The sequence below is a fragment of the Cucurbita pepo genome, chromosome LG19 (assembly GCF_002806865.2).
Source record: "Cucurbita pepo subsp. pepo cultivar mu-cu-16 chromosome LG19, ASM280686v2, whole genome shotgun sequence".
Taxonomy (NCBI): domain Eukaryota; kingdom Viridiplantae; phylum Streptophyta; class Magnoliopsida; order Cucurbitales; family Cucurbitaceae; genus Cucurbita; species Cucurbita pepo.
Genome location: NC_036656.1, coordinates 2,010,591 through 2,130,146, shown reverse-complemented (window position 1 = coordinate 2,130,146; position 119,556 = coordinate 2,010,591). Strand labels below are relative to the sequence as shown.

The 119,556-nt window shown below is 37.0% G+C and overlaps 12 protein-coding genes and 1 pseudogene across 14 annotated transcripts in view; 7 read left to right on the top strand and 6 right to left on the bottom strand.

The window, feature by feature from the left end:
* The first annotated feature begins 5,256 nt into the window (after positions 1-5,256).
* LOC111781737 (microtubule-associated protein 70-2-like) lies at positions 5,257-15,187 on the top strand. The gene is made up of 11 exons (XM_023662427.1): positions 5,257-5,772; positions 7,353-7,438; positions 10,798-10,863; positions 10,965-11,135; positions 11,275-11,445; positions 11,569-11,724; positions 11,815-11,961; positions 12,930-13,001; positions 13,089-13,610; positions 13,707-13,894; positions 14,836-15,187. Exons 1-11 carry the CDS (start codon positions 5,550-5,552, stop codon positions 14,852-14,854), a joined length of 1,821 nt encoding a protein of 606 aa, XP_023518195.1. The 5' UTR covers positions 5,257-5,549; the 3' UTR covers positions 14,855-15,187.
* A 1,987-nt stretch (positions 15,188-17,174) lies between these two features.
* LOC111781754 lies at positions 17,175-21,177 on the top strand. The gene is made up of 6 exons (XM_023662446.1): positions 17,175-17,680; positions 18,364-18,456; positions 18,590-18,823; positions 19,012-19,114; positions 20,343-20,572; positions 20,793-21,177. The coding sequence occupies exons 1-6, from the start codon at positions 17,367-17,369 to the stop codon at positions 21,013-21,015; spliced, it is 1,197 nt and encodes a 398-aa protein (XP_023518214.1). The 5' UTR covers positions 17,175-17,366; the 3' UTR covers positions 21,016-21,177.
* Positions 21,178-21,975: 798 nt separating this feature from the next.
* Positions 21,976-25,537, bottom strand: LOC111781086 (arginine/serine-rich coiled-coil protein 2-like). Of its 2 annotated transcripts, none has more exons than XM_023661508.1 (8): positions 25,355-25,537; positions 24,723-24,883; positions 24,516-24,614; positions 23,836-24,378; positions 23,607-23,744; positions 22,675-22,766; positions 22,509-22,577; positions 21,976-22,339 (listed from the first exon to the last, which is right to left on the bottom strand). In XM_023661508.1, exons 2-8 carry the CDS (start codon positions 24,826-24,828, stop codon positions 22,178-22,180), a joined length of 1,209 nt encoding a protein of 402 aa, XP_023517276.1. In that variant the 5' UTR covers positions 24,829-24,883; positions 25,355-25,537; the 3' UTR covers positions 21,976-22,177. The 2 variants fall into 2 exon arrangements, with proteins under 2 accessions (XP_023517276.1, XP_023517277.1); XM_023661509.1 differs by having other exon boundaries at positions 22,197-22,376.
* A 1,627-nt stretch (positions 25,538-27,164) lies between these two features.
* LOC111780991 (40S ribosomal protein S28-1) lies at positions 27,165-28,550 on the bottom strand. The gene is made up of 2 exons (XM_023661380.1): positions 28,487-28,550; positions 27,165-27,630 (listed from the first exon to the last, which is right to left on the bottom strand). Exon 2 carries the CDS (start codon positions 27,612-27,614, stop codon positions 27,417-27,419), a length of 198 nt encoding a protein of 65 aa, XP_023517148.1. The 5' UTR covers positions 27,615-27,630; positions 28,487-28,550; the 3' UTR covers positions 27,165-27,416.
* An 8,053-nt stretch (positions 28,551-36,603) lies between these two features.
* On the bottom strand, positions 36,604-39,117 carry LOC111781864 (probable auxin efflux carrier component 1b). Its single transcript, XM_023662588.1, has 5 exons — positions 37,836-39,117; positions 37,291-37,659; positions 37,043-37,200; positions 36,893-36,969; positions 36,604-36,795 (listed from the first exon to the last, which is right to left on the bottom strand). Exons 1-5 carry the CDS (start codon positions 38,950-38,952, stop codon positions 36,729-36,731), a joined length of 1,788 nt encoding a protein of 595 aa, XP_023518356.1. The 5' UTR covers positions 38,953-39,117; the 3' UTR covers positions 36,604-36,728.
* A 3,399-nt stretch (positions 39,118-42,516) lies between these two features.
* Positions 42,517-44,373, top strand: LOC111781029 (3-oxoacyl-[acyl-carrier-protein] reductase FabG-like). The gene is made up of 3 exons (XM_023661424.1): positions 42,517-42,969; positions 43,274-43,503; positions 43,923-44,373. The coding sequence occupies exons 1-3, from the start codon at positions 42,609-42,611 to the stop codon at positions 44,199-44,201; spliced, it is 870 nt and encodes a 289-aa protein (XP_023517192.1). The 5' UTR covers positions 42,517-42,608; the 3' UTR covers positions 44,202-44,373.
* Positions 44,374-47,553: 3,180 nt separating this feature from the next.
* On the top strand, positions 47,554-50,815 carry LOC111781619 (annotated as a pseudogene).
* A 9,300-nt stretch (positions 50,816-60,115) lies between these two features.
* LOC111781094 (10 kDa chaperonin, mitochondrial-like) lies at positions 60,116-62,996 on the top strand. Its single transcript, XM_023661523.1, has 3 exons — positions 60,116-60,314; positions 61,084-61,223; positions 62,746-62,996. Exons 1-3 carry the CDS (start codon positions 60,210-60,212, stop codon positions 62,792-62,794), a joined length of 294 nt encoding a protein of 97 aa, XP_023517291.1. The 5' UTR covers positions 60,116-60,209; the 3' UTR covers positions 62,795-62,996.
* A 16,954-nt stretch (positions 62,997-79,950) lies between these two features.
* LOC111782204 (stomatal closure-related actin-binding protein 3-like) lies at positions 79,951-85,627 on the top strand. 2 transcript variants are annotated; one of them, XM_023663026.1, is made up of 13 exons: positions 79,951-80,253; positions 81,069-81,369; positions 81,463-81,591; positions 81,961-82,053; positions 82,745-82,885; positions 83,250-83,318; positions 83,470-83,553; positions 83,634-83,814; positions 84,032-84,148; positions 84,234-84,292; positions 84,538-84,672; positions 85,029-85,178; positions 85,314-85,627. In XM_023663026.1, the coding sequence occupies exons 2-13, from the start codon at positions 81,085-81,087 to the stop codon at positions 85,344-85,346; spliced, it is 1,476 nt and encodes a 491-aa protein (XP_023518794.1). In that variant the 5' UTR covers positions 79,951-80,253; positions 81,069-81,084; the 3' UTR covers positions 85,347-85,627. The 2 variants fall into 2 exon arrangements, with proteins under 2 accessions (XP_023518794.1, XP_023518795.1); XM_023663027.1 differs by lacking the exon at positions 79,951-80,253 and adding an exon at positions 80,591-80,652.
* Positions 85,628-86,902: 1,275 nt separating this feature from the next.
* On the top strand, positions 86,903-89,450 carry LOC111782104 (R3H domain-containing protein 1-like). Its single transcript, XM_023662898.1, has 4 exons — positions 86,903-87,188; positions 87,442-88,048; positions 88,242-88,473; positions 89,294-89,450. Exons 1-4 carry the CDS (start codon positions 87,086-87,088, stop codon positions 89,342-89,344), a joined length of 993 nt encoding a protein of 330 aa, XP_023518666.1. The 5' UTR covers positions 86,903-87,085; the 3' UTR covers positions 89,345-89,450.
* A 7,370-nt stretch (positions 89,451-96,820) lies between these two features.
* Positions 96,821-98,675, bottom strand: LOC111781105 (transcription factor MYBC1-like). Its single transcript, XM_023661541.1, has one exon. It carries the CDS (start codon positions 98,211-98,213, stop codon positions 97,314-97,316), a length of 900 nt encoding a protein of 299 aa, XP_023517309.1. The 5' UTR covers positions 98,214-98,675; the 3' UTR covers positions 96,821-97,313.
* Positions 98,676-102,473: 3,798 nt separating this feature from the next.
* Positions 102,474-104,894, bottom strand: LOC111781813 (G2/mitotic-specific cyclin S13-7-like). The gene is made up of 8 exons (XM_023662522.1): positions 104,782-104,894; positions 104,289-104,488; positions 103,947-104,204; positions 103,749-103,874; positions 103,412-103,660; positions 103,168-103,329; positions 102,896-103,077; positions 102,474-102,795 (listed from the first exon to the last, which is right to left on the bottom strand). Exons 1-8 carry the CDS (start codon positions 104,816-104,818, stop codon positions 102,645-102,647), a joined length of 1,365 nt encoding a protein of 454 aa, XP_023518290.1. The 5' UTR covers positions 104,819-104,894; the 3' UTR covers positions 102,474-102,644.
* Positions 104,895-117,130: 12,236 nt separating this feature from the next.
* Positions 117,131-119,556, bottom strand: part of LOC111781191 (G2/mitotic-specific cyclin S13-7-like) — a gene marked incomplete in the record, with an annotated part of 3,263 nt that continues 837 nt past the window's right edge. The window contains 6 exon segments of the mRNA XM_023661658.1: positions 117,131-117,481; positions 117,580-117,761; positions 117,852-118,013; positions 118,096-118,344; positions 118,433-118,558; positions 118,631-118,681. Coding sequence (XP_023517426.1) covers positions 117,328-117,481; positions 117,580-117,761; positions 117,852-118,013; positions 118,096-118,344; positions 118,433-118,558; positions 118,631-118,681 — 924 coding nt within the window.

Genomic DNA, 119,556 nt, shown 5'->3' with positions numbered 1-119,556 from the left:
AAATTTCCTTCTCTTTCTTTGATGAATAGGCTTGAGTCTGCATGCGCAACTGAATAACCACTTTGGGTAAGAAATTCAGCAATCTTATCATACCAAGCTCTCAGTGCTTGTTTCAGTCCATAAAGAGCTTTTCTAAGCTTGCATACATAATTAGGATTAGCTGCACTCTCAAATCCCTTTGGTTGGTTCATATAAATCTCCCTGTCTAACTCTCCGTGCAAGAAGGCATTCTTCACATCCATTTGCCACAGTTTCCAATCTTTACTTGCTGCGAGTGCTAGCAGGACTCGTACGGTAGTAATCTTTGCCACTGGACTGAATGTTTCATCATAGTCTAGTCCATATTGTTGAGAAAATCCTCGAGCCACGAGTTGAGCCTTGTATCTCTCGATTGAGCCATCCGGTCGACGCTTTATTTTGTAGACCCACTTGCAAGAGATGGGTTTGACATCTCCTAGTCTTGGCACTAGTTCCCAAGTTTGATTTTGCTCCAAGGCTATAATTTCTTCCTCCATCGCTTTCTGCCAAACCGAGTTTTATGATGCTTCTTCATGTCTCTGGTTCGTAAACTCTATCTTCTACAATAGCTGCATTTGCATACTTAGGATTTGGCCTTCGGATTCTATTTGATCGCCTAAGTTGTTGATGTGTCGTTTCATTTTTATCAGATTCGCTTGATTGAGTCACCTCTTGCTTGTCAATATCAATGTCACTTGGATTTTCAGTTGCATTGACATTTGATTGAATTTGTATAGTTTGCTCCCCCAGCTTCTGTTTTAGAATTTCTTCGATGTTTGAATCTGGTAAGACTTTCTTCTCCGAGGACCACCATGTAGATGCTTCATCAAAAACTACATCTCTTGATGTATAGTATTTTCCACTTGTTGGATCACAGCACCTCCATCCTTTTCTTTGATTGTCGTATCCAACAAATACACACTTGACTGCTTTCTTGTCAAACTTGCTACATAGATGGTGAGGCACAAATACATAGCAAACACAACCAAATACTCGGAAGTAGCTAATTGTAGGTTTCATATCCCATAGTATCTCAAATGGTGAGACGAACCCTAGCTTTGGTTGAGGAAGCTTGTTGATCACATGGGCAGCAGTTCGCATAGCTTCAGCCCAAAATCTTCCTGGAACGTTCTTTGCGTGTAACATGCTTCGACAGATTTCTGCAAGGTGTCGATTCTTTCTTTCTGCTACACCATTTTGTTGTGGCGTGTTGGCACATGTAAATTGACGTCGTATCCCACACTCGTGTAAATATTGATCGAACTCATCTGACGTGTATTCTCCGCCATTGTCTGAACGTAGACAACGAATCTTCGCTCCTACTTCTCCTTCGACCATCATCTTGAATTCTTGAAACTTTGAGAACGTGTCAGACTTTTCTTTCATAAAGAAAATCCACACATATCTTGAGTAGTCGTCAATAAATGTCACCATATACCGCATTCCGCTGATCGATGCTTGTTTGACTGGGCCGAACAAATCAGAGTGAACTAACTCTAATGGTTTCTTTGCTTTGAAACTTGACTCTTTGTATGGTAATTGATGAGCTTTACCATATTGACATCCAGCGCAGACAACGTCTGTTTTGACTTCCAGTTGTGGTAGACCTTTGAGCATAGATTTCTCCATAATCAGCTTCAACTTATGGTAGCTAATATGTCCCAATCTTGCATGCCATAGATCTGTCGTCTCATTCTTTCGGGTCTTGTCAACATAGGCAGACTCTGCAGATAGAACGTAGACAGACTCCACTCTTCGTCCTTCTATCGTCGGCTTTCCTATTATCTTAACATCTTGATAAACTTTTACATCTTCTGGCCCAAACAAGACATAGCTTCCTGATGTTGTTAGTTGTGACACTGACAACAAGTTCTTCTTTATACCCGGTACATGATAAACATTATGTAGCGACACTGTATCAGACTTATTGCCAGGCATGATTGTCGTATTGCCGATTTGAGCAATTGATAACTGTGTGTTATTTGCTGTACGTACCATACGACTTCCTTTGTACTCTTTCTTGTCTTGCAATTTTCTCTGATCGCCAGTCATGTGATTTGAACATCCTGAATCAACAATCCAGTCATTCTCATAGTTGATATGGTCTTCCATTGTCGCCATGAGTGCTAGCTCGTCTTCTTCTATGGGACATAGTACCTCTGCATCCCATTCATCTTCTATCTTCTTTTTGGATATTGCCACATTGTTTTCAATGGACTTTTTCCTGGACCAACAATCTCTAGACATATGGCCCTTTTTCCCGCAATTATAGCAAATACCACCAAATCTCGTTCTTTGGAAACTCTTGTTGTCGTTCTTCTGAGCTCTCTCAGGTTGTGCAATCCCTTGGTGGCTTCTTTTGTCACCATTGTATCCACGTTTGGTAGACGGCCTATTATTGCTCCGACTTTCACTCGTGTAGAGTGCTTCTTCTTCACCCTTCAATGTGAAGCCTCCCATTTGTTTAGCCATGGCTTCTTGGCTGGCTAACAAATTTTCGAACTCTACAAGTGTTGGTTGAGTGGGCCATCCTTGTACAGCAGTAATGAAGCTTCGATATTCCGGTCGCAATCCGTGGATTATAATCCTCTTCATTCGAGATTCTACAATGGCGGACTTTGGGTCTAGTTCAGTAATCTCCCGACAGATCGATTTGACCTTGTGGAAGTACTGAGCAATCGTCATATCACGTTGTGAAATTGACAACAACTCATTCTCCAGAAGTTGTAGCCTCGTATCGTTCTTCTTTGAGAACAACATCACGAACGTGTCCCATGCTTCTTTCGGTGTCTTGTCATCCCAAATATGTTCTAACATCTCTTCTCCGATGGTGGTCTTCAAGGCAAACATTGCTTTGCCTGCTTTGATTCTCCATTTGCGCAATGCGCCGTTAGAATCCTCCTCTGGCGGCGTAGTTTCACACCCGCCAACGATCTCCCAAAGATCCTGTCCTTGTAAATAGGACATCATGCATGTTGCCCACGTGTTGTAGTTGTTGTTGTTGAGTTTCTTAATTCCTCCAACGATTTGGAAATCACTCATCGTGTTGGCCATACCTCAGTAATACCAAACAAGTTCTTTTGACACAAGACTTGCAGAGTCACAGACTTCTCACGACACAAAAGAAACTCACTCACCACTAATCTCAAGAAATCGTTTCTGATGTGGAAGATCAGACAGAGCTGCAACCACAGAGCATACTAAGGATTCCAAGAGATCAGATAACCTACACTAACCTCGCTCTGATACCAAATGTTGAACACAACTCACTGTGGGAAACACTCGCACTCTTTATTAACACCAATCGAGAAGAGAATACAAGACACTCTGTAGAATACTTCTGCTTTTTATTGTTTTTGGATTTCTTGGATGAATAACCTAGGTAGGGTGGAGAGGTATTTATAGTAAGAGTAAACAATCTATATTTAACCAATCTAAATCTAGACCTAACCGATTTGAATCTAGACCTAACAAATTTGAATCCTTCTCCTAAAATATCTAGATCTCTTTCTCCTAAAATCTCTACTAAAATAAATATACTGGGCTTGTACAATTAGGTTTGACTCTATTGGACTAGTACAATTATTGGGCTTGACTCTATTGGGCTAGTGATGATATTTTAACAGATAGTGTGCCTGGTGACGTTAATGATCGTAAGAGCACCAGTGTGATGATTTACTTCCTCCCAGGAAGCGCGATTTGCTGGCAATCAACTAAACAAAAGGTAGTTGCTCTGTCTTCTTCCGAAGCAGAGTACATCGCCGCTACGACGGTGGCCACATAGGGAATCTGACTTGCACAATTGATGGAGGAGTTGATCGGAAGAGAAGGCGATCCACCAATGTTGTACATGGACAACAAATCTATGATCTCCCTGATCAAAAATCCAGTTTTGCACGACCAGAGCAAGTATATAGAGATTAGATTCCATTACATCCGAGAGTGTGCAGATTGGGGGTTTATCAAGATTAACTTCATCCGAGCGGAGGAACATCTTGGAGATATCTTCACTAAGTCTCTAACGTAGGTGAAATTTGAGGAACTACGCTCGAAGATCGGAGTTCAAACAATAAGGTAGTATACTGCTGGTTTTAGGAGGAGATTGTTAGATAAACCTGTTTTTCTTATTTTGTTTAATCATAATTTTCACCTTGAGTAGCATAATTTCAATTTGCCATTTCAGCATGTTTAGAGGGGAGTGATGCAAGTTTAGTTGGTCACTTCGGCCATTTTTAAAGTCTAGGTTTGTTTTAGATACTCCAATCAAATGAGAAACATATACACTATTTTTAAAGTCTAGGTTTGTTTTAGATACTCCAATCAAATGAGAAACATATACACTGTTTTTTGCACCAAGATTCACAGTCTTCATCCTTACGCCTTCTATTATTTCTTCTTGTTCTCACCGGCGACGTGCTGCTCTGGCTAAAGACAACGACGAGGGGTGTTAACTCGCCCACCCAACTCAACAGTCATGTACTATAACGATAAAGAGTTCATTCTCTTAGTGTGTGCCTTGCTTGTCCTCATTCAAGTTAAATAGGCTTATTATTAAAATCAGAGCTAAAAAAGAGGTCGAAAAGAGCAAAAACTCACCCTTAATTCACGTGTAGAGAGGTCATACGCATGAGTCTCACATACGACTCCTCAATGTAATAGCTCTCCAGACCACCGTTTGAGCCTCAGCGAGCATAACGTTTTTCCTCGATTTTCTATAATGTGACATGTGGCATCTCCTAAATGCGCCTCCTTGTGCATAGGTTGGCTTTGAGTCTTAAGACTAACATTTTTTTTTCTTGAATTTCTAAGTGTTCGATGCCTGGCACCCCTTTACTCCAAGTGCGAGGGTTTGAAACCGGTGGAGTGTATTTCATTATATTTATGACCTCAATCTGAGGTTAGAGATGTTTATTTAAGCCACCTCGAATAGGGCAGGGATTTCTAGTTTAGACCGGAAATGAGGAATGAAGTGATGAGAGATTTCTCTTTATTAGATAAATGGGTCGAGGATGAGGAATATATTCCTCGTCTCCATCCCCACTTTGATATTATATTGTTTAAAGAATATTATTTTGACCCCTTTGATATTATTTATTAAAAATAAAAAATAAAAAACTAAATTATCATTAAGTGGGGTATTGGACTGATGAGTCAAATTAAAGGTCCCACAATCATACGACGGTCTTCAATCTTGGCAGATCAGACGGTACACAACAGTCCCAGAAAAAGATCAGCCCGTACACAATCATCTCTCCCCTGAACTTGATTGCTTCATCTCCTCAGTCCGTCCAAAATCAAAATTCAGCTTCTATCAAGCTCTTCTAAGTTCTAAGCTCTCCTTTAATCTCAAAACTAATCTCCATTCTCTTCTTTAAATCCCTCCTTAAACCCCTTTCTTAATCTCCTTTTTCTCTTCCTACCCATTTCCCCTGTTCCCATTTCCCCTTCTGGGTCTCGCCATTTCTCTTAGGGCTGCTGCGGAGCAATTCGCTTTATGACTGAGCCCGGGAGGATTCTGAGCTAGATCTTTAATGGCGAGTAACCACATTAACTCCTCTGCTTATGGTGGGGATGTTCTCGATTCTGCTAAGCTCTCGCTTTCCTCCTCTGCTTCTTTCAAGACTCGTAAGAAGCCCAATGTTGCTGCCCCGCCAATTTCACGTGCTGGGTCTGATGTGGATGATATTATTACTCTCTTGCACGGTTCTGATCCAGTCCGCGTCGAGCTCAATCGCCTCGAGAATGAAGTTCGAGGTCCTTTTTTTTCTCTTCCTTGTCTCTTCTTTTTTTGTTTTCGAATGCCGGTGGAGAATGGTTGTTGTTGATATGAGTTTGAGGGGTTTGTTTTGTTTTGTTCCGTTTGAATTTGAATTTTTCATCTGGGGTTTGTGTTTTGTCCTTTGCTTTCCAGATTTGAAGTGTTTGTTGCTTTCTGATGTTGGATCGATTTTGAATTGTTTGCATCTACTTTTTCGATCTTTCTACTGTTCTTATGGAAAATAGAATCGGAACTGGGAACTTACCTACCTTGGAGAAAATTAATGATGGAACTCTGAAATGCACGTTATTAAAATTGGAGCCGTGTAATTGCTAGTGATAATTGCTGCATCATGATTCCATGGTGTTTCTGATTTCTTTTTTCTTGTTATTGTTATTTATATGTATACATGTCTTCTGTAAATTCGGTCTTTGGTTGATTTATATTCTGCGTTTCCGTTAGTAGTTGAAAGAAACCACTTGATATGGTCTGAAGAGAATTTCAATATGTTTTGCATAGAAGAAAGGAATTCTATATTTTCTAGCTAAATAATGTTTTTTCTCCTGAAAGTGTTCGTAGGATTTCTTTTCCTTCTTTTAATTTTCAGATAAGGAAAAAAATAAAAAAAGGGAACGCCAGCAATGTATTAACGAACTATAAATGGGAAGATAAGACTTCTGAAGAAAAAAAAAAAGGATTTATGGAAGCATCCATTGGGCCAATGAAGAAAACTTCTACCCGAGCTCTCGAAATGAAAGCTGTTAATCGTGTAACATTTTTTAATAACAAATTTCTATATGCCTTGTATATTCTTTCAGTCTTGTGGTGAAAGCTCGAAGTTATAGTTGATTCCTTCTATATTTGCGCTAAAATATGTCGAACATTAATCTTGAAGGAAGCATTTTGTAAGATGTTTGTGCTCGAACTTTCTTCTGTGAGGTGCTCCTATTTGTTTCGAGTTTTAATTGGTCTTCTCTTTGTCACTTGTGTTTGGCCAACTTGCTGCTCATTATTTGCGGTTTATGCTCCACTTTTGAACCTAGACTATCAGATTGTATTGATGGTTGTTATCTTTAGAACTCAAGGACACAATTGTACAATTTATAGAACAAATCCTGTTCAAGTAAGGTCATATTATTGACAGCTGTTATTTATGGGTCTTCAAATTTTATGTTCTGAAATGGATAACGTACTGGCGGTATACTGTACCGAACACCTAGGGAGGATGAAATAGGACAGCCACCAATTATGTCTTTATATCTGAGATCACTATCAAGAGAACTAAATTGTATGAAAGGGATATAAGGTAATATTGGCTGTACTCGAAATACTCCTATAGCGACTGGAGCCAACAATGCCATTGCTTCCTTTTTAATGACCATTATATATTGCATGTTTGGCATTTCATGTATCTTATGAAATTCTTATTTTTTAACTTTTTTAAGTCTTGGAAATGTTAAATAGTCATTTTCATGTTCAAAGAAGGAATATAACAAGAATGAGAAGAGACTCAGGTTTCTTTGGAATCAAGTATTATTCGACCCAATTGAATATATATATATTTTGACATATGCAGACAAGGACAGAGAACTGGGGGAGGCTCTTGCTGAAGTTAAGTCATTAAAAATTTCTGAACGGCTCAAAGAGAGGGCTGTTGAAGAGGTACTATTTTATTCTTTTATCAACTTTAGCAGTTCATAGTTGAACATGAACCAAAATAGAATGAAAAGGATCAAATTGCTGCTTTAGATGAATCATATATTTGTTATAAGTATGCATGTGATTATAGGAGCTTATTAGTCTTCTTTATTGTAATTTTACTGTTCTTTGTTTAGAGCTTACATGTATGCCTATATAATGAACTTAATATATCGACTTGGAAGGATTCATCTGTATTTTGGCTTGACATGAACATGGTATCAGAACACTCTGTGTTTTTCTAGGGCAATTAGGGTTAGGGAACATTTGGGTTAGAAGTTTTGGACCCTCTTGTTTTCCACCTTAGGTTTGGAAACATAATTGTCAAAACTCTAAATGAGGAATGACCCATGCGAAAGTGATGCAACCAAATCGTATCTTTATTAGAACTAAGAAATGACACGGGTGCAGGACTGATTGTTCTCTCAGATAATTGCAAGTAGGATAGGCCATTCAATTCCTTAGCAAGTCCAATCGTCGAGTTCTAGTCTTGAAAAACATGACATGACGAGGAGAAAATAACATGACAGTGGCTGTCATGAGCAAGCTTTGTATGGAAAGTATACTATTAGATAGTTTTGGGACGTGTAGAACGTTTTTTAGTTTAAAGGTTTGAGAAACAAATACATTGCCTATTCCTGCCATAGTGGCACTGGTTCCATTTGCCACTGTAATTTTTTTATTACTCGAGCATGATTTATATGCTTTAAAAAGGTTGTGAGTGTGGGATCATGTGATCAGTTGCACCGGAGTCTATAATCCAAGAGTTAACTTGACTTATCTCTAAAGTGTTTATACAAAAAGTGAAGGAAGACTTACCTGAGATTGTAAATGTACTAGAGCTGGATGGTTTGTTGAGCGAGTTCAAGAACACCTTCAATCTATCAATCTCTTCATTATTGCATACACTAGTCCTTCACAATTGGGGCCTTTTGTTCTGATTTGAACTCCTTTGCAATGTACGCTCATGCCTTTGACATTTCTCCCTTGTTTCTCATACGATGATTTTGTGGGCCTCCCCGATTTCCTTATTCACGACTGGGAGGCTTTCTGTTCAATTTCCAACAACTCTCCTTCATTTGTCGTGGTTTCTTGTAGCGAGTATACCATAAATTGTCTTTGTTACTCTTCCATTAGTAGGCTCGTCCATTGGTATGCGTTGGGTGGAAGCACTTGTGGTGGGCTTGTGGTGGATATGGGCTTACAAAAAGGTTGATATGGAAAGGGCTTTGGTGGATATGGATGATATGGGCTTAGGAGGATATGATATGTGGTACTTGTGTTTGATATGGGCTTACGGTAATGTGTTCGATATGGAGAAAGATAAAATGTGGTGGATATAGGCTTACGGTAATTTGGATATGGGCTTTTGGCTTGGGATATGGCTAAACGGAAATGGAACAGTGACTATGGACTTTCACAATCTTGCGTAAGGTAGAAGAAAGTGTATCAATTTGCTTACGGAATGTAATATTTGGAAGGTGAATCAATCTGAGTTCGCAATCTTGCGGAATTTTCTTCGTTCGTTTTTTTATAAAATGGAATCAATCTTGCAAAAATTACGAAGTGTGGAAAGTGCAGAAAATTGAGATTGCAACTAGTAATGGATGTTAATGGCTTGCGGATTGTGTGAATGAGTTTCCTTCTAATGTTGATTAGTGGCTTGAAAGCGGGGAGGAATGGATGCATTGGTAATGGGTATAGTAGGAATTGATTGCTAGGCTTCAAAATTCTCTTAACTTGCGGAAACCTATGCCAGACTTGCGGAAAGCTATGGATGTTTTGACTATACTGGACTTGCAGACTTGTGTTGTTGGTTCTATATCTAGAATGGATTCGTCGTTGGACTTGCGAAACGATTGCGGAATGGGCTTGCTTGCGATTACTAGGCTCTCAAGACTTGAGCAAAGAATGGACTTGCATTGCTGAACTTTTGGGGAGACTAGCGCAAAGCTTCCAAGAGTCACAATGATATGAACTAAGACATCTCAATCATGCAATATGAACTTCAAGAAAGATGTGAAAAGAATATTGTTCAAATTACCACAAGATAAACTCAAGTTGCGATCCGTGCCACATTAAAAAATAATCAAGTTTCATTTAGTCTTAGATGATTATAAATTTTGTGTGGATGATAATCTAAATTGAGGTGTTTTATTAATGTATTTTAAGACATTTTATTTATTTTAAGGTTACATTTACATAGTGGCTAATTATGGTCATAAAGTATGAAGGTTACATACAACTTTTGAAATGCCTCATGTAAGGTGAAGGATTTAATTTTGAGGCTATATAGAGCCATGTATGTTGTCTTTGTAAGTAGACTTGGAAAATGTATTAAAAAGAGCATTTGTGTTTTCTTTTAGCAAGGACTACGTTTCTTTGCAATTCTATGTAGTCTATGTAGTTTAGGTTGCATGTTTAGAATCATTAAAACTTGACATGATCAATCTTGCTTGTAGAGTGATTCGAATATCAATGAAGTTTTCTTACCTTGAGGTATTCGATCAACGAGATATTCTGGATCTTATTTTCCCTTGGGGTGATTCTTAATCATTTTGAGGTTCTTGGATATATTTAGATCTAAAGGTCTTATTCTTCAATAAGGTTGTTAGATCATACTCCCGAGAGTTGCAATCATTTGGAATGAAATCAAATTGATTCGAGGGTTTTAGCATTTGTGATTTTGGAGTTTGCATATGCATAGTGTTTAGGAGAGTTCTTAGATCCAATTGGCTAGGGTTACCATATCACACAGATTATTGGGCTTGCTTGCAATTACTGTTGGGCTTACGATACCAGAAAACGTTGTTCTAGAAACGAAGGTCTGTCTTGAAATCTTGAGCAATTTCTCTCACCAATCTCTGGAAGGGTCAGTCTTGAAATCTTGACAAGTATCTCATACGTGTTGATCTCTCTCAAGGGTAATATGATGAAGGCGTTGTTGAATAAACTTGGGCGTTGTGATGGTAGCTATGAAGCCTCCAAATGAAACTTCAGTGGAGGATTGATAGCTATAAAAGCTCCACCAATTAGGTTAGGGTTTAGTTATAATCAGATTTTTTCGTACCATGTTGCAAATCTAAATTAAATTGCTGTTTTACTTTATTTTTTTGGATATGAAGCATTCGCATTGAAATTAATAATTCTATATTGTTTGATTTTTCCACATCCACAACCACAACCATTCTTCAAAGTACTTTTATGAACTTTCTTCATATGTTTATTTTACAACTTTTGGTCAAGTGATATCTAACCTGTGCTTAATGACGGTCACACACTAGGCAGTAGATGATACTCATACTCTTGCCTCATATTCTTAGTTAACAGATGAGTTGAAGAAAGTAGATGAAAAGCTCAAGGCAACTGAAGCTCTTTTGGAAAGCAAGGTACTATATGAAGTTAATATTTATCTTCTGATAGGAGTTGATATGCCCATAACCATCCCCCATTACTACATCCAGTAATATTATTTTTACTATGATTGTAGAATCTTGAAATCAAGAAGATTAATGATGAGAAAAAGGCTGCATTAGCTGCCCAATTTGCTGCTGAAGCCACCCTTCGAAGGGTACACACCGCTCAAAAAGATGATGAAATGCCTCCAATTGAGGCCATTATAGCACCATTGGAGGCAGAGCTTAAGCTAGCCCGGCTGGAGGTAGAATTAAAACTCGTCTTACATTTTTCATCTGAGTGTACATTTGTATGTCATTTCAACAGTTTCTTTTCAGCTCCATGTACAAGTCATGGAAGAGTAACTTTTTTCCATGTCTCAATAACAATTATCTGGTTTTTAGGTAGCAAAGTTGCAAGATGACAATAGAGCTCTGGATAGACTTACAAAATCCAAGGAGGCTGCACTGCTTGAGGCCGAGAGAACCGTCCAGATTGCTTTGGCAAAAGCATCCATGGTTGATGACTTGCAAAATAAAAACCAAGAGTTAATGAAGCAAATTGAAATATGCCAGGTTGCTCGATCACTCAAAAGTTCTTTAGTAGTTTTCAGGCCACCTATTTAATTCTTGGTTTTCATTTAGTTGTTAAATATATGACAGAATGCTTAATTTAACTTGTATTCGCCACAATGTTAGGAGGAGAATAAGATATTAGACAAGCTGCACAGACAAAAGGTTGCAGAAGTTGAAAGGCTAATGCAAACTGTCCGAGAGCTCGAGGAGGCTGTCTTGGCTGGTGGTGCTGCTGCCAATGCTGTGCGTGATTACCAGCGAAAAGTGAAAGAGATGAGTGTAATAATTCTGATTTAAATTTTCAATTATTTTTATCTCGGGTGCACGTTACAAAATTGCCAATCAACATCAATTTTTCTTCTTGTATAGGATGAAATAAGAACTTTAGAACGTGAGGTAGCTCGTGCAAAAGTTACCGCCAACAGGGTTGCTACTGTTGTTGCTAATGAATGGAAAGACGCAAATGATAAAGTGATGCCAGTAAAACAATGGCTTGAAGAAAGAAGATTTTTTCAGGTGTGTCGTAGTTAGCATGTGCATTTTTAAATACCTGGAATGAGTTTCTTAATTTATTTTAGTTTCTTGCATTGAGGCAAGTGTGGCTTAACTCCCAAATGAAGATTTTGACCTTTTTGAGATAGGTACCTTTCCGATAGAAAAATAAAGAACTTTAAAGCTCCTATCACCCTGTGAGACTAATGAGCTGGTAAGAGATTTAGATGAAAAAGGTTCCATTCTTCTCCACCATCCGTCAGGTGATTCATTGAGGACTATGCTGTCAAGTGTATGAGATAGCATATAGCCCGTTCCTCAGTCTCACGATTAGTTAAGTTTCTCATGGGGTTAAAATTTCGTGCCCGTGGAGGAATTTCAGAAACCAGCCGCCTTTGCCTCCTAATCTATCGTGATAGAAAATAATAAAGGGAACCGATGCATGAGAAGCACACCTTCCAGCCAGTTATCACACCAAAACCTTATACCAACCACCCATTTCCAACTTTGCAAGTGGTAGTGGTGTAAATCAGGTCTTCGAACACTGTATCAATTTCGAAGGCCCTTCGATGAGTCTAGGGAGAAACTTCGAGGCTTCTAATCAAAATGCAGAGAGACATATTTTGATACAATAACCTCCTCTAAAGAGCACAGATCTTTCTTTGTGAAATCGTCAGATCCATTTAGCCAAGATGTATTGTTAAAGTTTTATGTCAATAATCCTTAGGCTACCTTCCTCTAATGGGCGTTTAACTTTATCCTATCTTAAATTGTGAGAACCACCCTGTTCTCTGTTCCCTTCCATAACAAATTCCTAAAAAGACTCCCAATGACGCTGAAAATTTTGTGGGAGTAGAAACAGGGATAGATAGTGTGGATGGGGAGGATAGCCAAAGTAGTTTGAATAAGAGTCAAATGTTGAAAATGTAGTTTCCATGAATAATATTGTGTATTACACAGGTTAATCAATGTAGTCTTGAATACACTTGCAGGGAGAAATGCAGCAACTTCGTGAAAAACTAGCAGTTGCTGAGCGCACTGCAAAGGCTGAAGCACAAATGAAAGTGAGGAGAATTAACTTTTGCATTCAGCGGTTTATGTCCTCTTGAATTATTCACAAATGTTGTTGCATGTGTTGATTGGAAACTTAGGAAAAATATCAATTGCGCTTCAAGGTTTTGGAGGAAAAGCTTAGATCATCTAATGGTAACCCGAAATTTGCTTCTGAAGGAAGAAGCATAAGCACGGGACCTTCGAGACGTCAATCTCTTGGAGGAGCAGAGCTATCTAAACTGTCTTCAAATGGCTATTTATCCAGGCGAAATACAAACTCGCACACAGGATCGCTCCAGTCGAATAGTGTCAGTGCATTGTTGAAGACTACTACAAAACCCTCTTCTAGATCATTTGATGGTGGTAGTAGATCACTGGAAAGAGAGAAGCTTGTGCAGGATGCGGCAGTAAAAGATAAGTCAGACACAGCGACCAGTGGTGAGACGATCGTTCCATACGAAGAAAATGAAGACAGTATCGCAGTCGAAAAAACCAAAACAGAGCAAGAAGATTCCGTTTCTGGAGCATTGTATGATATGTTACAGAAAGAAGTCATATCTCTTAGGAAAGCTTGTCATGAGAAGGATGTAACCCTCAGAGACAAGGATGATGCAATTGAGGTTAGTTTGTAGACTGAATTTGACGATTATCCATTCATCTCCATTCTCTTGTATTTCATCCATGGCTTATTGTGCATTTATTTTGGCCGTGTATAGATGTTAGCAAAGAAGGTCGATACTTTGAATAAAGCAATGGAGGTTGAAGCAAAGAAAATGCGAAGAGAAGTAGTGGCAATGGAGAAGGAACTCGCTGCTATGCGTGTAAGCAGGGAGAGTGATCAAAGGCCTCGACGCCAGAGTGCACCTAGAGGGGCTGTAGTTGGTTCTCAGTCACTTCCTGTCAGGTGAGTTCTTCCTCTATTTGTGACTTATTTTATGCGCAGAAGATGCTGCCTTGCTATATCAGCGCTCGACTACCGGGTCGAGTTGACTGGTGCCTTTTATGTTTATAAAATGGATGGTATCTTAAGATATCATGTAAGATCCCACGTCGGTTGGAGAGGGGAACATAGCATTATTTATATAGGGTGTGGAAACCTTTTCCTGGCAGGCGCGTTTTAAAAACCTTGAGGGAAAGCCCAAAAGGGAAAGCTGAAAGAGGACAATATCTGCTAGCGGTGGGCTTGGGCTATTAGAAATGGTATCAGAGCCAGACACTGGGTGATGTGCCAGCGAGGAGGTTGAGTCTCGAAAGGGGGTGGACAAGAGGCGGAGTGTCAGCAAGGACGCTGGTTCCCAAAGGGGGTGGATTGGGGGGTCCCACATCGATTGGAGAAGGGAACGATTGCCAGCATCCTNATGGTATCAGAGCCAGACACTGGGTGATGTGCCAGCGAGGAGGTTGAGTCTCGAAAGGGGGTGGACAAGAGGCGGAGTGTCAGCAAGGACGCTGGTTCCCAAAGGGGGTGGATTGGGGGGTCCCACATCGATTGGAGAAGGGAACGATTGCCAGCATCCTCGCTGGGCCCCGAGGGGGGTGGATTGTGAGATCCCACATCGGTTGGGGAGGAGAACGAAACACTCTTTATAAGGGTGGGGAAACCTCTCCCCACCATACGCGTTTTAAAAACCTTGAGAGGAAGCCTGAAAAGGAAAGTTGAAGACAATATCTGCTAGTAGTGGGCTTGGGCTATTACATATCATATCGTGTTTTAGATGTTTTGATTACAATTTAGTGTCATTGTGATGTATTTACTTACTGCCTCGATAAGAATCTCGAGGGAATCTACTGTTCTTGCATTTGCAGTAGATCCATTATTTACCTTTTTCTTCGATTATTCCACAGGAGTATCCGAAACAGATAGGGGTTCGACATGGGAATACACAGCGATGAAATGACTTTTTTTCTCGACAATATTGTCAATATAATTGTATTTTATGATGTCATAAAACACTGCTCCTCCTTTGCCTTCGTCTCGGTGGAGCAATGTTGGGAAATTTTATGTATTTGTAAAGAAACTAACACGAGGAATTCATCCTGTGTCTGTATATTTTTGTACCAATGGTATGAACAGCAAATGGAAGTTTATATATTAGGCGATGGATAACTTTGTATTCTGTCACCTACAAGTAGATTGAATTTTTGGCATAAAACTGAATATGCATGTTAGATGATTAATACATCATATTTGTTTCCATCATATATCTTCTTCTCTATTCTCCTATTCTTCAATAGTATTTAGTTGGATGGTTATATATCCTTCTCTAGTTCCATTTTTTTGGTTAACAAAATATTTTTAACATAATAAGTAGAAGAAAATGTGTTAATATATCTTCTGGTTTCCATCATTGGTTCACAATGTGAAATCCATTTGTGGTCTCATAGTGGCTTTCGGATCGTCTCCTTATTGAAACGCCATCGTCTCCTAGCCCATATTGATACTCGTTCTAGACACAATTTTCAGTCTATCCTAGAAATTTGAAAAGACTACAACTTCGAGAAGGCTGAGAACTGCGAGCTTGAACATGCACAAACAAGTAACCAAATGAATCAAGTATTCAAGTAGTCCTTGTAGGAGTTCATTAGGACGTGTGATAGATTATTAGAAATCATATTTAAGAGCCTAATTGAGAAACTATCATGATAGCTAAACTTAGAAACGAGTACGGTTTACAGTTTAGCATAGTTTACAGCATAGTTAGCTTCCGCTTGCATGTTTGAAAACTTTGGTAGTCTTAACATGTTTATGAACTTTCCAACATGCCTTGATTGATTTTTATCTCATATATTGAGCATGTTGAGCATGATGTATGCATGGTTATCCTTACATGCATGTTAGAGGGTTTGGAAATCCATTTATGCCCAGTTATGCTTTGGATGATTGCTATTTAGAGCTTCTGTTATGATAGTTTTATCTTATGAACCAAGGCTTTACGTTACTATAATATTAGAACCTAGTTGCAGGTCCCATTATCTTCATTTGGTTGACCAAGTACCTTGTAGGGACAATATGGGTGTAGCCCTTATTCGTGAACTAACCAAAAAAGGTTAGGGTCTTTTTGGTACATAAGTCTTGGTAGTCACCCATAGTGGGTTACGGGAATCATAGAGGGTACGTTACTAAGTTAGTATCGCTTGTGCCTAGGGAGGGAGCCAGATAATTTACTGTCTCCGCTTGAGAGGGCGACGTGATAGGTAGTTTACTGTCTTCGCTCAAGAGGGCGAAGTGACAAGTAGTTTATTGTCTCCGCTCGAAAGGGTAATGCAATATGTGGTTTACTATCTCTACTCGAAAGGGTGACGCAACATGCAAGTTACTGTTTCGCTTGAAAAGACGATGCAACAAATAGATATTACCTTGTATCACTAGTGAGAATTCTCTAATTTGAACTTAGTAAATAGTCAGATGTGGAGTATGTTTATTACATTAGAGCAAAATGGCTCCTCTATATTCACTAGATTTACCCTAGGCCCAACCTTGTGAGTGTACAAGTCGACGGGCAAATTGACTCGAGGTGCACTTCGCACAAGTATTACGAGGGACCTAGAGATACGTAAAAATTAGAGTACAAAGCACTCGAACCCCTTCAATTATGAACTCCGAAGGGGTAGTGCACTCTACATAGGAGTTATGTTTAAGGTTTTGGTACTTAGAGACCTAAATAGGTCGGAACAGATATAGAGCTAGGGATAGATAGGAGCACAAAGCATCAGATTTTGTGTATAGAAATAAGTTTCGACAAAAGCCTACAAATATGTTGTTTATACTCACTCTTACTCTATTCTCATTTCTTATATGTTTTTTTTTTTATTGATTTAAATATTTTATTTTTAACGTGGGAAGTCCATGACATCGTTTATGAACTATTTAAAATGAATGCTCTGAATGCTAGACATAGGTTTTACCAAGTTCACGTAGTTGCAAAGCATAGATACATAGAATTTCAGCCGAAAGGGATGGTAGTGAAGCTAATTGATCAGCCACTGATTCAAGATTTCGAAGGGCCCGATAAAACGTGGGCTTAACTTGACTTTACACCCAAATCTCATAACACCTACATAAACACTACTTTCACGGATACTTTATTACCGACCTCGAACTTCAAGTTTCTATGCCTTACATCGGCATAACTCCTTCGTCTACCTTGGGTCGTACGCATTCTCATCTTGATCTTTTACACGACCTCATTTCATTTCAATGTATTAGGGGCCTACAACGTACCACCTGTTTGTAGGGAGGAAAGCGATTTTGAAATCCAAGTTCTTGTCGTTCAGCGGATGTGATCCCATTACTACATCATTTCTGTGTTCGAGTGAATCTAATTCCAATCACTGTGCGCTGAAGATTTCAATCTCTCTTCCGCACGGCAGTTTCAATGCCGCTTCACAGAACCCAGAAGCCAAAACCCAAACGCAGATCCCCACTCCTCTTCTTCTTCTTCCTTGCCCTCGCTGCCATTACGCTTCTTTTCATTTTTTCCTCTCTCATTTCCACCAATAAAATCTTTACATTCAAGAATCTGACCCCCAAACAGAGCCGTAACCGCTACGTTTTTAGTGTGAACGATAAGTTCTTGTACTGGGGCAGCAGAATCGACTGCCCAGGGAAGCACTGCGAGTCTTGTGAGGGTTTGGGTCACCAGGAGTCTAGCTTGAGGTGTGCTCTTGAGGAAGCCATGTTCCTCCAGAGGTAATTTTTATGAAGTTCTTCTGAATTCTTTGGTTTAATTCTTGATTGGAGGCATTATCTTCTTGTTTAATTTGTTGGATTGGCATGATCATGTTTCTGTCTGGAAGGGATTTTGGATTAGAATTAGATGTTTAAACAATTCTGTATAGATTTAAAGCAGCTACTTACTTTTGCATGCAACATTCAACTTAGAAACTTCTGTTTGCCCTTGATTGATGTATATACTACGTTAATTGCTCGGCGGTGAGGTGCCATTTAGTTCTTTCTCTTTTGTAATGTGTGCCGGCACTGAAACTAGAACTAATGGAGACAAAGCGGGTCTAGTGAAACTATAACTAATGGAGACAAAGCGGGTCTAGTAGTCGGGGTAGGAAGATTTTTTAGCTTTGATGGATTAGGTGTGTGGTAAGTCAGACGAGATCCTACGGTTCACTTTTTTTTGTACCTTTCACATCCCACTCCACTTCACAAGGGGAAGTGGATATTACATCCGGCCTTACTAGAAAGATAGACTTTGGAACTTCCAAGGCCAAGAAGGAAGACCTGGATGATCCGCTCAAACTCGTTTCAGTATTTGTCCTTCCTTTAAAAGCCCCCGTGCCATTTCGTCCAACATAATTTATTGAACGAATGCTTTTGCATATCCTACTTAGACAATTTACTAATCTTCCTTTTTGTTGCAGAACATTTGTAATGCCCTCTAGAATGTGTATCAACCCTATTCATAATAAGAAAGGGATTCTTCATCAGCCCAACAATGCAAGCTCCGAGGAAAGGTGTTTCTTATGACAAACATGTTCTATTGACTTGATTCTCTTCCTGCTTCAAACTAAGACGCAAACTGCATCACATAAAAGTTCATCTGTTCTCTGTTCTTTCATATAATTGTGATGTTTTTATGTATTGTAGTTGGGATGCTAACTCCTGTGCTATGGACTCTTTGTACGATATGGATCTTATATCCGACACCATACCAGTGATTTTAGACGACTCGAAAATATGGTATCAGGTGTTGTCAACTGGTATGAAATTGGGAGCTAGAGCAGTTGCCGATGTTGAGCAAGTTGGTCGTGTTGAACTTAGAGACAACAGTCATTACTCCAATCTTTTGCTAATAAATCGAACTGCTAGCCCTCTTTCATGGTAAATCAAATCTTGGAAAATAAGATTCTTTTTACCTCTGTTGTGCATGTGTAAGTAAAGCTGAAGTAGGCTTGTCCTTTTAATGTCTTGTTTTTATGCATTTCTTTTCAACTTAGTGTGACAAATATTTCGTTTTAAGATCCTAAGTTATGAATTATTTGGGTGTTAATATGATCATAACTCTTTAGGTTTATGGAATGCAAGGACAGAAACAACCGCAGTGCCATATTGTTGCCATACAACTTTCTTCCTTCAATGGCAGCAGAGAACTTGAGAGATGCAGCTGAGAAGGTATTTTTTTGAAATTATATTTGGTTCTTTCTTTTGTTATCCATTGCATTGCATTGCATACACATAAATTATTTGAATTCATTTCCGTTTTTCTATGTTGGTGTTTTATGGTCTTAGACTCTCAACTTCAGTGTTATTAGATTAGGATTTGGTTTGTTTGGACTTTCCGGATATGTCTAAGCATAACCTCACCACAATGGAAACATAATGAGTTCAACTTTAATTTAGATGCTCTTGAATGTGTCTAGCAAACAACATTCAAGCAAACATCTTGTTGAAGTCTCGCGAAATAGTTTTTCTCTTTTCTTTTCAATGATAACTAGGGTGTACATTCAACCCGACAATTCGGACCAACCTAACCCGAACTAGAAGGGTTGAGTTCGGTTCGGTTAACATTTTGGGTTGGGTTGGATTAGGTTCATTTTTCTGAACCCGAACTGAATCGGTTCGGTTTCGGGTTCGTGGGACAAAACCTTTGAGTTGACCCGAGCCAAATAAAAATGTATAAAATATATTAAGAATCCTTCTGTATTAATGGGTTTGTTAGAGTGGTACTTTGACCAGTCTAAAGAGTCTCATGCTCAAGTTTGATGCCAGGCAAATACATTTTATATATATATATATATGTGTATATATATATATATATGTTGGGTTGGGACCCAACCCGTACCATGTACACCCATAATGATAACTAGAATATTAGGAGTTATCACTCGTTGCGTTTATCTCAGGTCCCATCATTAGTTTTCCACCCACTAGGATGACTCAAAATTATGTGGTGCCCTCTGATATGTATTTTATGTCGGTGGTTCCCTCAAAATTGATCGAAGATTCGTATTTTATGTCAGTGGTTCCCTCTTGGAAACTGCCTACAAGGCACATTGATGATTGGTGATCTTTATATGCTTCATAAAGGAAGATTTAGAACACAGGTGTTAAATGTCAATAAGAGTATAGCACAACTGGCATAAATATGTATGCTTGATCAAGAGGTTAGAGGTTCGATTCTCCTATCCCATATCAAGAACATAAGGGTTAGTTCCGTTAGAGAAATTTAGAAAGAGTAATTAGCTATGATGGGTGGTTGGTAGTTATTTGGCTTGCTTAGGGTTAGAGGATAAATTTGTTTCCAGTTCTCTGTTTCTCTTTCGGATACTTGTGTTTTGTACCAATAACTTCATGAATCTCTCATCTTATCGATTATCCTGAAACGAATGCTGATTAATAGATTAAAGAGGTACTTGGCAACTATGGCGCCGTCCATGTTCGTCGGGGAGATAAAATAAAGACGAGAAAGGATAGGTTTGGCGTTGATAGAAGCTTACATCCACATCTTGACAGAGATACACGACCCGAGTTTATGGTGAAGAGAATTGCAAAGTGGGTTCCGGCAGGGCACACACTTTTTATTGCTTCAAATGAGAGAACTCCTGGGTTCTTTTCACCCCTCTCTGCTCGGTGAGCCCTTCTTACTCACCTTCTGGAGTTAGAGCTGACGCATTGGTTCCTTGCCATTTAGTAGTAAAAAGACATTTATTCAATGGATGTTGTGTTCCAATATAGACATCAAAAACTCTCTTATTCCTGTTTTAACCGAGAATAAAGAATGAAGTGTTTCGTCCCTTGGGGCTTCGATGCATTAGTCCTTGCCTTGATTCTTGATACCTCGGTTTTGCAGGTACAAGTTGGCATATTCGTCGAACTATAGCCATATTCTGGATCCAGTGGTTAAGAACAATTATCAGTTGTTCATGATCGAAAGGCTGATTATGGGAGGTGCGAAGACATTCATCAGAACGTTCAAAGAAGACGATACAGATCTTAGCCTCACGGATGACCCAAAGAAGAACACAAAAAATTGGCAAAAACCTGTGTACACAGATGAGGAAGAAAGAAGGTGAGAAGGATTTGGGCTGTGTGGGAAAATGTGTTGGAGAGGTAATTTTGATCCTTGTTAATGCCAACCTACAAAAGCTTTTCTTATTGTTCATTGAAAAGCTTCATAGTGAAGAAGACATCAAATGTTGAAGGAGAGATAGGTGCTTGGCTTGGCTTGGCTTGGCTTGGCTTGGCTTGGCTTGGCTTGGCTTGGCTTGGCTTGGCTTGGCTTGTAAATGTGTAGTATAAAAATATGATCCAGGTTTCTGAATTTCATTACTACCATTTTCTTTTATTTTGGAAATATGATAACATGAATTTCATGCTGAATCTGTAACTCTAAGCACCCAACCATCCAACAAAAACCCATCAAATCAAACTAGTTATTCCAGGGATGTTTCATAGGAGCAGTCAAAGAATAAACCAAACAAAATGATTGTTCTCAAATGGCTATTCCTCACAATTGCTCCTTGTGCCGAACCTTATACTTGATGAGAAACTTCAGGCATGAACACCTGCTTTGGCATAGCATCAGCTGAATCTATCCTGAATCTATATCGCTGTCCGCCTCAACTTTAAACTCGTCTATTAGAGAGAAGTTTTTAACATTTCTATTGAATGCTTCGTTCTCCTCTCTCTCCAACCACTCTAAGATCTCACAATCCACCCCCTTGAGGACCAACGTCCTTGCTAACACATCGATCCATGTGGGATCTCACAATCTACCCTTCGGGAGCTCAACGACATTGGTAGCACACCGCCCGATGTTTGGCTCTAATACCATTTGTAACAGTCCAAGCCCAGAGTTAGTAGATATTGTCTATTTTATCCCGTTACATATTGTCATTAGTCTCATAGTTTTAAAACACATCTTCTAGGGAGAAGTTTTCACACTCTTATAAGGATTGCTTCGTTCCCCTCTTCAACTGATGTGGGATCACACAGAATTTGAGGCAACCTAATAATTTTCTAAGCTTCATAAATGCCCTAATAATTTTCTAAGCTTCATAAATGCATGACGCCACAATCCTAAGGTTTTTAGGGGAGGTGGGGAAGGGAAGAACATACCTTCGAAAGTTGTCGATTGCACATTCAACACAACTCTTGCGCAGCAACATAAAGAAAACATTCTCATAACAATTTCATCCAAGCACACAAATAATCCAGAGCCAACGGCCAAGATGCTTAAAGACCTAATCCCACAGTTCGACCATCTCTTCTTCGTAGTCCAGCAGTGTATTGCTTTTCTAAATCCATCTGCAGCTCCTTTTGCTTCTCGGCACGGAGAAGTTCGCTGCGATCTTGGTTGGTTGGTCGAAGCTCCATCTTCAGCTCGCCCTTAACACCCTACAATTGGCCATACGCACCAAGGCAACCTCAGACTCTAAAAATGTGTCAGTAGGTGATGAAGAAACTCTCTAATAAACTGAGTCACGACTAAGCAATTAAAGGTTTCTAACATTCACGGATGTATTGAATATAAGGGAAAGAGAGGGAGGGTAGGGGGAAAGTTTACCATGAGTTTGTTGAATTTTTCTTGCCGTTCACGATCGGTAAACAACGCCGTATCCCACTGGTGTCCGGACTGTATACAATGGAAAAGGATCCATATGTGATCTCATTCATAATAACAAATTTCATGCTGAACAAAATTATAAGATGATAGTAATAGATTATCGTACCTCCTCTACGGCAGTGCTCTTTTTGCTCCCCCAAAGCAGCTTCTTCTTTTGATCGGTGCTCATATAACCCACTCCAACAAGGTTCTTATTAACTGTTAATGGGAGAGAATTACCATTTTTATAAACTTCAAGGTAAGAAGTTAAAAATAACTCAAATCTGAGCTAAAGCTATTCTATTTCATCAAGTCATAAACCAAAATTAAAACGAAATGTAACCTTCAAACAGAATCTTGTTCCAGTTTCAGTTACTAAGTTTCACAGGTGGAGTAGCTAATTAATTTCCTCTCCCGTAACTCGGTCTCACATATTCTCTCATCTCCCTTCTTGAACTCGGTAAATAGGTTCCAGAGCGGTTAAGTTTGATTTTAAACAATTTCCTCTCCGCTAAAGGTTCAGAATCAGTCTCAACTAAAAAGAAGAGGGAGGAGGAGGTTCGGGAATGATTAAGGCACTACTAAACTAAAAGAGGGAGGGAAAGCCACAGACAAGTGAATGGATTGACTAAGCCAATCATGAATTGAATGACCACTTAAGGAACCGGCTAGGCTATAGTTAAATTTGGTTATCTTCATAATCGTTGTTTGGTTTTCTTAAAGTAATAAAAACCAAAATTAACCAAGTAATAAAATCCAAAAACGAAAACACGTCGAGAGAAGAGGGTGAACGTGCATACACTAAATAAGACCTAATCTTAAGGATATTAAAAGAAGCCATGCAGATTTCGTAACCATATTCTTTCAGAATTGTAAATAGAACACCATTAGAATGCAGTCAACTTTCTTCCAACGCCCAAAAAAAAGTTAAAAGTTATGAGAAAATGTCCATCAACAAACTTTGTCTAGAACTACCGGTGTCTAATTTAGAAAAAATTTAACGAAACTACTCATGTAAGAACATTAACTTAATTTTTTGCATAAGGAATCAGATTTTACCTAATTCAGCAGCTTTCATTGCAGCAACTTTTGCAGCACTAAAGTCAGCAGCAAAATCAGAGTCGCTACTCTGGCCTTGTCCTAAACTCAGTTTTCCATCCTGTTCTTGCTTCGAGATTGAAGATTGGTTTTCTTCAGCTGCACGTTAAAATTTCAAAACTATTAAGGCAAATAATGTCGACCTTAAGCTACATGAAAACAACTTGAAATAGGATACAAAATCACGAACCATCCAGTTCATGATTAACTTCTTCTCCCGAGCTAAGCAATTTAGGTTTTTTCGCAGGCGATGCTTGATTTCCAACAAAAACACCTTTACCATCATACTTTCCCTTTGATTCTTTCCCTTGCCCCTTGTCCCAGTTAGTTTCTCGGTCCTCATATTTCCTTTCCTCTTTAGCAAACTTTTCACCATCAAGTTCCTTCCGGTCACTCTTAAAAATTTCTTTCATATGGTGCCTACTTTCACCCCTTCCCGAAAATGGGTCATATCGATTACCCCTAGCATCATCATGGGAGAGCCCCTGTTCATGTTTGTAATCTCCAGAATGTTTCACATTGTCTCTCTTCTCATCTCGACCATCTCGGTCTCTTATATTCCTATTTTTCCCCATTTCTTCAGAATTTGAGTGCCTTCTACTACCTGAACCATGTCTCTCGGATAATGAATCTCCATCTCTACTTCTATCTCGTCTTGTATGATCATAATGAACACCACCCTTTGAATCCCTACGAGAACGAGAGGAATACCGCTCATTATCTCTTTCTTCACCTGCATATCATATTTGTCATGTTTGGCATAATCATCATGCCCAGAGTAACCATGCAAACTTCTAGAGGATTTATGATCAGAATATTTATAAGAATCAGAACTTCGACTATAATGACTTCTATAATCCTTATTCAAACCTCTTTCATCATCTTTTCTTCTTGGTTGCCGTTCAGAGTCTTTTGAGGCATCATCTCTCAAGAGCTTCGGACTCAAACTACAGTCTCGCTTAGGACTTTCTGCAAAATAACGATTAACATGAGAATGAACTGAGATTCACGTGACAGTTCTCTCCAAGAAAAACACTTCACAAAAAAATGAATATCCAAAATCCAAATCAAACTAACCATCCAATGATGATGACCCACTGACGGGAGATCGATGCCTATACTTTCTGCCAGCTGATTCAGAAGATGGCTTGCGAAATTCTGACTTCACACCGGTGTTTTCCATCGTAGGAGGCTATAAGTTAAATCCAAAATGAAAATAAACTAGCAAACAGAGTGACCTGCAACAAACAGGGGGAGTCAATGAACAAGTCCACTTCAAAAGAAATTATCAAAACCTGCAAACTTGACTCAAAAGCGCAAAAACAACAAAAATTGTCCATCATCCAATCAAACCAAACACTCGTTGTCAAGGGAAAGAGAACAGACGATTGCAAGAAAGTAAAGCAAGTTCCACATAATGCCATTTCATAAGACTACAAACCATAGCAGCCAGTGCTTCCGTATCAATACAACATTCCTACCAAATTTAACAAGCTATCAAAACAAGAAGACAACAACATCACATTTCAGCTCCTAAAAGTTGCAGAACGCGAAAGCTAAGTCGAATGCTTCTATCAAAACCCTAGGGCTTCAAACATAGACGCATTCCAACACAAACCCTAACCCAGAAAAGAGGAAAAAAAAAAAAAAAAAAAAAAAAACAAACAATGCAAAATGGAAAGATCGAAAGGAGGAATCGACATTCATACCTTAACGAGGAGATTCAATAGCAAATGAATTCGATTCATTCACTGCATTTGAATAATTTTGTAAGCGATTGTTCGTTGATTTCTCTTTCCATTTTCGCATGAATTTCTGTTCTGCTTCAGATATTTTTATACGTATACTGATAGGTAATTACTGCAATTTATATGGCAATTACTTCGATTGTCATGATTTCTTTTTTAAACTATAGGTTGCCAAAGAATCTTAATTAGGGTGATGTTTCTATTATGCAGCGCCTTCACTTCCGTTACTAGAATTTGCACCCATTTCTCCACATTGTTTAATCTTTCATCCAACCATGGGGTTCATATAGTCAACTATGTGCGTAGGATTTGCTATGAACTTGTGCAACATTGACATATGCAACACGTCATACACACCCCGAGAGAGTTGGGGGTAACTGCCATGACCCGCTCTTTAAGATTTCGAATCACGGATCACAATGTGGGTTGATGTGGAGAGGGTGCTCTCAAATTCTTCCTCAAACCCTTTAAAATTACTAATTTTCTTGCAAAAATTTTAAAAACCTCATTTTTCTAAGATCGGGCATTACGAATACCACTCCTCTTCAAAACTTTTATCCTAGAAAGTTGATTGATTATGAAATAGCTCGAAGCAGGAGGCTCGTATCTCATCTTCTCTCGCAAATCAATTCATTAGCCCGATGATTCTTCCAGAAGACCTTGGTCAGAGGAGTGTCCTTATTGCATAGCTTCTTATCCTCCCATATGAGAATTCTTAGTAGTTTATCCTCTTAGGTTAAGTTCTCTTCTAAGGAGAGTATCTCATGCTCTATGACATGCGAGGCATTGAAACATGAAATATGTTATACATGACAATAAATTCGAGTGGCAATGCCAATCTATAGGTCATAGGCCTAATTCACTTTAAAATCTCAAATGAGTTGATAAATCTCGAGCTCAACTTGCCATTCATATTGAACTTGAGTGTCGCAGTAGGAATTTTATTTTTAATCATCACTGAAATACGCATGTTCCAATGATCCCTGCTCCATTTGAGTTGACACTTTCATCCTCTTCTTAAGATCTCCTTTCCACTACTTCTCCTTAGTCAATTTTGGATTCTAAATTGATGAGACACATATGTACGTTATACCCTGAAAATAAATTGATGGTTTCATTAGTTTTCTATATGAATTTAATAAATTGATGGTTTCATTAGTTTTCTATATGAATTTTACTTCAACTTCAAATTCTCACCAACTTTTTCAGTGAGACCAACCATCAATTCCTTACCAAATAAACCTTAAAAGTTGCATTTTAATAATTTTTTAATAGTCATTCTTAATAATATTGTCCAACTAAAAGGTTGTTTCCTCTAACTAGTTTGTAATACTAAGAATTGAAGTCATAAGATTCATCTTCAATAACACATAACTTATGACTCATCTTCAAAAACACATAACTTATGATATTGGACCACGAGCTAGTCATATGTGTACATGAAAATTATACCCGACGTTATGCACTCTTATCTCATGACACTTACTCATTTGTGTGAATTAGGTATGTCAACTTGTTTTACATTTATATCATAAATATATTTTCAACTTTTAAAACGGGGAAGCCCATAGTTTGAGTAACAGCTCCAATTGGTTCAAGTTTGGAAAGTAAAGGAGTCAATATTGAAGAAAAAAAGAAAAAAAAAAGAATTTACCTTTTCAATTATGCAAGTTGCAATTTAATTCTATGTTTTACAAATTGGTCCTACACTTTGGCAAGCAAGAGGTTGATGATAACTAGGCTCGTTGGAAACCCAATTTACCAAAAGGGAGACATAAAGATTATAATATTTATAAATGCAAGTGCAAAGTGTGCTGCCAAATAGAGTATTAGGTGATGGATAAGCAATATATGAAAAGAAGACAAAGAATCATCAATGACAAGCCCTACTAGTGTGGATCACACAGCTGATATCATCAAAACTCAATTAAATTACCAAACCCAGTTCACACATTCATCCCCAGAACAAAAGGATCCACACTTACAAAGAGGCAAAATCAATGGAAGCAACTGCAATTCTCCATCAACGCAACCGTCTAGCTTCCCTCTCAGACTCGAGTAGGGTAAGAATATCGCCTTCCCTGACAGGTCCCTTTACATTCCTCATAATGTAACGATTCTGATCATCAATAAATTTGACTCTCACTTGAGTAACCTGCCCTCTGGATCCAGTTCTACCCATTACTTTCACTACCACAGCATGCTTGATCTGTGACTCCATTCCTACCCAAACACACCTATTAAAAGACCAAACAAACAAATCTTATAGCTACAATCAGAGTGAACCTTTTTCCGTATAATGCCACTTCTCTAAGGATTTGGGTTTTGAAGTACATTTAAATCAACTGATATTAGCAAAAGTACTTTTGATCAGATTATCAATTGCTAACCCTACTTCATTCGATTGCTAATTATTGCTAAGGAAAGTCATACTGCATATACATCTAAGCAAATCTATTTTTTCAATGGCCCTCATGGCTACTAGGTGAACGCATTGTGATTGTGAGTGTTTTTTGACAAATCTAGCAGCCAAAACTTATTTGCAGCAACTTATTCCTCACAAAGAAATCAGACTTTTTCCGTAAAGCATTACAAATCACTTCCAAACACAATAAAGGCTGACCTGTTCGTCAGTGATTTTGAAATGTAATTATCATACTGTAAAATTTAATTCTGAATAACTAAGAACAATCAAAGGTGATTTTAAACACGAAGAAGTGCTTTTAGACGTCATGCTAAAACAATACATCATCATCTACCAGAAAACACATGGCGATAATTATAATTCTAATAACTTAACAAATTTTTTAATTAAACCATACAGTAAAACATCCGAGAAAGGCTAGTTCTTCAACTCAAAGAAGGCGAAATCTCTGTTAACATAGTAACCATCTCCTTAATACGAAGACCTATAGCAAAAATTCTTAAGTTTCCTGTTTAATTACTAATCGAAAATTATCAGCCTCATATAAATTCAACTACAGAAACAAAAGAAATCAACGATTTTACGGCAACAAAACTGGTAAACAGCTGAGCACTTAATCAACTATCTGGAAGATAAATGTAAAGATACAACTGTTTAGAGAGAAACACCTGAGAGCAAGAGATGGAAGACGATCAAGGAAGAAGCTTGTGCGGCAACGAGAGAAAGATTGAAAGCTAGGGTTTACGTTTCTTATAAAGTGGATTGGGCCGGGCCATGTGGGTTGGGTCGGTGGGTTGGAATGGAGATCCATATTCNGACAGTTTCAATAAAATAAGCCTAGGAATCTGCGGGAAAGCATCTCATGATTTTTTTTTTTTTTTTTTTTTTTTTATAAAAAAAAAAACATAAATAGGCCTTTTTATACCCATAATTTCATCCACTGTTCATAAATGTCTTGTGAGTTTCATATATGCTCAAAAGTCATAATAATTTCATTAATTTGCCCATAAGTGAACTTTATATTAAAAATAAGCAATTAAAGAAAATATTTTACAAATTCTTCATTGTTATTCTCGTCCCGTATTCGTTTCCTTCCAAATGAAAACGTTTCTCGTGCAAACCCATTCAAAAGTATTTTAGCAACCTTATTCTTGAAAAAAAATTTGCGACAATATTGCTTCGCGTTTGGAGAAGCATAAGAGATTTGACTATGGAAGACTATTTTAGTTTATTTTATACGTAAGCACACATGTTGAAGGTATAACATTTTTTTAGTTCAATTTGAGGAGTTGAGAATCGAATCATGACTCTTTGAATGGTAACGCGGGGACTTAGCTTTTCCATTCGTTCTAGGATTTTGAAGGGTCCGATAAAGCGGGGACTTAGCTTGCCCTTATCCTCCAAACTTTAGGACACCTTTCATAGGAACCACTTTTAGGAACACCATGTCCCTAAACTCAAATTCCAGGTTTCTACGTCTTACATATGCATAGTTATTTTGTCTACTCTCCTTGGTGCGCACTCTAGCTCTAATTTTTTGTATAGTCTCTTTTGTAATGCGAACCAGCTCAGGTCCCACTAGTTCTCCTTCACCTACTTCATCTCATCACAATGGGGACCTACATCGTTTTTCATTCAATGCTTCGAACGGTGTCATCCCAATAGTTACTTGGAAGTTGTTGTTGTACGAGAATTCCATCAGATGTAATTTGTGTCCCAACTCCTAATGAAATCCGTAACGCATGCTCATAACATGTCTTCTAGAATTTGGTTCAATCGCTTTGTCTAACCATTCGTTTGAGAATGGAGGGCAGTACTGAAGTCGAGGCAGGTACCCAACGCTTTCTAGAGTCTGCCCCAAAACGCTGACGTAAAGCGTGGATCTCAGTCCAACATTATCGACATTGAAATTTCATGCAACCTCACAATTTCTTTCCCATACAGTTGAGCCCAGTTGTCTAATGTATATGTTTCCTTGCCCAGTAGGAAGTATGCTGACTTTGTCAACTAGCCGACAATTACTTATATTAATATATATCCCTTCAGTGTTCTGGGTATACCCACTATGAAATCCATAGCGATATTCTCCCACTTCCGCTCAAGTATGCTTAGAGGTTGTAATAGTTCCGTCTTTTTCTGCCTAGGAGCTTTTACTTGGTGGCACACTAGACGAGTGTGTCGTTTATGACTCAAGGCATTTGCGACCACATTTGCCTTTCTAGGGTGGTACTGGATATCTATATCGTAGTCATTCACCAATTCCAACTACTTTCGTTGTCTCATGTTCAGTTCTTTTTGGGTGAATAAGTATTTTAGGCTTTTGTGCTTAGTCTAGATTTGAGTTTTTTCGCCATACAGGTAGTATTGCCAAATCTTTAATGCGAACACCACTACGGCCAATTCTAGGTCGTGTGTAGGATAGTTTTTCTCGTATTCTTTAATTAGCGTGATGTGTACGCAACAACCTTACCGTTGCATCAATACACAACTTAGTTCCTTTTTTAATGCACTGAATATTATATATTCCGCTGAGCTTTCTGGGACCATGAGTACAGAGCTGACATTAGTCTTTGTTTTAGGTCTTCGGAAGTTGGCCTCACATGCATCATTCCATAAAAAAGTTATGTCCTTTCTTGTCAACTATGTAACAGGCGAGACTATTCTAGCAAAGTCTTGGACAAATCTTCGATACTAGTCTACTAACCCCGAGAATCTTCGTACCTCTATAACCGTAGTTGGGCATTCCTATTTAGTTACAGCTTCCATCTGAGTGGGGTCCATTGAAACCTTGTCCTTAGACAGTACATGTTGTAAGAACGAGACTTATCGTAGCCAAAATTCACATTTGAAGAATTTCGCGTACAACTTGTTCTCCCTTAAGATAGTTAAGGCTTTTCAGAAGTGTTCCAGGTGTTCTTGATCCATTTTCGAGTATATTAGGATGTCGTCTATGAACACGATGACAAACATGTCTAGGCACTCATTGAATACTCGATTCATTAATTCCATGAACACAGCTGGGGCGTTAGTGAGACCAAATGACATCACTACAAACTCGTAGTTACCATATCTTATTTGAAATACTACTTTCGGTACGTCTCCATCATTAATCTTAATTTGGTGATAGCATGATCGAAGGTCTATCTTGAACAATACTATCATCTCTTGGAGTTGGTCGAATAAGTTCTCGATGCATGAGAGTGGGTATTTGTTTTTTATTGTTCTCTTGTTTAGCTCCTTATAGTCAATACATAGGGGCATCGAGTCGTCTTTCTTTTTCACCAACAACATTGGCGCACCCCAAGGGGTACGCTAGGTCGGATGAAACCCTTGTCTAGTAGGTCATGTAGTTGTAATTTCAATTCTTTTAATTCTGTTGGAGTCATACGGTACGGTGCTGTAGAGATGGGTCCAATTCCTGGTTCGAGTTCTATTCCAAAGTCTACACTCGTGAATAAGGAACTCCTGGTAGATCCTTGAAAAAACAACTGGGAATTCGTTTACTATGGGTACCATATCCATTGTTTTCTCTTTTCCTTTTACGTCTTCTGCACAAGCTACTATAGTCCACCCTCCCTATTGTACCAAGCATTTGACTTTCATCATTGACACTATCTTTGGGGTGACTCCCGTGCAGGTTCCTTTAAATTTAAAGTTTGGTCCGTTTGGTGGCATAAATGTCACTTCTTTCTTATGAAAATCTATACTAGCATAGTTCTCGGCCAGTTCATTCCTAATATGACATCAAAATCTGTCATATTTACTACTTTCAGGTCTACGCTTATGGTTTGTTTCACTACCGTTACTTGTTTGTCTATTACCCTATTTTCAGTAACTAGGTCTACCCCCTCTGGGTACTAACAAATAACACATGCAATAAGGATTCTACTGTGAACCATGCTTGACGAAAAAAGACATGGATATAAAGGAATGCATAGAACCATAATCAAATTACGTTAATGCATAATGTCCCAATATAGATAGCGTCTCTGTCACCACGGTATTAGATGTTCCATCGTCCCTACTTGTGGCTGCATACGCCTTTGGCTGCGAGCGGGTTTGCACAGGTGATCTGTGCTTGTTGTGATTTGTGTTTCGAGTGATTGATGGATGAATGTTTAGATTAAGTTTTTGTGTGCTCTATGTGATATAAGAAATAGCTCCCTAACAAAGGATGCATGAATGAACCAAGCTAATATTAAAATGCTAGAGCTAGAGCGGTGTTCACATTAACTCATGTCAATATGTTTCTAGTAGACTGAGCACTCTAGGATCGTGAGCGGTGATCAAAGATCTACATCTAGGTGCACCCAAAGAATTGAATTAGTTTTAAAGAGCTAACCTCAAACGACTTGAAAATGTGAGATGAGATTTAAACCGCCTAGACACCCCTGAGTATCTAGCAAAGCTCCATTGCACTACAGAGATTTTACAAAAACTTACGAGACTACTAGCAACATGAACGGAATGAGTTTGAGGTGTCACTACTATATGTAGAAGCGTTCATAAGCTCGTAAGCCAGTCTTGAAAGGGGACGAGAGACTACATAAGTAGATGATAAGAGGAGCTACTACTATGTGTAGAAGCAAGTCAAAAGCTCTTAAACCAGCATCGAGAAAGGACGAAGGACTACAAAAGTAATTAGTTGAGGAGTCACTACTGTGTAAAGAAGCGAGTCAAAAATTGTAATCCAACCTTGTGAGGGGATGAGAGACTACATAAGTAATTAACGTGAGGAGCAACTATTGTGTGTAGAACTGGGTCGAAAGCATGTAAACCCAGCCTTGAGAAGAGATGAGGGACTATATAAATATTTATCACGCTCAAACTTCCTAGAGCCCAAAGAAAAGCCTAAGTAATTTACTAGATTAAAGATGCAATCAGAGCGTACAAGTAGGTTGTTTACTGAGTATTCACCCTTTACCTCTTCTGTATTTTCAAGTGTCCACAGAATATCGATCGAGGTGGAAAAGTATTTGGAAGATGTTTAGTCATAGAGGGAAGATGTTTAGTCGATTTATAAAGCTACAACTACCTAAATATTTCTAAAACCCGTGAAAAGCTCTAAAGTACAACCCCTATTTTCCTCGTCTCAAGCAACACTCCACATAAACGTTCAAACCAATATGAGAGCTGAAAACGGGATCACAATGAACATACGAAGTGTGGATAGTTTATATTACATGAATTTCTCGACCCTTTCTTTAAAATATTATGTTGTCGTGAGAGTTTAATTCATTAATATTAATATTGATAAATTAGAAGGAGAGATTAAATTATTATAAAATGAAAAGAATATATATTAAATAATTAAAAAACTTAAAAAGCAGATGATTAAAGTTTAGATTAGTAGATAATAGGGAGCTAGAAACTAAATAAATAAAGAAAAGAAAAGGGTAAAAAGGGAAAATGTGGGGGAAAAGAGGGAAAGGAGTGAATGGACAGAGGAAAATGGAGGTCTGGAACACGCAGAATCCCCGACAAATCCTCCCATTTTCGATGCAATTGTCTCCTCACCTTCTCCTTCAATATATATATATATTTTTAAAATTATTAGAANAAAAAAAAAAAAAAAAAAAAAGTAGAGAGTAGAGTAGAGGTAGGATTGAGAAAGGTAAGGAAAAGAAGGAAGGTAGAAGAAACAAAAGATGCAGAGGGCGCAGGCGGCGGCAGAGCAGGCAGGCAGGCAGGCAGGCAGGCAGGCAGGCAGCTGCAGCGCCCCCCTCTGCCTTTCATTACATATTTGACTCCTATTACTCTCTTTTACTCTGCCACTCTGCTGCTACTGCTCCTCTTCTATGTCGGCCTTCTTTACGCACGCTTCCCCCCCGCCCCCTCGCCCACCCAACACCATCTCCCCTCCCCTCCCATCTCTTTCTTTTCTTTCAACGTTCACGGTTTCTTCCCGATATGAACTAAGAGATTTCAATCATACATAACAAAATATTGTTAAAATTATAAAAAAATATTTCAATTCATGTCACTTATTATAAATTTTGGATGGATTACAATTTAGAGTAATTTAAAATTACTGTATTTCATTAATGTATTTTAAGACTTTTTATTACTTTAATTGTAATTACACGATGGTTAATTATGAATGTTATTGGAATGTGTTTAATAGTGTCATGTATGTTGTATTTGTAAGTAGACCTGAAAAATATAGTGAAGAAAGCCTTTGTACTTTTTTTTAGTTAATGACTAAGTTTCTTTCCAATTTTATATATAGACATGATCAACTAAAATCATTCAAGCTAAACATGATCGATGTTATTGCATTTGAGATATTCGATCAATATGTAATCATCAAATTCGAGTATAAGAATATCAACCACAAATTCAAAAAGTAAATATTTAAATAATTCAACGGCGGTTTTACAACGTTTCTCTAAATAGACCATCCTATCCAACTCCTTCCGTCAAAGTCTCATCAGACAACCCAATTCACCTGCGCCTCCGTCTCCTCCCCCTCAACTCAACCACCCCCGCGGCGGTGGAACAAAGATTATGGAGCGTTTCGCGAGAACTGAACCGATTTTCCGGCCGGTCTCCGCCGCAACGTTTCGAATCCGGCCCGGCGAAAATGCGGACACTGGAGGTTGGTTGTTCCAGTTCTAGTAAAAAATGTATAATTATGTAAATAAATTTAATAACTCATTTTTCTTTCCATGTATATTAATTTCAAAATTGATATATATAGAGGACGTTTTTTTAAAAAAATAAAATAAAATAATTTTATTTATATTTACAAAATTATTTTCAAATACCACAATTTATAAATAATTTCAACGGTGCAATTCTTTTACTTTTAGTTTTCCATATATATATATATATATATATATATTGGAGAATTTGAATTTTGGAACTTTTTTTGGATTAGTATTAATGTATTTCTTATCAAAATAATGTTTTAAATTTATTTTATTATTTAAAATCAATATTGTGCTTGATTTTATATTATAAAATTGAATTTTAAATAATTAAAAATATGTTTTAGGGTGAAACAAAAGTCACCTTATTTTTCTCAAATAATCCTAAATTCACATATACATTTCATTTAAAAAAAAAATTATTACATGATTTATAATTAGTTATTTTAAAAAAAAAAAAAACCAAAATAATAAAAATAACAAAAACCCAAATCAATATTTTACCATATAGTATAAAATACATTAATTAATGTTAATTTTTTTACTATATGAGTTAATAATCATATTCATATTTTTACAATAATTACTTTTATTTTATTCTAAATGGATGGATTAATTATGACACCTATAACACTAATTAACCCTTATAATAGGATTTGTGATTAATGTCTTCAACATTTTCACTTGACATGGATGTATCACATGTTTGACATGAGATATATAAGACGTTAATTTTTCTAAGCAATTCAAGATGAGTAAGTGGTACGTTCAAGGTCGAAAAGACAATTGAAGTAATACTATTATTATTCTATGATTTCACCCGAGCCTCCGCTAATATTTTTTTCAGTGGCTTTCTGGATTGGTAATGGAAGATGAACTACCCTCATTAGAATGATATCTACTCGAGGAGGTTTATAGTAATTTTGTAAACATTGGTAAAGGGTTCGATTTGATATTATAGATATGAAATGGGTTGTTTAGTGAAGGGGCATGGCATGATGCCAAATGAGTTCCTAAATGTACTTTCATTATAAAGAAATGGCATATAATATATGAAATTTGAAAAAAGGTTTGTTAAAAAAAGTAGCCAATGTTGTAAAGCCACATGTGGTGCATATTCTTTGTTAAATTAACACTAAATTTTCAAGAATGCCACAATCATCATCAAACCATTTTCCTTTCATGCTTATAATAATAATCATAATAATTAGGAATTCAACTTTTTATTATAATTTCCTTTTATTCTTATACTATTTTAATCATCAATTATTTAAAACGCTCGACCACGTTGGTACGTTAGAAAAAGGTGGGCTTGGGCACAAGCTGAACTTCTTCGATTAGGCTATCACTCGGGACTTGGTTTAGCTGAGGATGATATTTACTATCCGATGAGTCTTCCTAATTAGGCACGTTTTGTCTAGACTTTGACTCATAGACTAATTAGGCACGTTTTGTCTAGACTTTGACTCATAGACTAAACGCAGATAAAACATGCTGAAATGACTCGTATGGATACAAAGATATGTGTTTTCCTTAAAAAAAGGGAGTGGAAAAGAATAGAAAATGAAGGGGATAGTGGGAATAGGAATGATGACGGATGGGGGCATATTATTATTTAGTTTTTTAAGGGTAAACAGGTCATTATCACATGTAATATACAAACCTAAATAAATAAATAAATAACAGACACAATTAAATGCAACGCACAAAAGACGGAACAACAATAGTACACTGAGATAGCAGCGCAGCGCCATTATTATTATTATTCTTTTTTTTTTATTAATAATAATAATTATTATTATTATTCTTTTTTTTATTAATAATAATAATTATTATTATTATTATTCTTTTTTTTTTATTAATAATTATTATTTTCATTCCCATATCTTATAAATTTCACTTTTTTTATATTTTATTTTTTAAATATTATAATATGTATATANTTTTTTTTTTTTTTTTTTTTTTTTTTTTTTTTTTTTTTTTTTTTTTTTTTTTTTTTTTTTTTTTTTTTTTTTTTTTGTAATATGAAAGGATATAATTTGATTTTAAATTTGAATTATTAGCACAATTTTCAACATATTATTAATTTAATTAGTGGGGTGAAGAGTGGTTGAGAATCCATTTGAAAAAAGCTTTGATTTACTTCCCATAAAAGAACAAAAGAAATAGAGCACAAAAAAGAGGCCAAAAAATTACAACAAAAAAGGCTTAGTAGTCCTCATCTTCTTTAATTTCTCGTCCATCGTCGCACTTTCCCGCTTCAAAGTCCCAATAAGATGTAATAAACCAACGTTATCGGTAGCGCTATCAGCATCCCAAATATAACACTGCAACACACGATTCAAACAAAAAAATTCCAAAATTCATGTAAAATATAACGAATAATTGGTATTATCGAGCCTAAGATTGAGATTGAGATCGAACCCGGTGCTTAATATGTCGGGATGAACGTTGTATTCCTTGGCAAATACGAAAGGGACTATCCCTTGTGGGAGAGCAGCCTACGAATGAAACATACGTTAGTGACATCAAATTAAATTCTTAAACGGATTGTGTTTGTTTCATTTTCTTCACCTGAACTATGGCGATGTGAAGCAGCACTCCTTTAAGCCCAACGGCAATGGAGGCAGCTGCCATCACCGCCGGACCGGTGATGAACCGAACCGCCATTGCAAATGTAGCGATTGTGTTTCCACAGGCAATGATCTTAGGCTGCAATGCCATGAACAACCCTACATACGATCCCAAAACATAACATAGTTGAAGATACAATAGTTTACGTGTATGATTGAAAGTGTTTGAGATTGAAAGAAAGTCGATACCGAGACTAAACATTGCCATCCCGAGCCCGGCATCGGATAAAATAGCGATGGATCGAGCAACGATTGCTGGCATTACAATGTTCCACCTAAAGGAGATCAAAGACCAAGCAAGGCCAATCAAGCTAGAATAGGTATTGGGATTTCTGATCAGTTTCCTCCAAACCATGATCAGAATCAACCTTGTCATCACACTTGCCGGCGGCATGGCAGTTGGCTTGGACTCCGCCGTGTCGTCTCCGGATTTCGGATGGAGCTCGGCGGTGGAGCTGGATCCAAGCTTGGATAACACTGGCCCACCGTCGTGTCCTCCGCCGTTCACGGCGGATTTGTTCCCAAAGCTGAACTCATCCCGACCAAACTCATCAAAATCTAAAATTTCAGCATAAACAGATCAATACCCTGAAAAAATGCAGCTCGTTTTGACAAAAAATGGGACAAACTCGGAAAAAAAAAAACAGGAGAAAACATTCTTTAGTGACCCACTTGAAAAAAGTACAAAAATCCAACACAAAAAAGAACAAGAAACCAAAATCTTAACTCCGTACCTTTCTGGTTCATCCCGCCGGCGCCGGCGCCGTCGTAGTCCCCACCCCGGAAAACGTTCAACCCACCCTCAGAAACCGGCGACGCACTTGAACTCCAAACAAACATATGCAAATCCTTTCCCCCATCTCCACCATGGACTCTTTTCTTCGCCGCCGCCGCCACCGCTGGTCCGGTCATCGGAGAAAAAAGCCCACCGCTCGCCGGCGCCGGATACCCATTAACATTACCATTCATCGCCCTCCCTTTGAATCCACCACTTTCCTCATCAAAATTCCCAAGGTTCCCATAATTAGAATGCCTCGGACTCGCATTCCCCAAAAAGAAATCCGAATGATTAAAACTCGAGCCCCTCGGAGTCGGATTCCTCGAAGATTGCAGAGAATAAATCTCCGCATTCGTCAAATTCGACGGCCGAGGCGTCAACGAAGCTCCGCCGCCACCACCTCCTCCATGCGACCGCCGCGAAAAAACTTCCGATCGAGAACTCGCGGATTTCCTCACCACCACTCTCAACTTCCCATCTTCCCCAATTTCCGCCTCCGTCTGCAGCGGCTCTTTCCCATCCAAAGACAAAATATCCGAATCAACTCTAAACGAAACAATCTCCCCTGCAGTATCAGGAAACTGCTCTGCAATCAACAATCTAGCTCCCCTGTACTCAAACAAAAACAGCATCAATGTGTACCAAATGATGCACTGAAGAACAACGATTTGGACCATGAGAGTACCGGTGGAGTCGCCGTACATACCCTTCAAAAGGGGGATTCCCATAACCAGAGTATTGGGCAGAGTCGAGAGTGAAAACAGAGTAATCGCCCATTCTAGAGAGCCCTTCGAGGAGAGATGCGACCAAACGGCGAGGGCGGCGAGGACGATCAGCTTTTGAAGGGTATCGGCGGCGATGAATCGGAAGTTCATGGAGAAGGGGTTGTTGGAGGAAATGAAGTGGAAGGAGAGGAGGGGGACAGCGAATAGTGCGACGAAGCGGTTGATGCCGGAGCATTGGTCCGGGGAGAAGATTTTCCACCATTTGACAGAACCGTAGGCTAGGATCATGGCGACGTAGAGAGGGACGACAGCCGTGAGGACATGGTAGAGGTCGGAAACAGAGATCATTGTGGTTTGTTGTTTAAGATGCTCTGTTTCTTCGGGTTAACCCATTCGGCGGAGGAGGAAGAAGAAGATAAAGTCCGGGGGAAACGGGGAGGTGGGGAGGTGTATTTATGGAGGTATTGTAATGGCGGACAGAGTGAGGGGAGAAAAAAGCTGATTTTTTTAGGAACTTTTAAGTGTTTCAGAATGAAAAAGAGAAAATAAAGTGATTCTGAGGAAAGTGAGAGTCCAGGAGCTTCATGAGATTCTTCAGGACATTATGCCGTCTCTTTTAAAAATTGTATTTCAGGTATTATATAAAAATAAATGTTATACATATACATATACATATACATATACATATACATATACATATACATATACATATACATATACATATTAGGAGGAAAGTGTTGACGTCAGTTGTCGTATAGGCCTTCATTCTTCATTCTTCAAAGGTTTTCGGACATTTTCTCATGTTTAGGGGGAGGACTTTCTTGATCGTCTCATTCTTCCCTTCCATTAGGGGTTAGTGGCTAAAGTTTTTCGATGGTACGCTGAGGTTAGCGTAAATTACGATGTGTCGCTTGAGGTCTCTCGAGCCCCCTGTTGTACCAATATCTATATTCCGTTCTAGGAATAAGGTAATGAACGATCTTCCGGTACGTAGTTTTGTTTTGTTGTTACTCAGGTGTGATTTATTTTTTATATTTAATATATAAATTTGTACTCCTGTTGATTTGAAGATTTTCAAATTAATATATTAGTAATGCAAAATTACAGATAATTAAATTTGAGAATAATTTGGAGATAAAGCTGACAAATTGTAAATTTAAAAGTTATATCTTAATTATGACTATTTTAATTTAGTCAAATTGGGTCAAAGTAAAGTCAAATGGTTAGACCCAAGCTAAGAAAGCCCAAGTTGACTAAGATCCAAGCCCACATTAATTTCTCTATAGAAGTGGGAGATAATTCCAAGTAAACAAAGTGACTCCTTTGTAAGTGTTGTAATAACTATATGCATATGCACATAGAGATGACCAAAGTCAGTAAGAAGTAATGGAAATCTCGCGGGCGCGCGCGGGGGAAAGAAGGGGATCAAAAGAAGGAGTTGATGTGCTCGAATTGCGGAAAAAAAGGCCACTTGAGCAAGAATTGGTGGAGCAAGCTCTGGAACAAAGAGAAGGCACAAGTGGCTCAATCTAAGGAGGAAGAGCCGGTTCTTTTCATGGTGAGCACATCAGTCTTATCCGACGTCCCCTATTCTGATTTCAAATCCACGAAGGTAACCGATGGTGTAACTGCTCCAGTGAGCGTCGTCGGTGAGGGGTCGATAGATCTCGAGGAAGAGCTCCAGTTCGGCGTGATAAAGCACCGACTAAGGAGGTGATTCAGCTGAAGGAGGAGCGAGTGTTCGCTCAAATCGGCGAAAGAGGCGAGCAACAAGAGCACTGGCGATGGGTCCTCGACACAAGGGCAACAAACCATATGATTGGGGCCAGGTCTACGTTCTTCAAGCTTGACTCAGGGATTTGCGAGACGGTGAAGTTCGTTGACGACTTCGTCGTCGAGATTGAAGGGTGCAACACCATCCGGTTGGCAAGGGAGGCAAGCACCGCACGCTGACCGGCGTCTACTTCATCCCGAGGCTCAAGGCTAACCTTGTGAGCCTAGGTCAACTCGATGAGGTCGGATGCTACATTTCCATCGAGCGTAGGCTACTCAAGATCTGCCGTGATCGACGACAGATGCTCACGCAAGTTTGGTGCACGACAAACTGCCTCTACATCCTGGAGTTGGAGATTGAGCAGCCGGTCAGCTTCTCAGCCAGGACCGAAGAAGTAGCTTAAAGGTGGCACGCTAGGTACAGGCACCTGAGCTTCTCGGCTCTACAAAAACTACATAGGAGGAGATGGTGTACCGTTTGCTAACAATCGAAGACGTGAACAGGCTGTGCGACAGGTGTCTCATTCGCAAGTAGAGGCGCACCTCTTTTCTGTCTCAGGCATCCTACCGTGTCAGTGAGCCGTTGGAGCTTGTGTATGGCGATATCTACAGACCCATCAAGCCGGCAACCCCAGGGGGCAAGACCCTCTTCCTTCTGTTGGTCGATGAAAAAAACCGCTTCATGTGGTTGATCCTACTGCAAGCGAAAAGCGAGGCGATAGAGGCGATTAAGCGCATTCAAGCGCGAGCGGAGACCGAATACGGGAAGAAGATGCGAGTACTGCACACAGACCGAGGTAGAGAATTCACCTCAGTGAGCTTCGACAAGTACTGCGACGAGCTCGGCATGCAGTGGCACCTAACGACGATGTACTTCCCTCAGCAGAACGGGGTGGTGGATGACCAAAATCAGACCATCGTCAGGACGGCAAAGTCATTGCTGATGACGGCCAGGATGCCCGAGAGATTCTGGGGAGAGGCGGTCATGACGGTCGTCTATCTCCTCAAATGGTCGCCAACGCTAAACCTCGACGGGAAGACGCCACACAAGACCTGGTACAGCAAGAAGCCAGCGGTACATCATCTCCGAGTGTTCGGCTGTGTTGCATACATGAAGATCACGTGTCCCTTCCTTGCAAAGCTCGATCCCAGGGGGCTGAAGGTCGTCTTCATCGGTTACGAACCCAAGAGCAAGGCGTATAGGCTCTATGACCCTACGGGCGGACGAGCTCACATGTCACGCGACGTCGTCTTCGACAAGAATATCTTCTAGTGGTGGAACGACGTGACCGAGGTGGATCAAAACCCAAATCAATTCATGGTGGAATACCCTGTCACCGAGTCGGGAGAAGGAGGAGCATAGCATCTGACACTATCACCACCGCCAGGGTCACAACCTATTGAGCAGCTGGTCGCCCCTTGTCTTGTCGTAACGTAAGGGTCACAATCTACTTTCTTCATAATAAAGTTGTAGGTTGTGACACTAAGCAACTGGTGGAAGATGAGATCAATTTGAAGTTTTGCAGCCATCGAAGAGTGTGGATTTAAGTCTTCAATAACTTCAAATATTTTCTATATAGGTTTTGTGTTGTATAAGATTCTTAGATAGTCCATGTCACATGTGATGACCATGATAATTTCTAAACCATTTTGGCCTAAATTATACTAATGAAAAAGCTCCAACTATAGTAATTTTATTTTTTTAATTTAACCTATAGTTTTTTAGTTTTACTTCAAAACCTATATTACAATTATAACTCCATTTTTATTATTCTCGAAAGAAAAAAAAACTTTATTTTTAATATTACCAATATTGGAAGTACCAAAATATAAATCGAACTCTTTAAAAGGCAAAGTCAAATAAGCCTTCCATTCCAGTTGGTAGGTCAAAATCTAAGAAGGTATTTATTAAATAAAGTAGATTTATGTAAATTTGTTGACTTAAACCATATACTTAATTGTTCCATTAATGCCTAATTCATAGGCTTACATTTTAAAGCTTATGCTAATTAATGTGTTTAATTTGGAAAAAACACACCTCATTATTCCACACAGATTAAACCGGTGGTAGGTGTACATCACACGTGCGAGCAATATAAACTCACGTTGTTTTTATTTATTTATTTATTTTTTCCTATTTATTTCCATTGCTGCTTTTTGTTGAACCAATCCTCTCATCCTCCGCCTCTGTTTACTTTGTCTGTAACTTTGCAGCTTCTTCACCGGGACTTATGGCGGCCCAGCATCCTTCTTCTACTCACCTCGAGCCTTGGAACACGCTGCACGGGAAAGTGGTGATGGTCACCGGAGCTTCTTCGGGGCTCGGTCGCGAGTTTTGTCTCGATCTTGCTAAAGCTGGTTGCAAAATTGTCGCCGCCGCTCGGCGAGTCGATAGACTTCAATCTCTCTGTGAAGAAATTAATCGACTCGATTTTGTTTCTTCTTCTTCCGTCTCGGCGGTTGACGGCCCACGCGCGGTGGCTGTGGAGCTCGATGTTAGTGCAGATGAGAAGAGCATCGAGAAATCCGTCAGAAATGCATGGGATGCGTTCGGATTTATTGACGCGTTGGTGAACAATGCAGGTTTTCGAGGTAATTTTCTTCCGAATTCGAATCCTGTTTCTGTTTGAATATCTAGGAAACTTATCGAATTTTTAGTAGGTTTTGGTCGAGCTCGATTATAGACATTATTCGCTGTAGAAACTGTTGAATATTCAATTGATTGCTGCAAAATATGGATTATGACTTGATCTTCAAGAAGAGGGAAATGTCTGAGTATATATGATAGATATGAAAAAGAGGAGGCTAGATTTACTTAACTTCTTCTTTGATTTTAGTTGAAGAAGCCGATATTGTTAACTCTGTATTTCAATGGCCATTTCATTATACCATATAGGCACTGTGAAGACTTCTCTAGAATTGTCTGAAGAGGAATGGGATCAAGTGATGGGAACAAATATTAAAGGATCTTGGTTAGTATCAAAACATGTGTGCACACGCATGCGTGACTCAAAACGAGGCGGATCGGTGATCAGTATTTCTTCGATTTCTGGTATTGAAAGAGGGCAACTACCTGGTGGCCTTGCCTATGCTGCTTCAAAGGCAGCCATAAACACTTTGACAAAGGTAATGTTTCTTTGTATGAACTAGTTTTTCCTCTAGATGTTGTGGGAGTGTTTGTCTTATAGTTTTCATCAACTTTAGTTTGTGTAAATCCAAGCTGGTAGGTGGGAAATGGGAAGGTATATATATATAGTTTGTGCTTGAATTGTGTACTGAATAGGTAATTGCTTAGAAGTTTAGAAGCATAAGTTTGCATAGTTTGTGTTTAGTTTATGAATTCATCATATGAAGAACTGTGTAGCTCATGAGATCAATTTTAAAAGTTGGATTGGCAAATTGTTTGAGATTATCAAAATCTTCATACCACCATCATCCCAAGAACAACCCAACTGGTTAACTCTTGATGATATTTTCTTTTCAATTTTCACTATGAGTTCTTGAATGCGTGTGGTTCATGTTATATACTTGATTTGGTTATGCAGGTTATGGCTCTTGAATTAGGGCCACACAACATCAGAGTAAATTCTATAGCACCGGGACTTTTTAAATCTGAGATTACAGAAGGACTTCTAAAGAAAGATTGGCTAAAGACAGTAGCATTCAAAACTACCCCTCTAAGAACATTTGGAACTTCTGATCCAGCGCTAACATCGCTCATCCGATATCTCGTGCACGACTCTTCTAGGTACGTCTCGGGCAACGTTTACATTGTGGATGCTGGCGCTACATTACCTGGTTTCCCCATTTTCTCATCTCTTTGAAGAAAAATTACTATTTTATCATCTTTTATGCTCCAAGTTTATCATCTTTTTGGAAGATTGTTCTTTTAGAGATTGATTGCAGGCCCAAGTATGTTACATTGCTTTTTGCCATGTTAAACAATTCCCACTTCATAAACATAATAATAAATTAAATGCTAGTGCAATTATTTAATTGGTCTTATTTCGTCTCTCAATTAATTTACACTTTTACCCTCCTCGCCCAGTGAATACGAAATGGGCTTATGTGGCTCTGCCAATAATGTCAGGGGCTAAACCAAAATTTAAATAATAATAATAAAATATGGGCTTCTTGGGGTTGCTGTCCGACCAGTATCGCCGCCGTCATCCGCCAGTTCGGCGCCGCTCGATCTGACAGGATGTTCAACGGCAGTGGGAGGGTCACTGAAAAGTTGCTATTTTTTGTGGGAAATTGATTTGGTTGATTTTGAAAAGATTCGATGCCTCAACTTGGGACTTGGGATTTGGATTTAATTGTTTTTCTAATATTAGTTTTTCTTATTTAAAATTTTAAAATAAAGTTTTTTTTTTATTTTTTTAAAAATTATATAATATTTCCTTTTGGGTTTGGTAGTGGAGAGTTGGATGAGACAAATTGGCATTGGATTCTCACGCAACGTGACCAAATTGAATTCATTACTATGAAAGCTTTTTAATATTAAATCAAATTAGAAATAGTGAAAATATGGAAGACATCAAATTTTAATTTAAACCTCAAAAACATAAAATTAATACTCATTTCGAATAACAATCAAATCTATATATACATTACTTTTATGTACACTAAATCCGCTTGACAAGCATTACGTTCATACTCTAGGTGTCACTAGATATGCATCATTTTCATGCATATAAAGCCCTAGGTGTCACTAGATATGCATCATTTTCATGCATATAAAGCCCTTGGACATGCATCACTTTCAAGCCGTCTAATTTTATAGAAAATAAAAGGGGAATGTTTTACGCCCGAGGTCTCACATACAAAATTATTTGCACAATATAGCACAATGTGTGTATTTTCTTCTACCTTGAACCTAGGACTTGTGCGTTATTAGCACAACATTCCAACCAATTGAGCTAATAGACTTCGCTACTCCACAATGATATACAACAGGTAACAGTATTTAGATTCCAAGTGATTTGTTTCTCATTAGATTGACATATTTAAATAATAATTCTACGCTAAAAATGGAAAGGAGTGGCAACACAATTAACGTCATTCCACTCGACGTGGACATTCCACTCACCTTAATTTTGTGGGGATTTATCTAACAAGTTTTACACCCAAATCTTACCTGATAATGAATTTCTTCGATTACACACGTTCTTAAGGTCGTCTCTTTTCGTGAACTTCTTCGAAAATGATCCTTAAGTATGTAGAAATCAATTGGAATAGGACTCATCTGGTGAATATGTCTGTGGCCTCGGATTGGATTCGAACACTCCTTTGGGTTTCCTTCAATGGCGGATAGAGTTGGGAGAATAGGATAAGGACGTTTTTGAAGCTTCCTTCCTTCATCAAACTTATGAATAATCTTCCGTAGAACATGTAGAGAAAAGTTGGAGAAGGAACATTGGACTGTAGCTTCCAAATTTGAGGTTAACTCGAGAATACGATACCCAAAATCTAAACGTTCATAACTCTCGAGACTCGATTAAACTCGCTTCTTGCTCCTAGTAATTTTTCCTGCTCCATAATTTATAGATGGATGATCCACCGTCATTCAAAATTTCAAAATCGGTACAATTTCATTCTTGAGTTTCTAGATTTTTCGTCACGATTATTTTCTCCCATTTGANTTTTTTTTTTTTTTTTTTTTTTTAATTCTAGCCGTTGGATGTGATGACGTGTGAGTGTTCTACATTATATCCAATTTGGAGGAGATCCAATGGCTGAGATTTGAGATTGAAAGGTTTTTATGCAGATGGCCAATGGATAATCTAATTTTGGCCCGAATAACATTTTTGTAATTATGTATACTTTCAGGGGTATTTTGGTAATTTGACCATTTCTATTATTCCATTTTCTCATTTTCTTTTCCAAATTTTTTTTGTTTCTTGTTTTCCAAACCTAGTACAATCTAGTAGGGACAATAAGCTACCTATGACTCCTTTGATACATCATGTCCGTAGTAGATGTTAGGATACCACACTCATTTCTTTTTTTATTTTTATTTTTATCCTTATCCTTGGAGCTTAGATCCGTACGTTCTGAACTATTTCTTATCCTTAGTCCTTTTTTGCGATCGATACCTAGTTTTCATGTCTTAGTGGACTTAGGGTTTAGATAGTGCTTCTTTAGGTATGAGTATGGTAAACTTACTTGACTTGATTTATGTTCTTACATCCTGATCACTTGAAAATCAAGGGTTAACCATGAAACTTGTTTTCTTATCTTGGTTCTTAACCTTACTTAACCTTAAGGTAGTATTTTTTAGCCAACGCTTGAATTGGTTGATGTTGTTAATAGCCAAAAGTTGAATTAGTTGATGTTGGTAAGTGAGTTAAGTCATTTGTTATGTCTTAACCCAATGTCATGGGACTTCTGAAGTGAAGTTGGATTTTAAAGGGGAACTACGGTGAATCTAGTTTAAGCTAACCAGATAAGTTGTTTTACTCTTGGATACCCACGGACTTGGTTGGATGATTTTTGGGCTGTATGAATGGTACGTACTCTATGATCTTTGTACGTATCATATTTTCATGATGCTATGTTATGAAATTACGTTATGGTATAAATATTATATGATGCAGACACTTTCATATATCATGTTACGTATATTATGATAACATATTCACACTATACCTATAAGACATTGATAAGCCATGTATGTTAACCGTGAAAGATATGTGAAGTATACATACGTATCTCTCGTAGAAAAACTATGTTATAAAAAGAATGGAAGTATGAATTGCATCATAAGTATGCACCATGATTTAAAATTATGGGACCTCATGCATTTTTTATGTCACAAGCATCGGGATACTTCTCCATTATAATTAGTATGGACACATACACCATGATATTATATGCACTTCTTGATCTCTGAGGCTTCCGATAATGTGAGCATGCACTAGCCCGTAGTCAAACCTAGGGAGTATGTATACAAGCTTGCATAGTGGGTCCATTTACACGTGCGTAGGTGCGGATAGAAAAATACTATACATCCAACCTTGCCAAGCTTGAAAAGTAGAGCTCAAAGGAAAGTTCATGAAACGATAGGTCTCTCCATGATTGCATTTCCCGATCCCAACAATGAGGCTATGTACCGAGTATTTTTTAATTACTCAAGCCACTTTTGTTATTTCTTTTCAAGGTAAAGGTAAGACACTCATGACAGACGAAGACGTCGTTACGAAGATCATTGAGATAAATCATGGTAGTTGTATATTACATTTAAGTTGTAGCCCTTAGTTCCGCATAAACATTTCTTTTAAATTATTGTTATTTCAATTTCGTTGTCTCATTGATGCTACTTTTTTATTTAAAATAAATTTTGTTAACGTTTAAGTCCATGACATCGTTTACATATGAATATTTCTAAATGAACTTCGACACATATTAAGCTTTGGTAAAGAGTTTTTATTAAGCCTCTAAATTAAGCTAAATGTATAAGTTTAAATAGTTTGAAGTCGTAATTCATGATTTGTATTTGATTATGTAATAATGTGATAATTGTATATTTGTGTGTTATCGACGTGTAGATAATGAAAGTGTAATATTAACCAAATAATTTTATGAGACACCGTGACTTAGCTCAATTGATAGGGTGTGAATTGACATCAGTTGGGGTAAAGTCTCTAAAAACTCTCACTTATGCACCATCTGAATATAGGTACATCAGCTCGCAAGTTACCGTTAAAATTTAGGTCTTATAATGCGTGTTGTATATATTTGATCATTAAAGAGATTAATTATTGAGTATTTTTTGATATTGGATTGGATCGTTTATTAATCCATCCCAATTCAATTTTATTTTTTTGAATTAATAATATTATTAACATAAAAAAATTGATTTTTTGATAATTAAATATTCTTAAAAATAAATTATAAAAATAGTTAAATAAGTTTATCAATATTTTTGAAAAAAATATATAAAATCATTTTTCTATTTGGTTTATTTATTTTTCTATTCCAATCATAAATAAAAATCAACTAATAAATAATATATTCCCTCCCAAGCCCACTTTATAAATTTTCAATTAATAAATTAATGAGCATGTGGCTTTCATGCCTCTCTTAAATAAAATTTTAATTAAAAAATTAATTGAGAATAATTTCTGAAACTATCTATGAACCACGAACCACGAACCACGAACCGTGATGCTAACCATTAGAAGAGTGGAAAAAGTTAATAAAAAATTAATAAACTACGAACCACGAACCGTGGAAAAAGTTCTCTGTAATTCCATGGGTCGATACAAAATCGTGATGCTAACCATTAGAAGAGTAATATCATGTGTCATCCTGTCAATTGAGCCAAGATATCCCACCAATCGAGGCGATGAATTCTAAGCTCATGGCATAACAAAATGGAAAGAAAGTCTAGGGTGACTTAAGGCATCAATATGCTAGGCTCGATCCATATGCCTAGTTCCTTGACATGACCTATGAATCCCTGCCAGATAGATATCCAATAATGGAGATGAGGAATTGAAGTTGGTGAAGGGATGAATGAAGAATATTTTTCAAATTTAAGCAGTTTGTAGAGCACTCAAAGTCGACGAATGATTAGGTTGTAAAAAGGGAACGGGGGGCTTTCATTTAATAGCAAGAACTTGAGTTGATGATCACCTAAACTCAAGTTATAAGCCGTTCATGTTTTGGATTCAAGCTCTCGATTTTCATAAAAATAATAAAAATTGGGAGTTCTTATAACGATCCTAGATTTCTACTTAAACCTAAGGTCGCTATTGTATACATACCATGAATATTACAATATTTAATGCGGAAATACTTCATTTGAAACTTTATAATAAAATTAACCTATACTGACCTATAGTGGCCATCCAACAACAAACTGCTCCTGAGCTCGAGCCATGGAACAACTTAAACGGCAAAGTCGTGATGGTGATCGGAGCCTCCGCAGGCCTCGGTCGTGAGTTCTGTCTTGATCTAGCTAGAGCTGGATGCAAAATCATTGCTGCTGCACGCCGTCTCGATAGTCTCCGATCTTTATGCGATGAAATTAATCGACTCGATTTCTCAGCTTCGTCGGCCTCTTCAATGGCGATGGAGAGCCCCCGAGCTGTGGCTCTGGAACTTGGCGTTACTTCTGATGGACAAACTATTGAGAAATGCATAAAAAAAGCTTGGGATTCTTTTGGCTTCATTGATGCCTTGGTTAACAACGCTGGGTTAAGAGGTATTTAACCTAAACTCTCGTAGCTTTTACTTTTGATTTCTCCAAAAGGCCTCGTACTAATGGAGATAGTATTATTTACTTATAAACCTATGATTAGCCGAGGTGGGATTCCTCTCCCAACAATCCTCCCCTTGAACCAAGTACACCGTAGAGCCTCCCTTGACACCTATGGAACCCTCGAACAGCCTCTCCTTTAATCGAGCCTCGACTCCTTCTCTGGAACCCTCGAACAAAGTACACCTTTTGTTCACTTTTGACTACACCCTCTAGAAATCCTCCCCTTGAACAAAGTACACCATAAGCCTCTCTTGAGGTCTATGGAGCCCTCGAATAGTCTCCTCTTAATCGAGGCTCGACTCCTTTGGAGTCCTCGAACAAAGTACACCCTTTGTTCAACACTCAAGTCACTCTTGACTACACTTTCGAGACTAGCAATTTCTTTGTTCGACAGTTGAAGATTCAATTAGCATGACTAAGTTAATGGCACGACTCTGATACCATGTTAGGAATCATGACTCTCCACAATAGTATAATATTATCTATTTTGAACATAAGCTCTCATGGCTTTCCTTTTGGTTTCTCACAAAGGTCTCGTACCAATGAGATGTATTACTTATTTATAAATGCATGATCAACCCCTAAATTAGCCAAGAATTACCATACAGATTCGTGTCTACTTTTGGTCGTTAAAATAACCATTTCATAATAGGTGCGGTGAAGTCTCCATTGAGACTAACCGAAGAGGAATGGAGCAAAATAATGAACACGAATCTTAGGGGATCTTGGTTGGTATCAAAGTATGTTGGCATACGCATGCGTGATACCAATCGTGGTGGATCCATCATCAATATCTCTTCAATGGTTGGTGTTAACAGAGTGCTACAACCTGGAGCTCTAGCCTATGCTGCTTCAAAGACTGCCTTAAACACACTAACAAAGGTACAATTTCTTGTATCATCAAAGCCCTTTAATTTATAATTTAATTCTAGTTTATCTATGGTGACAGGTATTCGCCATGGAACTAGGAACACACAATATTCGAGTTAAGATTGGCTTAAAAATGTAATACGTAGAACCGTTCCTTTACAAACATTAGGAACTTCTGATCCTGCGCTAACAACACTCGTTCGATATCTAGTGCACGACTCGTCTGAATACATTTCGGGCAATATTTTCATTGTTGATGCTGGAACTTCCTTACCTACTATACCAATTTTCTCATCACTTTGAAGATGTATATATCCTTGGGGGACCATCCACTTGTGTTCTTCGTAAATACTAAGCTAATTTCTTTAAACTTGCACCTGTTTCTACATACTTAGAGTTGTTACCGTTATCATTATTATAATGTGATCATTTCTATGTAAAAATAAACGTTTAAACTTCTTCATAAGACATAAACTTCATCTTAAAACATTAACATAGACTTGCGTGTTTGAAGACATCTTCAAAACTACACAACGAAATAATAAATGAAGTAAATAAACATTTAAATTAAAAACATTCTATTCTAATCTATGTTTAAGAAAATAAATATAACTACCCTATGCATGTGGCACGGTCTCGAGTTGCGATGTCGTTGTTAGCGTAGAGAGATGCCTTGATTTTACTTGAAATAGAAGTAACACATGATTGTAGTATTTTAATAAATACTTAATGAGTAACCACACTATTGGGGTTAGATGTAAATACACAGAATCATGAGTGGGACCTATCATATCAGTGTATATTCCTTACGACTATCATAAACGGGTAATTGGATGTGTACTTAATTTTCCTACACACGCTCCACACGTGCGAGTATGGACTCACCAGTCGGTTCGCACACCTCCTGGACCCTTTTTTGGTCGGGGGAGCATTCTCTAGTAGTAGTTGATGATGTTGGCTTTTTGGCCCTTAATCTCGCTTTAATAAATTGATGTTTTGATGATAACAAACCTACTTATAATTATTAATAAATTTTCAGTATTTTGAACTGTTTAGTTGATAATAATGATTTCAACAATTTTTCAATCACTCAAATGAGAGCTAAAACGAAGAAATTACAGTCGAGACAACATACCCGACGTGATGATGTAGCAGCTAAATCAAAATGATGAACAAATCAAAGTATGAGACTTGTAATTTTGGAAGAGTAACAAATGTGGAGTTTTTTTTTCTTTTATTATGTTTCTAAATAAAATTATTTATACATAATAAAAGTTGAATCTAACGGTTACTCACGGGAGGATCAAATATTCATACCATTCAAAACATAAATGTACTCGAGCATTAGTTAACCCACAAGGCATAACAAGTCATTTATACAATTCAAACTTAGTTTTGAAAGTTATTTTCGATTCATCTCTTACCTGCATTCTAATTTGATGATATCCAAATTTCAACCCTAATTCTCAACCCAACCATCCAAGATTTTGTTGAGGTCTCGAATCAAGGAAATTAACACCTTTACATACAAAATTCCGATAAACCAAAAGATAACTAGAATGAGATTACCTCTTAAGATCAAATATCTATAAGCAAGATTTGAAAGTTTTTTTTAAATTGAGTCACTCCAAAATCGAACTTGATTAAGACTTGATTGAATGGCTCGGATAGCATCTACCACAAAAATTACATGAAACTTAGAAATGACAAGAATGATGCTCAAATTTATAAAGGTAAAAGTCTCACTAAATTTCATTCATAAAAAATATGTCTAGTAATTTGTGGATATTTATAGTCTCTCCACAAAACAAATATAACTCTTTAGATGCCCACTCAAGAAGTTAGTGTCTAGTCGGACTACCTTCCAATCTCCACAAAGATACAAGTTATAATCACTTTGGCAAATAATTTCTCCGATTTTGGTCCCTACAAGAAATTATGAAATTAAAATAATAAATAAAGTTTTCTAACAAATTATCAATCGAGTGCTAGTTATAGCAACTTTATCCACTGCTTCAAACATGCAAATATTCACTTCCGAAGTTTCAAACGGTCATTCCTCAATCGAATCAGCTTGTAACACATGAAATAAAGGTTAAACCGAATAGTGAACATCATCACGTACGTTTTCCTCTATTCATACAAAGAAATTAATACAAATGAAAGTTTTATTTCACAAATTAATTTTTTTGAAAAAGAAATCTCGTGTCTAAAATATTTTTAATTTGCAAATTTAAGTACCACATACAAAAATAAAAATGAATGTGATTTATTATTATTATTATTGGCTGTTCTCAATTTATTTAAATATTAGGTAGGTGTTCTAACTTCTAGGGCACCTAACAAGAACAAGAGAGTACTATGGTGTGGCCAACATCACCTGCAACCCTATTTGCCAAGCAATTATGTGAAAAGGAAATTTGAGAGGAGAAAAAAATAAATAATATGCATGAAAATGTTTTTTTTTTTAAATAAAAAATAAAATGTTAATATTGATATTTATCTCGAGTTGCAGGTGATGTCATCATTAGTTATTAATCAACTCACGATGATTAGTTCATTAGACGTAACATAAATAAAACGTTAATTAAAAAAATTATTAATTTGAATAGTTATGTCAGTCTTATTTAGTCTTCACAAAATATACTCAACTACAATACAACGAGTGAAACGGTAAAAATATTAAAGTTATCCTTTGGATTTATATCTATTGAAAATGAAGACACACACTCAAAACGATAACATTTATTACTACATGCTCGTAAAGCTAATGATGAAACTTTTTGACGTCATTTGGATCAGTAAATTAATTGATTTTTTTGTCTAAGTTCCTAGAAAAGACAAAAAAAAAATGGTCCCGGTAAACGTCCTTGTTTCTCTCTCTTTAATGTTATATTTCAATGGAGTGTTAGCCTAATTTATAATCTCATAATCTTTTAATATCTAATTTTAATTTACGAGAGTCACATTCTCTTCTTACTTAGCACTTGAATGAGGTTCGGATGTTATTTCTTTGTCGATGTTGTCCTTATTTGGTATCTTTTTACACCATTTTCAAAACTTTGGCATTATCTTATGTCTTCTTGTCGTTTTGGTTATGGAATTTGGATCTAACTTGCCTTTGTTAGATACCACTTTTAATGGAGAATGGAAAACACTTTTATAACCATTTTAGCTTACTTTTCAGTTTCTAAAAATTAACCTTCTCCACTACTTTTCGTTGAAATAATCTTAAAACCGGTAGAAATACTCGGTAAGTGATCCTACTATTGGGTCGAGGAATACAAACACATACAGAATGACGGAACCTATCATTTAAATCTGTCTTCTCTTAGACGACTTTCTAGTCTTGACAAATTGGGTGTGTAGTACTTCTCTACCCACGACCAAAACATGCGAGCATGAACCAACCAGTCAGGCTCGCATTCCCTCTAGTTCTGCTAGTCCGTTAGCTTCGTTGGGCTATTTTCGAATACCCTGAGGGAAAAACAACCGTCGTAGCATCATGGTAAATGAGAAGTATCACGATGCACGTGAACATACAATTATGCATGAGGTTCCCATATTTTTTATCATGACGTAATAAATCATGCAAGACAACCTTCATTCTTTCATCACATATCACACTCGGTAATATGTGTACATGAACTCTCATAATTCATTTCGTTCATAATAGCTTTCAAATCATGTCATAGGAGTTATGCATCCTAACTTTTCTTATTTCAAAACATCTCATAGCATGTCATTGCATATCATGACCTAAAATAACATAGTACATCATGACATCTCATACATTACATGGTTTATCGTAACATAACATGACATTTCATTTATATCATAATATCATTTGACATATCATATAGCGACACACACATAACATCACATCACATATTAAGGCATATCACACATATGACACGTGAAAGCCCACTGTACACATGTCATATACATAAAACAATTCTTCCAGCCAAACCGATAGTAAAGTCACTTACTTGATTGACCTAGGTCGAAGCTACTACGACAATTTGGATCAGTCGAAATGTTATTTTGTAATGTTATTTTGTATCAACACCTCATAGATTACCTATCAACGTTGTAATGTTATTTTGTAAAGTTCATTAATATTTTTGAAACGTGATACCAACCGTAACTATACTTTTAAATTTTTTAAAAGAGTTCTAAAATATTTTTGATAAGACGGGATGACACGTTCTTATCTCGGAGAGGCGAACGTATGAGAGATAGAACACATATAGTAGACATAAATCAAGACATAGAATTAAGTGATGGATAGAATTGGATACTCACACATGAAGAAGAAAGCATAGAGAGGTAGGGAAGAAAAGGGACAAAAAAGTCAAGAAATGGTCAAATAGCAAAAGAATGCTTTAACACACTCTTTTTCTCACTCTTTTTCTCCAACTTTCCAAATTCCCATCATTATTTTTGTTTCATCATTACAAAAATACCCTTCAAATTATTCTACTTTCTATTTTATTTTTATTTTTTTTAAATATTGCTTTAACACAATAAAATATAAATAAATAAATATTCCTTTAAAAAAGAATGCTTTGTTTTTAAGTCAAAATTGTCTCACTTTTAGAATAAAAAAGTATCATGTATGGCNAAAAAAAAAAAAAAAAAAAAAAAAAAAAAAAAAACTTGTTTAGCGGATAAAATATATTATCAAACAGTTCTCGCTATTAATGTTGAACATCAGTGTCACAATCCAAAGTGTGGTTGTGCCCCGAAATAAGTTATTGAAGACGATAACTAGTTTAAGTGAGGGAGAATATCACAACCTAATAATGGTTGTGCCCCCAAGCAAGTCATTGAGGACGATGGATAGTTTAAGTGGGGGAGAATGTCACAACCTAACTATGAAAAGAGTAGGTTGTGACCCTCAAGTGGTGCCCATATGGCCACACGAGGGCCTAGTTGGGTTGGATTATTGACTTTTTTTTTAAGTCTTTTAAAATGGTTACTTATCCACCCTATATGTTTTATTACTAACTAAAAAATCGGTTAAGCCGAAGGTATTCTTAATTTTTTAAAAGTTGGGTAGGATAGGGTTGAGTTAGATTATAACTTTATTTTCAAGTCTCGACCAAAAAAACGTCAACCCACAAACTGAACTAAAATTTTGATTTTCCAAATATTCGACCCATTCATAATCTGGAAAAAATCTAATCGAACCCAATTTTTATAATTGGTCGAATTATCAAATTACATGAACACTACTATCGAAGAAAATCAAAGTTATAGCCGAAAATAATTATGATTGGCTCATATGATTCGATTATAATTGAAAGTTTAACACAAAGTGTAAATTAGTGTGAAAAATGTAATATAATTAACCTTTATTTTTTTGTTTTTTTGTTGTCATAGAGGTGGACATGACATGGTGGATGAGGGGAAAATTATAAGATACAAGAAAGTAGGTCCCTTTGGAATCATTATACAAAGAAATTAAACAACATAGGGTATAACTACTCTTACATTTATTTCAAAATAATAATAATAATNATATATATATATATATATATATATATATATATATATATATATATATATATATATAAAGTTACATATTTAGACACGAAAACGAAGATTTTCGTAAATAAATATTAGACCGAGAAGAAAAAGAGGGATAAAATCAAGTCTAAGCATTCTCTAATCAAATTTATAGTAAAATGAGATATATGTAGAATCAGACGAGCTGCCTCGAACATTTTCATTTCACGATTCAGATTTAGAACACGAATTTGTACCTAACTAAGATTTCAACGAGGGANAAAAAAAAAAAAAAAACAAAGAATTAAAATTTTGAGGAAAGTTTATGGGACAAGAAAAAACCCTAATTAGAGAAGAATTAACATATGTTATTAATCAAAACCAAAATATTCATTGATTTCAATGATGTTAATTACATCTCATTTACATATATCTGGAAAATTATAGCTTCAACATACTAATAATAATAATAATAATAGTAATAATAATAATAATAATAGTAATAATAATAATATATGAAGAAAAAAGAAGATAAATTACTTATCTGTTGTGAAGTGGATTTGGGCCAGTGTAGACTCGTCTCTTCTGAGCTTCAAACACGGCGGCGCCACCGTCATGGGATTTCGGAGAGTGGTGGCGTTTGGGGCGGACGATGGCGGTGGCGGCGGTGGCGGCGGCGGCGACGGTGGAGGTAGGTATCTCTGTTTGAAAATTGAAGGGAAGTAGAAAAAGAAAAAGAAGAAGAAGAAAAAACAAGGTAAGAAGCTCTGTAATGTTCTTCAATCTCATGTTTTTCTCTCTCTTTTTTTTTGCAAGTCGCTGCCTTTGGGTTAATGGGTTAATGGGTTTTCTATTTTCACTTCAAAGTTTGCATCTTTCTCTCTCTCTCTCTCAAGAACTCAAGAATCGATGAAGAGTGTGTCCAAATTGCATAGGATTTGGTGCCTTTTCTCTTTGTTTTCAAAAACAAAATGGCTTATTTGGTGGCCTTGGAAACTTCCTTCCTTTCCGATTTCAGCGCCCTTTTTCCTTTTCGAACGCTATGATACCATGTTAAGAATGAGAAGCTCTGATATCATGTTAAGAATGATGCTCTGATACCATGTTAAGAATGAGAAGCTCTGATATCATGTTAAGAATGATGCTCTGATACCATGTTAAGAATGAGAAGCTCTGATATCATGTTAAGAATGATGGTCTGATACCATGTTAAGAATGAGAAGCTCTGATATCATGTTAAGAATGATGGTCTGATACCATGTTAAGAATGAGAAGCTCTGATATCATGTTAAGAATGATGGTCTGATACCATGTTAAGAATGAGAAGCTCTGATATCATGTTAAGAATGATGGTCTGATACCATGTTAAGAATGAGAAGCTCTGATATCATGTTAAGAATGATGGTCTGATACCATGTTAAGAATGAGAAGCTCTGATATCATGTTAAGAATGATGGTCTGATACCATGTTAAGAATGAGAAGCTCTGATATCATGTTAAGAATGATGGTCGGATACTATGTTAAGAATGAGAAGCTCTAATACCATATTAAGAACGAGAAACATAAGTGAAATTAAGATGACTTGTAGATGGTGAACCCAATTCATTCATCGTCCTCTGTTTTGATCTCTATCACTTTTCTGATGTTCTTCCTCTTCTCCTACTCTGATACCATGTTAAGAATGAGAAGCTCTTATATCATTCTTAACATGGTATTAGAGTTTCTCATTCTTAACGGCTTTTAACCCTTAAAGAGAGAAAATTTTATTTTTTTCAATAGGCGAATGATTCAAAAGGACTCTAAATACTTTCGTGGACGGTGATGAAAAGAGGGGCAAAAGGGGAAAAGCAAAATAAATAAATAAATAAACCAAGGCAAAAAGTTACCAACCTTTATTTTATTTTNTTTTTTTTTTTTTTTTTTTTTTTTTTAAAGAAAAGTTAATGATAAGCTAATTAATAATAGGAACTAATTTATTGTAACACTTGATTGAAAGATATGTTTTTTTTACTTTTTCTTTTAATTTTGAAGTTTGACTTATTTTGGTCAAATCACGAGGGATATTTTGGTCCTTTTTCATATATAATCCAATTAGGTAATTGATGAGTTATCATTTTGTTTTGGAATATTAGAGGGAACAAAGAATGGAAAGAAGAAATAAAAGTAAAGAAGAGAGAGATGCATAGTTTCTTGGATAAAATTGTAAAAGTCAATTTTACCCTTGAGATTTGATGAGTTTGAGATGTTTTTGGCCAAGCATCCTTGATGGAAGTTGCTCTTAACTCTATTATCTATTGATCTCGGCTTTTGAATCACCTAAATCGATAAAGAATCGAGGGAGAACTGAAGGTATGATTTTGCTTAGCTAAGAGAGAAAACGCTTGGAAGATCATTTTTCATTTGATGTCCGACACTGATACGAATTCAAAAAACGTCTACATTATCTTGAATGAAATTAATTTTATTGGATTTTAGATTGACACTCGTTCATCTCTGTCAACTTTAATGAAGGGATTGAGGTATGTCGGAAAAGATATGAAAATCGAAAGAAATTAGGAAATGTTGCAAAAAGAGTTGTGCGCCTTCTTTGGGCATTGAACCCAGGTGCTCGATCGAAAAAGAAAAAAGAAAAAAAAGGACATGCACATCAGCCATTCTTTCATTTTGTAACGGTTCTGTTCTTGACGTGTGAGTCTTATCATGATCTAAACTAAGGACATTTTTTGTTCTCCAAGATACTAGTCATGAACCGGATAACCCTTTTAAGTATTGTCCACTTTGAACCTAAGTTTTCATAGCTTTGCTCTTGGCTTCCACCAAAAGGTCTCGTACTAATGAAGATAGTATTTCTTGATTATAAACTTATGATCATTTCATAATCAATTCCTAAATTAGCCGATGTGGTACTTTCATCCAACAAGATCAACTTAAAATTTTGAATATACCTCTATGTTCGTAGGAACAGGCCTTATAAAAAGTACTAAGTCATTTAGAGGATGTATAGACCTTGAAATATAGTCCTACGGGCGTTTTGGTCATTTTATCCCATAATTCTTGGTTTAGCTGTTCCAATAACTTTGAAACTTTACCAAGTTATCAATCATCATAAAATAAGGCTTACAAAGTTTTATAGCATTTAGAGGTCATTTAGATCATGAACCGAAGATAAGTTACCTTAGGGGGCATTATGGTCATTTTACACCGTTACTTGGTTTACTACTTAACCTTGCCTAATGACAACCAAATTTTATATATAATCTTAAAATGTCATAATATGCTTATCATTAAAATGTCAAGGGCATTAGAGTTCATTTAGTGGGTCATTTTAATATTACTTAAATCTTGAGCAAATTGATTGTTCAGGGTCTTAACTCATGGTTCTTGATGTTTTCTTTGATATTCCCTTACTACATACTTATGTTAAGGTTCATACAGAAACCCAAGTGATTCCTACGAGTATTTCTTAAGAAAAGTCCAAGATGGCTACTAACCTCGTCATCGACATTCGGGACCTTTGTTCTCAAGCTTTCGATATCCAATTTATTTCAAATTTACTTTGATAAAGTTCTTAGAGTGTATAGTTTCTATAACCGTAAAGTTTTTCATGAAAATCGGTCCGAAAGAAGGTTAAATTGAGAAAAATAAACGGACGATCAAGATAGTGTTACAAAGAAGAGCTAGGGATTGATTTGATACCTTCTCGTGGATTGTAACTTAAATTATTATTCAAGTTGCTCGTGAATCTGTCTAAATTTTTTTTCAATTTTTAATAGTGGTATTAAAAAAGTGTCATGATATGATGTAAACTAAAACATTTGTTTGAATTAAGTTTTATATTTTAATAATTTTATATTTTTAGAAATTAACCTAAATTCAATGATTATTTTATTTTAATTTATTTTACAATTTGTAAATTAGAAGAATTTGTGACTTAAAAAAATAACTTGAAGAAGAAGATTGAGTACCTTCTAGAACATACGGGAGATCGGCTAATTGACGAAAATACCCTCGACGAATATAAAAATAAGGATAGGCTAATGTCTATTTACGTAATTTAGCACTGAAGGCTTCCAAACCCCTCCTTAAACCCTAGCCCATAGCAGAAACTTTGCGCAATTTGCAGAATCCTCTTCCACGTTGGTCCTTAGGGTTTAGGCTGAGTTTCAGTTTCTCCGATTGCCTCAGATGGCGAAGCGATTAGTTCCATTGCTGAATCGCGTTCTGATCGAGAAGATTGTTCCCCCTGCCAAAACCAATTCCGGCATTTTGCTTCCTGAGAAGTCCAGCAAGGTGAATCTTCCTTACATCTTTCCCCAATTTCAATTCCTCTGAAATTTTTGTTTCCTGGGTCGTTTTCTGTGGGAGAATCGTATTGCGCTTGAAATTTTGCTTTTGATTTCGTTGTTTTTTTACCGAGCCTCTGGTAATTTCCGACAACGGATTCTGTCTAGAGTCATTTTCGTTGATGGGTGTTTTTATAATAATTTTTCGTTTAGTTCTATTTGCTGTTACTTTTTTGTTTGTTCTCGTTCTAAGTTCCCTTATAGTTCGATTTGTGATCTCATTTGGTGTTTATCTAACTAATTTCGATATTAGACATTGTTATTGCCTATTTAAAGAAGTCGTGCAAGTGTTGAATATACAATTTTCATTTCCTCCGGATTTCAATGTTAGTCTGTCCAATGATATGATTTATAATATCCTTTCTCTTCTTTTCAAATCGTGAATATCCGTGAAGACCGAAATGCTTAACACTGAAATCTATTTCAGTTTTGTTGTTGTTGGATGAGCTTTGCTGAAGAGTTTAGGATACGTCCTTCCATCAAGCTTTTTGAGATACAAAATCATATGGTCATTTTGTTAATGGCAATCATTGCGTGGATTTTAGCTTATGTTGATTTAATCAAATCTTACAGTCCTTGTATTGAAGGACAAAGTTGGAAAAACTTCTGTATATAAACCAGCATGTGCAAAGTTGTTATGTTGTTCAGCTATGCAACATAAAATTTGTGGCTCACTTATTGATTTCTGTCTGAACTGATTTTTGTTCTTCATCTAGCTCAACTCTGGAAAAGTTATCTCTGTTGGTCCTGGGACTCGTGACAGAGATGGAAACATTATCCCTGTTGTTGTAAAGGAAGGTGAAACCGTCCTTCTACCAGAATATGGAGGAACTGAAGTCAAGCTTGGAGAAAAGCAGTATGTATACTCGTTCTATTATATTGCTTTTTTCATTTATGAGAATTTCCGGTTTGTTGTTTGCTCTAGAATTTGGTCCTAAATTTAACCCAGAAACTTTAAATGCCCTCAAGTGGTAGTTGAGCCATTCTTTCTTATGATTTAATAGTTACTATTATCGCTATCTTAAGTTTTTATTTTAACTTATGTTGTGCTTGAACTTGCATGCTGCTGAACTTAAAGTTGAATATTTCAATATTATGTTTTTGAATTTTTTGAACAGGGGTTAGGGAGTTGTAATGTTATGAGTTTATATTCATCACTTTACCATGCTTTGGTCAATTCATGTTTGTCGTTGATTTGTTAAAAAGAAATGTCTTTGGTAATGGTGGTGACGCCTCCTGTCTATTTATTGGTACTGCATAATTGGCAGTTTCTAACATTACTAAGGTCGGTGGTGCTCGGTCATGAAAATTAGTTTTTGATGGTTCTCATCAGCATTTGGGTTGGACAATTGTTTTCAGACAGGCTAGTCAGGTATAGGAATTGCCTTATTGTAGGAACTCTAAACATTGTGTCAATGAACTGTGGTATGGACAGAGTAAAACACATAATAATGCATTCTTCTTTGTTCTAAATTCTAATTTTAAGTCGAACAAAAACACGATGCTGCTGATATTGAGAAGGAAGAGGCAAGCTCAGCAACTAATATTACTTGGGGATGTAGAATAAAATTATTTTGGGCCCTTTAAAAGGTTGACATGATTGCTGTGTGATCTTATTTAGGTCAGAATTTTAGACTTTTAGTCCTAATTTTTGGTTTAAAGAGAGTTTCTCTTGAATCCTTCAACATTTTAACATTTTTCAATTTGATAGTGGATGTGATATGTTGTTAAATAAGCTTACATGACATAATACTTACGGGGCTGACAGAAATTTATGAGAGAAACTAAGCCTTCTTATAGGAGTCTTAATTCCTTCTCCAAAAGTCTAAAAAGTTGGAAAGGCCTTTTCTCTTCTGACTGACTTAATTCCTACTCGAGTCTTTGCCAACTCACTGAGTATCATGTCAATACCGTCAGTCACATTTTATATTCATTTACAAGAAGTTTATAATTGATAATTATTAGTACCTGAAAGACTAGTTTTTGAAACTTTTTTACAATTGGGATTAAATTGAATAAACACTCGACATATATTTAGAATTTATTTCGTTAGAGTTTTCTATTGGGTCGTACCTAAAACTCCATTTCTCTCTCTATTGTGTTTATGGTTTGGGTTGTTCTGAATCTGGCTTGTGGTTGTTATACTTGCCTGCTTCGTTGTTTTCTTGTAACAAAATGAAGTTGCTAGTTCATGCGAATATCATTCTTATTCTTGCATTAGACATATGTCATATGGTTGGTTACGGTCAGAGTTTTCTTCATCTTAGCCTCTTCTCTTTCTACTTGTTCACTATTTCAATTTCGCTCACTAAACTTTTTCCCTTGTTTCTTTTCTATATTTAGTTCTTGATGAATAATTGGGTTATCTAATATTACAGGTTCTATCTATACCGTGATGAAGATCTGCTAGGAACACTTCACGAATGATTGATCATGTGAAAGTTGGATTGTTTTTCCAAGTCTTTAGTAGCTACATGTTCTGGGTATAGAGAGCTAGTTTATGTTGTCTGTATTCAAGTGAGACTTCAAAACAACATCCATTTCGTGTTATTGGACAAAATCATAACTTTTTACTGGAGCCAGATGGGTATTTTTTGGCATGTCCTAATAAATTGTGATTATTAGGCTATCTCTACCCTTACATCAATGTCAAATAATCGTGCTAGGAAGGTTATTTTAAAACACGGCATATGGCAGATTGAAATTTGGTCTAATGGATCGAATACATTAACAATGAATCAGATGAAATGTCATTCAATTGATTCAATCAATGCCACCAAATTGACTGAGCAGTTGGTTTGATCGGTTAGTTTTTTGTTTTGTTTTGTTTTGTTTTGAGATTGAGTGGTAGTTGATTACAGAAAGAATAGTTGAGTAGGTAGCTCTTATTGAACCAATACTGCTCTCAATGCCAGGTTTGCACTCGAGGGAGAGTATAAACCCCGAGAGTAATCGATAGAGTGACGTGGATCAAATTTAATTAGTGAAATCTTAAGTAATCTCACTCTTGAGGTTGGGAAATGCAATCACATGCAATTATGGTTTAGAGTGGAACTTATCTTTCTGTACCTGTTTCTTAGACTCTACTTTCTTTTAGGGATAGGGATGAATGTGTAGTATTTCTCTACTCATAGTTCATGCACATGTTGAACCTACTATGCGAGCTTGCATACTTTCCAACTAGCGCATGCTCATACTACCAGAAACCAATAGATGGAAAGGAGAGCACATCGTATTTTGGTGTATGTGTCTATACAAAATATATTGGGGAAGTATCTTAGGCTTGCGACAGGTAACATGCATGAGATTCCATAGTTCAAAAACATTGTACATGGTTATGATACACAAAGTAGTCCCATTCTTTTTGTAGCATAATTCTCCTATGAGACATGTATACGTATACATGACATCACTTTCAACATTATCATACATAGCTCCAAGATGCCTCATAGACATTATATGAACATGGTATATTTACATACATGACATAACATACCAGAAGTACATGCACACATAGTACTCATATCATCATATAACCATGGCAACATCACATATAGAATAATATATCATAACATTACAAAATGACACATAATTGGGCCATACTTCTCATTCATTTCATGCATCACTCAAGTCTTCCAACCAAGTTGAAGGCGTGCCAATAGTAAGACCACTTACTTGGTTGGCCTAAATCGAAGTCATTACATGTCTTTGGTTGGTCTAAGTGTCCACTTACTTGGTTGGCCTAAATCAGAGTCATTAAGTGTCCGAAGGCATGCTAATGGCAAAACTCTTTAGAGTTGAGCACTTCTATAAAATTCTAGTTGCAACCAAAGGGTTTAGAAATTTACCAAAATTATCACCCATACCATTTTAAAACAGGGGAAGAAGACGCGACTATCAGACTCAATACCTCTGAAACTCGCCCTTCTCAGCTTCATATAGAGTGTTTCTCCCCTCCCTCGATCCCTTTATGAAACTTAAGGATCATGTTGCAAGAAAGAACTAAGAATTAAAAATTTACCTTTTTCTGGACTATAGCCAAAGTTATAAGCCTCCAAAGTTCATAAAAAAAATACATTATTTGTCACAGAAAAATATAAAAATTTCTTATTGGTTGGGACATTGGACATTTTTAGATCTTGATTCCTCCCTGAAATCTTTTTATCCTTTTCCCCTTAAGCTTAAGAAATAGTTTTGAAATGATGAATTCATGTATGGGCTGCTAATTTTGAGTTTAAATTTCTTGGATCTCTTACCCATTTTCACACATAATCATCTCTTATTAAGCAGAACGATACACGTCTCTTCAACTCATAATTTCTTCACGAAACCTTCCCCTCTTCTTGCCATGTAGCTAATGGTGTCCTTTGATTGAAGTTTTATGGATCGTGGATGAAGAATCTGGAGTTTCCCCCAAATTTATAAAAAACAAACTCGATAAAAACTTCCTTGGACTACCCTTGTTCCTAATCTCTTTAGCTTTTGTGGTTCTCAAGAAAACTACTCATTTGAATCCTAGACTGGGACTGGTTTGAAGGGACGATGTTGCCCATAGACTCCAGTTAGATTTTCAAAAAATCTCTTATAGTCAGCCATGTCTACTCGGATTGGGGTTAAATGCCTACATACAATTTTTTGTCTCGTAACGTACGCGTCCGTACTATCGTGAAGGATAAAGAGGTATCCCTCAATGCATGAGGTCCCAACATTATTCCATTTTCATTATCATTTAATACAACTCCGCTAGCGTTTCGTACATATCATCATATCATTTCTCATATCTTTCCTTCATAAATCGGGGTTGTATTTCATGCTAGTTCGTCATTTTGCATATCAATCATATCATATCATTTATGTCACACATATACCACACCATAACGTTTAAGTTCCCTAACGTATCTTGAAACCTGAGCATAGAGAGTTGTACCAGAAATATGTTCATCCGCTTGGTCGGCAAAGCTACGACACCATTTTGGTGGTAATCGCTCGTGTGCATCAAGGTGTTCTATGGCTCGTTAGTCCTCTCTTCCATGGTGTTGCACTACCTTTATACATCTGAAGGAAGGGAGTTTTCGTCTCACCAGCGTTTATGTCCGACGGGGTAAACCATTCGTATTCCGTCGTTTTCTTTCTATATTTCACCTTTCCTTTTCTTGCATGTGAGCTTATGACAAGTAATTGTGCGTGGGGAATGTTTGAAAATTATTCGTGGTTCTTTGGGTGTCTTAAAAAGAGAGGTGAGGTTCGATTTCTCTTCACCGGTTTGCGTTCGTCAAAAAAACTACGACGATCGTTCGATCTCTCTTTGTTACTCATGATTCCTCTGTTGCAGGTGTGTGCTGTGAGGGCCGACTAAGTGTGATTTCATTTAGTGTACCCTTAGCGTCGGGGAGAGAACGTGGGTTGCGGGTGCGAGAATTCCGACGCTCCCGCGTTTTCTAGAATAAAAAAAAAATTATTATATTGATATTAAACTATTTATACGAGGAGGTCTGATAAATAAAATAATAAATCAAAGGGCATTCAAAACAAGACAATAATAGTGATATTTTCTCGAAAAAGAGCCTCGAAAACAAGGCATCTAGCCTAACGTTATAGACTTTAAACGAACATGATGTTTAGTTTGGGAGAGTTCATAATTTGTGGCTACTTTTTAAACCACACATTGCCCACTTTCTCAATTTGGAAAGCTTTTGGAATCTTTTTCACTTTATTTTCTTCTTCAATCCGTGATTGTATTACTTGTTTTAGTGTTTAAATAATGCATACTTCTAACAATCTTATGTTCTTGTTTATTTTATAGCCTTGGTACAAAACTAAAAAGTATACTAAAAACGTAACCAGCTTTTCTTCGTAGGAGTTCGATGGTTTTCCATCAAATCAATGCTACATGACTAGGTAAAACATTGTCGTTATTATTAAATATAAGGTTTTAAAAAATCTCTAAACGTCTCTAAAACTTAATTCAAAAATACTTTTTCCATTAGTACAATCAAATTTTAAAAGTATAACACTCTCCACCATTATAATAAAAGTAGACCCAAATGGATTATCTCCAAACTTTTTATTGTTATTTTAAAAATTTTATGAGTATTTTATGTAAACAAAGGTATTTTTTTGAATTTTTTAAAAAAGTTTAAAGTTTTTTTTTTTTTTTTTTTTTTTTTAAGTTCTTTCCGGAGAATGTCGAGATAATTGTAAGAAGAAAGTTAAGAGAGTTGAGTCATGCGAGCAGTATCAGAGACTACGTTAAGCAGTTTTCTAGACTTATGTTAGATATTCGTGATATGTCCAAGACACGCAAGGTCTGTATTTTTATTGAGGGGTTGGAGTCGTGGGTGAAAATAAAGCTCTACGAATAAAGAGTTCAAAACCTTTCTACAGCTTGGTCTACGGTTGAATGATTGTTTGATCTTAGTATCGATAAATCCCAAGAGATAGAGCAGAACCACGCCTCTGCAAGTGGTGAAGAAGAGAATTACTGACCAAACTTCAGAGGTGTGGGAAGTGACAGAGAGGAGGAATACAAATCCTCTCTCAATAGAGAGGGACAAATCAATGGCGGAGACCTCATAGCTAGAACAGTCAAAGTCAAAGTGAAGACACCCTGTCTTGCTTCATATGCAAGGGGCTCATCAAGTATTCAAATGCTCACAGAAGGCGCCACTATACGCCTTCCAAGCAAAACTCTAAAAGATTTAGAAGTTGAATATGAGACGGTAGAAACAAAAGACCATTAGTTGAAAATGTTGGACACATTCGCGGGGATGACTAAATTACTTGTCTGCTCTCCAGAAGAGATAGAAGAGCCAATCAACCCGATCCTATGTATGTCGAGGCCTAGGTTAATCATAGAGTGGCCACAAACACTATTATCAACTTTGGAGCCACCCACACATTCATGACGGAGACCAAAGCAAAACGCTTAAATATCCTTTAGCATCAAGACGCAAGAAAGATGAATGTCGTAAATTCAGTAGCTTTCACATCTTAGGAGTTGCGAAGAGATCTCTCATCAAGCTGGGTACTTGGACTAGACGAACCAACTTTGTGATAGTCAAGATGGACGACTTTGTCATCGTGTTAGGGATGGATTTCCTACTAGAACACAAAGTAATTTTCATGCCCTTAGCAAAGAGCTTAGTAATAACGGGTTCCAACCCGACGATTATCAAAACAAATATTCGTCGACTCGGGAGGGGTAAAAATGATGTCAGCACTATAATTGAGAAAGAATCTAAGCCATGATGAAACTTAAGCTTGCTACCATTATTGTATTTGAAGAGGAATCTCAAGCGAGCCAACCCCAACACAAGCCTGACGGTCAGTTCAGAAAACATCGTGATGTGAGATGAGGAAGTCAGGCAAAGTATTTATCTCCACTTGGGTAGATAAATAATGAGATTGATGTTAAATCAAGGGCGAGATCGCCTGCCACAAATGAATGTCATACGACTCAACTCGTGCTAGCTGAATTCTACAAGCAACTAAATGACTTGCTAACAGTCGGGTCCATTAAACCCATGAAGCCTGCTGTTAGTGGTCACCCAAGGGCTGGGGAGAAACACCAAGCCAAAACCTCCCCCGAAGAAGGAACACAGAGACAAACCTCTGAAACAACACATGCTCACGCAGAAGTACCATCCAGACGAATAAAGAGAACTACCCGTCAAAAGCGTCGACCACAACAGTTTCAAGACGGAGAGAGAGTTCTAATCAAGTTGAGGTTAGATCAACTCCGAGATCAAAGTAACAAGAGTTAAAGACTGGTGTGAAAATGCTATGGACCAGTCAGAGTTATCCACAAAATTGGGAAGACATCATATAGGATTCAATTCCTCTCATGGATCTGAACTAGCCCTGTTATCCACGTCAGTAACATGAAACGTTACTCTGTCAACCAAGAAGACATCAAGCAAAGAGAGGCAACACTGACAAAGAAGACGCCAAAAGTCAACAAACCAAGATGTGGTTTTCAACCGTTTCTTGAAGATTGGAGGAAATCCTCAATGCTGGCTAGAAGCGCGTCAAGAGACCTAAAGCCAGTCTCAACCTACATCACTAAGTTTGTGAAGAGTCGGTTGACAGAGACGTCAACCAATTGAGTGGGGGAGGATGTCATGGTCATGCTTGTTCAAAGCATGTTGTCTATGGCCGCATGTTAGATGTCTCAGTCATACTTGTCCAGAACGTGTTGTCCATGACCGGATTTCGTTCCAAACTTGTTTTACATGCTTTCATCTAAAATAGGTCGTTAATATTTCATGTTGTGTCAATATGGGATATATGACTGTTCACAAAATTCATGTCTACACCTGTTAAAGCTAAAATGCCCCAAAATGTATTACAGGGGATATGACTAGTTGTCAATTCTTCTACCCTGGGTTATATGCTATTTAATCTGTGGCGATCCTTTAATTGTTTATAGTCATATAACGTTGTTTTCCTCAATTCTTTCAAATCGTTTTCAAGTGTACTTCATCGCTCACATTTTCTAAAACATTTCTTACAAACGTGACTCGAGACATGAACATACATCGACATTGCCTGCAACGTCCGAATTTCTCACGGTTGACTTGTTTGTTGGGTTAGAACAAGTGTCGCACAATCATTATTCCATTGCCACAACAGTACGATTGTGACACTCAACTGACTTCAATCAACTAATCAATCACTTCTACCCCATGTCAGGCTCCTATTGGCGAGGGGTAACGATCTGGCCTCCTCGGGCCTCGAAGTGGCCAAATTGGAGAGGTGTCCTTTTGGTGTGTTGGATTTGTAAATTTTCTAAACCATGGAGGCTAAGTTTTCACATTTTCCACCTTACCTTATACATCTTCCTCAAAGTTTGATCCAAAATAAAAATATTTTTTTATCACTAAATATATGTTTTAGAATGTTATAATGACATACGAGGCATGTGACAAATCATATCTTATTGAGCTATGTAGTTAATGTTAGCATGTTTCCAATTTTAATTAACTATACTCATTCATTCTTTAGAAAAGGAATACGATTCTTTTAACCATGAATATATTGACACGAATCTTTTATCTATACGGTGTAGATAAACGATTTTTTTTCTACATATTAATGGTAATGAAACCCTTTGAAACAATTTTATATATTTCAGGGATATTTTTTAAACGTGATATTAATTGTAAGGATGTAACGGCCCAAGTCCACCGCTGGCACATATTGTCCTCTTTGAGCTTTCTCTTCCGGGTTTTCCCTCAAGGTTTTTAAAATGCGTCTGCTAAGGAGAGATTTCCACACCCTTACAAACGGTGTTCCGTTCTCCTCCCCCACCTATGTGGAATCTTACAAGTTACTAAAAATAGAGTAAGGGACGGACAAGTAGTAATAGCTGGACGAACCATCCAAGTAGACCTAAAAGTAGCAGATATGACGGATTTCAATGTCATATTAGGAATGGACTAGCTAGCCGAAAATTTTGCCAGCATAGACTGCAATAAGAAATAAGTAGTATTCACACCACCAATCGGACTTACCTTTAAATTTAAAGGAACTTGCACGGACCCCACCCCAAAAATAATATCAATAATGAAAGCTAAATGCCTAGTACAACAAGGGGGGTAGACACGAGGCGATGTGCCAGCAAGGACACTTGCCCTAAAGGAGGTGAATTTGGTGTGGTCCTACATCGAGTGGAGAAAAGAACAATGTGATAGCAAGGATGTTAAGCCTTGAAGGGGGGTGGATGGTGAGATCCCACATCGGTTGGGGAGGAGAACAAAACACCGTTCATAAGGGTGTGGAAACCTCTCCCTAGCAGACGCGTTTCTAAAACCTTGAGGAGAAGTCCGTAAAAGAAAGCTCAAAGAGGACAATATCTGCTGGTGGTGGACTTGAACGGTAGAATAACACTTTCAAATATTATTAGTAGGAACGTTTTGATATCGGTTTCATAAATTATTTGAAAGACAAGTTTGAAAGCAAAATAAATGGTTGTTGTCAAATATAGTTTAGGTTACTGATTCCAACCACTATATTAATTAATTAATTAATTAAAAAAAACAGCTTTTTCAAATATTTGCCCTTTATTATTAGCATTAATTTTGAACCCAAAAGTCAGCAAGAACCTAACAAAAACAGGCACCCAGAGGGTAATGGAGAAGGCTATTAATTGGTCACTATAGTCTTGTAAATCTTGGGTCCCTTCCCATATTATTGTAATACAACTTGGGATGGGCTAACTTTTAAGACCCTCTTTTCCATGGGTCCAACCCTACCCTAAAGTCTACCTATTACGCCCTATTTCACCCTCCACGGTAGACCTTCTGTACTCTAATCTACTAAAGTTAGTCCTACGTCCACTAGCACCCAAGAAAAAATAAGATTCAAGTTACTCTGTTTTTTTGAGCGCCTCTATTTTTTTCATCTAGTTAGCCTGGTTGAGTAGGATGTCATGACAATGTAACATCCAACATTCTTTATAAGTGACGATCCTCGTCTAAATCATTCTCATCTTAATTCAGATATGACATGTTGATCTTTCTAGCAACCATTTTCTTCTCCGCAAATGGCGTCAAACTATTGTTGACAAAACTCGAAAAGGGTAACACATTTGACCTTCACGTGACAACAACCTTAAGATTTGTTTGAAAGTGAATGACTTACAAAAACAAGAGAAACATGCACACTAGTGTAGTGCTTTTTACAGGCTCGGATGCTTATTAGCTAGGAAGAATTTTAGTAATCACGAAAAAAATTACTTTCTTCAAGTTTAAAGAAAAGTATTTATATGATCCTCTTACACGTTTTTGTTAACTCTTTTTCTAATTAGATCAAAAGAGAACTCGATTGATCTAGACCAGGATTGGATGGACAAGAGGTATGTCGAGTGTGTCGCATATATTGACGGAGAACTTGGACTTCATCCCAAGTTTCCCTTCTCTCTTTTTTTTACTGATGGTTCTCGAGCAGAGACATTTATCAATTACTATTGAATTATTATTCATTTCTTTAGTATGCATATATTGATGGTTGCCAATCTAATAGTAAGTATTTAAATTTATCTTTCCATGATTTCGTGCATAATTATCGCATAAACATTTTAAAAAATAGAGAAATTTCACTGAGTCAATTAAATTTATGTGTTCTAAACCATTTTTTTTTTTTTTTTTTTAAGGATTCCTAACCTCTAAGCGGGTGAATTGTGAAATCTCACCTACATTGTCGAAAGGAACAAAACATTTCTTTAACTGACTAGTTTTAAAACTATGAGGCCGACGACGATATATAACGGATTAAAGCAGATAATATTGCTAACGGAGGACTTGAGCTGTTACAAACACAATATAATAAACAAAATTTCAGATCCGTCAAAACATCTAAAATTATTCTGGTTGATTTATATTTAAAATATTTATAACAGTTTCACATATATTGAAAGAGTTCAAGCTCACTCCTAGCACATATTGTTATCTTTGAACTTTCCTTTCCGAACTTCCTTTGAAGTTTTTAAATGCGTCTATTAGGGGGCCGACGTACAGATATTGTTCGCTTTGGCCCGTTATATATTATCGTCGGTCTCACAGTTTTAGAACGCGTCTATTAGAGAGAAGATTACACGCCTCTCTCTAATTGGGATATAGTAATTAGAGAATAATAAGTTGGTATGGAAGACAATAAAACACTGTCCATGTGAACCGGTCAAATCGATCCGACAGAACCGGTCACTTTCTTTACCAGTACCGTGCCCTTGTGGTAGACCTTTCCGACGGCGTTGTGGCCCAAATCGAAGACAGAGGCGGTGGTTGAGCGCAATTGGAGTAGAGATCTGGCGGCTACTCTTTTAACTCCGACGAGCTTTGGCGAGTGGCGGAGGGCACAAGATTTCTTGAATCATAGGCGGCCGGTGATGAAATCAGTTCCGACTAAGGGCGGAGATGAGCGGCGGCCACAAGATTTCTTATAACACGAGTTAACTTTCTTTAACTGAAATAAAAAGATTTAGCCATAAAAAAAATCCTATGAAAATGACAATTTAGTCCTTCAACTTTTTTTTAACCGGTTAGCTTCTAACTTTTAGTATAAAACAATTTAAGCATTATATGTAATGCTCCAATTATTTCTACGATTTGAAATTCGGATTCGACAGTTAATGGCCTCGACATTCTCGTGCATCTCCTGTAATATGGTCAAGTTACGTTCTTCTCGCTTCCAATAGTGATGACTATCTTCACAAATCAACATAGATCATTGCAACATACTTTGTTCTCACTCACATGCTTCCTAAAAAAATTATTAAGAAAAGTACACTGGGTTGGTATAAGTAATAATTTTCAATTCTCTTAAGTCTTCCATCTACCCCTCATTTACTCGGGTGTCACATTATGCTTTAATAACAGTTCATTTCTTACTATGTAAAACTCCATCAAAATTAAGTGTCGATCTTCGATTTTATAATTTACAAACACATTTGGTCTCTAATTAGTTTATAGATCTGAATGTACCAAAAATTATTGAAAGAAAAGATTAAATTGTTATAAACTAAAGTTTAGATACTAAATTATTATTTTCGGACCACGAGTAATAATTCATTAACATAATGCAAATTTAATAACTCCAACATTGACACCCAACAAATTAAAGAAATGAAAGGGATTTTCCCTTGAAAAACAAGCTACATGTTTGGTGTGTCTCTTTCAAAGTTTGGCACCAAAAATGTCACATTCTAAGCAACAATATGCATGCAATATGTTTGGTGTACTTTTTGGCAAACTTTGGAATATACATCACATTGTGTGCTTTCTCTTTCTTTTTTATTTTGATATCATTAATATTAGGGGAAAAAAAAACATTCGTCTTCTATATTTCACTAATTTTGATTCGATCAGGTGATACGTCGCTTCAATGTTCATTAGTTTTGATTCGATTGGGTCATACGTCTCTTTTTATTAGATTTTGATATAATATATTGTCGTCGACGTATAGATAGAAAAGTTGAGGTCTTAATCATTCATGTTTGTAGTTATAATTGGAAGATTACTTTATATCATTAATGTTTGTATAAGAAGATATAATCTATGTTGTTTTGGTCATCTTTATGTAGTAAAACGCTTAGTTTACACGTGTACAAACTTAAGTTGTATTACTGAAGTTTCAATAGTAAACAAGCTTAAGACCGTTCATTTCAAATAATAGAATACATTAATTAGAAGTTTGAATATTCACTCTAGTCACTAAAACATCTCAACCCCATTGTTATTAGATATTGTCCTTGTTAGGCTTTCCTTTCAGGCTTCCCTTCAAAGTTTTTAAAATGCATTTGTTAGGGAGAGATTCCAACACCTATATAAAAAATGTTTCGTTCTCCTCCCTAACCGATGTGGGATCTCACAATTGGTGGCCCATGTAGGTGATGCAAATGGTATCAGAGTTGAACACTAGGCAATGTGCCAGCAAGGAGACTGAGCCTTGAAGGGGGGTGGGCATGAGGCGGTGTGCCAACAAGAACTCTGGACCCCAAAAGGCGGTGGATTTGGGGGTCCCACATCGATTGGAGAAGGAAACGAGTGCTAGTGAAGACGTTGGGCCTCGAAGGGGGGTGGATTGTGAGATCCTACATCGATTGGGGAGGAGAACGAAATATTCTTTATAAGGTTGTAGAAACCTCTCCCAAGCATATTAATTTTAAGAACCCTGATAGGAAGCGTGAAATTGAAAATCCAAAAAAGACAATATCTACTAGCGGTGGGTTTGGACTGTTACAAAACGTAAATAAGAAAACGTCAAAAGGTACATTCTCGATAGCAACTTTAGTACACATAGCATATGGAGGGTAAGGGGAAAAATTAGGATTTTCTTTTTATTATGTCCTTTTGAGGACCCTACCATGTGCCATTGCTACCTACTTTGAACATTGTTGAAAACCCCTATTTCCCCATGTCTTTTCCACAAGCTTAAAAAGAACCCATTTCACTTCCCTAAAGATAGAGATGATATTGGGAACAAAATAAAATAAAACCATGTTTTCAAGGCCATCAAATAGAGAGAGAAAATTGTTGAAAGATTCCTAAAATTTCGAATTCGGAACTCGAATAACTCGAATAGAGTTCACAATCCAACCTAACTCTCTACTTTCGAGTTGGGTTGAGCTAGTTTGTCGGGTTCGTTCAACCCTACTTCTTTACTGTAGATGTTATGTTAATAACTAAAATCTCATAAAGTTCAAATATCAAACATTTACCAGTCACAAACGTTAAATATTCTTAATCTTTTCAAAAGTAACGTAGGGTTGGATTGGGTTAAATAAGACCAAGAAAACATCAACCCAAAAATCAAAACGAATTTTTCAGTTTTCCTAAAATTCAACCCATCCTAAATCGATTCTTTTTTTTTTTTTACACAAACGTTTTGGGTTGGATAGTCTGGATTGGTCAGGTTATCAAGTCATATGAACATCTCTATCCATCATCAATTTACGGTTAAGTATTTATATAAGTGAATTTCAATATTAGAAATCTACAACACCCTGATGAAAAAGATTACTAAACCACTCTTACGGGATCACTCTGGTTGTCATCTATGAATGTGAGGGTCAACCCAATTGTTCGGTTCAACTATATTAATAATCTAGGTAATGTGGAGTAGTGTGTATATGACACCAATAAGATCGGTAATGCATTGAAGAGCTATTTCTTAGAAGATTTTAATAAGATCGTGATTGAACGAATGAACGGTAGGGACACTTAAAAAAGGGAGAGAGAATTGGAATCTCCACCAACAATGCAATCTCTTTCCCCTTCCATTATTGCTTTGAAGAGTATAGGAGGTGTGATTTGGATTATGTATATTTGTACAACATAGAATTGGAATTTAGGGTTCATAATTTTTGGATTTTAATTTTTACTCAAAAACCCATCATTCTTAATCATTCTTAAATCAATATTTATGTGAATTAATCCAATATTTTATGAGAACTTTGGTGGGACATGGTGTTGTTGGGCATAATGATGGATAAAAATTAAATGAACCCCAAATGTTAGAAATCTAATGATTAGGGACAATAAGTAGTTCCAATTCTCACCTACTAAGACTTCCCCACTAACATTTAATTTAAACCAAAACCATACTTTATTCATTAATCAAACAAATCAATCACTTTTAAACCAAATCTTCCATCATTTCCTCTCTTACATATCTTAAATTGTATAGCTGCGTTCATAATTTATTTTTAGTTTCTTATCTTAAACGCTAAATGAGGTTATAAATTTGTAAAACGAGCTAAACATCGAAATCCAAGTTTCTTGGTTGATTTTATATGAGGCTTGCTACTAGTGTCCCCTATTCGAAATCATTTTGGTCTAGCCTAATCTCGATTTTCTTGTCTTAACTCTGAACGTTTATACATTGAAACTTGTTGACACATCACATTCATATGAAGGTTTGTTGTTGTCATATGATGGTCAAGTATTTTATCCTGTCCAAATTTTGATAGGAAAAAGTTAGCATCATATGCGGGAAAGAAAAAAATGCTTGAAAGTCTACGAATTGAAGTGAAAATGGAGATGATTTATATGAGAATTGTCACCTAAGAAGGATGTAGGAAGTTACACCTCTTCGACCTTCTGTTGAGGATTATTGGGAGTGAGTCCCATATTAGTTAATTTAGTGGAAGATCATGGGTTTATAAGTGAGGAATACTATCTCCATTGGTATGAGGTCTTTTGGGGAAGCCTGAAGTAAAGCCATGAGAGCTTATGCTCAAAGTGGACAATATCATACCATTGTGGAGAGTCGTGATTCCTAACACCTTCTACTCAACAAAATCAGCTAGGGAGAGATTGTGAAGCTCAAGACAATGAACTAATACCTAGTTCGGATCCTGGCATGATTGGGCAATCAAGCCCCTCCCGTGAAGATTTAAGCCAGAAGAGTTGTCGACAAGGTACTAACAATATGACTACGAAGTCTTGAAAAGATGAAGTAATAAGATCAAAGTTACAAAGTCCGATCGAGAAAAAGTGAAAGCGACAAGCTAAGGCCAAGGCTAAGAGGTCGAGGTCGAGGTTAATGTAAGAAACCCTCCATGAAAAGTTGGAAACTCACAGACGAAGATCATAGTAAGTTTTTCAAATCCTCAAAATGTTTTAACGATTAGGTCAAAACATTAATAACTTTCACTCAACTAATTTTTCAAAATGTTTTCCAAGAATAAGTATGGACGTTTCGAAATTGAACCATTGTGCAACCAACAATTCGAGTTTGAGTTGGTTGACTTATACAAGGGCGAGACGAAGTGTCACACAATTAAACCGTACGCGAAACATTTTAAATAGAGAAAACATAAAGATTTTGGAGTTACCCCATGACTAGCTTCTCCACTCTCTTTGTCACTCTCGTGCTCCAATCTTGCCCTTACCTAAAATTTATTTTAAAAACAGTGCGAGTATTAACATATTCTGTAAGGCACCCCATTGGGGTTAGATATGCAAACTATTATACAATAATCAATCAAAATCAAAAGACTTTGGTGGTTTCGAAACACACCGCATGTAATCTACTCACCAAATACTATGTTCAGCAATCACTCTTTAGTGACTATTGATGGTTAGTTATCCGATACATACACATAGCGTGTAAGCCTTACTACACTCTTTGCATTCGTAAATCATAACATATATATATATATATATATACACAAAGTCCATAATGTAGGTTTGCTACTTCAAGAAACATAGTTATTTGATGGGTATATAATGTTTTGTTCTTGTCTCTCCTACTTCTCTAACATTATTGTAACACACAAATAATTGCTTAATTAAAAGATAAATACATTATTATACATAAAATTTAAAGTTTTAATGAAAATATTAAATTAAAAACTTAAAAAAAGAGTAATTTTTTTTAATTAAGGTATATTTTAACATAAAATTTAATTGGTTTTTAGTCAAATGGGTTTACTTTGAAATAATATATCAAATCCAAGTATATAACTGAATTTAATTTTATTATTTTAATATATATTTTTATGTTCTTTTCAAATTGACAACACATAAAATGAAGAATTTTAGGGGAATGAGACGTCAATATCAAATTATTTTTAAGTCAATTGTTGACTTTCCCTTTTTCCTTCCAAATTCATATTTTAGTTTTATTTATAATTTCAAAATAAATCAATTTTGTAATTTAAATGATTAATTATTATAAAAAGATTAAGATGTTTTAAGTAACATTAATTAGTGGGATTTTTGGATTTAATATCTTGGAAATAATTATTTTGTATTACTTTTATAAAAAAGAACCAATAATAAAATGTATAGATTTAATGGATAATTAATTAAATTAAGAATATTAAACGTTCAAAGATAATTTATAAAATGTAGTTTTTTTTTTTTTTTTTTTTTTTTTTTTTTTTAAATTTTTTTTAATATTAAAATGGTAAGACTTTTGAAAACCATTTGAAAATACTTCAACAAAATGCACTCACGTATTTTCAAAAAGAAAATAAATATAATATTATTGGACTTATTTGGAACACTATTTGAAACAAAATTTATAATTTTATTTTTAAAAATATTTTACATTTTTATTCTTCAAATCCCATTTAAACTTTTCGTTTCTTCTTTTTAAGTGTCTGTAGGTCGAATCGGTAAAGGTGAGGGAGCGTCTAAGAAATGCACGATCATAAAGAAGATCGTTCCAGAGCGTTAGTCCATCTTGTATTTTAAATATTTTTTTATTCATTTTATATTCTTATTTTGAACTCAGTATTGTTTCACATTTTGTATTAAATAGTAATGTTATTTGTTTTAATTTGATTAAAAAATTACCCTATTTTATAGTATACTTTTATTTTATTTTCTTTTTGGTCACCGTCCCAAATTTGAAACTTTTGGGTCGTGACAAATTAGTATGATAAATGTATTTCTCCTCGAATACCATAAAAAATAAAATAAATAAATAAATAAATAACCCTAGTGGAAATTAAAATATAAATGAAATTTTGGTCAACACAAAAAAAAAAAGAAAAGGTTGACCAAACAATCCTTTAATAGTGATAGCTTCTTCCTTTCTCTATCACAATCGTATGATCCCTTTGCCCCATCATAATCATGCCACGCATTCCCATCTTTTTTTTTAATTATCCATTTACATGCAAATTATTTATAATAATAATTACAAAAATAAATATATTACCCAAATTTAATCTAAAATAAATACAAAATTTTTAAATTTAATCCTAATTTTAATTTGTTATATACTTCTAAAACTTTCATTATCAATTCTAATTAAAAAGCTTATCATCAATATTAAAATTTTTCATTTATAATTTTTAACTATATAGTCCCTATCATAATAAAATAAATAAAAAAAAGAAAACTTGTCAAACAAAAGTATCGTTTATTTAAATTAATTCGATGTAATTTATTAATACCGTCATTATTCAAAATAGATATTAAAAAAATACTTCAATAATTTTTTACATATTAAATTAGTTAAATTAAAATTTTAGTAATTTAAATATTGTTTATTTAATTTTAAACAAAAATTACAATTTTATTAATTAAATTTCAAGTACAATTATGTGGTATTACCGTAAATCCCGGATGTAAGGTATTTATTTGGACACAAGCGGTTACCAGACGGCCCAGCCTAATGGTTCCAAACGATAGACCCACTCGCGTAATCCCACGCGCCACCAGGTATTATTTTAAGGTGTGGACCCACCGGAGATGGTGGGGCAGGCGCGTGGGGTGGCAGCTTTCATATATTCACTGGCAGCCTTTTCTTTTTTGAATGTCTTTTTTATTTATTTTTATTTTCTTTAAAGAAATAAAAAATAATAATAATTTTCACCAAGTAATCACTTTTTTTTACAAGAGGGAAGAAACAATGATGGTGTCATGGTGAAGCATGGAAATTTCAAAAGTATTTTCTAAGAAAAATAAAATAAAATAATAATAATAATATAGTACTAAAATTATTTTTATAATTTGATAATCCCGAATTTTTCTTTTTATTTATAATATTTTAAAAATCGTATTTTAAATAACTTGACTTTTGTTAGAGCTGATGTCAGTTAATAAATTTATTTGTTGTTTACTTACATATAAAAAAGTTGTTTTTATTGTTGAAGGGAAATTCTTCTCCAAAATATTAATTAATTGACTTTTGAAATCTATTTTTTTCCAAAATTACTTAAGGTTAGATTCTTATATAGCATTTAGATTCTTAAAATTATGGACGGAGAATCCAACTTTATTGTTTCTATTAGAGTAAAGATGTTTTTAACTATTTATCGAGTTTAGTTACCGTAAAAAATACAGTGATAAATTGATTCTAACATCGAACGAACTTCTAAAAGAAAAAACTCACGGGTTGATGAGAAATTAAAATAATTGAATCGATCGAAAAAACCAATAAACAGCAAAAAGCAAGTTGTATGAAATAAAAGATTGGATCTTTAATGTGAAGAAGAATACAAATCCTGATGAATTGAAGAAAAACAAATAGTTGTGAGGGGTATGATCAGAAATTTGGGGGTTTGTAGGGTACTGTTCGAATACTACAAGAGATGTGAAGGAAGGGCAAATTTGCAAATTTCAGTCTTTTATTCATTCTTGCTGACAAAAGGGGACATGCGAAGACCCAGGACAGAGAGGCCAGTGACACACAGACCAGGTCTTTGGGTCCTTTAGCCTCTTTTCCATTTAGCCCTTCTCCTCCTTTTTTTCCCCCTTTACAAAAAGCATGCCATAACCAACCTCTCTCTTTAGATTCTTCCTCTTCTCCTTCTCCTTCTCCTTCTCTTTGTTTCCCCCCCTTTCTTTTTGCTCTCCTCTAGCTGGAAGACCTTGTTTCTGATCTGGGTTTGCCTTGGTTCCATGTTTTTCATCTTACTTTTCCTGTAATCTGTAAGTTTTCTTGGGAGTTTTTGAGCTGCATTTTGTTGTTCATGATCTGGGGTTTTGTTGTTTCTCTTTTTTTAAACCCTTGTAGCGTTTTTTTCAACTTTGAAGTTGATTGGAGATGAATTCTTTGCCTGGTAGCACTTTTTTGATTCTGGGTTTCTTCTTTTATTGAATTTATTGGTTGCTTTCTGTGTTAATTTGTCTTAATTAGTATGAATGAGTCATTGAGTAACGTAGATTGGAGGGTTCGGACTGTAGCTTCCTAGACCTCTTTTTGTTTACTCTGAATGTTGTGTTTCTATTTTCATTTTCTTTTTGTCCTCTTAAGTTTCATCTCTTTTACTGGAAAGAAACACTACATTTCAAGAACAGCGGGATTTCTGTGTGGATTTTCCTTTCTGGGTGCGAAATTCTTCCATGATTCTGTTTGTTTTTTGGCCATGTGGGTTTGACAAAAACATTCTTCCTTGGGGAGAGAGAGATTTTTGGTTGCATCCGTTGGAGTTTTGTTGAAATTTGGTGGATTTTTTCAGGGATTTGGTGAAAGAACAAACAAATATGCTTCTAATCTTCCATAGTTTGGTTTACTTACTAAATCTTTTTATGTTGTATAAAGTTCTTGTCTACTTGATTTGTTCTTTGTTAACCTCTCCCTCGATCCGTTGATTCGCCCTAAAATTCAATTGATCTGCTATTAGGTATTGATTAATGTATGAGATGAAGTATAAGAATGCATTTTCCCCATCTGGGGCATTGGATTGTTCTTATTTTTCATCATTGGATTTACATGAAAAGTGAATCTCCTTGGTTTAATACAGAATCGAGTTCAGATCAATGACGAAGATTAGTCCCGAGTTTGAAGAAACTGTGAACATGGAGGCAATGTTGCCAGTTTCAGTTGATGTTAGCTTTGCTTCGAATCAATTTCCGAAATATAAATTAGGACCTGACAATCAGATTTTAGAAGAGCCTCAGGATGTAAACCAGGGCCCTTCTCTTAAAGAGGTTATCGAAGAGGAAACTACACACTTGTCTGAGCAGCATAAGCGACTCTCGGTTCGTGACCTTGCCTGTAAATTTGACAAGAACTTGGCCTCTGCTGCTAAGCTGTCTGATGAGGTTCTAACTACTTCGACAAGTACTTCTATAGTTTCAATTCTGTATCGCGTCTCTCATTTAACTGAATTGTAATTTGATGTTGTTGGGATTCAGGCAAAGCTCAGAGAAGTGCCTTCACTGGAGGGACATGTTATTTTGAAGAAGCTTCGTGATGCTTTAGAGTTTCTGAAAGGTCGATTGGCTGGACGAAATAAGGAGGATGTGGAGAAAGCTATCTCCATGGTTCGTATCTCATGACTTTTCATTTCCAATTGATCGTTATAGCTCATGTTGAACTTTGATATCGAAAGCTTCACTCACAACACTTCTCTGGCCATAGGGGTAAAGATATTCTCTTGGTGAATATTTGTTATTTGTTCAAATTGTTACGTAAAATCGTCAATTTTCTTGTTTTTGGTGCACGTTCTTTGCTGGTGAGTTTGTTGATCTCTTTGATATCGATCGAGCTTGTGAAAGTTGTAGAAAGCGCCTAATATTAACAATCTTCCTTTCGGAAACTAAGTGTCGTTCGTATTGTTTGTTGTTTTCCTCGTAATCTTTGTCATAAGTGTTCTCAATATTTTGCATTCTTTGCCATCATAAATCGTTCAGGTGGAAGCTTTAGCTGTGAAGTTAACTCAAAAAGAAGGAGAGCTGATTCAAGAGAAGTTTGAAGTGAAAAAGTTGGCTTCCTTTCTCAAACAGGTTATCAGATTCACATTCTTAGATAATATTTAGATGACTTCAACATGTTATTCTTATGATCTATCTGTACAATTATCCCAATTATCCCGGGTGAACATCGGACCCACATTTGACGTATTTCACATGTCAAGTTATTTATTATTTGTGTGAGATCCCACATCGGTTGGAGAGGAGAACGAAGCATTCTTTATAATGGTGTGGAAACCTCTCCCTAGCAGATGCATTTTAAAAACCTTGAGGGGAAGCTCGAGAGAGAAAGTCCAAAGAGGACAATATCTACTAGTGGTGAGCTTGGGCTCTTACAAATGGTATTAGAGCCAGGCATCGGGCAATGTACCAACGAGAAGGTTGAGCCCCAAAAGGGGTGGATACGAGGCGATGTGTCAGCGAGGAGGTTGAGCCCTGAAGGGGGGTAGACCCGAGGCGGTGTGCCAGCAAGGACGCTGGGCCCTGAAGGGGGGTGGATTGTGAGATCCCACATCGGTTGGAGAGGGAAACAAAACATTTTTTATAAGAGCATGAAATCTCTCCCTAGCAGATACGTTTTAAAAACCTTGAGGGGAAGCCCGAAAAGAAAAGTTCAAAGAGGACAATATCTGCTAGCGGTGGGCTTGGACTATTACAATTCGTGCCATTTGTTTTTTCTTAGTAGCAACGCCAAACTCATATAACTTTTTTTTGTTTACTTTAGGCTTCTGAAGATGCTAAGAGGTTGGTTAACCAAGAGAAATCTTTTGCTTGTGCTGAAATTGAGAGCGCAAGAGCGGTCGTGCAGCGAATTGGGGAAGCTCTTGATGAACAGGAAAAAAATTCGGACGAATCGAAAAAACAGGTCCATATTTCTTCTACATCTTCTCATTATCTGTTAATTACTGTTTTCATTTTCTCCTTTATTTATGAAGATATACGCACGATCAGCTCATTGTAAAGAATCAGCAATAAAAATGAGCGATATGACCGAAAATATGATTGATATATGCAGCACGATTAGCTCGTTTTCTCCCTTATTTTCTCGTACGATCTGCATTAACTGGAAGCTTATATATAAGAGATGCGTTTTATATGTGCCATTAAGTTTATCTGTATAATCTTCATTCACTTTTAGCATTTTTAGCATCAGTTGATAATTTGATTTTGTTTAAGATTCTTAATACTTAAGCAATTCTTACAATGTTTATGTTACATCATATCGACAGAACGTCGAAGGACTAGTAGATGAAGTTCAAGAGGCTAGAAGAATTAAACTATTGCATCAACCAAGCAAGGTAGATCCGAATATCAGGTCTTTTGTTTCGGTTTCAAATCAAAGATTCCGATTCTCCTTAAAATTTCAAATAAGGATATGCAATTACAGGGAAGTTAATCATCTTACACTCGATTCACTTATTATTTAAACTCGTGTTTATATTTGCATAGGTGATGGGCATGGAACATGAGCTACGTGCGCTAAGAGCTACAATTCGAGAAAAAACTATAATCTCCGCAAAGCTTCAAAGAGAGGCATGTTAAGAAATTAGGATTTACGTTTAGATTATTTTGATGCATACGAGTTGCTAACCTCGCCTTTATTATTTATCCAGCTCACAATGTGCAAAAGGGCTGCAGAGAACAAGTCGAGTTTATACGACTTGGATGGTTCAGAAACTCTAGGTTCATCTTTGAGAATCAAATGTGCCTCAGATGCAGCACCCCCACTCTCAAAATGTTCTATTCAATGGTATCGAATGTCGTCCGATTGCAGCTGGAAGCAAGTAATTACAGGTAAACATTTTGTTTTAGACCTCGACTCAAGCCAGATAATAGGAGCTTTGTCGATCTCATTTAGGTTCATGAACACACGGTACTCGATCATAAAACATCGATACCGTGGACTTTTTCGTTGTATAGTCTTGCCTTTTGTTCATTACCTGGTTTAACATATTCTTCTTAGTATTAGTTTAGTTTGTTTTCTGCCTTAACAGTTTCATGTTCTTATCAGGTGCGACCAAGTCGATCTATGCGTTGGAACCTCTCGATGTCGGGCGAACCTTACAAGTGGAAATAGTGTCCAATGGCCAAAAAGTGGACTTGATGACAACCGGTCCCATCGAACCTGGTTGGTTTTTCTCATTGACATTTATGAGTCATATTTTGCCCGGCCTAGCCGAGTTAAGGAAAACTGACAAAATCACCTTCGACAGTTTCAGGACTCGGAACTTATGTTGAGACGCTCATGCAAAAATCCAACTCTGAATTCAATGTATGATTATCCTCTCTGATTCACATCCGATATATGCATGTCTACTTTCAAATTTGTGTAAACTTCGTCCCGGCCTTGGCTGTACGTAGTAATCCGAAAGTTCGATCATGCTATACCTGTACTTAGCTTACTGAGTTCTTCCCTCGAAGCGAAGCGATGCGATAATTGAAATTACATTAGATTATGAGGGTAATCATGCTGGTGACTCTCTGAACATCGATTCTCGTTCGATTCTAAATCTGCAGGTAACTATATCCCAGATGAACGGACAAGATTATTCATCACATTCTGTTCATGTATTTCATGTTGGGAAAATGAGAATGAAGCTATCCAGAGGTTGGATAACGAAGGCACGCGAGAATTATTCGTCTTTGATGCAGGTATCGTAACAAGTTATTTATTTTGCAACTCGGGTATCAATTGTTATAAACATTGAAAACGACGCCGAGCCAAAAGAATGGACGATTTCTTTCTGTTCTTTTTGGGATAAGAGTTTAGTGAAAACGTGCTTTCGATAGCTGTTTCCAAAGCTATGTCCTATTGGAGAGGGGAACGAAACATTCTTTATAAGGGTGTGGAAATCTCTCTTTAGTAGACGCGTTTTAAAAACCCTTGAGAGGAAACCCGAAAGGGAAAGTCCAAAGAGGACAATATCTGCTAGCGGTAGGCTTAGGTAGTTACACGACCTATTTCTCCCAATGTCTGTGATTCTCATCATCTCCCTCTTCAACTCTAGCTATGCGGAGTTCGAGATGACCGAAGTACCGCAACCAAGGCACTATTCTGGCAAGGAAGGAAGGGACTATCGTTCGTGTTGAAATTCGAATCGGAGCGGGAAAGAAACGCCGCAATCATGCTTGCCAGAAAGTACGCCAACGACTGCAATGTAAGTAATTTCTTTGAATCATATTCATTATGACCCCATTCCTTTTCGTGCTTGGTAAACTCTCCCAACTCGTTTTTGTGCATAAACTCTCGTGTCTATATGAGTTCTGAAGCTTAAAAACATACGATTCGACAGGTGATGCTGGCTGGACCAGATGATCAAGTATAGAAGTGAAACCTAACCAACTGATCTTCGTGTTAGAAACCCGAGTTTTTTTTTTTTATTATTTTTTTTTAAAGCAGGGTTTTTTTTTAGGAGTGTGATAGTACAATGGGTTGTGAGTGAAGAAAATTTGGCTTCTTTGTAATGTAATTTTGTTCAATTTTTTTTTGTTCACTAATCATGTTGAGCTGTTTTAGGCATCCTTTTTTATCTGCCTAATCATCTGTTGTAACAAAGCTTATTAAGTTTCTTATTATCAATTGGTTGATTTGTGATTGATTGTTCCATTTTCGGGTAACGATTTCGTTTTTAGTTTTATTGATATCCTGTCGTTTATACTCCAATTTCAGCCTCGGTTTCTTGTATGAACGATTCTCGACAGCTAAACATCATAAACCGAGGTCGATTTGTAGGATTATGCACCTTGTTCTTGTTAGTACTTAATGCAACTTAATCGATTTAAGTTGAGAATATTTTGTTCCTTATACTCCTCCGCTGTTGAATCGAACTCTACATTTCAAATTAGTTTTAATTGATAGAATTGTCGGTTTTACACGTGTAAACTAATATTTTAAATCCAAAGCAAATGAAGAATGTAGTTTGATATAATTATTAGTTTAGAGCTTTAATTGAAACGATTTCGAAGATTTAGGGATATAATTATTAGTTCGATATAAATGATACTTTTATATTATTATTAAATTAAATTAATTTTCACTTTTTTTTTTTAATAAACAAGTCAAATTTACGTCAAAAACGTTGACTGTATTTGATTCAACCAACCTAAAATAAGACATTTATATATTTTTTTAAATTTTTTTAATCTTTATTGTCTGAACAAAAAAAAAAAAAACATTTTTTATATTTAAAATTAATTGGTATTGACCATAAATTAAAAAATAAAAATAAAAACACGAACCAATTTCATCGGGTTAAACCTTAAACTTTGAGTTCGGTAACGTTCTCTTTAACTTAATAATGTTTAATTTTTTTTTAAAGAAATAGTTAATTAAAATATTATCACGATGAATAAACAAAGATTACTCTTAAATTTTAGAGACAAAACAACACGAGTGATCTAATGCTCATGGGCTTGGGTCCTTAACGCCCAAGATAATTCTAAGGGCACATGTACACGTCTTGGTTGAGCCCTAAAACCGAGTTGGGGAGGAATGCCAACTACTCTTTGAGGGTATAACGTCGTTATTACTACGATCTAAGTATTGACTTAAACATTAAGTTTGACATAATACCACATTGATGCAAGCTCTTTCTTGAATGTTCGATTAGCCTTTAAACTCTGCATCCGCTCGTTAGATTCTTGCATCAACACAATGAAACTATTAATTTTGTATGGTTAAATGTATGAAAGAAGATGTCGGTTACGAGCGAATATATTTCAAGATCTAAGTCGGAGTATTTGAAGTCAACCTAATTGATAAATTTGTCTCTGAAGTCAACCAAACCAAATGGGTCTGTGTTGTTTTGGGTAATTTTGTGTAATTCAGATATGGAAAGTAAAAATTTCGATTTCTTTTGGTATAAATTCAACAACCCTTCTTCAATTTCAATTTCCCTTCCGCCGTTGAGCCCTTTTGTTCGTCTGTAGGGATAAGATTCATCCAGACCCCTCTCTCTCTCTCTCTAGAGATTTCTCTCACTGTTTGTCTCGAAGAAGAAGAAGAAGAAGAAGCTTCAAGTCTCTGATTACAGTAGTGAGAGAAAGTCTTCAGAGAGAGAAAACAATGGATTCCATTGATGGCCTTCCAGATTCCTTCAAAGAGAAACTCTCCATGGTTGACCCCTTTTTGGTCGAGGCACTTCACAACCCTCGACACCGTCTAACCAGTCAGTATTTTCTCTTCTCTTTATTTTGATTCAACTTCGAGTTTAGATTCTTCTCTGTTTCTGTTCATATCACATGATTTAGGTTTAATCTGTTATTGGTCTTCTTCTGAACAAAGGGTTTAAGTTTTTGCCCCAATTTTGATGCCCTATGCTTAGTACTCTTAGCTTATGGCCATTTACTTTAAGTTTTTGTTTGTTGAGTTATGTTTTTGTTAGATTTTCTCTGCTCATTGTAGTTTAATTGTCACCATAGTTCTGCGAATGGAACTCGATATCCAGAGGTTTTTGGAAAATCAAGAACAGCAAGTGTTTGAGTTCCAACACTTCCCTACGTCGTATCTTCGACTCGCAGCTCATCGTGTTGCTCAACATTACGGCCTGCAAACTATGGTTCAGGATAATGGCATTGATGGACAAGGGAGAATTCTGGTGAGGAATACTGGTGAAGCTAGATTCCCGCCTATCTGCTTATCTCAAATACCTGCAAAACAGTCCGTTGATGATGAACTTGGGTGCGTTAAGATTGCGATTAGACCGAGGTTGAATAAGTCGTCTGATGATGCTGGCAATGGTATGGCTAGGCAGTGTCTTGGTAGGACTGTGGAGCAGAGGATGGAAGAGTATGATAAGGCTCGTGCTCGAATATTCAGTAGACATGGGAGTACTGTATTGTCCAATGCCTTCCCTGAGGAGAAAGATATATTGGCAAATGGAGATGGAGGAGAAGGGTGTAGAGTGAATGAAGTTGAGAAGTATACGAGTATCAAAGATGCCGGGAGTGGGGCTACTTCTCGGGTTGCCATTTTAAGAGATAGGGAAAAGGATCTTAGTGACCCGGATTATGATCGGAGCTATGGAAGGTAATGCAAACTTGGACTTTGTATGTGGAATTCGAGATGTTTTTGGATGATGTAAGCATATGCAGCTAGGCCATCGTGCCATCGTGCCATCGTGCCATTCTTATGGAGTGTATTATATCCGTTTTTTGTAGTATTATCTGAATGCTCGAGTGTTTAAATGCATACTAATCAGAACCTATTCCTTCGTTTGTAGGTATATTAGGAGCCTTCCGATTAATCCAACTCCGATCATGAATTTTGCTCCTTTTACCGTGCAAAGCATCCCGCCTTCATTTACTGGTTACCATGTACCTCGGAACGAGGTTTCGTTGGGCTATATTTCTCCTTCACCTATCAAGACTGCAGGATTGAATCAGATATCTAGAACCATGGCCAATGTGCCTTGGCCATATGCAGGGATGCTGCACGCTCATACTACTTTCCGGGTACGCATACGATCTTTACACTATACAAGTTCTGCTTTATCTAATAAAAAATAGAGTAGCTGCAAAAAGGATTAGACAAAGAACGTGTGAACTTCAACTAAGTCGATCACTTCGACCTCCACCCGATTCTTTACCTTTCCTTAGAATGTTCTTGAGCTTCACTCGAATCTTGTACTCGATAGAACTGCTCTTAGTACATTTACCTCAAGATCTTTCCCTTCGTGCTTCGAATATGGCTATAGAACTGTTAGAATGGTGTCTCCTTTGCTTTTTTTTCCCACAAAGATAGAAGTAGGACTTGAAAATTATTCCTGCTGCCCCACGACGTCAAACACGCTAATGAACAACAAATGGTTGATATTTGTTCTAAGAATCGCTCTCTCTATTTCAGGGTCCATTGATTAACTTGTTCTATACCCTCTTTTTTAGGGTCGATTCATTAGAATCATTACCTTCTCCTCGAATACTTGTTCTACACTCTTTCCTCTAGGGTCGATTCATTACTACGGAATACTTGTTCTATTCTCTCTTTTTTAGGGTTGATTCATTAGGGTCATCACCTTCTACCCGAATACTTGTTTTACATTCTCTGTTACAGGGGTCGATTCATTAGATTATCACATTCTACCTGAAAAATTTGCTCTACATTCTTTGTTTCAGGGTCGATTCATTAGGGTTATCACCTTCTATCTCAATACTTGTTCTATATCTTTAGTCGAGAAATAACGCAGTTTATACAAACCCGAAACCTCATTTGATTTTAGTTTTCCTTCAATTTTTGGAATTAGCTTGGGTTGATTTACTTGTGGTGTTATTGCAGGCTCCATTGTACCAACAGGCTTTGAGGTCAGACTATGTGCAATACCATTGATTAAAACTGATTTTACTTAGGTAATCATATTATATATATACTCACTATGTTGCTTCCGAACCTCCAATTATAATCAATTATTTTAAATTAAAACCTTATATTTATACTTACTATTCTTTTTAATGTTCGTTATTCAGTGTATTTCTTCATGAATGATTATTGGAAAATTATTATTTAAAAATTAGCAAATTAAGTAATTCTCAACTTTCCATTTTAAGTCATTATCTACTTCCACTAATTAATAAAAAAAATATTTCTCTCAAAAATACCTAAAATTCTTTAAATCTTTAATTTTTTCTACAAAATTTTATTATTAGTTTCCGATGGAAATACTTCAGAAAATACTTTTAAAATTTTAACTTTTTAAAATGTACAAATTTCTTTTTTACAGTATTAATATTTATAAATATTTTTTTTAAAAATGTTGATGGTAAGTGTATTTTTAAAATTTTAATTTTGAAGTTTAAAAAAAAGTTATACCAAGTGTAAGAGAATTTCGGATATTTTTCCTCGATTTTAATTTATCATACAAATCGATAATAAATAAATTGCATTCAATTCTAAAAACGATAAAAGATCCTATTAAATAACTAATAATACATTAATTTAACGCTAAATTTCTATGGATATATCTCGACCTATATCGGTAAACTTTTGATCCATTGGCAAAACGTGATAGTATTATTAAAATATCATCACTAGCTTAAATAGGTAGAACCTAATAATTGTATGAGCCAATTGTCTACATATATTAGTGAAATGATTTTATACCGAAGTATTTTAGCGAAAAGATTTAGGTATTTGAGAAATAAATTGTCTAGCCTCTACTGTAAATATCCCTTTCATCCTTATTAAGGTTTTCATCTCAAGAAATCTCAAACAGTCTCAACTAGAGTAAGGTGGAGTCGTATTTTACACACTAACTTGTAATATCTTCTCGAATGGTCTTAATAAAGAATGCAAGTGTCTCCCACAAAGAGTTATATTAGACAAATCTAGTATCAGAGTGAGGTTTGTATAGGTTGTTTGATATCTTGAAATTCGCAATATACTCTGTGGTTGCAGCTCAATCAATCTTCCACATCATAAACGATTTCTTGAGATTATTTAGTGGGTGAGTTTCTTTGTATCATGAGTAGTTCGTGACTCTGCAAGTTTTATATCGAAAAGACTTGTTTCGTATTATTGAAGTATTGCCCATACGATGGGTGATTTCCAAATCATTGGATGAGTTAAGAAACTCAACAACAACTACTACAACAAGTGGACAACATGCATGATGCCCTATTTATAAGGACAAGACCTTTGGGAGGTCGTTGGTGGGAGTGAAACTACACCGCTAAAGCAAGATCCTAATGATGTCTTGCGCAAATGGAGAATCAAAACAGACAAATAAATGTTTGCCTTGAAGACCACAATCGAAGAAGAGGTGTTAGAACACATCCGCAATGACAAGACACCGAAAGAAACGTGGGACACATTCATGTACTGTTCTCAAAGAAGAACAATACGAGACTACAACTTTTGGAGAATGAGCTATTATCAATCTCACAACGTGACATGACAATTTCTCAGTACTTCCATAGGGTCAAGTCGATTTGTCGGGAGATTACTAAACTAGATCCAAAGTCTTTCATTAGAGAAACTCGAATGAAAAGAATCATTATCCATAGATTGCAACAATAATATAGAAGTTTTGTTATTTTTGTACAAGGATGATCCACTCAACCATCACTTAAATTTGTTAGCGAGCCAAGAAGTCATGACTAAGCAAATGGGAGACATCACATTAAAGTGTGAAGAAGAAGCACTCTACACAAGTGAAAGTCTGAGAAAGAATAAGTCGTCTACTAAACGTGGATAAAAAAAATGGTGACAAAGAAAGAAGTCACCAAGGAACTGCACAACTTTGAAGAGCTAAGAAGAATAACAACAACCGTTCTCAAGGGAAGATATTTAAAAATATTTGCTACAATTGCGGGAAGAAGGACCACATGTCCAGGGATTGTTGGTCCAAGAAAAAGTGAGAGCAATGTGGCAACCTTAAAAAAGGAGATGGAAGATGAATGTGATGCAGAGGTATTATGTGCCATAGAAAAAGGCGAGCTAGCGCTCATGGCGATGATGAGATAGTATATCGATTACGAGGATAACTAGATCATTGATTTAGGATGCTCAAACCACATGACTGACGATTAGAGTGGTGTAATGGAAGTAGGGTGGCGCTCGGAGAAGAAAATATTAAAGTATGTCAATACAATTATCATACTGGCGCTCTATGCGGCATATTTGGTAGTGAGGTGGTTGACGACCCTGACCTGAGTGGATTCGTCCTTGATTGGAAGAGTGTTGCTGTAGAAATGAGAACGACCTTGTTGGTTTCTATAGGAAGAAGAGTGACTTCCATGGGTGTAACCACGATTAGTGGCTGTGAATGTCGTAGGAGTAGAGTTAGAAGACTCAAGGGAGCGTTGGAACAACTAAAAACTTTCAGTTTTAGAGACTAAATCTGCAAAACAGGGGAGAGGGGTGAAAAATCGATGCTGAGTCCACAAAAGAACTAGTGCACTTTATCAATATCTTCGATGGGTCTGCCAGTGGCATGAAGCTAGTGACAGATTATTTTGAAGGTACGGGCATACTCAGCAACAGGTTCAGTACTGCGTTTCATCAGTTGCAAGTCATCCTTGAGTCTCAATTCACGGTCTTTCTAATGATGGTTAAACGTAGTCTTCAACGCGAGCCAAAATGTCATGGGTAGTGGAGAGACCAACGACGACAACAATGGCTTCCTCGGCAAGAGAGGAGAGCAGGAGACAAAGAAGTCATGGATCGACTGCTTTCCACGCCAAATCTTTGGTGTTAGGTGTTGAGGAGGTTGCTGATTCAAAACAAGGTGGTGAAACCAGAGTTCCATGTGTTGGGATATCTGCTGCCTATTTCTAGTTTATTCAATTATTATGGATGGTAAAATTATGTATGGAAAATGATCATATATAGTAAACGACTACTTATAGAAAAAAAGCTGGTAGAGAAATATATGGTAGATATTTATATATATAGTCTGAAACCATATATATACCCCTTTAGACAGTGCTTTAAAGACTTTTTGCATTCTCTGTTATTGTACATATCTTAAGTCATCAATATAAACCTTTAGCTAATATTCCCCCTTGCATTTTCTCTCTCATGTTCTTTGTGTTCATCTAGATGAGTGTGTGAGTTATTGTGTGATCCTTGGTATCAGAGCTAGACGAAATTAACCACGATCTATGAAGATGGAAAGTTCAAAGATTGGAGTTGAGAAGTTCGATGGACCTGATTTCGGCTTCTGGAAGATGTAGATTGAAGATTATTTGTACTAGAAAAATCTTCATGAACCCCTGTTGAGGGTGAAGCCGGATACCATGACTACGAAGCAGTGGAAGTCAAGGATCGAAAAGCCTTAGGGTTGATCCTGCTGACGCTGTCCAGAAATGTGGCATTCAACATCATTAAGTAGAAGATAACGTCAAATATGTTGAAGGCGCGAAGCCGAGGTTCAGGAGTTCAAGAAGGTTCAGGCGCTGTCAAATATGTACGAAAAATCGTTGGCTATGAATAATGTGTATTTGATGTAGAGATTGTTCAATCTACAAATGTTTGAAGGTGGATCTGTTGTAGATCAGATAAACGAATTCAATATGATTGTAAGTTAACTGAGTTCGGTGGACATTAATTTCGAAGATGAAATTAAAGCATTGATTTTGATGTCATCTTTACTCGAGTCGTGGGACACTGTTGTTGCCGAGATCAGCAGTTCTCGAGGATCTTAGAAACAAAAGTTTGATGAAATTCAAGATTTAGTTCTTAGCAAAAGTATTCACAAACGAGAAGTTTGAGATTCATCGAGTGGTGCTCTCAGTATTGACCAAAGGGGAAAAAGTAAATCGAAGGACTCAAACAAAGGTCGATCAAAATCAAAGAACCATAAAAATTTTCTAAACAGACTAAACATACAGTGTTGGAGTTGTGGAGAAAAATGTCACTTTTGGACAGATTGTAAAAGACCAAAGAGGAAGAAAAATCACAAATCAAATGAGGATGGTGATTCTATAAATTCAGTAGAAAACATTGGGATGCTCTAACCTTAACATGGATAGTCAAATTGAATCATGGATTTTGGATTTAGGTGCATCTTTTCATTTTTCTCCAAATAAAGAGTTGTTCCGAAATTTCAAGTTTTAAAATTTCGAGAAGGTGTATCTTGTCGACAACAAAGCCTTGGAGATTGAAGGAAAAGAGGATGTTTGCATAAAAACTCCCACAAGAAATCAGTGGACATTATAGAATGTTAGATATATTCCTGGTCTAAAAAAGAACCTGATCTCTATTGATTAGTTAGACAACAAAGGTTATGCAATAGAGTTTGAGAAGAATTCATGGAAGATTGTTATGGATGCTATGGTGGTAGCCCGTGGCACAAAATCTAGAACCTTACACACCACTACAGGGTGTATGAACATGGCTGCTGCTGCTGAGAGTGCTTCAAATTCAAGTCTATGACACAACAGACTTGGACATATGAGCGTCAAAGGAATGAAGATACTAGTTGCGAAAGGAGTTTTAGAAGGTTTGAAATCTTTTGATATGGGTCCTTGTGAGAACTGCGTTATGAGCAAACATAAACGAGTTAGTTTCACAAAGGCTACCAGAGAATTGAAGAAAGTGGTTGGAAATGTTACATACAGACGTTTGGGAATCATCTCTAATTCCATCACTTGGCGGATCAAAGTTCTATATCACCTTCATCGATGATTTCAGCAGGAAGGTGTGGATCTATTTTCTGAAACACAAGTCCGATGTGGTTGCCATCTTCCAGAAGTGGAAAGCTAAAGTTAAAAATTAGACCAACTTGAAGATCAAATGCATGAGGTCTGACAATGGAGGAGAGTACGATAAGTCAGAATTCAAAGCATTTTGTGCAGCTGAGGGAATTAGATTAACAAAGACAATTCTCGGTAAAGCAAGACAAAATGGTGCTGCTGAAAGGATGAATAGAACGTTGAATGAGCTGACAAAAAGCATGAGGATTCATTCTGAACTACCAAAAATAATATGTGTTGATTCTGTGAACACAGCAGCTTATTTGATCAATAGAGGGCCGTCAGTACCCTTGGAGTTCAAATTTCCAGAAGAAGTATGGACAAGAATAGGACTCAAGCACAATCACTTGAGAACTTTCGGTTGTACTACGTATTTTCACGTTGATTTTGAGAAGAGAGACAAACTTGATGCTAAGGTTGTGAAGTGCTACTTCATAGGCTATGACTTTGACATGTTCGGGTACAAGTTTTGGGATGATAAGAACAGAAAAATCTTAAGACATTGTGACGTGACATTTGATTAAAATGTCTTGTACAAGGACAAAGAGAAGAAAGGTTTCGGGACAACAAAAATTCACTTAGTGATGTTGTATCAGATACTCAATAAACTCCTAAGACTGTTGCTAAGGAACCAGAGGTGGAGCAAGTGACACCTGAGCAGGTGTTGAAAAGATCATCCAAAGCTATAAGAGTACCAGATAGCTATGTACCTTAATTACACTATTTTTTGCTAACTAATGAAGGGGAACCAGAGTTCTTTGATAAGACCCTACAGTTGGAGAATACAATCGAGTGGGAGCAAGCCATGAATGATAGGATGTCTAGGTTTTAGAAATGCATTGCTCTTTCATATACTAGGGCTGAGTACGTGACAATAGCTGAAACTAGAAACGAGATGATATGAATGACATAATATCTAGAACAATTGGGCAAGAAGCAGCACGAGAAGATTCTTTATATAGATAGGAGATGATATGATGAACTTGTACTCTTGCATTTCTTGGTTAGATTTGCATGCTAGAGTCATTCGAGTAGTCTTCATCAAGCTATCTTGATCGGAACCACAAGTTTAGAAACTAGACCTACTTTCTATTGCTCAAACATGTTTGTATGTGGATTTATCGAGTTTAAAATATAATATGTTTGTTTTACGGGAACTCTAAACTTATTTCAGATTTTTTCATATTGAATTTCCTTTTCAAATCCGCTCATTTTATATTTATTTATAAGTAAAATCTCTTCCATTGATTTGAAAGGTATGTCGTTACAAAGTACATAACAAAGACAAAGAAACTCATAAATAGAAACAACATTTATAATTATAATTTTTATTAAAAACAATGTCTGCGTGCATTTCATTTTTACATTGCGTCAAAGTCACGGTTTATAAGTACGTTACATCAAATCACGCCACAGAGTTGACTAACAATTTTAAACACTAAGAACATATTAGAACGGAAGTTCAAAATTCCAAAAATTCGATTGAAACATTTTAATAAAGATAAGTACTAAGACGAACCTAAACCACTAATTCGACTCGAAACTAAAAAGACGGGTTAGGCATAGAAAAAGTATATATGCCATTTATGAGCTTTAAAAGGGCTAGAAATAGAATCTTTCACAACCAAAAAAGAGAGAACTAGTTCATCACCAAACGAGATAAAAAGAATTAAAAGGAATAAAACCATTAAAAAGATATTGAATTTGATGTGCCATTAAAAGAGAATGAGTGAAAAATTATCCTATAAACAACTTTTAATTATAATATTACTCAAATTACTTTCACTCGAGAAACCGCTCTGACTGTTCCTTAAGTGAAAAAATGACGAGAAAAATAAAAGATGATGACTTTTAAATGATCGAACATGTAAAAAGTTGATGATATGAATTAAGATGAATCATGTAAGATTAACTTCGAGAAAGAAGTGAAGAAAATGTTGTTCAAATTATTCGAAGGGGTTCGAATTCATATCACATTAAAGAAGAATCAAGCTTTTATTTATTCTTAAATGGTTACAAATTTTGAGTGGATAATAATCTAGAGTTATAGATGTATTTTAAGGTTACATTTACACCGTGGCTAGTTATGGTCATCGAGTATGAAGGTTAGAACTCATGAAAAGTTAAGAGTTTTCATTTTGAGGCTATAAAAAGCTCGCGTGTTTAGAATCATTGAAAAACCGTAATAAACATGGTGGCATTACAGAGGGTACCCTTCAAAACTAAAGGCCACTTATCCCCACCAAACCAACTCACTTGATTGCAGATATCAACTTCAGTTGTAACATAAACTTCCTTTGAACAAAGCTGATTCAAGCTTGAATTCTGAAACAAATCATTTAAAACAAACCCAGAAAAAGAAAAAGATCAATTGATGAAGCAATGAAAACACTTTCATTCATTAAGTGAACTGATATATTTAAGAAACGAACCACCTGATATCGCTAAGTACAGCGTAGATTCGAGCAAAAAACGCTTCAACTTTACCCAACAATGAATTACACAATGTTCAAATGGATATCTAATTGTAAACTAATAGTAGCAAAGTTTACTAAGATTCAAGATGTTCATGTAACAGTTTCAATACACCAACATTCTAATGAACTCAGAATTGTTCAAATAGATACTCACATATTATGAGTTCTTTCAACTTTTATATAAGACTCAGCTGGTTCCAACCTGATTACACAAGAAGCAGCAGGTTCTTGGATTATGAACCTGAGCTTGACATCAGAACAACTGCAAACAGAAAAATCTAAGGGCATTATGTTCGGTTCGAGCGACACGACGATGAACTGAGTATCGGATATGATAGAACAGAAGTCTCATGTGGGGGAACTTGACAGACAAAAGATGAACTCCCTATGTCCCTCTATTTACCACCACCATTAAAGGGATGGGCCACTCTACCTATTTGAACTTCTGGATTTGGTCATGCATTTCATATTATAATGACAGCCAAACCAACTAAACAGATAAGGATATTAGAAAGAACTATATAGAAACAAGAACTAAGATAACATTATCCCGAGTTTCAGATCAAACCCATAACATTTAAACCAATTTCCACAAGAATTAGAACAGAACAGGAAGAACAAACAAGCTCAATCATCCCCAGTAGGAAATAAGGTGAGGACTTTTCTTCCTCCACTGGCATTGCCTGATTCCAAATCCTCAATGTAATTAGGAACTGAATTATGCACTGGTGCCCCCATTCTATGGATAGGTTGGGACTGTCTACCTAAAAATGGATGCTCAAATTGGCCGTTTGATGGTGACCCAAACTGCCCACGATGATAGGGGGGCTGGAGCTGAGGGTGGGCGACGACAGAAGCTGCGGCCATCTGCTGCAGGTGGTGGTGGTGCTGCTGTAGAGTGGCCATGGGAACAAAGGGCATGAAGTGGTCTGAACTAGCACGAGCGGAGTGAAGCAAATGGGGTGGAACAGGGGAGCTAGCGCACAAATGGTCGGTGGCGGGATCAGAGGAAGCAACCAAGCCAGCTGCGGCGGCGCCGCCACCCCCACTGGATAAACCCTGCATACGCTTGAGATAGAGACGGTACTTCTGCAAATGGCTAGCTACGTTCTCTCTGGTTAAGCCATCAACACTCATGAGCTGCATTATGGTCTTAGGGACAGCATTTTTGATCCCCAAATGGGCAACAGCGTCAACGAATCGCTTGTGGAGCTGTGGAGTCCAGACTAGGCGTGGCCGCTTGAGGGTCCGGGCTGGTTCGTCGCTGCCGGCGCCGGAGCCTAAATCAGCGGAATCGCCGAAATCCCCCGAGTTGGGCAGCGGAATTCCGTTGCCGGAGCCGGGTAGGGGATTCGAAAGCGGCGGAGATGGGCAAGGCAACGGCGGACTGCAATTGGTGGGATTTTGAATATCGAAAGCTAAAGCTAGATCGGGGGTTATTAGGGTTTGAGAAAGAGGCATGAGTTCATCTGGAGATGGAAGCTCCTCTTCCCATCTCGAGAACCAATTCGAATGCTCTTCCCTCATTCTTCCCCAAATCTAGGCCCGACCCAGTTCACTGTTCTTCCTCCTGGTCAACAGTTCAAAGACCCTCTTCAAGAACACCACAAAAAAACAGCAAAAATTGAAGAAACCAAAGAGAACCCAAATCAATTAAGTGGATTAGCAACAGTAATCAACCAAAATAAACAAAACCCAGAAACAAAAATCACCCGAATCGGAAGAACAGATAGAAACAGAGAAAAACAGAGAAAAAGGGGAGATGGGGAAGGATGATTATGAAGATTAAGATGAAAGGGATGAAGAAGAGGCGATGATTATGAAGGGGGTGGCCAAAAAGGTCGAAGACGAAGAGAGGTTCGAGGTGGATCTTGTTTTGTTGTAGCTTTAATTTTCGCTCTCTCTCTCGTTCTCATAGTTTATCTCTCACTAGGGACCGGGGGAGGCGTGGAGGTACTGTTGCTGATGCTCTCTTGGCCCTCGTCCTTTTTTCTCCTACTTGTTTGTTTGTTTGTTTCTTATGATTTTTTTTTATTTTTTTTAATTTAATTTAATTTTATTTTATTTTATTTTGTGAAGAGAATTATTTTCCAGGATTTATGGGTCTCATTAATAATACCTGAAAGTGAGTGTTGTAAAGATCGATAAGATTTTGTTCCCCATCATCAATTCTCTAGCGCGTGTCACACACGCTCCATTTAAAAAAAAAAAAAACACTAAATATCAATTTAATCTCTCGAAAATTAATAATTATATATAATTTAAGAATCTAAACATCCATGGCTAAATAAATTTAATAGAGGATGAAAAAAAAAAAATTTGCAAACAGACTTTCCATTGGAGCGCATTTTGGCTCGGTTGGAGAAATTGCGTGTTGTATGAAAGACATGTATCTTATGACCTACGTACATGTTATTTTCTGATGTTATGATGTGTTATGTCATGATATTTTATGACTATGTTATGTTGATGGATGTTATGTGATGCATCTACTTTCAATATGTCAGCCCAGAGAAGTTATGTCATGAGAAAAAATAGAAGTATGATGTGCATCATAATCACGTACTATGATTTAAAAATAGAAGTATGTTGTATGTCACAAGTATAGGATACTTCTCTAGTATGGTTTGTATGAATGCGTACATCATGATATGATACATGCTCCTTTCTTTTTATTGATTTTTTGTAATATGAGTGTGCGCTAACTTGTAGTCAGGCTTACAGGTAGGTATACAAGCTTGTCTAGTGGGTTCATGCGTGCATGCGTGAACTATGCTGACAGAAGTGTGATAAATCTACCCCTACCAAGAAAAGAAAGTAGAACACAGTGGATAGTCATGTGATTTCATTTCCTAACCTCAACCATTGGGTCACTTGCTAAGTATTTTTTAAAACTCAAACCATATTTAACATTTTTTTTCTTAGCAAAATGCAAATTTTAATATACTATTAATTTTGAAATAAATTTATGAAGTCTATGGCTATGTTTTAAGAAATTATTTGTTTATTTTTGATACTAGTAGTCCTGACATACATGTAATAAGTTAGGATCGTTACAACGGGTACCAGAGCTCTAGGCTTATAGATTTTATAGACTAACCTACAATGCTGACTTAAAATATTTTCGAAGTTGTGTAACAAATACTTCGTTACGGTAAGATATGCCTTGTGAAAGATAGCTAATGATGTTGCTATGTTATGTTATGCTTTACTATGGAGGAGGAGTTTTTGAAGCTTAATTTTCAAAATGAGGTAGAAAAGTAAAATTTTTGGAAAAATCTCATAAACTCAAGAAAAAAGTTAGTCAAAGTCAACTGAAGGGTAAAATAGTCATTTTGACCCGTTTTCTAATTAGGGGTCCGCATTAGTTCTAAACAGAAGGTTAATCACGAAGAAAAGGAAAAAAAAATGAAGGAAAAGGAAAAGTGGAGATGAGAGTTAACGTTTTTGAATGAAAAGTAGAGAGAGAAATTGAAATTCGCTCCAAAGACTGACGGGAATCGGAATTCTCATTAGAGATCCTTCACAAGAAATGTTCGGTGGCTTTGGGAGAACTAATATGAGTTTTGAATGGTCGAAATCCGTGCTTGGAGGTAAGAATTTTGAATTCTTATTCTAGGTTCTTCCTTATAACCGCTTGTTTTACTTAGATGACATAGGTTCTGAATTTTTAGTAGAGTGTTCTTTTAGTAGGTTAGATAAGACTCTTTTCAGTCTCGAGCAAGGTTGGATGTATGATATAATTACATGCAATATGATCTTATCCTTTCATAAAAACATCATGACATGAGCTTAGGTTTCGCTTTTCAGTCCGAATAGGGTTGTATGTGTAGTACTTTCCTACACACAACCCCTACATGCGCACATAGACTCACCCGGCAGCAGACACTCATGCTACCAGACACTATGGAACGCAAAATGTAAGACTACAACCTGTACGATAATGATCTTCATCATAAGTGCGTTCTTCTTGAAATTGGAGGAACTTGTACGATAATGATCTTCGCCACTGGACTAAGCGTTTCATCATAGTCTGAATCCGAGTTAGTTTGTATGATGATGCCATAATTATGTATAATGATGCTAGTTTGAATTCGAGACATTGTTGAGAGAAACATGGAGCTTTTCCAAGTTTTGATTTTGTTTCACGGCTATAATTTCTTCCTCATATGTCTTTGGCTCTTTAATTTCGTCTTCTATAATAGTTTATTGGTATACTATGGATTTGACTTTAGGATTTTTTTTACTATCTGAGTTGTTGAGGTGTCATTTTCTTTTACCGAGTTCATTTGATTGAGTCACTTCTTGCTCACTATAGCACAAAATCGGTTAAAGTCAACCGAGAGGTAAATTAGGTCATTTTCCCCCTCAACCCGTTATTGGGGTTTGAGTACCATGACAGATTATTGCAAAAGGGAAAACAAAGAGAGAGGGTTGAGAAAACCTAGAGAGAGGAAGAAGAAAGAACCGCTGGAAATTCACCAGACCATAGCCAGAAGTCGCCTCCAACCACGATTTGAGGCAAGAACTCCTCCTAAGAAGAAAGAAGGAGATTTGAGTGACCGAAGCTTCATTTTTAAGAACCGAGAAGATCCGCAAGGTAAAATCTCAGATCTGAGCCATTTCTTACGAGTTAAGGCCTAAAATTTTGATATGTTCTTCTAGGAATTCTCCACACATTTCGTGAAGGAACTTATCGTTCTTCTAAGCTCTCCCTGGTTGTGTAGTTCCTGACTTCTTCATTATCATTTTTGTATCTACATTTGGTAGACGACTTATTGTAGCTCCGACTTTCACTTGTGTAGAGTGTTTATTCTTCAAACTCTAAAGTGTCTTGAGCAGCCCATCCTTGTACAACAATAACAAAATTTCTATATTTCGGTCGTAATCTGTAGATAATGATACTCCTCATTCGACGTTCTCCAATGACAGACTTTGGATCTAGTTCAATAATCTCTCGGCAGATCGACTTGACACTATGGAAGTACTGAGTAATTTGTCATGTCACGTTGTGATAACAGTTTGTTCTCCAGAAAGTTGTAGCCTCGTATCATTCTTCCTTGAGAACAATATCATGAACCCTAGCTTCTTTTGGTGTCTTGTCATCCCAAATGTGTGATTGTCGTCTTCAAGGAAAACATTACTTGGCATGCTTTGATTCTCTCCATTCGCGCAAGATGTATTTAAATCCTCCTCTGGTGTTTGAATCCTGCCAACGACCTCCCAAAGGCCATGTCCATGTAAATAGAAGATCATGCATGTTTCCCATGTCTTGTTTGTTGTTGTTGAATTTCTTTATTCCTCCAACGTGAAAATCGCCCCTCGGTTGGCTATAATCTCAGTAATACCAAATAAGTCTTTTCAAACACAATATCTACCACTCAAAAGTGTAAATAGATATGAAAATATTATTACTCAACTAAATAATACAGATTTAAATTTGGATAATAAAAACAAGTTAAATATAAGATACTAACTAAATGCCTCCAAAAACAAGTTAAACAAGTTAAATATAAACTAACGGATAATAAAATAAAATATTATTATTCAAATTTAACTAATTACCAATATTTAAGATATATTCCTGACTAATATATTCTTCAAATATTAAATGAGTAAGAATATCATATATTTTATAACTCATTCAAACTAGAAATATGTAGACTAAATTCGGACAAAAATTCGAGTCACATACTACCCATGAGACAAAAGAAACAAATCGAACACAAATTTTAAACTACAAACGTGAACACATAAGACAAAACTCAATAGACTGAGAATGATGTTGATATTATTATGTTAGCAATTTTCTAACAACACATATTATACTTTTAGTGACATAAGATTGTTGATTACAACTAAAAAACATCATATTCAACTGCTTTTCAGGGAACAAAAAGCCACCCCCCAACCCCCAAAAATCAACACAAATTCAATTCTTTTCAACCAAATGTTTCATCAATGACCATTAGGAGTCACCAAGAGAGCTTTGGGTGGCTGAAGTAATGCTACCGCTCCCCTCTCCGAGCTGGAGTACTTTCTGTATATTACTTGCAGCTTGTTCTTGCTTGCTGCCCCATGGAATCCCACCAAATGCTTTGCACAATCACTGTGGTTCACATGTAACAACAACAACAACAACACAATTACTTGACGCCTTATAATCAATCACACACAACAAACACACACAATCTTTTCAATTCACGTACATCAGTTGAGGCTCTGTGAAGCCAGTGTGCAGTTTGAGGGTCTCATCCCAACCAGGGCTTTTCTTCAGCGTGCATCGAGCGGCATAGACTGCCGAGGCGGCAATCATTGATGGGCTGTACATTATTGAGGTGTTGTAATGCATTATGCCAAGTTCTGCCAGAAAATATACCAGATTTTCCATCTGCACCAAGTTTCATGTTCATATATTACTCAGTTTTCTATTTCTAAACCAAGGAAGGGATCAAGCATTCATTCATTCATTGTTACGCACCTCGTGATCGGAGTCCTTCGACGCCTTGATGAACCGAGCGAGGAAAACATAGGGAGTAGGCAGAGTCATGGTCCATTCCAGCTTCCCAAGTATCCTTTTCTCCATCATTAGTATCTGTTCATTCGTGTACGCTCTATCTGAAAGGCACACGAAGTCGTTTACCTGCAAAAACGATGCCATGTTATGTTAGGACACCCACCTCTAGTAGTTATTGTTCTTAACAAATGTCGAGTTTTACGCATACCTCTGGCGCCCAGATCTCCTCGTATTTGGAGGCTATGAGCATTGCCCCAATACCCAACAACTGCAATTCCCTTCTTGGGACTGCCTTCCTCGCAAGGAAGCGATCAATTATGTTGATGGTGAGGTAGAATGTTTCGGGGGAAAGCTCGAACTTGTTGTGGACATCAACCAACCAATCCACCAATATTGCTCTCATTGAAGTGTTTATCTCCGGTTGTGAATCCATATAGTCATGAGGCCTACTCTCATTCTTTACAAATACAACACAGACTCATCAGTGAATTGATTCGAGGGGCCGACTCGTATGAACCAAAAATGAATACAATAATAAAACATACCTCAACTTCCTTATAGAACTTATAAATGTCCTCAACATATTCCACTTCTGCCAACTCATTTCCAACATCTGCTGCGTCAATGTCAATTATCTGTTCCTTTGGTTTCTTGGTTACTCCACAAGCAGCCTAAATGAAACAAGTGATCCAATTATTAAGAGAACCACAACCAACTACGACTTTCAATGTCAAAAATTGTACCTTGCTTCTAGCCGTCATGACTGCGGTGAGAGTCTGTGCCTTCTTCTTTGAGACCCCTTCTTCCTTTTTCTTGTTAGTACATTTCACTTCCTTGCCCCGATCTTGTTCGACCTTATCCGGGCTTCTCTCGATCACCTCCGCTTTCGGTTTGGAAACAACTTTCTTCGTTGCAGCCTTGGGAGCTCCTGCTTTCTTAACAGCCACAACACCACCATCAAGAATGGGAGCAGCCCCATCTACTTTAACAGGCACTTGTTTCTGCATTACCAAAGAAAACCAAAGATTAGCCTTTGCGGAGACCATATTATCACAAAATCGGATGAATGATATATATGAGGAGACCATATTATTTCCAGCTTTTGCAGCCGCTTGAGCATTGGCAAGCAACTGAGCACAGAAACTCCTTGTAATAGGGCGATTAGCCTTTGCGTCAATTCCTCGAACAGTTACCAGATTCCCAATATCACCCAATGCTCTGCGGTTCCTTGCATCCACCGCCGCCCCGCCCTTCCCCTGCTTTCCTCCTCCAATCGCCGCTTCACCTTCCCCCACAAAAAAAACCCCATTCAACATAAAAGGGACCGAAAGAAAACGAAAAAACACAAGACCCCATGAAAATTTCATAGAAAACCCAACCCAGAAACACTGAATACAGATTTTCAAACGCAAACACACGAACAAATCATCATAATACACGAAATAACAACATGCGAAGAACAAGAAAAGGGCAGAATTCTTAGTATTAGAAGCAATTTGGGGTTCGAATCATCATAAATGAAATTTCAGAAGAAACCCAGAAAAAAGAATTAAATTCTAGATGGGAAATCTCTTGTACCTCTGATTTGTTGAGGAACTACTGGTCTTGTAGCCATTTTTTGTTCTTCTTCTGAAAGTATTCTTGAAGACGACGACGCTTTCACTCACTTTCCTTCTCTCTCACGAATGAAGATGAATTCATTTGGAGACTTATGAGACGCAATGAGAAGCATTTTGAAGCTACAGACAACGTTCTAACGGTCAGATGACTTTGAATCTTGACCGTTGGATCTTTCTATGATCTGACGGTGTTGGTTTGTCGGGAAAGATAGCCGTTGAAGCTTTAAAAACTATCCTATAGTGCAAAATAAAGCTGAATTATATATAAATGTAATTTTTTTTTTGTCTTTAATTTAATCTTCCTCTTCACGTTTATAAATTCATGTATCCTTTAAATAAATGTGCAAATTCTAATAAATATTAATTAATTATATACAATTAAAAAATTACTAAACTTGGTTGTTAGATTTAAATTAGTTTTTAGGGTTTGAATTTATTTTAAATTTAGGCATTTTGTATCTTTAATAGTTTATAAACAATTTATTATAAATATTAAATTAGTTAATTAATTAAATAGCAATAACAAACTTTTTGAATTATTAAAGGTTTCAAATGCAAAAGGTTTTTCCTACCATTTAAAAGATTATTTATTTTGATTGGTAAATCATAATCGAATTTTGAAAGTTTGATTTAAAAGTTAGTAATATCTCCTTCTACTGCCACGAAAGTGATAAAAATTATATGGTCGGGTGTCGAGTTGTGTGAATTTCGATGACTCGCTAGAATTCATGCAACCAACTAACCGATAAGTGCCCAAGGAACCACCACAACTGATAAATGCTTCATTATTATCTTTTCAATCACTTTGGTTTTGGTTCGAATTGTCTATCTATTTCTCTAAAAGTGCAACTCGTCCACGAATCCAAGTCCTTTGGCTAATGTCACAACCATACTATAAACAGAGTAGGTTGTGACTCTCACATTACGACAAGTAAAGCGACAACTCTCAAGTGGCGCTCATCCAACCATGTGAGGCCCAACACAGACAAGTGCATGATGCGATTAAGGAGGACAGTGCATCATCTAACACACCATAGAAAGTGGGCATCGAAGCTAGAATGAGGCATAAGCAAGATAAGGGCAACGAGTAGACAAGAAATTCGGGGTTTCGAAGGGAATTTAGGCATGCAATTCTAGACTCAAATCCGTTCATATGAAATATGAATGGTCAGTAAAATGACGTCTACCCATGAAAGATTGAATGAATAACCGGGTGACTTGATGATACCTCCAAAAAGACAGGTAAATTTTTCGCGAAGTAAAACAAATAAAATTTTAAACATAATATACATTATATTTATATTATAACAAAATAGTGTTCATACATAAGTAATTAAAACACAACATAAGAGTTAAAATACAAAATAAGGAACAAATACAAAATATTTAAAACAAAAGGGTGTGGAGGACGACAGGTGAAGCTTGTCTAGGGCACCTACTCCAGAGTCCGCTCCTGGCTTCAACCAACTTCTTGTTTACCTGAAAAACATAGAATGAGTACAAAACTCAGTCAGTAGCCTACTTGTGGGCTCTTAATCGTGTCCTTGATATGCTAGAGTACCACATTCTTTCTTTTCTTGTTCTTGTTCTATGTACTTAGGCCCTTTAGTGTTGTTCTTGACTTGTGGGTTCTTATCATGATCTATTTTGAGGACCTTGTTGGTCCTTGGATTCTGAAACCTAGGTCGGTTCTAAGGGCTTTAGTACTATGGTTCTTGGTTCTTGGTTCTTGTCCTTAGAACAGAGATTCTGATCCATGTTCTAGTCCTTGATCGTTGTCTTGTTCTTGGTTACTTTCTAGGTGCATGTTCTGTTCTTAGTTCGTTCTGCAAGACACTCCCCTTAGGATTTACGGTACTAGCCATGAATCTGACAACCTGTGTCCAAGGCTTCATGTGTTCCAAGCGACGTAGTTTGAACCTACATCTTAGGGCTTGCCTTTCGATACAGTCTGAAAACCTACATCCAAGGTTTCTTACGTTCCAAGAGATGTAGTCTGATTCTATATCCAAGGCTTGCCCTGTGGTATCGGCCTGAATACCTATGCCTAAAGCTTCATGCGTTCCAAGCGGCATACTCTGAATACCTATGCTCAAGGCTTCATACGTTCCAAGCAATGTAGTTTGAAATCCTACACCTAAGGCTTGTCATGTGGTATAGCCTAAATACCTATACCAAAGGCTTTATACGTTCCAAGCGGCATAATCTGAATACCTACGCTCAAGGCTTCATACGTTCCAAGTAGCGTAGTCTGAGTCTTGAATATGTAGTATCGTGGGAAGTCTTAGGAGGTTCTTGATTTGTGGCTAAGGTAATTTACTCTCTTCTTATTTTACCATGACCCTAGATTACTCCCCATGAAAGACCATAATGGTCATGTGATCGGTGCTTAACATGAAGATGACATCCTGCAAATCATGAATAAGGTACTTATAATATGGTGCAGAGAATCTCATCTAAGTGAGAGAACATAAGGTCAAACTTGACATCCTGCTGAGGAAACATAGAGAAGGGCATCCTACCTATAAGAGAAAAATATGGTTATCTAAAAGCACGGTGTGATGGGAGATCATGAGTCTCATTGGACATGATTAGAGTATTACCTAGCATTCTTAAGTTTCTGTATCTGAGGACCTTGGTCCCTTGTCCTTGAGTCTAACATTATTCTTATCTTGGTATTCCTAGAGCTTATGTGGTATTGATCTTGGTTCTCATCTTGTAAGTTCCTAAGATTCATAATTCTTTTAGGCGTAAGTTGTAACATAAATTATAATGAATTCTTTAGAGAGTTTTGGGTACGGGTTACTTGAGGTGTTTTCTTTAGGCGTTTCTTAGGTCCTCACTACGGTTAGGTTTCATACTTGCTCTAATTAACTTGAAATCTCAAACATATCTCAACGTGCTTTAGAATAAGCCTTATAGAAAGTAGTAGATGATTTGGAGCATGTTTAGACCTTGGAATATCACAAGTAGTCATAGCGGCATTTTGGTCATTTTACCCCTAATTCTTGGTTTTGCTGCTTAACGTATTCCATTGAGTTTCAAACTTCACAACATCATCAAAAATTATAAAATAAGATCTACTATAGAACTTCATAATATTTGGATGTCATCTAGGTTATGAACCGAAGGTAGATTACCTTAGGGACACTGTTTCTTGGCATAAATACTTATCTTTATCCAATGACTACTAAATTTCAAAGGCAATAGAGTTCATTAGTGAGTTATTTTAACATTACTTAAAACCCGAGCAATTGATCGATTCAAGACCTTAACTCTCGATTCTTGGTGTTTTTCCTCCATGTTTTCTTAATTCATACTTATTTTAGGGTTCGTACTGAAATTCAAGCGATTCCTACAAGTATTTCATAAGAAATGTCCAAGGTGACTACGTACGTCGTCGTCCACGTTCGAGAGCTCTGTTCTTGAGCTTTCGGTATCTGGATTACCTCAAATTTTCTTCAACAAATTTCTTATTGTGTCTAGTTTCTGGAACTATAAATATTTTTATGAGAACTTGTTTGTAAGGGGGTTGAAATTAAGAAAAATTAAGGAGAGGTTGGATTTTGGTTTGACATGAACCGGCCACGTCATCGTCTTCATCCTATGGACAAGAAGAAGACGCGCGCGTCCTTTGCGCCACCGTTTGAAACTCACCTTCCAAAACTCTATTTACAACGTTTCTTTCCTTAATTTCTTCATGAAACTTAAAGATGGTGTTATAAGGAAGAGCTGAGAATTGATTTCATACTTTCTCATGGATTATAGTCTAAGATATTCGCCTCCAAAGTTGGTCGAAAATCATGTTTTTCGTCAGAGTTCAAAATAGAGGATTATTATTGGGCAGCCGATTCTAGGGATTTTCGAGGTCCGATTTCTTCATGGAACTTCTTTCTTATTCTTCCCTCAAGCTAAAGGATTTGATTTGGAGGAACGACTTTGAGTTTGGGGACCTTAATTTCCAGAAATCGTTCTCGGTCTGCAACTCACCCGTAAACACCAATTTTCGTTTTCTTGAGTAGCTCGTTCTACAAAGTTTCAGCTCTCGATTCCTTCATCAAAGTTACTCAATTTGTTTCTCTGTAGCTAAAGGAATTTTCAATTTGATGGAGAAGGGACTGTAGATAGGAATTCAATACTTACCCTAAAATTCTACCAAAAACAAATTCTCTTCAATTGAGTACGTTCTTGAGGTTATTTCTCTTCTTGGTCTTCTATGGAAACACTCCTTGGAGGTGCAGAAAGTTATTGAGATTGGCCTTCCTTGACGAATTGACGTGTAAACTTAGATTGAATTTTTGAGTTTTCCTTGAAGCTCTTCAATGACGAATTGGATTCAATAGTTTCTAGGCACTTTCAACGATTCCTTCATAGAAATTGTGGGTAATCTTGTTAAGAAGCTGTAGGAACAATTTTGAAGGAAAATTGCTCTCGAATTTGGAATAAATGTAAGAGTAGGAGACTCAAAATCTAAACGCTTATTGCTTGTGATTGGGAGCTCGACCTTGCTCGATTCTTGTTCCATACTATTTCTCCAACTTTAGACTTTATCGAGGAAGCTTACACCGACGTTGAAACCTCCAGAATCGTTGAAATTTGAAGATTAATTTTTTTGGATAATTCGTCAAAAAAATCTTCTCGGAATAGTGAGCTACCGACTTTCAATTTGAATTTTGACTGTTGGATGGGGTGATTTGTGAACGCTCTAGATTGTGTCTAATTTTGGAGTTGATCCAACAACTGGGTTTTGAGATTCTATAGATTTTGTGGGGAAGTTCAATGTGGAAGTTCTAATTATAGGCCAAATGACATTTTAGTAATTATCCATATTTTTAGGGATATTTTGGTAATTTGTCATTTTTTTTTTAATATTTATTATTATTTTTTAGAAAGATCTAAAAATTTTCTACAAATTCTTCATCCTTTGCTCGAGCATCTTGAAATTAAAACTTGAAAAGTTTATTTTCTACAAGAATGTTTAATATTACTTCTTAGGAAATACTTAAATCCTTTAATTTCTTTCTTGAGATCCTTTGGGTCTTACACAGGCGACCTAAATCCTATTATAGTTAATTACCTTCACTCCGAGTGTGACATTGAAAATAACTCAAAATGCACTATAAGGGAGGCATGGTGTCAACTCTCCACCACCCTTGGTCCCTATCGTGCATACGTGCGTCACAGTAAGGGCAGACATTGCGAAATGAGTGTCTCGAGCGACTTCCTTTGAAATGAAATTTTAAAGGATAGTGTCGGACAATATGAGCGTGCCAACATTGTGCCTCAGCCCATGAGTTGAAGTTGGACCAACCGGTACGAAATTCGTAAATGATATGGCATGGACAAAGGAGGATCCAATGCCTCGATAGAACTCAGATGGATGGGTGTTTGGGATGTCTCGATTTATGAACAACACGTCTGCCCATTCTCGATGGCATGACCGAGTGAGCTGTGATAGACGAAGGACCTATGTTATTTGCCTCCAAAGTTCGTTGGAAAACGTTTTCATCGATGGAGCTCAACCTAGAAAAAGCTTATTAAGCATATGATACTAGAGGTTTTCACGACTCGATAACTTGGGTTGGTCAAAGAAGTGGCATAGGGAACTGTTGTTTTTCTTGACTAACTTAACTCCGAGGAGGTATTGTCTCCAAGCTCGTAAACAGTTGACTACTGCCAGCATTTCTTTCTCATAAGCTGCATACCTTCTTTCTGCCTCATTCAGCTTCCGACTCTCGTATGTAATGGGGTGTCCACCTTGCAGTAGGACGCCCTCGAGGACAAATTCTGATGCATCTGTTTCGACTACGAAGGGCTTTGTGGCGTTCTTCAAGTTGTGCCATCCATCATGGTGTTCTTCAAGTTGTCGAAGGTTTCTTGACAACATGGAGTCCAACTCCACTTGTTTTCCTTTTTTAGTAGTTCAGTCAGGGGACCTGCGCGCTTCAAAAATCCTTCAACGAATCACTAGTAGTAGTGGCTAATCCAAGGAAGAAGCACACTTCTGTCATTGAAGAGAGGATCTTCCCGTCCTTGTGGCCTTGACTTTCTCTTCCTTCATGCCCACCCTGCTTGTTTCAATTACGTTTTCGAGAAAGTTATTCTTCACATACAGTTGGTGTTCTCTCAACTTCTTGAAGACTAACCGCAAGTGATGTTGATGCTCCTCCATGGTGAAAATGTAAACCACTATGTCGTCTAATACCACGAGTTTATCGAGGTACTCATGAAAAACTTGGTTCATCAATGTACAAAATGTGGCAGGAGCATTAGTCAGACCAAAAGGCATGACTAGAAATTCGAAGGCCCCATATCTAGTGACGCAAGTCATTTTGGGTTCATCTCCTTCAACAATCCGGACTGATAGTACCTTGACCTTAAATCAAGTTTCGAGAAATACTTCGCATCATGTAGTCGATCAAACAAGTCAGTAATGATGGACAGAGGATACTTGTTTCTGTTGAAATTAAATTGCTATGATACCAATTTGTAGAAAAATAAAGTCACTCCGATACCAACTTAAGAGAAAAAAACACTAGCTCTGAATCTAACTCACTCATTTAGATAACTCTCACTAAACTTGAAAGGGAGTGTCGAAAGGGGAGAGATAAGGAGACAAAGAAATTCTCAAATGTCTTTCTCTACTACACATGTTACAAAAATTGATTTTTTTTTTCTCTATTTTTTCTCTGCTATTACATTGACAAGTGAAGCCTTTTATACGCTTTCCTACGCCAAAAATTGGCCTTAACTACCCATAATTTTATCACCCATTTGCTCTCATTCCAGTAATTTTATCACCTATTAGCTCTCATTTGAGATAATTATGCCCTCGTGATTGAATTAAAAAAACAAAAAGAATTAATTTAAGTTTATTTTCCAACAAAACTCCCCCGTAAACTTAAATGCTCGTCCTCAGGACTGAATTAAAAAAACAAAAAGAATTAATTGAAGTTTATTTTCCAACAAAACTCTCCCATAAACTTAAATGCTCATACTCAATGATTTCTTCTGCGCCGTTTTCGTTTTCTTGATCTCAATCGTGGTTTCTTCAATTTTCTCTTTTTTTCCTCGAGCGAAAAAATGGGATTGTCCTTCTCTGATGAGACTTCATTTGGATCTTCTCGAGAACATCCCATTTGTGACATCACCTCTTCATTTTTTCAGTTCTCAGCTACGCTTGACTCAGACTTCATGGCTTCGTTCAGTTTATTCAATTCCCTTCGTAAGTCCATAGCGACCTTTACAGCTAGCATTCTTGTTTCCTCCATCTTGGGTATTATCACGAGTGAGTGTCTCAATCGCCTTTCTTTTTCTCCGCACCTTCTTCAACTTTTTTCGTAAGATCGGAGATTGTCTTCTCATTATTTTCCTTCTCCTGTTTTAGACAGAAGTAACTCTTACTCAACTCAGTCACTCCCTTCTCTAACCGTTGAACTTTTGTTTCTAGCTCTTTCTTTTCTTCTTCAATTTTCACCTCTTTCTTCTTTCTACCTCGAATTGCTTTTTCGACCATTTGAGCTCTCTCTCTTCGAGTTCGGGCTCTCTGTTCTTCAGTTGTTCATCCTTCTTCGATTTTCTTGTCTCGAATACCGCGATTTCGCCAAATCCGCTGCGTATCACCTCATTTCCAACAACTTCCACTACCTCACGACTATCGCCATTGTCTTTCGCGCCGCCGTCTCCTTTTGTGTTCGGCTCTTTTTGAGCCATCAAGAGGATGCCTCCATTTGTTGTGTCATCCAACGCTAGGTTGATGGTTTCTTCCACTTTCACTTTGGCTCGACAATCTCTCGCATAATGACCAATTCTGCCACAATTGTAACATTTTCAGAATTACAATTGTTTGCATAGGGGCCATATTTCTGAATAGGGGCCATATTTCTGAATAGGGGCCATATTTCTGACATTTAAAGCACTGGATGTTGGAATTGTATCCTTGACCGCACTCTTGATTGCGTCCTCTTCCACGCCAATTTGCTTGGCTCGATAGTCTCTTCTCCTTATAATTTTCTTCATAACCATTGCTTTGAGCAACTCGACCATTCCCGCGGCTTCCACTATCTCTACCTCGAAAATTCTGTGAGTAAAGTATTTTTCCATCCTTTATTGATGCCTTCGTCTGAAGCGCTTGATCGAGTGGTTTCTCCTTCTTTTTCTTATGTTGCTCGTGTGCCTCGAGAGAACTGGCAATCTCATTGACTGTGAACTTCGTCAGGTCCTTTGACTCTTCTATGACACATATGACATTCTCGAAGTTGTCTGTTAACGACTTCAAGATTTTCTCCACAACCCACGTCTCGGGTAACATTTCTCTGTTCCGATTTAACTAATTCGCCACGGTTTGTACATGAGTAATGTAGTCAGATACATTTTCTAACTCCTTCATCTTCATGCTCTCCACTCGCCTCGCAGAGTCTGGAGACGCACCTGCTTGACTCGGTCGGTTCCTTTGAACACATTTTCTAGGGTATCCCACTCTTCTTTTGAAGTAGTTGCCCTTGCAATCTTCTTAAAACCTGACTCGTCAACAGCCCGGAACAGCATGTATAATGCTGCCTTATCCTTTTACCGTAATTCCTTCAGCGCCTTGTTTTGCGCCACCATATAACCCGTGGTATTAATCGGTTCTTCGAAACCGTCTTCAACCACCTCCCATGCGTCCTACGAACCAAGAAGAGCTTTTATTTGGATGCTCCAATTCTCGTAGTTCGTCTCCGTCAATCGTGGTAGCGGCATTTGTCCCATCATGTTCGCCATCGGCTCTGATACCAATTTGTTGAAATTAAATTGCTCTGATACCAATTTGTAGAAAAATAAAGTCGCTCCGTTACCAACTTGAGAGAAAAAAACGCTCGCAATCTAACTCGTTTAGATAACTCTCACGAAACTTTAAAGGGGGTGTCGAAAGGGGAGAGACAAGGAGACAAAAAAATTCTCATATGCCTTTCTCTATTACACACGGTACAAAAATTGGATCTTTTTCTTCACTCTATTTTCTCTATGCTATTACATCAATAAGTGAAGCACTTTTATAAGCTTTCTAAGGCTAAAATTGGCCTTTAACTGCCCATCATTTTCTCACCCATTGCTCCCTTTCATTAATTTTCTCACCCATTAGCTCTCCTTTGTGGAGATAATTATGCCCTTTTAATTGAATTAAAAAAACAAAAAAAAATAATTAAATTTATTTTCCAACAGTTTATAAGGGTAATTTTGTTTAGGGCGCGGTAGTCTATGCACAAGCGGAGACTCTCGTCTTTCTTCTTTTGAAACAACTCCAGGGATTGGTAGGAAGCTCCAGGTCTAATAAACCTGGCGATAAGTAGTTCGTCCAATTGTTTTTACAGCTCCGCTAACTCTAGTGGAGCCATTCTACAAACATTCTTTGTCGGAGGTTTTGACTCAAGCATTAGTTCGATCTCATGGTCTATGCCCCGACGGGGGTGTAAGGTCTTTGGTAGACTCTCTAACATTACCTCACGATACTCTTCTAGTACCTACTATATTTCAATGGAACAAATCTAACTGCCATTTCAGTTTCAACCATAGGGATGCCCATGAATGTGGGTTCATTGTGCGTAAGACCTCGTTTCAATTTGAGTGCAAATATCATCTTGATTTCGTCGAGCTGTTTGATGTTTGTTTGGACAATGGTAGGGGTGGATCCTGTTTGATGTTTGTTTGGACAATGGTAGGGGTGGATCCTTTTATGACCAAACATTTGGCCAAAGACATGGAGATCACTTTGTGTTATAGTAAGAATTCTATCCCAAGTGCCACATTGAAGTCGTCCCTTTTGATAATTGCAAAGTCCACTTGACTGCTCCATGTTCCCAACTTGAGTGCAGTCTTCTTCAAAATTCCAAAGATCGGTAAGGTTGCAGAGTTGACAACCTTCATCTTCCCTAAGTCTCGATGCCTCTTGATATTCAGCCAATTCACTTTAGTCTCGGTCATGAAGTTATGAGTGGCTCCCTACTGTTGGCCAATTTGTGGTTCACCCATGCTTCCACCACATACATGAGACCTTTTTCGATCCGTTCTTTTGAATCTCCTTTGGCTTCTTCACCCTTTGACTTCGCCTCTTAATCTACATCTAAATCAGCTTGGAACGCTTGTAGTGACACCTTCTTTGGACACTCATATCCCATGTGATTCCCTCTACATAGGAAGGTGGATGGAGGTGGTTGATTGGAGTGGTTTTGATTGTAGGGTCTGCCTAAGACTCTAGTCCCTTATTGGGGTTGTCTTTGTTCTCCCCCTCCCGCCTAGGTGGATTGAATGCATGGTTGTGTTTGTCTCAGCTCGAGGAGGTTTGGCTTCGCCTTGTGTCTTGGGACTGTTCGATGCTCAAATCAAGCAGTCATTCGGTCATAGTGTAGGTCGTGGAAAGGTCTTCTATGTTTTGTTCATATAGTTTGGACTTCGCCCATGGCTTCAGTCCTTATATGAATTATAAATAGAAAATCTTATCTAGCTCAGACATTCGGATGTCTAACATGAGTAGCGAGAATTGTTTGACATACTCTCAAATGCTCCATGTGTGTTTAAGATCTCGCAACTTCCTTCTGGCCAAAATCTTGATATTCCTTGGAAAAATTTGAGATCGAAGTTCCTGTTTTAGTCTTTCCCAAGTGTCTATTGTGCATTGGCTCTCTTGGATATCCAAGTACTTCGACCGCCACCACACTTTTGCATCTTCAACTAGATGCATGGTAGCCAAGGTGACCTTTCCTTCTTCTGTCTCAGTGCTTGTCTTTTTAAAGTACTGCTCAAGGTCGAAGATGTAATTCTCTAGGGTCTTGGCATCTCGAGCCCCAGAGAAGGGCTTGGCTCGGAACCTTGACCTTGTTGGGTCACATTGTTCTCTGTGTAGGGAGTTTAATTTCCCACTGCTCTCACGACAACGTTCAGTCTAGCGCTTATATCTGCCATTTTTGTCCTAACCACGTCAAGGGTTGCCTTCACGTTTTTAGATAGCTCAGTAACCATTTGAAACATTGCTTTTTGGGAGCTGTCTAAGCCATCAACTCACTCCTCAATCAAGTCAGTAGAGTCTGTCGAGCTGTCTCCCCGCTCAAAACCACAACATTGTGGTTTTTGCTTCTAGGTTGTCCATTCGATACATTAGTTCTTGAATGGACAACTTATCTAACCAACTCGTTATTGTATCAACGGTGCGGGTCTTTTCGGTGAGTTCCTTCACTTGCTCACCTAGATACCAAATACTGTTGGGGACTTCCCATTAGTCGGTCGACGTGGGACTTATTCAACTGTTTGGTCTTAACCATGTCTATCGAATCACTTTTGGAGCCAACTAGGCTCTGATACCAAAACCAAAGTGTCACAATCGTCATTTTCTTGGCAGCGAATTTGGCGATTGTGCGACACACTCACTCTTAGAACTGAGTAAGTCAAGCTAACGTAGGATAACGTCGCGTACGATCGGCCAGGGCCAGCGTATGTTCAAGCCTCTAGCCCCTATTTAAGAAAACGATTTTAGAAAATGAGGACAGAGAGATTTTGAAAGCAGGGTGAGAGATTAAAAACAGTGTTATCAAGCATAAAAGACAATATATAACAACTTAAATAACATATAACTTTTTGGGTAGGGAAAATCTGACAATTAGTCGCATATAGTGTATTTTGAGGGGATTCAGGTCAAAGCGGACCTAGATGTGATTTCGCACCACGGTCATACAAAATCAAGGGAAGATGACAACCAGTACATTCTGGGGCACTTCATGTTTACCAGGCGTAGACATGATTTTGTCTAAACGTCATACACTTGAAAAAAACAACAAAGAAATAAGGTAAGCGGATAAAGTGATAAAAGGCAAGGGTTTTCGGCCTGTAACAAGCATGCGGCCATGGGCAACACGCCTTAGACAAGCATAACTGTAACATGATGTATGGTATACTCGTATGATCATGGATTACTTCTCAAGTTATGTATAGTATGAAATGGTTCAACATTTACATTATTATTCATTCATGTTCCTTTCTTTTTGGGTTAGTATTTTATATTGTGATAAGAGGAGTATGCTCATGTGGCGACTCATAATCAGGCCTACGAATTATTAACGAGCCGTTTTAGTGTACTCAAGCATGTGTGTGGACCGTGTACAGAGAAATACCATTCTAAAAAAATGAAAGTAGAACCCAAGAAAGACATAAAATTAGGTCTCAACAATAGTATTTGTATACGCATTTCAGGACCCAAATATACTCATTAATAGTAGTTTGAAAACTTATTTTTTACGTTAGTTTGCTTTATTTGTTCATAATGTAAAAGTTCAGTGTATAAAAAACTACCCCTGTTATATGCTTGCCTTTATATATATTGCTAAGACAAAATATAGACAGAGACAAATCAAGGTAATTTGGAACTGTTTGTTAATCTATTCCCCGCTTTCGACTGACTTTTGGATATTAGTAAAGAAAAAGCCAACCCCCCTGAAAAAAATATCAAAAAATGAACCTTTTTCAACCAAATGTTTCATCAATGACCATTAGGAGGCACCACCAAGAGAGCTTTGGGTGGCTGAAGCAACGCTACCGCTCCCCTCTCGGAGCTGGAGTACTTTCTGTATATTACTTGAAGCTTGTTCTTGCTTGCTGCTCCATGGAATCCCACCAAATGCTTTGCACAATCACTGTGGTTCACATGTAACACAACAACAACAACACAATTAGTCCAGCCTTATATAATCAATCACACAACAAACACACACAATCTTTTCAATTCACGTACATCAGTTGAGGCTCTGTGAAGCCAGTGTGCAGTTTGAGGGTCTCATCCCAACCAGGGCTTTTCTTCAGCGTGCATCGAGCGGCATAGACTGCCGAGGCGGCAATCATTGATGGGCTGTACATTATTGAGGTGTTGTAATGCATTATGCCAAGTTCTGCCAGAAAATATACCAGATTTTCCATCTGCACCAAGTTTCATGTTCATATATTACTCAGTTTTCTATTTCTAAACCAAGGAAGGGATCAAGCATTCATTCATTCATTGTTACGCACCTCGTGATCGGAGTCCTTCGACGCCTTGATGAACCGAGCGAGGAAAACATAGGGAGTAGGCAGAGTCATGGTCCATTCCAGCTTCCCAAGTATCCTTTTCTCCATCATTAGTATCTGTTCATTCGTGTACGCTCTATCTGAAAGGCACACGAAGTCGTTTACCTGCAAAAACGATGCCATGTTATGTTAGGACACCCACCTCTAGTAGTTATTGTTCTTAACAAATGTCGAGTTTTACGCATACCTCTGGCGCCCAGATCTCCTCGTATTTGGAGGCTATGAGCATTGCCCCAATACCCAACAACTGCAATTCCCTTCTTGGGACTGCCTTCCTCGCAAGGAAGCGATCAATTATGTTGATGGTGAGGTAGAATGTTTCGGGGGAAAGCTCGAACTTGTTGTGGACATCAACCAACCAATCCACCAATATTGCTCTCATTGAAGTGTTTATCTCCGGTTGTGAATCCATATAGTCATGAGGCCTACTCTCATTCTTTACAAATACAACACAGACTCATCAGTGAATTGATTCGAGGGGCCGACTCGTATGAACCAAAAATGAATACAATAATAAAACATACCTCAACTTCCTTATAGAACTTATAAATGTCCTCAACATATTCCACTTCTGCCAACTCATTTCCAACATCTGCTGCGTCAATGTCAATTATCTGTTCCTTTGGTTTCTTGGTTACACCACAAGCAGCCTAAATGAAACAGGTGATTCAATTATTAAGAGAACCACAACCAACTACGACTTTCAATGTCAAAAATTGTACCTTGCTTCTAGCCGTCATGACTGCGGTGAGAGTCTGTGCCTTCTTCTTTGATACCCCTTCTCCTTCCTTTTTCTTGTTACCACATTTCACTTCCTTGCCCCGATCTTTTTCGACCGTATCCGGGCTTATCTCGATCACCTCCGCTTTCGGTTTGGAAACAACTTTCTTGGGTGCTGCCTTGGGTGCTCTTGGCTTCCGAACAGCCACAATACCATCATTAAGAATGGGAGCAGCCCCATCTACACTGACAGGCACTAATTTCTGCATGACAAAAATAGATTCATAGATCCAAACACGTTACAGTCCCGAGATAAAAACAAGAAAGACTAGTACAAAATCGGATGAATGATATATATGAGGAGACCTTATTATTTTCAGCTTTTGCAGCAGCTTGGGCATTGGCAAGCAACTGAGCACAGAAACTCCTCGTAATAGGGCGATTTGCCTTTGCGTCATTTCCTCGAACAGTTACCAGATTCCCAATATCACCCAATGCTCTGCGGTTCCTCGCATCCACCGCCGCCCCGCCCTTCACCTGCTTTCCTCCGCCGATCGCTTCATCACCTTACCCCATAAAAAAAATACAATTCAATACAAAAGAAACAGAAAGAACATGAAGAAATATGCCAGAGACTTCCTCAATCCTCACTTTACTGAATTTCCATAGAAAATTCAACCCAAGAACACGGATTACAGATCTTACAAACACGAAGCGACTTGGAGTTCGAATACTCAAAATACTAATCAGAAATTTAAGTTCAGAAGAAACCCAGAAAAAATTGCACCTCTGATTTGTTGGGGAACTACTGGTCTTGAAGCCATTTTTAAAATCTTCAAAGGAGAAAGAGAAACAAACACAAATCGAAACCCTTTTTTCTTCTTCTGAAAGTGTTCTTGAGGTCTCCTCTCCCTCTCTCTCTCTCTCT

Excerpts from the sequence above, each read along its gene's own strand:
- LOC111781094 (XM_023661523.1), top strand. The coding sequence starts at position 60,210 with ATGGCGAAGCGATTAGTTCCATTGCTGAATCGCGTTCTGATCGAGAAG. Across the intron at positions 60,315-61,083 it reads TTCCTGAGAAGTCCAGCAAG|CTCAACTCTGGAAAAGTTAT; the intron begins GTGAATCTTCCT and ends TTCTTCATCTAG. Across the intron at positions 61,224-62,745 it reads GTCAAGCTTGGAGAAAAGCA|GTTCTATCTATACCGTGATG; the intron begins GTATGTATACTC and ends CTAATATTACAG.
- LOC111781813 (XM_023662522.1), bottom strand. The coding sequence starts at position 104,818 with ATGGCTACAAGACCAGTAGTTCCTCAACAAATCAGAG. Across the intron at positions 103,661-103,748 it reads AGTTCTATAAGGAAGTTGAG|AATGAGAGTAGGCCTCATGA; the intron begins GTATGTTTTATT and ends GTATTTGTAAAG. Across the intron at positions 102,796-102,895 it reads TTCACAGAGCCTCAACTGAT|TGATTGTGCAAAGCATTTGG; the intron begins GTACGTGAATTG and ends TGTGAACCACAG.
- LOC111781029 (XM_023661424.1), top strand. The coding sequence starts at position 42,609 with ATGGCGGCCCAGCATCCTTCTTCTACTCACCTCGAGCCTTGGAACACG. Across the intron at positions 42,970-43,273 it reads GAACAATGCAGGTTTTCGAG|GCACTGTGAAGACTTCTCTA; the intron begins GTAATTTTCTTC and ends TATACCATATAG. Across the intron at positions 43,504-43,922 it reads CCATAAACACTTTGACAAAG|GTTATGGCTCTTGAATTAGG; the intron begins GTAATGTTTCTT and ends TTGGTTATGCAG.
- LOC111780991 (XM_023661380.1), bottom strand. The coding sequence starts at position 27,614 with ATGGAGTCACAGATCAAGCATGCTGTGGTAGTGAAAGTAATGGGTAGA.
- LOC111781105 (XM_023661541.1), bottom strand. The coding sequence starts at position 98,213 with ATGAGGGAAGAGCATTCGAATTGGTTCTCGAGATGGGAAGAGGAGCTT.
- LOC111781754 (XM_023662446.1), top strand. The coding sequence starts at position 17,367 with ATGCCGCTTCACAGAACCCAGAAGCCAAAACCCAAACGCAGATCCCCA. Across the intron at positions 18,824-19,011 it reads ACTGCTAGCCCTCTTTCATG|GTTTATGGAATGCAAGGACA; the intron begins GTAAATCAAATC and ends ATAACTCTTTAG. Across the intron at positions 20,573-20,792 it reads TTTTCACCCCTCTCTGCTCG|GTACAAGTTGGCATATTCGT; the intron begins GTGAGCCCTTCT and ends TCGGTTTTGCAG.
- LOC111782104 (XM_023662898.1), top strand. The coding sequence starts at position 87,086 with ATGGATTCCATTGATGGCCTTCCAGATTCCTTCAAAGAGAAACTCTCC. Across the intron at positions 87,189-87,441 it reads CCCTCGACACCGTCTAACCA|TTCTGCGAATGGAACTCGAT; the intron begins GTCAGTATTTTC and ends TTGTCACCATAG. Across the intron at positions 88,049-88,241 it reads TATGATCGGAGCTATGGAAG|GTATATTAGGAGCCTTCCGA; the intron begins GTAATGCAAACT and ends CTTCGTTTGTAG.
- LOC111781086 (XM_023661508.1), bottom strand. The coding sequence starts at position 24,828 with ATGGAAAACACCGGTGTGAAGTCAGAATTTCGCAAGCCATCTTCTGAA. Across the intron at positions 24,615-24,722 it reads TGGGTCATCATCATTGGATG|AAAGTCCTAAGCGAGACTGT; the intron begins GTTAGTTTGATT and ends GTTATTTTGCAG. Across the intron at positions 22,578-22,674 it reads AGAGCACTGCCGTAGAGGAG|TCCGGACACCAGTGGGATAC; the intron begins GTACGATAATCT and ends CATTGTATACAG.
- LOC111781737 (XM_023662427.1), top strand. The coding sequence starts at position 5,550 with ATGGCGAGTAACCACATTAACTCCTCTGCTTATGGTGGGGATGTTCTC. Across the intron at positions 10,864-10,964 it reads AAGCTCTTTTGGAAAGCAAG|AATCTTGAAATCAAGAAGAT; the intron begins GTACTATATGAA and ends CTATGATTGTAG. Across the intron at positions 11,446-11,568 it reads AGCAAATTGAAATATGCCAG|GAGGAGAATAAGATATTAGA; the intron begins GTTGCTCGATCA and ends CCACAATGTTAG.
- LOC111782204 (XM_023663026.1), top strand. The coding sequence starts at position 81,085 with ATGACGAAGATTAGTCCCGAGTTTGAAGAAACTGTGAACATGGAGGCA. Across the intron at positions 81,592-81,960 it reads TGGAGAAAGCTATCTCCATG|GTGGAAGCTTTAGCTGTGAA; the intron begins GTTCGTATCTCA and ends TAAATCGTTCAG. Across the intron at positions 83,554-83,633 it reads CCGCAAAGCTTCAAAGAGAG|CTCACAATGTGCAAAAGGGC; the intron begins GCATGTTAAGAA and ends TTATTTATCCAG.
- LOC111781864 (XM_023662588.1), bottom strand. The coding sequence starts at position 38,952 with ATGATCTCTGTTTCCGACCTCTACCATGTCCTCACGGCTGTCGTCCCT. Across the intron at positions 37,201-37,290 it reads GATGGCAATGTTTAGTCTCG|GGTTGTTCATGGCATTGCAG; the intron begins GTATCGACTTTC and ends GATCGTATGTAG. Across the intron at positions 36,796-36,892 it reads CCCGACATATTAAGCACCGG|TGTTATATTTGGGATGCTGA; the intron begins GTTCGATCTCAA and ends CGTGTGTTGCAG.